We start from the raw sequence: 121896 nt of genomic DNA, 5'->3' as shown, positions 1-121896 counted from the left end.
ATTCTCCTCTAAACAGCAGCGCAAACACAAGAGAGTATCAATTTCACACCTCATCAAAGCAGCCAACAGGTTAATACAGGCTGGAGAACATAAACCAGAAAGGTAATTTACAATACAAAGCAGCTTCTACTGTGGGGAAAATGCTTATTGTTGGAACGCTGTCTAAACCACTGAAGAATGATTAATCCAGCCTGGGTCTCCTAGTAAACATTGTAATGGGGAAATGTAACCTGCATGGGGTATACATGTACTGGGGAGCCATCATTACGTGTTTACCCCTTGTATAAATGGGAAGGGTCATAGGGTCATATTGGAGCACATGAGCCAACTTCAACCTCTTCTATCTCCAGGTAGGGCCAGCAAAGAATCCTGCTTAAAAGGAAGAATCCTGGAGAATTGCTGCCAGTCGTTGTTGACAATACTGGGCTGGATGAACTAATGCTCTGACAGTATAAGACACCTCCCTATGTTCCTAACATACTTAAGGAACAAAGTAGATGGTTTTTTTTAAATGGAGAAGCCATAGCTCATTGGTAGAGCACATGTTTTGCATACAGAAGTTCTCTGATTCAATCCCTGGTATCTACGGTAGGGCTGGAAAAACTCCTTCTTCAAACCTTGGAGAGCTGCTGCCACTCACCATTGACAATACTGGGATAGATGGACCAAAGTTCTGACTCAGTATAAGGCAACTTCCTAGGACCCTGTCAAAACTCCACACAAAGATAAGATTCAGGCAGGGATGTTATTCACAAACAGTGATTGAGAAATCCCAGTTATCTAGTCATCGTCGAGGTGCCTAGAAAAGACATAGGAATGTGAAATGCTTTACGTCCTAACCCACAAGGTCGATGTGTGACTGGATATAGGCATCACGTCTTAATCCTTCTTAGGAACTACTAGAGAGCTAGAGTTGCAAAAAGCAAATAAATCAGCACCTAACACATCACGTCTTGCATCTCTACAAGTCAGAGACAAAATAAAGTAACAAATACAGGGGAAGGAAATCAATGCATGAATAAAGATCAAGAGTGGGATTTGGAAGGAAGGGTAATTACCAGTCCCTGAGTGGTTCCTTAGCAGCCTTTACACAAAAGGGCTGTTTGTAACACTGGTGAACAGCTGAAGGTTAAATATTTTCCCTCCTCCGCCATACATCTATTCCATCCCGACCCAGCCAGGGTATGTGTTTCTTGCCGAATAAGCACACTCAGAATCTCCTTTGCGATACACACTAGCAGATGGCATGCCAGACATATTGGAATTTGGGCTCCCCAGTCATTCCCCCTGTCTCTCTCCTTTTGGCAGTGAGCCAAGATACTGTCATTGAGGGAGATAGGCAGTCCCCACTTTCCCTCCCCAGCCCCCCCTAGCAGTGCTGGTTTCTTGAAATTCTGTACAACCAGCCTGTCTAGATTTTGGACTGAAATAACTTAATTCTCTTTCAGCTGCTCTTTCGGTTTTTGTTGCGACACACGTTTCTATCATGTATGGGGTGGAACCGATTTCATTCATACCTAGATCCAAATATTCTATCACTTGGTCACACACTGAAATGCACAGAGCAAATTCAAAAAGCGAACGTGGTTCAGGAGGAGGCAAGATGAGCCTTCCATTGGAGGGAGTTCAAGAGCAGGGGTGCAGCACCTCAGGCTGGGGGCCAAATCTGGCCCTCCTGGGTTCCGAAACTGGCCCTCCAAGGTTTTCCAGATAGCCATGTTCCCTTTCCCTGGCTCCCCCTGCTATCCTTGGCTCCGCCTACTTTCTCCCACCTACTGTTCATTAGGTGGATTATTTGTCAACTGAGCTGTGTTTGTGTAGCAAGTTCAACTACACTGAACTCATATAGTAAACATGAACATTAAGAACCTTGTCAGCAAAGCCAAGCATTTCTCAGCTAATGAGCAGCTGTCTTAATTGAATGTGGATATTTTTGAACAGTTGACCATTTGTTCCAGGAGATACAAATATCTTTCCCCAACGTAGTCACATTTTACCAACAATAACACGATTGTGTCCCATTGCTGGAGGATATGTACCTTCCTTCTTCCTGCCACAATCTCACTAGTGAATACAGACTGGAAAGTGGTTGTGCAAATGTAACAGGCACCTACTGATTAGTGCAGCCTTCCCCAACTCAGGTTCCTCCAGATGAGCTTTCTCCAAAGCTCTTCAGATGTGTTGGACTACAACTACCAAAATTTCTACTAGTCCTGATGGCTAAGTGCAACTCAGGTATCAGAAGCAGTAAACCTGTATACACTAGTTGCTGGGGAACATGGGTGAGAGGGTGCTGTTGTACCATGTCCTGCTTGTGGGTTCCTGGTCAACAGCTGTTTGGCTATTGTGTGAACATAGCGCTGGACTAGATGGACCCTTGGTTTGATCCAGCATGGCTGTTCTAATTTCCATATGGTATGGCCATGCTGATAGTTGCAGTTGTAGTCTAAAATATCTCCAGGACACCAGGTTGGGAGAGGCTGCTCCAGATGTTTTGACTACAATTCCAATCAGCTAACGCCAGCATGGCCAATGGGCAGGAATGATGGGAGAGGTATTCCAAAACATCTGTAGGGACTCAGGTTGCAGAAGGATGGGCTGCCATCTAATGCAGGTGTGGGAAACATGTGTCCCCTGGCCTCTGCTCTGCCACCATTATTCATTGGCACAGTGGTGGCAAAAAGCAACAACCCTGGTGGTTTATCACCAAATTCAGTGGCAAACTGCGAGGGATCTGTTGTGGTTTGCTGCCGAAATTCAGGCAAACCACTGTTTGTTTGTTGTTGTTGTTTTGCTGCTGCTGAGCTGCCAAATTTTATGGCATGGGGTGGCAGCAGCAGGAGGGCATCCTTGGGGCGGGGGTAGGGTGTATGAAAAGGCCTCCAGATCCACCAAAGGTGTCCACCCTGATCTAGTGACATACCAGCATGGGTATCACACAGCTGATCTCATCTCCTAAACATGCATAGGATTGTGGTATAACAGTGTGATCCTCCAATGTCTACAAAGAAGTAAGACCCATTAAGTTACTCCCCAAACAGCCTTAGAGTGTGAAACATGAGCTAGGAGGTTTAGGTTCTACCATAGCGATGAACCAATTGTCCTTAGGCAAGCCATATTTATTTGTTTAATTTCCTCTCCCGCAATACAAAAATAGTACCATTTATTTATTTTACTGTTTTCTCTACTGCTCCATCACCATTATAAAAAACAATTGTAAAATTAATCATTTAAATGTAATATAAAACACTGCCATAAAAGGCTCTTCTAAAGATTACTGAGATGTAAACCCTGAACATTCGAAAAGCACAATATAAGCATTATGTCTCACATTATAAATTCCATATTGTAGGTTAAAAAGAAAAAGTGGGCGGATTACACAGGCCAGCCATTTCCTGCTTAACAAAGATAGAATTCCCCAAAGACGTGTTGGGCAATTATGCCTTGATGCAGGTGTGGTGATTCTGGACTCATGCCAGTCTGGACATCACAGTCATTACAAGCTTTTATTATGCTAATCACATAGTCTCATCCCCTCACACAAGTTCTATCTCTGGCAGTCTGCCATTTTTGAAACCCAACCAGATGTGCCTGTGAAACAGCAATTCCTGCTTGCTGCTGAACATTGTTCTGCATATTTTGGGTGAGACTGCTATCAAAACAGATCTAGGAAGGCAAGTAGATCTGAAAATTCACAAATAATACTAATTTATGGTATGGGTTGTTGTGTTGTGCAAACCTAGCCATGCTAACAAACCATAGTTCGTTAATCATGGACGACTCAGAAAGAGAATCCATGGTTTGTTGTTGGGTTGTGAACTCCTGAACATTTAAACTATGGGTTGTCTGTACATGTGAACTCAGAACTGTGGGTTGTTGATGGGTTGTTTTGCTACAGAGGTGATGGCCTAAAATTGTTAAAACAACAACAACAACCCCAACCCCCAGCTGCTCCTACATGCCAGTACTGCAGCACTGCAAAGGCATTTGGGATACAAGGAGGGAGTGGGCAAAGGAGGGGAGAAACAAACAACCCGAGGAAACAAACTGTGGTTTGTTCAATCGTCTGTGAGATAAACCCTGAGTAGGACACCAAATCATGGTTTAAATAAATGAACCAGGTCATAGAGTCACTAAACGCCACCCTGAGATCCTCTTGATATAGGGCGGAATACAAATGTTTTATTAAATAAATGCTTTAATAAATAAAATAAATCAATAATCATCCATGGCAGCATTTGTTTTGGTCCTCTATGGAAATGTATTTTTTCTGTTCTTTAGAGGTTGGTTAGCTTTGACCTATATAGCTTCTATAGCTTTTAGAGTCATAGGAGGATTTTGCTTAGCTCTTGGATAACTGCGGAAATGAGGATGCTTGCATATGCATGCAGAAATGAGGATACATGTATATGCATGCCCAGGATCAATTTGGCCTACACTTAATTGCCAGGAGGATTTTAAAGCCTCCATTTACTTAGTCAGCATTTCAATTTTTAGGAAACAGACTTAGTTCTTGAGATACCTGTTTAATGTGATACTAACCATGATAACCTGCGAAGTCAAGATGACTTACTAGGGCGTAAGTACACTTAAGTTATGACTGCAACCTTAGGCTGGATCTACCTGGGGCAATCTCTGAGTTAATTGAAGACACTCAGTATACAATCTTCATCATGCTGACTGTTATTTGGTGGAGAAAGAGGAAAATGTGGTATGACATGGATAATGAAAGGCGCTGTGTGATAACTATCTTGTTATCTGTATGATTCCGGGTGCAAGATTAAAGCCAAATTATGACTTGGCTCACTGAACCTAATTTTAAAGGGTTGTTTTGTTTATTTCTGCTTATCTTTGCAGTTCAAGAATAGCACAATGTTAAGAAGTGTTTGAAATTAATATTTCTTATAATGGGAAAAGGCTAGAAGCACATGGATTCTGTCCAGCCCTATCACCAATTGCATACACTGGTCAAATATCACTCTAGGAGAATTCCCAGATGTCTACATAACGTAAAGAATCAGATCATTTTTTTAAAATTCAAACTGGACGGCCTTTGTTACTTACTTATTTACTTGCCTGACTATGAATTGGCATTTAGTTTTTCATGTTGTTTACAGGATACAGAACAAATTATCATAAGTGTACTTTATCAAAAGGCTCTGCTACTGCCCTTTCCTTCATAGAATTTAGAATGCCAGGTAACAAATTATGAAGAAATAATTTCTAGATTGAACTTATTAATTTTATATCAGTTTTGGAGAATATATTATTTACTAATATATTAATTTAAAAATCTCCAAGCAGTTTTTATATAAAATTATAGCAGTAATGCCCGACATTTCTGGGTAATAGTTTGAATTGTCCAGTACAATCTCCTATCTCTTTTAAGAGGAATGACTCAATAGTACAGTTACCATTTCATTCCAAATACAGTATATGCTACAATGTAGGCAAAACATATTATTACCATTTATTTTGTAATGTCCATTTTGGCATGTTTCTAGCCTGCCTTTCTTCTATCATAGAGTTCAAAGCAGCTTTCATGGGATTCCTAGGTGGTCCCCTATCCAGGCAGTGACCAAATCCAGACCTGCATCATGTGCCTAGCAACTGTGAGTAGGATACACCGACTTCACAATAAATGAATTTCTATTTATTATATTGCTTTGCAATAGTACTGATAGATAAATTGATCAAGTGTATAAATATAGCAAGGTAAAAAACACGAATTATTGTTAGGTTCAAATATAATTCATAATGTTAACATACAAATATTCAACTCAAGAAACTTACCTCTGTATATTTCCTCTTGTTTTAAAATCTGTCAGAAGTAGGACACACTAGAAGTGTAAAGTGGTCTGCCTATTTACGACCAGACTGACAAAACTCTGTGCTTCCACAAGTAAGATGTTCAGCTTTCTTTCTTTTTTCCTGGCACCCCCCTTGTGCCTTACAACTGCTAGGAAGTCAGAAACTTGACAGGGCAAGATTTTCTGGACATAAAAAGGAAATGTTGGGAAATGTTCACCTACCACATTTTTAGGAGCCTATTCCCTAGATATTAATATACCCAATCATCTTTGTTTAAGGGTATACAAGCTATCTTCAGAACAGCACTATCAAGAAACAGACACCTGCTAACCTACCATAAAATGCGATGCTTCTCACTCACAAAGCAATTAATGTTATTGCATTTCTTCCATCACATTGCATGTTAATTTACCTAATGCATCTTCTGATAATACTTTAAGTTCTTTGTGTGCAGGTACGAAATGGTGAAGGATACCATGCAACATTTTCTCCCTGGACTTTTTAAATAGAGCCAGAGCTGTTTCTCAACTGAGCTAAATTAGAGTAGATTATAGTAGAGGCAATTACAATGAAGGAAAAACATGGCAGGAGAGACAAAACAACAACAAAAACAACAACCAGAAAGAATGATTGTCTGACCTGAACTGAGAAATGTTATGAAACATTGAATTCTTTGCTAGAACTAGAAATGTGGTTTCAAGTGCTAAAGGTGGTAGCTCTTGCCCAGCCTTTGTTTGGATGCAACCTGAAGGGAGATTTACTGCTTAACTTGCTGCTGCATGAATGCACATGTTAGAATTCAGAATGGGATATATCCACTACTGTGCCAGTGCAACATGAAAAAACACTGCATACATTGCCAGGGTTGCAGAAACAGATGCCTCACTCTGTTAATGGTAGTGCTGACCCTGACAAGACTAGCTCCCCATTAAAATCCATGCATGAGTTACATATTGTGGGGTGTGACTGGCCCACCTCTTCTGATCTAGTTCAGGTTCTGGACTCTTTCCTCACATGGAGGAGACAAAAGAAGCTACAGGTGGTGGCAGGGCCAACGTGGGGGGCGGGGAGTTGGTACAAATTACCGGGGCCCAAAGGTTCAGAAGGGGCCCTGGAGCCTGACTATGTTGCATATGTTTTTGTCTTTCTCAATCGGATCATTATAATAATATAATAATCATTATGGTAATATTATTTGTTGTTTGTTTTTGACAACCATTTTAAAATCAGGGCATTTCAAAAATAATAATAATGATATACAAAATTCTGTCTGTTATTGGCCAATATACCAGGCAGGGCATTTTTGTTTTGTTTTTGTTTTTTGTTTGCACTTCAATACAAATCTTGTGTAAAGATTTTTAGCCAGTCTGCCCTTGTTGGTGTGGGTGGGTTTCCACTGGGGCCCAAAGCCACTCTTGGTGGCCCTGACTTTGGGTTTGGCTGATGGTAATTAATACACCAACTCACAAAATCAGCCTTTCTGTTGATCTGCAGAGTTTTCTGATGCCTGACGTCTCCTTTAACACAACTTTCAGAGCCAAAACAGATATTACTTAAATCTGTGTCTAAAGCTGATATCTTTGCCTGAAGTCTAGAGCAAGCGCAGGGCCTCCTGATCTGGATTGGGATCCATGTGTGCATGCAGTGGGGAAAGGGAGGCTTTTACAATCAAGATTGTTGCCCCTGCATCTACTCTACAGTCAAAATTTAAAAAAATGTCAAAGATGCTAGGTACAATTGTAAAGTAATGTCTCTTTTGGCATTTCTATTCAAGGCTGGAAGAGTAGAGGTATTTGGTTGGAGTTCACCATCATGTAATTGTTGGGGGTTGGATGTCAACTTTTTAATATTAGGCTCCCAGCTGTTCCCCATCTGGGCACTGAAGAGGCTCACACTTGCTTAACTTCAAGTTGTTACAGTACTGCATGCTCCCATTCGCTGAGGCTCCATATAAAATTTGCAAGAGCCAAGACCACAAAGAGTCTAATTAAATCCAAGGCACGTGGATCTGACATAAACTGAGGAAGAAATTAACTGAATACATGCTAAGGTGTTCAAGGCCATGTGAGTGCTTTCAGGTCTGAGCCAATTAGACCTCATTTCAAAAAACTTGTGTATGTTGGTTTCAGGCAAGTTTTATAACAAAGAAGAGAATGAGGGTGTTACCTTCCTTTTGTCACATGATAAATCTAGGCTCATCCTATGCACTCCGTGAAGTACCAAGTTCGCAAAAAAATAATTAAAAAAAATGCCCAGGTTGGCACATGATTCTGAAGCTAAACTTCTATTGTGCCAGGTTAGATCAAAATGATTGAAAGGTGGAAGATTAAAGTGTTTTATAAAGCCCTTTGGCAGTAGGCAGGGCAAATGTTCAGTGATCTAATCCTTAGGTGTGCTTAGAATGGATAATGTTTTTTGTTTTGGTTCGCACTTGTCCTCTCAATTAATCACCAGTTATTTCTGATGAGAAGTAAAATTGTGATTTGCATTTGCTTCTGCAAAATGGGTGAAGCAAATTCAAATGAATTAATATTTTCATCAAGCTATCCACCACGATCCCAAGATCCTTTTCCTAGTCAGTCAGCACCAGCTTACTGGTGCAATCAGCATATATATGGTTAGGATTCCTCCACCCCACTCCACCAAGGTGCATTAAATTACACTCACATTGAGCTGCAAATAGTATTTGCCATTTTATTGCTCATTCCCCCAGTTTGGGGAGATCTGTTTTGAGCTTTTTGCAATCCTTTTGTGTGCATGTGTTTACTACACAGTGAACGCATGTGAAAACACTTAGAATGGAACCCTGAAAGGGCTTGGTGCGAGAAATGAGTTTCCAGATTGAAATCCCTGTTGAGCTATATGAGGCTCACTGGATTGGTTTGGGAAAGTGGCACTCTCTCAGAATTTGCAGGGCTGCAGTGCTGCTTTGGGCTTCTTGGAGGAAAGCTGGATACAAAGGCTCCCAGTGCCAGTGCAGTGCCCTTTTAAAAAAGGAAACCCCAGCAGGCCCTGTAGTGGGGCCCAGAGGCATTCTGGGGAAATGAAGATGGCAGGCGGCTGCAGCCTCACTCACCGGCCATTTTGTGTCGCAGCTCTGGACTGAGTGCTGTTAGCCCACTGTCATAGTAAAACTGTTACGTTTAAACAGAGATGGGCAACTTTGGAGGGTGCAGGGGTTAATTTCCTCCTCTGGAATCCACCAAAATTTCTGCCACCATGCTCCTGATTTTGCCACTGAAACCTGGCGGCACAGCGCCAGCAAAATAAGCCACGGTTTTCCTTTTTTAAAAGGGCACTGTGAGCATTCACCTTTTGGGAAAGCAAAATCCTTCTCCTGGGGAGTGTCATTTTGCTTTTTAAGAAGATGTGTGCTCCTGGCGAAGCAGCATATGCCTTGTTTCAAGAGAAAAAGGGAGGGCTATTGGTGCTAGCACCCAGGGGCACTATCAGATTAGTGGTGGGAAGGGAGAGGGCATCTTGCTCAGAGTCCCACTGAACTCTCAGGGTCCCTTGCCCTACAATATGCAGTCAGTAGGGGTGGGGAAAGTCTTTTGCACACAGCTAAGAAGATCATTTTTTGACTCTTTTGAACCCGAGTGTCTGCTGGGTTCAGGGACAGCTCTAAATTTGGAAGAAATGGGACAGCGACCCTCTGCTCCTCCCCCACCCACCTGTGGCAGAAAAATCCCTCCCCCCCCCCCTATATGATTCAAGGCACCAGTATGTAATTGCTGATTGCCACACATGATCTTCTCCTGCCCTACTCTGACAATGACAGTAGAATCCTCCCCTGCCCCAATGAGCCCCAGATCGCCATTGGTGGCGTTTTAGTTTTAATCCATATCCTAGACCACTGTCTGGATTGAACGAAGGGTCTCCATGCAACAGAGAGCCACGTTCAGCCTGGGGAACAATGTAGCCATCCAGAACAATGCGCCCTCTCCCGGGTACGGCCTGCAGAGGTCAGTATTCCAAGTGGGACGCTGGTAACAGCAGCGCTCGCTGCCAGACTCTTCCTCTACCAAGAATTCCTTCAAGAGGGCAGGGCTTGCTTCCATCTGTGCTCGCCTTCCCTGTGCATTGTGGGGTTCGTAGTCTTCGAGGGCTAGAGGGTCACTCGGGCGTGCTGGAGCCGGGACTACAAATCCTACAATGCCGCAGGGTTAACTGGCTGGCCGTTCCTTTTGAATGATTTCACTGCGGTTTACATTCCCAGCGAGTTTCGCAGCAGCAGGAATCATGGTGTAAGGAGGCTCCGGATCGCTGGCGTGTTCGGCAGGCAGGGCGATCCGGGGCGCACGGAGCCTGCCCGTTGAATGGCAGCCTGGGCAACTGGCGCTGGAGGAGAGGGGACCATGGTTGCTCCAAGGCTGGCGTGGTTTTAAAGGCTGCAGAAGGGGTGGGGGGTGGGGGGCTGCCGCTGGATCCATCCTCCCTGCTTGCGCTCTCGCTCGCTCGCTCGCTCCCTGCCGCATTTCCGTCCTTCCCCACGTCTGGAAACCCCCCTCGCGCAGCCTTGCCCGCGAAGATGTCTCTGGCCGTGGAAGAGGAAGAATACACCAAGCTGGTGATGGAGTCGGAGCCCGAGTGGCTGCGCACCGAGATCAAGCGGCTCTTCCAGGAGCTGGGCGAAACCACCCGGGAGAAGATCCAGGCGGCGGAATACGGGCTGGTAGTGCTGGAGGAGAAGCAGCAGCTCAAGCAGCAGTATGAGGAGCTGGAGCTGGAGTACGAGACCATCCGGACCGAGATGGAGCAGCTGAAGGAGGTGAGGCGGCGGCGGCGGCGGGAGGGGTGGGGTGGGGTGGATCGTGCGGGGACAGGAGGGGCTGCGTTGTCTATTTGCGAAGTTGCGGGGAGGAGGGTAATGAAGGGGCGATGCGTGCTGTAGGAGGGATGGTCCCTCTCGAATGCCGCCTGCTTTCTGCTGCGAAGAAATCTAGAAAGCAGAAGCGGAGGCTAGTGGTTAGAGCACAATTGGGAATTTCGTGAACGAGGGCCTTGCGCTCTCTAGACCGTTTAATCCACTGTGTGCGTGATATATAGATAGAGGGAGGTGGTGGGTGCACTTCATTTCTCACGTCCAGTTACACGCAGGAACTCGCTTGATTTTGCACGTTTGTAACCGAAGTCGTAGGGGTCTGATGGTCGTGGAGCGTTCTGCGGAAAGCGTCCCCTGCCCCACGTCCAGCCCATCGCATCCCAAGACGTTCAAAGGCCGGCAGTGCCGCGTGTCCGGTCCTGCCTCTCCTGTGGTGTGTGTGTGTGTGTGTGTGTGTGTGTGTGTGTTGGGTGCGTGGCGACTGCAGCGCCTTGCAAACCCTCCCCCTGCTTGGGACGTCCTGTAGGGAGCCCTCGCCGGAAGGCAGCTGCTGGCTGCATCATCCTTTGATTTTCCATCCAACTCACTCGAGTCTCATCGCCCCCCGCCCCCGTTTCCCCCGTGCAATGCGGTGTCACAGGAGCAACCAGGATCCGGAGCCTTCGCCCTCCTCTCTCCCTCCCCCCTTTCTTTTGCTGGCGTAATGCCGTGCAGCCCCCTTAAAGGGGAAGCTCAGCAATTCTGTTAATGCACCGTGTCCTTCCCGTGACATCTGCTGTATCTTCTTGCACTGCCGTGAAATGTGAGGGATAGAGGATACTTTGAGATTAATACCCTTGAGCTCGGATGACAGTTTGCTCACCAGAGACGGCTATTCTCTGTCCTTTCCCCTTGCAGACCTCTCATACCTGTTGGTTATGAGATTGCATTCCATTTTCTATTTAATGGCAGGGAATCCAGTATAGGCCTCTGCAAGAAGCGTGTGTGTTCCTTGTTCCAAACTGCGTCTTTAGAATTAGGTACATCTGATTGAAGTTATTTTATACAACTTCTGCAGCATGTTACATTGTGTCTTCAGGTGTACAGTTCTTATATTTTGGGAGCATGGAGTCTCAGGACTTGACCATATTGCCTAACCCAAGTGAAAAAACGATACTGCCTTTTAAAACAGAAAATCATATTTAAGGATTCGTTTTAAAAGTTTTCTCTGCTCATAGGTTGCAGTATTGATATTTGGCAAATGGAGAGGAGGTGTATTGGAAGCAACAGAATAAACTGATTAAGGATCAGTGAATAAATTACTATCGCCTTTCACAAGGCTGCAGTAAGTCAACTATCTTGCTTGCTCAGGATCCTAGGAATTTGATAGCAGTGCTTAGGAATTCAAAATCCTTATAATCTGATATTTTCTCTCTCAGTATAGCCCATTCTGTGCTTACGGTTATAAAATATATGCTCTTTACCGAATATCCATTTATGAATGATATTTTGAAGAGGCAATTAAGGCCTTTTATGTAGTTCCCCTACAGCAGGGCTGGGGAACCTCATTTGGGCCGGATGATGTCAGGGACAGGGCCACAAACCCTGGTGTCTACCAGTCCCTGGCTGAAGTTTCAGCTGGAGCTCCTCCACCTGGTTCTTCAGTTGAGGACCTGGCTTTGCTGCCTGAGACTTCTCCTGGCTGAGGAAAACCCTCCCGTAACAAAGCTGAGTCCTTGACTGAGGCTTTGGCTCCTTTAGCTGGCATCTTTGCCAATGGGGAGGACACAGGGCAGGCAAAGCACTTTGTATGCTGTTCGCCTTCCCAGTTGGGACAGTGAGTGATGCACCGAAGGGAATTTCTGCAGTTCTCTCTAATCAAGGCTACATACACAATCCTCCATTTGTTTTTAAGTTCTCACAGCCTCTCTGAGGTAATGGAAGAAGTTGGTGATTCCCATGATTTCTGATTATTTGGGCCTAGTTTAAGCAGATGACATCCCTCTCTCGCCCATGATTCAGTTTGTCTTTCTAGGTTTTCTTCTCCTGGGCATCAGTTTTTACCTTCTTTTAGTGGTGCTCTGACAGTTTATTGTGCAAACAAATGTAGTTCTTCCTCCTGTCCTGTTGGGGGCATGGTCCTTAGGATTGAGGGAAAGTATGAACATTGTTTTGCTTTCTTCCCTCCTATTCAGTAACAAGGCAAGGAGAAGAGCTCGGAGGAAGATTGTGCTGGCCCTCATACATTGTACTGAATGATGAATTAGGAAGTGGGAGCCAGTTATCTCTTGGATGTGCATTAGAAACAGCTAATGCTGGAGCAAAAACAGAGAAGGGAGCCTTTGAGGGAGATAAAGAACAACTGTGCTTTTATTGTGGCATCACATGTTAGTAATTTGCTAGCCACAGGGGCAATAGTGCAGGCCCAGCTTAAATATCTACTTAAAAGTTCAAAACTTGACTCTGATGTAATTAAACAGTTCAAGTCCCTGTGCTGACACAGTTTCCTAAGAAAATCTATCTTATAGAAATGTTCTTAATATTGTCCCCACAGTCAAAGCAAAAGAGTTTTTACGAAGGTGCCATTAATTAAAGCAGGGTGTCTTTCAGGCCTCATTTTAAATTATGCACGTTTTCATTCTTTTTAGTTGCTGGAAATGTATGTCTATAAAGTCATGGGTATATCTGAAAATGCTACTGTGGAGTTATAGGAAAAATACTTATAGGGAATGTGGTTGTCTGCATTGTCAGCAGTTTAATCTCTGTTTGCTCCCTATAGTCTACCCCTCCTATTCTGTAGCATGTGTTAATGTAACTTTTGCATCCATCAACATAAACACAGATAAGAGGCCTTTTTGTGTCTTGGTTGGAAAAGGGGACTGGATTTCCAGTGATCAGGTAAAGGAGTGATCCAGTGATCAGGTATCCATTCCAAAGCTTGTTGTCCCTCCCTATGACTTCTAGAATTGGAATATATTTTACTGGAAGTATAAGCAGATAGTTGCAAAGTTTTTCAGTCTGTATAAGTAAGAGGATTAATCTTTTGTTTGTGCAGAATTTTCTTTTATGTGAGTAGAATATACAGTGTTGACACTGACTGAGTATGGGCTGGGCTTGGGAAAATTATAGTTCTTTAAAACTTTATGATGTTATGGAGAAATCTGGACCTCATTAGGGATTTTCTAAATCTTTAACAGATGTACACTGAGCAGTCTGGAAAAAGAACTCTTAGTTACAGTTTTTTTTAAAATATATATATACAGAAACTTGGTATTTTGTATGCTTGCTTTGAAGTTTTTCAGTCTTACCCTGTGCATTTTTAGTCTGATCTTAGTGGGATGTACTCACTAAGTTGCTAGGTTTAACCCTGAGTCAAATTAGCTTTAGAGCTAGCAAATATTCTACAATGGCAGTTACTGAGGTTATGAGTCACAAGACCTTTTTACTCAGGGGTAATATCCAACTGCAGCCACTCTGCTTAAACAATTGGTGTAGCACTGGCATAAGTGGCTTATAGTACAATGGCAATAGCATATGTTTAAGCTACGGTTTTTCCAGGATGTGCTTGCTATTGGTGTTGCCCAAGAGGTCAATTATGGTAGCACTATGTCAATGGTGTAAGTGGAGCAGAAGCATTGGATACTGCCCTAGGTTTCCAAGGTGACAATATTTAGGCCCTGTCCGCATCCCAAGGCACAATACTATGACACAGTACAAAGAGTGGAACTAGCAGTTGGATGAGGTTATGCAGCAAGGTCTGATCACTCTGTGTTCAATGATATCCTATATACTGAAAATGTGTGCCTGTGGAATTGGAAACCACTTTAGGATGTACTCAGTGGGTTGAATCCAATGCTATCATTCTGCTGACTGAATAAGTGCAGGAACAGGAATCCAGTTGATATACCGTATTTCTTCGATTCTAAGATGCACTTCCCCCCCATATAAACATCTCTAAAAACGGGGTGCGTCTTAGAATCACAGGTGCATTTATTATTTCTTAGAATCAAAGCTTTTTTTCTGTTGGTGGTACTGAAATTAGTGTGCGTCTTACAATCGATGGCTTCTTAGAATCGAAGAAATACGGTATGTTACTACTTCTCAGCATTTTTGTTTAAAATGCAAAGAAGCCTGCTGAATCTGGAGGCCTGCCCTTTCTCCGTGTTATTTCACAAGTCTAAACAAACCTATTTAAAAGGAAAAATAAGAATTGTTATGAGCCCTTCTGTTGAAATGATTGTATACTCACATTATTACATGGTTGGAATTATGAACACCTGTTGGTCTGTAATGTAGTCCCTGACTTTCCCATTCTCTCTCAACTTAAGTTATGGAATTTTCTGTGTCCTCTTTCAGTTATTAGTGGAGGTGGAAACATCCTGTGAAACTGAATACAGCTCAACTGTTTGTCAGGCTGTGATGAAAAATGTGCAATGTTATTTCATTTGAGAAGGAAATGATGCAGCTAGAACTTGTACAGTTACCATATTTGTCCTCTTTGTCATTGTCACTCTTTACCAGTGTTCTTGGATTAAGCAGTGAAATTTTAATGGGTGTGGAAGCTCAGGTTTGCATAATAGCTAAACAATGGGAACAATGCCACATGAATGACATCCATTCCAATCCTGCCAGTGTGGCCCTTGCAGGAAACAGGTGTCTGTGCACTGTCCACCTTGCTGAATGTGCTTTCTGAGATATTGCGGATGGTAAACATCTCCGCAGCTACTGCCTTGTGCACATCCCCTAATCGGCACTGTTAGGTTTTGGAGTTTATACATGGTGCCCCATCCCATCTTCTGTCCTTTTGACAGCTCACTCCATCCTTCTGTTTTATCAGATACATGCATGGGAAGCCTCACATGTGGAAACATGATCACTGTCTACTACAGTGCATGGTGATCTGTGGATAAAGCTCATCATTTTTGTAGAGGAAGTATGAAGTATGACATGTCCTCAGTCCCTTGAGAAGATGACACTTCTAAAGGTAGCTGAGAGCTTGTCCATACTTTATAGCTGTTCTTTGAAGTTCCAGGAGATATGAAACTTCTGTGATTATTCTTAACTGGTCTTTGCAGAATGACTGCTTCAAATCTGTCACATTGCATTTCTCTTTATAACAGCATTTTCCAAACAGGTCTTCTCCAGATTTTAGGACAACAGATCCCATAATCTGTGATTATTGCCCGTGATGGCTGCTGCTGCTGGAAGTAGTAGCCCAGAACATCTAGAGGTTGGGGAAGTCTACTGTACATTACGAGAAAGGGGAGTTTTTAACCTCATGATGCTCATCCCACTGACCCCCTCACCCTCATTTGACAACCTAGATATTCTGTAGGTTCTGAAAGCCATTGAGCATAGGTCCTAGTTGGACTATTTTTAAAAAATGTTTTCTTTTAATTTAAAAACACACAGACATACACAGCTAATATCCTTTCAAGTATTTGGGAAAGCTCCAGAAGGTTCACCAACCACTGCCTTTTGGGGGATGGGTAGGGGTAGTGGTGGAGGCATTTAGCTGCCAAGCTGATAAGTACTGGACTTCACAAGTTCAGTGTTAGAAAAAATGATGTACTAAATTGTATAACTCGGATCTGACTTTTTTATATATATATTTATTAAGGACTGGGTATTGGCAGTGAACCAAGAGGTAGGAAAGAGATTATATTGCTGGGAGTAAGGTGCAGTGTGGTTAGTAGTGGTAGAGGAACTTGGAGTTGGGGATATTGAGGAGGTTCTGGGTTGTATCAAATGTTAGTCTAACTTAAGTCCCATTCATTTCAATGGATATTAGATACAACCCTCTGCAAGATGCACACATTATTTTTCCTGGCCAATGGGAATTCTTGAGTTTTCGCTGTCTTTTCTGCATAACCACAAGTATTAGAAACAGTGACAACAACAAAGAGAGAAATTTAGTTTTCTTGGGTTATTTTCTAAAGTGCTCACCTATGAAAATAGTCTCTGTTATCTCCCCCCCCCCATTTGATTTAAGTGTACCATATTTTCTCTGTCTTTCATCCATTACTTTTAACTGGAGAAAAAATATCTTGGATTTTCAAGAATTCAGTGCTTTGCTACAATACACACAATCTCACCTTTACTTTCCTGTAAGTGGTTCTATTTTAGATAGTACTACCGTTATAAATCAGGATTACCTGTGAGCTTTTGCTGAGTCAGCTTTGGCTGAAGACCGTGATTGTATGCAGAGCCTAATCACCAGCTGTCTTGGTGATTTGTTGAAAAAACCGAGGTCTACTATCTCTACTTCAAAGGAGGTTATCTGCTCTGCATGGTGCTTTGATCTGTATTTGTGATGTCAGCTAGATTTATAGCTAGCTAAAAACTTAAAATTAAGCTGCCTGCTGCCTGGAGCTGCTTTCTGATTGGCTGGGAAGTCCATTGGGCGTTGTTCTCATGATTAAATTCCATGGTGCACACAGACCTGAAAATGCACTGAATTATTAATTTCTATCAAGGAAGGACTGTGCATAATAAAACATAAATATATGTAAGATGGCATTGCTGGCTTAAGCGGCTAGAGGCGTTAAATTTACTTCTCTGTACATATGTAAAGAATTGAGCTGTAGTTTGTATGGTTGGTGGGAAAATCTCCAAATTGGTACAAATTTCATTTGTGGATGTGTGTGCGCCCCCCCAAATTCCTAGTATATCCAAAGAGGTTGTGCACCCCTGTTTTAAAGTGTTTGCAGGTGCAATATTTCAAAGTCCAAGACCCTATTAACATTTTGTGATAATTGTTCTGAGTGAAACTCCGCTCAGGGAATACAGTACTAGTGGAAAGAAGTTGGATCCAATCAAATGTGCAAGTAAGTTTGTGCTGCTATTTTCGGTCTTATTTTGTGTTAATGCTGTTTTTTTATATTTTGTGTTTGATGGGATTGTATTTTAAACATGGACTTCAACTGGTGGTTTGTGAACCAAAAGTGGGTTGCAAAGTCAGTCCAGATGGGTCACAGCAAAGCTGTTGCTGCCATGTTGGGCATGGAGAAAATGGTAAAGTTGGTCCCATGTTGCAGGTTGGGAGCCTGAGGTGGGTCTCGGGTGTGGACCAGTTGAAAACCAATGATGTTAGTTAATGTTGTTTTGTTGCTGCTGTCTTTATATTTTATATGTAAGCCATCCTGAACATGTTTAAAATTATCTGGCAGGGCAGAATTTCACCCCCTTCCCAGCCCAACAAATAAATAACTAGCATAGAGCACAGTCCACCAGGGAATTCTCCTGTGCAATTTGTATTGAAATGCTATTGTGAAGCTTTGCCCAAGAAAATGTACTGGTGGATTGTGCCCCATGAGCTCGATCTGTGTGGTGTGAGCCAATGTAAAAATCTTAACAGTGTTTCCCTTTTAATTAAAAAAAGGGTAAAGGGCTGAAGGAAATAGCTTGGTCATTATATTTATGATGAACATATCTGCTTTGATATATTAGGTTTAATTTTTAATAGTTTTTTAACCATGAATTAGCATTGAAGGAGCTAATTCATGTATTCCAGTTTTCCTTGTGCAGGGTGTTTAGAAGAACCAGTTGGACTGCATATTGTGGAAGCTCTTATTTATGCATAGGTAACATTCTCTTAAGGCTGCAATCCTTCATTCGCTCCCCTAGAGTAAGCCTTACTGAATGCTTAACATCATCTCTCTCTATCTCTTTCTCTCTCTCTTTCATTCTCCCTTCCCTTTCTCTCACCCATCTTGTCCTTCAACTCCACATACACACAACATGGTTAGTTGCTCAGAGCTTGGAATCCTGAGTTGAAAGACAGCAGTTAAGGAGCAGAAAGGGCTCTTGGAGCTGTGTTTTAAGACTTACGTTTCGTCTGTCATTTAAAATAATCTTTGCCATCCCTGATGTTGTTGGGATATTCTTAGTAGCATTTTCACAACTTGCCCCACTTCCTCTGGTCATTTTTACAATGGGCCCATAAAAATGGAGGCTGGAAAGCTGTGCGAAGCAACTTTGTGTTGCTGCCCTTGAGTTTCAAATCAAAATAACTTTGCATGTTTACCTTCAGGTAAGAGTTGAATTTGTCTTTAAATGAAAGGCCATATTTAAGGCTCACATTTGTAGAAGGCAAATCCTTGTGATTTGAAAATGGTCTCCTTCTTAACAATGGGGGTAGCTCAGAAGTGAATAACTTCGCCATTTCCTTTCCCCCCAGTCTGCTGTATGTGAGGTTATGACTAATCTGTTACACTGCAGGGCCATAAGGCTACTTCCAGTGTGTGATTCATTCTCCAGGCATTCATCTGTGCTTTCTCTGTCCACTTCTGGCAGAATGCAGAGACGTTTTAGTTCAGAGATGGTAACCGAGCAACAAAAGAATATAGCATGGATTTGGAAGAAGATCTACGAAAGCCTTAACAGAGGGAAGAGACAAATAAAAGTTGGCATTTGATTTCATAGCTTGAGAGATTCTTTTTTTTCAATTGCTGCAGTGTGTGATATATTTTTTTTGCATTGGTTGGGTTTCTTCTCTCCTCTCCCCATACTGACTAGATCCTTAGTAGTGAAAAACTGCTGATCCTGTTGTTAGAAACGGGAAGAGAATGTTTGCATCTCTCTAGGACATTCTTCCTGTCGGCTTGCTTGCTTGCTTTCACATGAAGTTTTGCCAAAGGCTGAATACTTTTTAGAGGGGGCGCATGTGAGGGAGATATTTACATTCTCTTGTTTCGCCCATAGAAATGATATGATAGATTACTGTTTGAGAATATCATTCCTTATGAAAAGCCATTGTTGGGAAACGTTAGTGCAGTTATCCTAGGGAAAAGTTTCTATGTAAGCATGCCCATGTTAAATGAGTCCTTCTTTTCCTTTCATTCATTCTGAGGTCCTGCAACCTGGGAGATAAAACAGCTCAGGAGTCTCTTGTTTGATTCCTTATACATTGGTATAAACAAGTGCCTTATTTTCCCCTCAATGTTGTCTGAACATTTAGAATTAAAAAACTCAAGTTTGCATTAGCTGAGCTTAATGTTTTCAAAAATTATTGCATAATCTAAGGTGTTATGTTTGTGGTAATATGGTTGTGAAGCATTTATTTATTACATTTCTATCCCACCTTTTTTCCTCCAAGAAACCCAAGGTGGCATACAGAATCCTCCTCCTCTCCATGTTATCCTCACAATAACAACCCTAGCCTCTACACAACACTGATTGTACAGCACTTGCAGTACAATCCCAAGCATGTTTACTTTAAATCCTACTGAGTTTACTTCCTAGTAAAGTGTTTAGGATTGCAGCTCTAATCCATTATCTGAGTGTCCCTAGCCCCACAATGCAAAAAGTTAATTTGTAGGTTTCTTTATCCGGTTTTGGCAGGTTATGCAAACTGGTTGAACCAGCAGATATTGGAATAGCTGTTGGAAAACAATGGTAAAGTTATTACTATCTGATTGTGGCTATATATCTCCTGGCAGTGACGAAAACAGAACAAACTGATTCAAGCTATTGTTGACTGTAAGGCTGATACTTTTATGCTGCTTTTTAAAATCCATTTTGTTTTAATCTACATAGTTTTATTTTATAATTTTGAATCTCTGTGTCTCAACAAATTACTGAAATTAACTGGCTAATTATTATGTAGCACTGCCAGTATTGTGAGCAAAAATCATGTCCATGCCCAAAGGAGCTTCTGTTCTTAAACTTAGAGTGGGTATTAAGGTGGGGCAAGGTGTAAAAGGGAGGATAAAAGTGAGCCAAAGCCAATATTTTGGGCCCTTCAAAATGTTGTTGGACTCCAGATCCCCACATCTTTGACCTTCCCTGGTTGGAGTTGAAATCCAACAACATCCAGAGGATCATGGGTTCCCTGCTCCTATACAAGATCAAGCTACTGCTCTTTGGAAGAGCTTGGCTTCTTTGCAGGTTAATGAAAGTAAAGTTTCCAAATTTCTTAGAGCTTGCAAGCAGTAGACTAAAAAAAAGAAGACGCTTCCCTCTGCTTCTTCTGAAACCTGCCTTTTTAAGGCAGCAGTAGGACAGCCACTTATGAATAGACAAAAAAGGGGAATTGTATCATCCAAAAAGAATTTGCACATGCTAATTTATATGTGTGGATGCAAACTTCAAAGTAATTACTAGAACAGAGCACATCTCACCCTAGTGAGGAATATGTGTCATCAGGTAACCTGTGTGTTTTCTCAGTCTGTTGTCCAAGGACTGCTAATGGACAGGTTCAAGGCCCAGTGCTTCCTTCTGATGGTTCTTTATCTGTGTACCATAACTGAACTGGACAGCCCTACGAATAAAGAATGCCTTCAAAGTAGAGGACTGTCCTCTGTAAAAGAGGATACACTACCGCCCTAGGGAACAGTCAGAGCTATTATGTCTGTCCCAGCTTCTGCATTAGGCTTCTGCATTAGGCGGTTCAGTGAATCATTGCCAGACGCTTCCTCCCACTGTCACATATTAAAATATCGATGGTGAATGATGAATGATTTAAAAGCACCTATGTCTGCTAAGACTAAATTGCACCCTACTTACAACATGCAATATTTTATGTGCTGCTTTGTATTGTTTCAGCACATATTCATATCTTCTTACAAATTATGCAAGGCAAAAAAGCTCATGGTGTGCCCAAGGCACTTGGAAGCATGAGAACCAATTTGACAGTGTGGTATCTTTCTACACATTCTAGAGGTGCGAGTTCAGGCTCCTGAGATGCATTTAGTGTGACAAAATCTATAGGAAAATCCAATGCATTTGTCTCACATTTGACAAGTCTATACCTTGGGGAAATCTTTGTAGCCTAATATTTTTTTGGAGAACAACTCTGGTTTTTTTCTGGTTGTTACAATAGCATGATAAGCTTTGTAATCTTAATTGCGTTTAACCACATCAGCTTTTGTCTGCAAGCTTTCAGGTCTCTGATTAACAACAAGGAACTTGAATTTTAATGGATTGTAGGTTTTTAAGCTGAATGAGATCTTAGTTGCATATACATCCAGTAACACCAAATAATACCAAAAATAGAAACTTTAGTACAATTTTAACGTTGCCTTAATTGCTAATTCATATTGATTTTGTATAACTGATGCTGAAATATCAGCATTTATTTTTGTATGATATTGCCCTGTCCTGGACGGAGTTGCACTCTCCCTAAAGGATCGGGTCCGTAGTTTGGGGGTGCTCTTGGATCCAGAACTGTCACTTGAGGCACAGGTGAACTCAGTGGCAAAGAGCACCTTTTATCAGCTTAGGTTGATATGCCAATTACGCCCTTATCTGGACAGATATAGCCTAGCTACAGTTATCCATGCTCTGATAACCTCTCGTTTGGATTACTGCAATGCGTTATACGTGGGGCTGCCTTTGAAAACGGTCCGGAAGTTTCAGCTTGTACAAAACAGAACAGCCCGTTTACTAACAGGGACTGGCCGGCGAGATCACATTACGCCAGTCCTTTTACAACTTCATTGGCTGCCAGTCCAGGTCTGGGCCCGATTCATAGTGCTGGTATTGACATTTAAAGCCCTAAACGGTTTGGGGCCAGGTTATTTGAAGGAACGCCTCCTCCCATATGTACCTGCCCGGACCTTAAGATCATCTACAGGGGCCCTTCTCCATGAGCCCCTGCCAAAGGAAGTGAGGCAGGTGGCTACTAGAAGGAGGGCTTTCTCCGCTGAGGCACCCCGGTTGTGGAATGAGCTCCCCAGAGAGGTCCACCTGGCGCCTACACTGTATTCCTTTCATTGCCAGCTGAAGACCTTTTTATTCTCTCAATATTTTAACACTTAATTTTAACTTAAATTTAAATGTTACTGTTTTAACTCTGTATTTTAATCTTATATCAATTTTGCTGCATGGTTTTATCCTGGTTGTGCTTTTTATACTGTATTTTGTATTTGTGCTTTTAACCTGTTGGTTGCCAAAACATATGAATAAGGGAAACATTAGGTGCATTACATCTCCAACAATTGTGCAAGTTAGACAAACCCTTATTAAAAAGGCGTTGTGGAGTCCAACAAACCCGAAATATTTTTTTTTTTGCTGAATAAGATGTAGCCTGAGATCCACAGAAGTTTCAGGTACAGATGCTAGGGCAACAGCCCATTGATTAGGCAAGGTAGGGCATTCCAATTCTCTGTTCCAATCCTGTCTTAAACTATGGGTGTCATATTTATTTACTCCTACTAAATGCTTATATATATGGGTCATGGATTGACGTATCTGTTCAGCTGCTACAAGTGATTCTAACAATGCTGGAGGCTCTGAGACTGTAAAAGCAGATGGGCCAAGCCTATTTATTTATTTATTTATTTTATTACATTTCTATACCGCCCAATAGCCGAAGCTCTCTGGGTGGTTCACCTAGATTCCAGCATGTGTTTCAGTTGCAAGTATTGCCATTCAGCTATAGTAGGCAAATTATATTTAACACACAAATCAGAAAAGGACAGGAACTCGTCGTCTGGACCTATTAACCCAAAGTAAAAATCTTCTTAGCAGTGTATTACTGGTAGGCACTTAAAACCTTGCTGAATCAGATGTGCATGCATCATGATGTCAGTGATCATGAGTATAACTCATGCATTAGTTCTGTCATAAAGTACTTTTGTAGTTTGAGCCATATAACCATACTGATACCTTCCACTATTTCGTTGACCAAGGTTATATTTAGTGTCATGGTTAACTTAAATGAGCTCTGGGGGAATATTTCACAGATTGTTGTGACATCTTTTGTCAGTGAAAGTGTGTGTGTGTGTAAAATATAACTTTACAAGTTTGCGTTACTGCAATTTTTGTTTATTTGTTTATTTCATTTTATTTCTATACCAGCCAATAGCTGAAGCTCTCTGGGCGGTTTATACATAGGGGGAGTTGCGGGACTAACTCTTCAAAGCCGAGTATGAACTCTGGCTAAACCTTTGGTATAGATGGGAACTTCAGTGTAGGCAGTGTAGCTCTCACCTCCCACAGAATTCAAACTGTCTTTGTTTTTAAAGCTTTTCTAAAAAGGACGAAAAAGGCATTGTACTCCGATTACTCACAAAATTAGAGACTTAATGGGAGCACAGACTCTGAAATCTTGGAAGGCAGGGACCATTTATCTTAGATTTTGGCAAATGTGGTATTCTGCCTGAGCAGTACGCTGAAACACCATCCCAGTAGCAAAGATGAAAAAGGCTTTATGCTTTGGTTGTTCTTAAGAAAATGCTGTTTTTCAGGTTTGTATTTAGCCTGTTTTCAAAGCAGAAATTGCTTTGTTGTTTTGGCTCTCTCCACTTTCCCCTCTGCATTTCAAATTATTTAGCAACATTGGACAGGAAATAGGAACTTCTGGTTCATACACACAGCTGGTTTAAATAAATCTCAAAAGAGAAGAGACTATGCAGACCCTTCCCCCTCCTGTCCTAACTATATCCAAAAGATCTCTGCCAAATTTAGATCATTGTACAGTTCCAGTATATCGTTTGTTAAAACTGCAATTCTTGTTATTGGGGTATAACCCTGCCCTTCAATTTGTCAGATTGTGGCTGTGACGTCAATACACAATGCTAAAACATCAAAATTTAAACATGTAAAAAGTAAAGTAAAAAGCAAACCACACCCACACCCAACAGCATAGGCTTAAATCCAATATTGTCCAAGATGACTTCCCCTTGTTCTCCTTCCCCCACTACAGGCCTCCACTTGTCTTCCACATCTGCTCTGGAAGGTCTCCCAATCCTCCAGAGCAGATTTGGGGTGTGTGCAGGGGAGGGAAAAACCATTCTACCAGCATTTGCTGTTCCACTGGTGGACAGTCAGGGTTGGATACCCCCAAAAAGGACAGCATAAAACCAATAAAATAAAGAAATCAGAATAAAACCCCAAAACAGCAGTAAAATTCCAAGTTCAGTTAAAATAAAGGTCAACAAATTATGTTTTTTTAAAACAACTTAACAGTTGGCACCATCACGGAGAAGGCCTTGTCCCTAGTTGCTGCCTATTTCAGGTGTCACCTACACTGAGGTCACCTGCCTGACCTCCAAAAAGTACTAAGATTGACAGTCTTTCCTTCTTCTGATCCTTATAAAATTCTAGTTGCAATTATAAGGCTATTTCCTAGATAAGCTAGCTTTGAATAGGCTTCTTGTCATTACTGTTTTAACTAGTTTTTCCTAGTATCCAGCAGAGAATTGGGAGAAATGTCAATATATTAATTAAAAAACACTTTTTTAAAAGGACCTGTTTTTAAGTGATATGCACTAGGTTGCCAATATGCATGCTGTTTTTTACTTTGCCATTTAATACATTCTGTGCTAAGAAGGGCGCATACACATTAAAATACATGTGAACAGTGGGCCCTTGCTTGCATGAAGAGGAATCCTTTTCTGTCCAAAGGCCAAATTCCAGTCTGGGAAAGGCGTGGCGGTGGAATGCATTTCATCTGTGAGTGGGCCCAAAGGCAAAGTGGGTGTGGCCCAAGACAGAGTGGGTAGAGCCAAAATGCACTTGAGTCCCATTCATTTCAATGAGTCTACTCTTCACTAGTACCCAGTTAGCTGGGGGAAAGGTAATAACGGCCTGGGAAGGCAACGGCAAACCACCCCACTATAAGGCCTGCCAAGAAAAAGTCAGCGAAAGTGCTTGCACGAGAGGTTCCTTTCTTTCCTTGCAACATGTGATCCTGAAAATTATAAAAGTAAAGCTGCAGAGGCTAATTGGGTGACTTACTGAAGCAGTGCAGTTTGTCATTCAGTAGGTAGCGATCTGACAGCTGCCTGAGAGATACAACAGTCGGTTCCTGGAAATTTCCTCTTGTCTTCTACTCTCGAGTATGAACAGGGGCCCCTGCACTGGATTGGGCCTCCTACTGTAATGCCTACTCTGCTGCTCCTATTCTAGAGTACAAATGAAAGAAAGAGATAGCTGTTAGATATAGATTTTAAGTAATGTTTGTTTTGGTCCTGGGTTTAGAACAGGCAGGATCATAAACCATGGTTTGAAGTTGGTTTAAGATCTTGTCGTGTCCTGAACCTGGTAACCATGGTTTCCGTGTTTGGAGACTTCCAGGGCTAATTGCTGTGCGCCAGAAAGAGAGGAGATAAGAGATGGTGTGTGTGGGCACAAAGGTCATTATCTCTTAATAAGCAGAGATATGATTGTCCAAACTAGGCCATTGTCTGACATGATGTAAAGCAGCATCTTCTGTTCTGGAGGGAGCATGTAATTGGGCCACACCATGTTTTAGCCAGGCAGGAGCAATTGTGTGGCCTCCCCACGACTGTTGCTCTTAGCAACTACACTGTAAGTGAGGAAGGACCTGATTCACACAACTAGGACACATATCCAGAGCACTAAGACTAGTGCTCTGGGTTCTAATGGTCTCTACCTGTGTAACATCTGCTATTATGTCAATGACTGTAGTGTTTTTCATCTCATTAAATTTTCAAAAATGCAAATTGAGAGAAACTGGTTTTGGAACGTCTGGCTCAGTGCTGGAGTTTAATCCTAGATTTCGGCTCATTCATTTAGCTCTGTTGAGAGATTATAATATTTAGGGCGGTGAATATGTAAGGAGAGGAGTGTATCTGGCTGTTGTAAAAGCCCTCATTCAGAGCAGAACTTGAATCAGGAAATTGCATAAATAATACTCCCCGATTCCCTAAACCAAAGTCTATTAGATCAGTGGGTGGCGGGTGGAGGATATTCCCTTCCCCCTTCACATCGGTGGTATAGTGCAGGCAATTAAACCCTGAGTGGATGGGCTTAGCTAATTTAATGTGACCTTGATGTGAACTACATTTAAGAAATCTCTGTGAACACAAAATGAAACCTAATCATTTTAAAAGCATCTGTCCCCATGACATGCGACTGGAAGAACTAAAGCCTATGGGATGCTACTGGGATGCATGTGATTGTATAAATTATTGGAAATGTTACAGCTGGGGAAATAACTGCTTATTTGGGGATTTTTGTTGTTGTGTTGGCAAGGTTCCTAGCATTGTGAACTCTCCCTTCAGATGTGGATTCTGATTGAATGTTCTTTTGTCTTTTTTTTTATATAGTGTGTATATGTGGGTGGGGCAGTGGAAGTGATAATTCAAACTAGAGCAGTTTGTGCTAACTTTTTAATCTTTGTTTTTAAAAAGCCCTCTTGTAAAATTGTATTTAATGGGGCCATAAATTTGCTTTTTGGAGAGGATACATATGGGGGTAACTCAGGAGTAATAACCTTTTCAGTTCTGACATATGAATATCTAAGGGTATTTCGTATGAATACTTGCTCTAAAACAAATTGTTCTAAATTGCTTTAAATTAATTTTGGGATGTTGCACAAATCCGCAACATATTCAAATGAGTTTGGATTTCTAGGAATCTGAACATCAGATTTCGCGGTAGACTGGTGTTTTCCTAGTCGCATGGAGTTATGACCATTTTTTTTTCTTTGGGGGGATTTGCGCAAATTTGCTCTTGCGCTAATGCACATATTAGCACAAGTGTGATTAGCTCTACTGTACATTAGTTCAAGTGGAATGAAATTCACCTACATCCCTAACACCCCCCCCCCCCCAAATCTCTCTATGAGCGGACGATGGATTGAAAGACGCCTGACAATCTGCAAAATACAGCCGGAACCTATTAAACAAAATCTGAGCCTTTTGTATACATTTTGTATATTTCCCATTCCACACACAATAGTGAAAAGTCAATATCATATTACATTCTTACAGTTATGTAATCTGATATTGACTTTTCACTATTGTGTGTGGAATGGGAAATATACAAAATGTATACAAAAGGCTCAGAAATTCTCAACAGGAAAAAGCTCTGTTTAGTGCTCCTTGGATTTATTCGCTGTGTCTGCACGGGCCTATTTCAATAATGGATAATATCAAGTGTCGGTGTAGCACTGGCGTTGCGATAGCATAAACCAATGCTAGTACTTGTACTTGTAAACTTCCTTCCTGTCAAAAATGGAATGACATTATAAGGATCTGTTGCCTGTCCAGCCTCCTCTCCCTGTGCTGCAAAGGGAAAGAGGCAAAGCAGCTATCTGTGAAGACTGGGATTTAATCCCAGCACAGACTTCTGATATATATCTTTGTCACTACTGAGTGCCAAACTAGATATTATATGGCAGAACCATGATCAGTGTCTCCTGTGGGTATTCTTTGTTTGGTTTCTACTAATTAACAGCCCCCTGTAGAATCATAGAATAGTAGAGTTGGAAGGGGCCTATTAGGCCATCGAGTCCAACATCCCGCTCAGTGCAGGAACCCCCCCTAAAGCATACCTTACCTTACAGATAGTCGTCCAGCTGCCTCTTAAATGCCTTGTGGGAGAGCCCACAACCGCCCTAGGTAAGTGGTTCCATTGTCGTACTGTTCTAACAGGAAGTTTTTTCTGATGTCCAGCCGGAATCTGGCTTCCTGTAACTTGAGCCCATTATTCCGTGTCCTGCACTCTGGGATGATCGAGAAGAGATCCTGGCCCTCCTCTGCGTAACCACCTTTTAAGTATTTGAAGAGTGCTATCATGTCTCCCCTCAATCTTCTCTTCTCCAGGCTAAACATGCCCAGTTCTTTCAGTCTCTCTTCATAGGGCTTTGTTTCCAGACCCCTGATCATCCTGGTTGCCCTCCTATGAACACACTCCAACTTGTCTGCGTCCTTCTTGAAGTGTGATGCCTAGAACTGGACGCAATACTCAAGATGAGGCTTAACCAGGACGGAATAGAGAGGAACCAGAACCTCACGCGATTTGGAAGTTATACTTCTGTTAATGCAGCCCAAAATAGCATTTGCTTTTTTTGCAGCCACATTGCACTGTTGGCTCATATTCAGCTTGTGATCTACAACAATTCCAAGATCTTTCTTGTTTGTAGTATTGCTGAGCCAATTATCCCCCATCTTGTAACTGTGCATTTGGTTTCTATTTCCTAGATGTAGAACTTGGCATTTGTCCCTATTAAATTGCATTCTGTTGTTTTCAGCCCAGCACTCCAGCCTATCAAGATCACTTTGAAATTTGTTTCTGTCTTCCAGGGTATTAGCTATCCCACCCAATTTTGTGTCATCTGCAAAAATCTGATAAGCTTTCCCTGCATCTACTAGTCCAAATCATTAATAAAAATGTTGAAGAGCACTGGGCCCAGGACTGAGCCCTGCGGTACCCCACTCGTTACCTCCCCACAGTTTGACAAGTTACCGTTGATAAGCACTCTCTGAGTCCAATTCTGTAGCCAACTGTGGATCCACCTAATAGTTGTTCCATCTAGCCCGCTTTTATCTAGTTTGTCAATCAGAATATCATGGGGCACTTTGTCAAAAGCTTTGCTGAAATCAAGATATATTACATCCACAGCATTCCCACAGTCCACAAGGGAGGTTACCCTATCAAAAAATGAGATCAAATTAGTCTGACAGGATTTGTTCCTAACAAATCCTTGTTGGCTTCTAGTAATCATTGCATGTAATGTGGCTGCTTTGAAGATTGGAGAATTAGCACTGTTTGATCTAGGATATTAACCCTTTCCCTGACACTGTTTTGCCAATGTATTCCTCCCCCTGCCCACCAAAACAATGGTGTTAGTTCTGGGGGGGCCATGGAGAGGTTGAAATCCACAAAATAAGAGGGCTTTTGCTATTGGGCGGTACAGAAATAAATAAATATCATGCTGTATGGAGCGGATAATTAGAGTTTTAAAAAGCAAAAATATGACCAGCTCTGCATCATGTCTAGTTTGACCTGGAGACTTCAACGCCCAACCCAGGGCAGGTGCAAATAGGATGAGCTCAGTGCTGCTCTTGCATAGCTCTTCGATTAAGGAAAGTATGTAGCTATAACTGTGTAGTTGTTCCTTGATGAAGCAATCTGCCAAATGGAATTTGGACAATAATGTAATTCTGTTAATAAGCATGCCAGCTGCTTCTGTTACCCAAACATAGTTAGCTGCATACAGTCTTTGTATGGTCCCATACCTAATTAGCTCAATAAAAATAGCTGGAGCATGTGCAATAGTGGCAGGAGATGGAAGGCTGGCTTTAGGGGTGGCATTTCTATGTCTTCTAAGGCTGACTTGGAAATACGCCTACAAAACTCAACAAGCCCCAACTATTTATTCCTGGCTCAGCTACTCAGAAATACATACCTGTGTTTAGTAACTTGTGATCTAACAGAAAGAAGAACCAAGTTTAGTAAGTTTCCCTTGCCTTGTCCCCTGATTGATGATACTGCTGGTACAGTTGACGATGTAAATGACTTTAGTTTTTACATGCCTGTTCTAAGGTTGAAGTGTTTCATATTTGGGTTTTCATTTATTTATACAGCATCATTGGTGTGCATGGAGCATTACAGAATGTAAGAAGACAGGTCTCTGCCCTGAAGAGGTTATAATTTAAATAATTAAAAAACAAAAACCACCCTGGTTTATGTGTGTCGCTTCTGATTGGTAGCCAGTAGAGCAGGGGTGGGAAATGCTTGGCCTTCTGGATGTTGTTGGACTGCAACATGCACTTATCCAGTATAGCCAGTGGTAAAGGCTAATCAGAGTTGAAGTCCAACCCCATCTGGGGCTCCATGTTGGGCAGTATCCAATGATGCCATTCCACAGAGTCAAACAGTGCTAGTGGAGCTCGTTCAGATCTTTCTGTTGTGCAACTGATTGTGCTTTTACACTTTGTAACTAGTTGTGCAAGGGGTTACACAACCGGTTGCGTAATGGGCAACATGTTTCATAATGTTGCACAAGGGTAATGCAGAACCACTTGCTCAACTACCCTTGTGCAAACGTAATTTTAATTGGATTCTCCTCTTGCACTTACCACAATCTCATTTGTGCTAATGGAATGACACAATTGGACGCTGCCCATGATCCCCATCCCTGCAACAGAAGATCCTCCGGGAAATCCAGTTTAAGGTGCCCTTGAGTCCCCCTGGTCCAGAAGGGGGAAACCTCTTTCAGCCTGAGGGCCAAATTCAATTTCAGCAAAGCTTTCAGTGGCCACATTCCAGTGGTCGGCTGAAGGCAAAGGGGACATAGTCAGAGGCAGATGGGGTAGATCCCCCCAAAGCAAAAATAAATTCAATACTAGCCTACTGTACCTTAATGCTTTTACTGCCAGTAACTAAGCCTTAGGAGAGGCATTTCAACCTTTTAAAATGGAGGGAAACAAAAACCAGGAAGTCATCAAATGAGAGAAAGTCCATGGGGCCATTGGGAGAAGCTTGGAGGGCCAGATTGGGACCTCAAGAGGGACGGATTTGGCCCTCAGCCTCTAGGATAGTATTAAGCAGTGCAGCATAACAAGGAGCTAAACATTTACCTCAGAACCTCTGACTCTTCCCATCCTCCTTATTTATTGTATTTTTAGTGAGTTATAAATGGACAGAACTGAATGATTCCAATCCATTTGTTCTCTGTTGAATGTTAGATTAATTTAAGATTTTGTTGCTTCTAAATCCTTTGCTCAAAAATTGAAGTGGGGTAAACATATACTATATTGCAGAGTATACTGTAATATTTTGCAGTGTATCTTGTGAAATCACAGCCTGGAACTAGTTAACTTCTCTTGATTCTTGTTTATAATGCAGTCTTCATGTTACAGCTCACAAGTGTTGGACTCATTAGTAAGGAACAGAGTGGAAACTTGTCTGAGAAATGTAATGATCACATTTCAGATTTAAAATATATGTGGAAATTCTCTTTGGAAAATGTACATGGCTGTTTTATGTTGATTATTTTCTTAGCTTGACATGTTATGGAATGGTTCTCCCAATTGGTTTTAAAGAATTAGGATTGTCTTTCTCTTATATTACATGCATTTATTTGAACAGACTCGTTTGGGAATATTCCTGCTAGGCATTCTTATTGTGCTCAATGACTTTTGGAGTGCTTCATGTGTGGGCTTTAATAGCAGTCTGTTACCTAGAAGTTCTTTCTTGAACTTCATCAATCCGGCCTTGAGCTTCTGCTTTCGTTTATCTCTAAGTTGTATAGGAAATCTGCAAGACAGTTGCTTGTGGCAGGATTTGTGAGTTGTTACTAAATTCTGAAGAAGGTGGGATGTTACGAGTGGACCCTGTTAGTGCTTCTGCAAGTCATGAAAACTGGCCTAAGGTCATCAACCAATAGAGAATCATTACACTTTGTACCGATATATGAGCACCATGGTTTTGGAATCTTTAGTTGCCAATCCTAAATTGTTTGTAATGTGAGATCTGTGGAAGAATTCTACAATATGTTGAATTGTTTTGTGAAGTATTTTATAGCAGCCTTGCAAATATGTCTCCAGAATATACTAGCCAGCATCAATTTTACTAGATTGCCTGTCAATGCATATGGCTACAGTTCATTTGGGGAACATCAATAGATAGTTCTTCTCCAATTTTAAAATAACTTGTCTACCTCACTTTCCTCGAACAAGATTTTACAACAGGCAAGTACTCTAGGCGATTGGCTACTTACAAGCCTGTTTTACAGTGGACTTAATTTGTTTAGTTTTAATAACCACATATAAATGTCTGTACTAGTGGCTTTTCATTTGTTTTATAATCTGTGAGCACTGGGTGTAGGGTATTTAATTAATTGCTTTGTTTAGCCTTGTAAAGTCAGATGCTCTGAGATATACATGGATTATAGCGAATCTGAGCAAGTGTGGTTTCTGAGCAAGTCTGCTAGCATAAAAATTGGCCTGATGTTCCCTCTGACATTCCAATTGTTGTAGCTTGGAGGGAACATAGTAACACATTTGATCCTTTCTTTTCTGTCCGTATGCTGTACTGCAACTGGAATTTGTTTTTCAGAATCTACCTGTTCTTGAGTATATCTCTGATAAAGCTATTATAATACCTTTAATAGAAAATGACAATCTTCCCCACTGTGGTGCCCTTTGGATGTTTTGGACTACAACTCCTATCAGCCTCAGCAACCATGGCTAGTAGTCAGTAATAATGGGAGCTATAACTCAAAACATGTGGACGGCACCACACTGAGAGACTGGACTCTGCGGTTCTTAGTTTTAGGAACTGGGAAGACAGAGATCATGTATCGACCCCTATATTCTAGACCTGGTTCACACCTAACGACAGCAAATCATGGATTAATTAATTAACCCATGATTTGGTGGGTCACATGCTGCATGTGAGCCACAGCGACTTTGCATAATCACCCCCCACCCCAATCAGAGGTTGTTGCGTGATACACAAATCCAGACATTACGGGTTATTTGTGGGTTAAGCAACTCAAAGTTAACCTATGATTAGTTCTTAGGTTAACTTTGGGTTATTTAACTTAGGAATAGCCTATAATGTCCGGGTTCACATGTCACACAACAACCTCTGATCAGGCCAGTTGGAAATTGATTATGGAAAGCAGGAGTGGCGTGTGTAGCATGGGACCCAGGTCTTGCGGCCATTGCATGCAAACAGGGCTCTAGTCTGCTTATTTTGCTGAAGAGTAGTCCTTTATTCCCCCTCTTGTTTCACATCATCTCAATTAAACTCCCCCACCCCACCCGCACACACACTAAAGCATGGGATACTGTTAAGTCTTGCATTGTATTTTATGTGGACTTTATAAAAAGATTGCCTTTTCCTTGTCCTGTTTCTATTGTTTCCTTTTGCAGCCAGGTCAGCTGCACAGGCAGCACTCTCTCTTCCTTTTCGCCTTGGGCTTCAAGGCTTGCTGAGTGGAGCCGTGCCGTCTTAGTTTTGTCATAGCTCTCTGCGACTGTACATAATGTTAGCTTTTGTTTGTCAGATATGTGCCTTGCACTTCAGTAAACACTGAAAGGCTCCATTCTCTAGAGGGCATGGAGGCAATCCAGTGTTCGGGCGATTTTTTTTCACATTGTAGCTCTACTGAAAAGAACTAGAGAGCATTTCATTTTGTAGAGGTTCCGATGCTCACCCAAAGAGGCCAAAGCTAATTGTTTGTCGGTTTAACGAACACTCTCTTGTCAGCAGTAATCAAAATTCTGAAGGCTTCCCGTTATTTTAAGATGGCTTTGCCCATCTGTTGTGACATTGCGAAACGCCATGATAATTCCAGGATAGCAATCCTCTAATTTTATTTTATTGTGTCATTTTAAGGCCATTGCAGAAAATCTCACCCCCTTCTTTGTCTTTAAAAGCAATAGCTTACAAATCAGTGTTCATATTTGCAAGACCCATAGCTTAGGCATGGCAGTGAGGCAGTGCCCATGAGGTAAAATAAGAGTCTGATTATTGCAAAGAAAAACTATCTCCTTCCTGTTGCCGTTCTTTAATGAGACCTTATCAAGCACAATGTGCTGAAGCACGGCTCTCAGTGTATCTATGAAGGCTGTAACGGCTCTTGGAATTCCTACAGGTTTTTCTCAAATTCCATCTGTGAATATGACTTCTGCTCCTGTAGACACAAAGGCATGCTTCTGTGTAATAGAATTTCTCCCAGTTGTCTATCCTCAATCTCACTTGTATTTCTCAGGCTCCATTTTGGGATGTACAGCTGTGCTTTGTTCCTCCCTGAGCCTTTGTACCACCCTGAGCCTTAGAAGGGTGAGATATAAATGTAATCTAATTCGAATGGGAAATGTGGTGATATGCATCTTGTTCCTCTTTTCATTTGAGAACAATGGATCTTCCTTCAAAGTTCCAGTGCTGTAGAAACTTTCATTGTTGTCTTCAAAAGCCAAGTGGTGGTTTTGAAGTGCGTTTCTTCTCATTCCTCCTTCTCCGTTTATTTAGACAAATGACAAACGAAGCTGATGTTGAAATAACAATGAGGTAAAATTGGTTATTGCGAAACAATCTGTTAGATTTTTGTAATGTTTTGCAGCATTCCTTGTGTGAATCAGACATTGTGTGGCGAACATATCAAACTGTCTTATATGAAGTGAAGCCATTGATCTGTGTAGTTCAATATTGTCTCTTATGACTGACAATGACCAGGTTCACACAATCATCGCAGCCGACCATGGTATGCGAGGGTTGTTTCACCCATGCTTAAATCACACTTGCCAGGTTCACACGACACCACAACCCTCAAATGAGGATTGCATATTCAAAATGGTGGCTGCATACGCCCTGCATATACCGCAGCCTCACTGTGGGCTGTCATGTGGATTAAACAACCAAAGTCAATTTATAATTAATTTTTAGATTAACTTTGGATTGTTTAATGTAACTAAGTGTTCAGGTTTGCACATCATGCAACAACCACCGATCATACCAATCTGATGCTGATTATGCAAAGTGGAAACAGCTCGTGCTCAGCGCACAAATGTGGCTTAATTAATACACGATTTGTCACCGTTAATGTGCAAACAGCCTCTGCCTTTCATTTCCAGAGAGAAAGAGAGTGGGGAGGGTGGGGAGTTGCTGTAGAAAGTGCAGTTTTATGTTCCTAATATTGGTCATGTTTGGGAAAGTGGTATTTTGGTCTGAGACAATGCCTGCTTCTTAAGATGTCCCAAGAATGTCCCCAAATAATGGACTGCTGCTTAAGGGTGTAGTGCACTTAACAATCCATAGCTTTTGATGGGCCCTGAAATGGTGAATTCCTTTAAAGCAGGCATTTTATGTAGTTATATTGCACAACCGCTTTTCCCACTGCATTTTGTGGAAATCTGTTTGATTTTGCTTGTTTTTGCAGAGAGAAAATCTTTCAATAAGGCATTTTCTTTGTTTTTGCTTTCTTGTTTTCTTTCTTAAGCTTTCCATTTACATTTCAAGCCTCCAGCAGCCTGGAGTTGTTCCCTGTACGTTTTGACAACTTCTCTTGTCCTGTGTTCTCTTAATTTGCATGCTGATGAATGAGGAGTTTGTGCCAGAAGTGAGATAGTGATGTATATGCAAAAGAGCCAGCAGCTGTTCCTAAAGAATTCAAGTTTATTTTCCTCCCTGTGGTGTGTGTCTCCTTGCCTTGCTCTTTAGGAGGTGGATGAGGACTCCGCGCTCATGACAAAACCTTTGTTGATAGTTCACTTGGTTTCTCTCCTCTTCTGGCTATGCCGATTGCCCAGCACAGAAAGATTCACTGGATAATAGCTTTTCATTGTTGCCTGTGTCTGCCAGCTTCTGTTGCAATTAAGGGGTAATCTTTTCTAAATGGTGCTAAATTAAGCTTAAATCCCTCTCTCATGCCACATAAGAGGATGAATCCCTGGTTTTCTAAAAAGAGCTTATTGTTTCGGACAGTGGCCAATCCAGTAGTTCAACAATGGTCTTCAATAACTTGCTTTGTGGGTAGATTTCTCAAAGTTATCTGTTTTTTAAAGGAAGAAAACCATAGGCAATCTAAGGACTCTACCACTACAGGCAAAAACCTTTGTCCATGGTAAAAGATCTCATAATACCCCGTGTCTCTTGATTTCATACATGAGAGAGAAAAAATCTGCACAATGACTGCTCTCAACTGTAAGCTTCATCCCATGTACCTGCTTCCCTCGGATTATTTGTTTTTGCTACCGGGAGACAGCAATCCTTGCATACCAGGAAGTGAGTTTAAGGGGGGAAATGTAAAAAAACAACGGATGACCCAATTCAATTCAAATTTGGTATGCTTAAAGCTCTCCCTAATATCTATTACTGTGCCAATTTTGGTGTCTTTATCTTTAAAGCTTATGCAGATGTAAGCATTTCTTTAAAATCCTGCTCCTGCACTCCAGTGGCAGCTTGGAAGATACGCTCAAAATGTAGGGGCTAAATACAGCAAATCTTTTTGCTTTATTGCACAATTAAGGCAGGAAGCATGGGAGTACTTCACAATCAAAGCAAATTATAAGGTGGAAAACTTCTGAGTCCTTTGCATGCAATTCGCAGTGATTGCACAGTATAACGCTGGTGTGATAAAGCTCTAAGACAGAAACATTTATTTTCTCATGTCAAAAGATGTGGGTTCCTGTGTGATATGCATCTCACCTTAGTACTTTATTTATTTATTGCATTTACATCCTGCCGTTTTTCCTCCAAGGAACCCAAGCTGGCATACAGAATCCCCCTCCTCTCCATTTTATCCTCACAACAACAACAACCTTGCAAGGTAGATTGGGCTGAGAGTCTGTGAGTGGCCCAAAATCACCCAGTGAGCTTCCATGGCTGAGTGGGGACTAGAACCCGGATCACCCAATTCCCAGTCCAGCACTCTAGGCTCTACACCACACTGGGATTCCTGTCCCCCTTCTGATCAAATCTTAGACCTTGCTGCTTGATTGATTTGTAAAGGTGGTGTTTGGCAATTGGCAACCTTTATGCAGGATTGTGTTCATAATGTTTGCTGTCTGGCCCAAAGATAATTTACCCCCTCCCCTTATGGCTACTGTTACCAGCCTGATGGAATATTTTCCCTTCTCCCTGTGGGTGAATTGTAGGTGTAGGAGAGAGTGCTCAGCCCTAAATTGGCCCTCTGACCCACTGACTTTGATTAATGGTGCAATAAATTAAAAACGAAAGAGCAGTTAAATGGTGGGTGGGATGGTCAATGAATGGTATTCCTGTTAGTTGGAAATAAAGCTGTTACAGTGTACATTTCTATATGGGCTTTGACCTATGCTAATGAATATGACACAGAGGTTGCTGATTTTAAATGAGCTAAGAATCTTTCATTCTGACACGTTTTGACATGGTTTCCTGGAGAATGTTCCTAGACAGCTGCCCATAATGCATCGGATGTAGACCTGTTGGCAGAATATTAATGTTAAACTGTCCATTCACGGTGTGCAGCATTAATGTGATGCTTCAGACAGAACCACTTTGCAATTGGGCACCAGTTGACACCAGAAACAACTGTCCCAAACTGTTATAGAAGGGCATGGAGGATAAAAGGCAGTGGTGAAATAAACAAATTGAAATGGTGTATATGTGTATGTCTGTATACATTCTCTTTCTCTCTTTGTCTTTCTGTTTCTGTCTGTCTGTCTCTCTCTTTCTCTCCAAATAATATGGGTACCTGTGGCTTAAGCTAATACAAGAACAAATTTGTACTAACTGTGGAAATTGTTTTATACTGTTTTACCTTTGGATTTTGTAAAACTAATTTTTTTACTTGTGGGGAATTTTTAGGCAGAGCTTTCACCTTGTCTGTGGCACCTGCACTTATCCCCACTTGCCTGGGGGTGAGCCCCATTGAACTCACTGACCCTGTTCAGACAACATGCTAAGCCATGGCGGTTAAGCATTTGGAGCTAAATATTGTGGCTTAGCGTATCATGTGAACCATTCCTAACCATGGTGGCTACATAACCACAGTTGAAATACGCTCAGTAACCATTTGCAGCAAAAGGGATAGTGGCCTAAGCATGGCTTAGTGTGTATTCTAAACAGGCATACTGGGATTGAATAGACATTATGGGATTTTGCTATGTGTCACACCATGTGGGCAAGACCAGCTTGCATCGCATAGCTGTCTCTATGTTCAGCAAAAATTACCTCCAACATTACATAAGGGGATTGTAAAATGTCCCTGTGTGGATATGATATATGGGAGGTGATTTACTGAATGATACCAATTCATAATTTTCCAGGGCATCTGTCCCCCTGCAAAAAATTGTTACATTATTGGCTCTCCTGCTCCACAAGCCCATGGGCAGAACCCACTCACTGCTTTTAAGTAGCCTGCTTTTATGTTTATAATAATAATAATAATAATAATAATAATAATAATAATAATAATATTTCTTACCTGCCTCTCCACTTTGATCGAGGCAGGGAACAACAATAAGCGATAAAATACATAAAACTGAATTAAAACATAATATACTTTGTTAAAAACATCCTAAAAACATCCTAAAACATTCTAAAAACATCTTAAAATTATATATATAATCCATTCATAATTTATAAGCCATAAGATGATAAAATATTGTGCATATTTTTTAAAAAATTCAAAGTGGCCAATATCCATAAAATATTGATGTATGTTAATATGTATGAATGAGATTGAGGATGACACTTAAAAGAAATCATCAGCTAAGGAAAATTGAGTCCATTGGCAAGTGTGTGTGTGTGTTTGTTGTTGGTGTTGTTGGTGCACTGTCACAAGTCAGAAAAAGTGTTCATCCAAACTGTATATGGATCATGCTGGTCTGGGAAACATTGCTCTTTCTCTTTGTGACATTGTCATGCAGCCAAATCAAATTGGGAGTTATGATAGTATCCTGATTCCCAATTTACTGTGATCGCTTCTCAGGAACAAGAAGACCTGGTTTTGAAAATGTGTGCATGCAGACACACACACACATACACGTGTCAAAGTAGCTGCTAATTTTGTGGCACATCGTGAGCAAAAGGTAAATGTAGTGGGGAATATTTCAAACCTCACTTTCCAGCACTATCTTTACACTGAAAATGTTGATGGGAGAACATAAAGCGAAATAATGGTTGATGCTGCAAAGGGTAGAAAGGTGGAATTGTTTTGAAGAGGAGCAGAGGGATGGCAAATGAGTCAGATCCTTAAAGATGGCTCTTGAGTGAACTGCAAACCACTGTTTGTGGGGCCCTGGCCATTTATTTATTTATTTGTTACATTTATATATCGCCCCATAGCTGAAACTCTCTGGGCGGTTTACAAAAGTTAAAAATAGTAAACATTAAAAGTATACAAAATTTAAAAACATAAAAACAACAGTATAAAAACAACAGTCTGCCCCATTTGTCTGCCCCATCTTGAATCTAGATTATGAATGTAAACTGAGCATTCAGGTATGGAGAATATCAAGCTGTCTGTTTCAATCTTTATTTTAGCATTCATGAAATTTTAAAAGTGTACAACTATGCCATGATTACAGTTGCTGTCTGGCCCCGTTGGAAAATAATTTCTCAGATGCTGGCAAGTGAGTTGGAATCAATAACTCTCAAGTTGTATGTGTGTGCGTTAATCCTTCTAATTCTCTTGAAGTTAATTAAAGCAAAATTGACTTGTTTTTTTTTATTAGATGTACTGTCCAGCAGGCAATGAGGTCCTTAGCAGAATGCTAGGGGTCTTGGGTAAATTTAATTATAAGAAGTTTTCAATTAGTGGCTGCCATCTGTGACGGAAAAAAAAATCTAATTGCATTCACAATCTCTCACCAGTAGCCTCTGCTGCCCTTGCCTGAATGACTCGCCTGCTGAAAACTCTATACCAAATGTAGGTCACAGTTGTAGCAGGGCAGTATGCTTTTAGGTTGCTGAGGTAAAAAAGTTAGCTTTAAATTTGTAAATGTTTATAAAATCATGGGTTAATGCTGTTGGGTATGGGTAATATGGTAGCAAAGAGCCAAGTATGGACATTGTTGGACTTCCATTCATTTCACAATAGCTATAACTCTGAGTGACCTGAATATTTTTTATAGAAAGGCCCAGGATATAAATACTAGGGGAAAATGAAGCTGGAAGCCAGTCCTCTGAAGGTATGCTTATTAGGTCCTTGGAGTGTAGTGTAATGGTTAGAGTATTGGACTGGGACTTGGGAGACCACTCGGCCATGAAGGTAACTTTGGGCCAGTCACTGACTTTCCGCCTAACCTACCTCACATGTTTTTTTTTGAGGGGGGGGGAAATGGAGAGGAGGAGGGCCATGTACATAGCCTTGGGTTCCTTGGAGGAAAAGGCGGGATATAAATGTAATAAATAAATTTGCCCTTCCTTTCCTGGTTTTAGCTATGGGTCATATTATTTATAGTGTCACAAACTATGGGTAATTGATAATTGGTTCCTTTGTAAACCAGGGGATTGAAACCATGGTTAGGAGGGGGACCTAGTTTGCCTTAACCATGATTTTTATCAGTGCATATGTAATGAGTGTATTGCCATGCCCAAAGTTAATGCCAGGAAGGGAGAGAGAAATTGCTCTGGAGTGTGGAGGAAGGAAATGGAGGGAAGTAAATGTCCTCAGAACTGGTTTCTTATTAGGAAACTATGATTTACAGCAGTGGTTCCCAATTAGCTAAGTACTGTGGACCCCTTGTTTTTCAAATCCCGAGCCATGGACCCCCTACTTTTGAAAAAATTGTTATCTCTATGGTATTTACCTGTGCGAAGCAATTTTTTGGAGAAGTAAGGGGTAGCCCCTAATAAGCAAAGGATTTTAGGTATACTAAAAAACAGACCATAAAATTTGTGATATTTGTGATATTACCACGCAAAAATGACAATGATTTAGTTAGGAATATAAAGATGAATTTAATTTTACTAATGTCTAGTTTACAATTGAACAAATTATGACATGTCTAGCAGCTACTAAACCTAAATGTGATGGGAGAAATCATGCCTCTTTTTGTCCCAAACAATCCCTTCCACATCCGGTTCAATATTTCCTACTTTTAATCTCAAATCTGGATGAACATCAAGCTGATTTCTATGCTTGTTCTTCATATAACAAAATGTCAAAAATGTTTGTTCACAAAGGTATGTGGAACAAAAGGGAACTAGGTGTTTCAACGTTTTTTCACCTAACTTCTTATAATCAGGAAAAACCTTCACCTAGAATTGGTCCAGTCTATATTCTTTGAAAAATGATTTCAATGAACCATCACAAGTCATGTCAACAAGTGCATCTTGCTCTTCCGCAGATAGAGTTGTTAGTTGTACATCACCACATTCAAAAGGATTCCTTATCCATGAGTTTTCAGGATTAGGTGCAGGGAAGTAATCTCTGAAGCTAGTCGCAGGTGCTCAGTGATGTTATATTTTACTTCTGGTAGGAATTCGTCGTCAGTGGACTCCAGAAATGAATGGTGAATATGTGAATGGTGCCACGGTGGGTTACGCAGACCCCCTGGGGTCTCAATTGGGAACCACTGGTTTACAGGGATCCAATGTTATATCTATATTGGGTTAAAGCCTAACTTAATTTGGGTAGTGTTATGTAAGTTGTGTGATTAAGGTATATTACAGTTTCCTTCCAACAACTTGACATAACATGTGCAGTCATATCTGACTAAGCATTTGCAGTTACTCAGTTATGTGTTCTGTTGTTTCCAGTGACTGTATAACACAACATAAGGCCAGTGGTTTTATGGCTGCTAGGCATATTCTGCTGAGTTCAAGACTGCAGCTATCCTGCTATCTCTGCATACTCTACTTGCTGATGCCATCCACATATTTTGGACTACAGCTTCCAGCATTCCAGACCATTGGTCATACTGGCTGGGGCTGATGGAAGTTGAAGTTTGAAACTTCTGGAGGGAAGGCTGCTCTATTACTTTTTATCTCTTGTGAACACAGGCAAGGGGTACACAAGAGAGATAAGAATCCAAGAAGTGGCTCCTCTAGAATAAAAAGCACTAGAAAAATACTCCAGTATTATTTTTTTTGCATTTTAAAAAACTTACCTAGCTTTCATGTTAAGCTCAACATAGCAGTGGAATTATGTTTGAACTTCAGGAATCTGAGATTATTTGAAATCATGCAAGTGTTTCAAGTTAAGATGATTTAGGGAAAGATCATGTTAGGGAAAGAAATATAGGGTTTGTAACCTTATTTGTTCTAATTTCTGATTCTTTCTGTCATGGGTAAAAACGTCTTGGTAGCATGAGGCCTAGAGTTTTGTTTTACTGTTTAAAATCCAAGGTTTCCTGCTAGCTTTGAATTGCTCAGCTGTGTTAACATGGCATGTCTAGGATATTTCTGAATTGCCCTTCCACTCAATGAGTGCTTGAAGTGAAACAATAAAAACAATAAAATGCAACAATACAAAACAAATTAACATTTATTTATTTATTTATTTATTACATTTCTATACTGCCCCATAGCCAAAGCTCTCTGGGCGGTTTACAAAAGTTTAAAACAGTGAACATCAAAAACAAATGTACAAATATTCCCTTCTATTTCTTTTGGTAAAAGACATACATTACAATAAAATGGGAGCGTCTAAAATCAAGGAAGCATTAATCACCAAAGGCTTGGCAGAACAGCATAGGTTCTGAAAGCCATTAATGAAGAAGTCAGACTAACCTAAGATAGCTAAGCCACCAAGAGGTTAATTGTCCTGTCCACCATTTTGAAAATGCAAGCCATGCTGGGTGCGTGCTGTGACTTGTCGTGTCATGCAGCCCAGGTGGTGTGGGTTATGCAACGTTAAACAACCCTCAGATAATCTTAGAACAACACATGGGTTGTTTAACCTTTGCATAACACATACCACCCAGGTTCATATAACATGATAAGGCGTGGTGTGTACCTGGTGCAGCTTGCGTATTCAAAAAGTTTAATTAACCCAAGGTGGCTTAGCATTATGTGTGAACAGCTGCAGTGTCTTCATCTCTGGTTTTAAACTATTGATACTTCAACTGCTTTTCTTTTTCGGGTGCTTAATTTTGTTTTCACTTCTCTCTGAAAGTTTATATATCCCTCTCCCCTCCATATTTTCACTTTACAGCAGCCTTTTCTTTTTGCAGAAAAAATATGTAAATTTTTACACTGTAAAGCAATAAATGTTAGTGTCCTGAGGTAATCTACTTCAAGCTGTGTTATGTTCTTTGAAATAGGACTGTAGAAACTTCCTCTAATCAAAATCTGTTTATTGTACTTACTGAAATCTATCTAGTTGCTTTGATTACAGCTCTTCTGTTTAGAGAGAGAGAGGGAGCACAGTTTGGGCATTATCTGGAGATGACTTCACCATTGCATTAGTATTGCCTTCAAAGCATGGCAAAAAGCGCTTTTGTGTTTACAGTAGCAAAATTGCATCAAATTAGGACTGTGAAAGAGAAGCTCTATTTATTGTGGTATGTTAAGAGTTCACAGGAAGCTCATAGATCTTATTTCTTCAATGCAAAGCTGATCTGAGTATTACTTCTTTATCAGACATTTACAAAGTTTTATATCCAGGCATATGTGAGATGTGAAAAGTTGTTTGACTTAAGGTGAAGTATCCCTTCAAATGTACAAAGTGGACTTTAAAAAATGCACACAGCAGAATGTTAACAATGCCCTTGCATTTAAGATTCCAACTCCCAAGCAATTAGATGTATAATAGCAGCAGGACATCTGCCTCCACAGCAGGTGAGTAGTTTTGCTGAACTGTAATAACTTTAAAATTGCATGCCAGACTTCTGACCTGAATGTTCTAAGAGCATGACAGGCCTTTTGTTCAGCATATGGAGCTTTAAACCATTACTAGCATTACCTTCAATAGTTGGTTTGTGTCTTTGTTTCATTTTCAAAGCTTTATTTAGTCTGCAAACTTGATCCTTGTGGTTCAGAATTTCCCTCCTTCCATTTAAAGGTAGTGGGGTGGCATAAAGCTGGAAATCAGAAACTTGGGTCTACTATTAACAGTGTTAGCCAGATTCTGTTTTTGGACCGGTACCAGTACATCACAGTTCTCAATTGCTACACTGATATATGAGAGAGCTGAAAGTTGATGCTGTGGAAGATTTAGTATAACTAACAGGTGTGAGGCAGAATGGCCTTGGGTAGAATTTGAATTCAATTTATTGTTCAACTTCACCTGCTGCACTGCAAGTCTGGCTCTTGCTCCTCTGCCTCCATGCTGCTCCTCACATGGCTCTTTATGGTGGTCCAGGCTCCCCAAATGCATCTCCAATCTATCATCCTCTAAAATCCATCACTGAGCTATAGGAGGGGTCATAGCTCAGTGGCAGAGTATATAATTTGCAGGCAGGATATCCCAGGTTCAATCCCTGACAGCTCCAGGTAGGGTGAGGAAAGAATCCTGCCTGAAACCCTGGAGAGTTGCTGCCAGTCAGTGTTGACAATTCTGATTTAGATGGACCTCAGTGGTCTGACTCGATATAAGGCAGCTTCCTATGTTCCTAACATTAATATTTGGGAGTACATAATAGCTCACCAGTAGCTTGATTGAAGTCATCATCTAGCCTATGTTTGACAACCTGGCCAAAGTTGGTATTATGGCCTCAGCAGAAGGAGATCTTGACTGAACCTGTGGAGGTGGGGAAAGAGTACTGGCAAAAGAATTCCCAAAGAAAGGTGTTGAAAGACAAAGGGAGACAACATGGCCAGCCACAAAAGGCGTAGGAATAAAATGACGCTGGCATATTATTGTTACAACTTCTGGGGCTGTCTGGCTTAGAGAAAAAGTGAGTAAAGGGGACATGATAGAGATGAACAAAAGTATGCATGGTATGGAGAAAGTAGATAGGGTGAAAGTTTTATCCCTCATAATATTAGAACTTGGGGTTATCCCATGAAGCTGATGGGTGAATAATTCAGTATAGGTAAAAGGAAGTATGTCTTCCAAAGTGCATAAACTATAAAATTTGCTACCACAAGATGTATTGATGGGCACCAATTTCGACGGCTTTAAAGGGTGATTGGACAAATTCATGGAAGATTATGGCTACTAGTCCTGATAGCTATATGCTATTCCAGAATCAGTATGCCTATGTACACCAGTTGCTGGGGAACATGAGCAAGAGGGTGCTGTTGCACTCATGTCCTGCTCATAGGTTTCCCATGGGCAGCTGGTTGGCCACCATGTAAACAAAATGCTGGACTAGATGGACCTTGTTTTGATCCAGCATGGCTCTTCTTATGATCTTATATGCTGTCCAGCATTGCTCTCTATTCCTCTTATCTTACCATTGTTGTTTGATTTTGGTAAGAAACCCCTTTGATTTAGTGTCATTTTGATGGGTTGCTATCACATGGAGCATTATTTCCATCTGTCCAAATGCAGTATGCCAACATCAGAAGGCTCTGTGTTCAGGTCGGGGTTTGCTGTGATTGTGGAATAGAAGCGAGGCTGGTAAAGAGCCCAATTGGGAGCTTAGATATGCACCTTGCTCTCCCCTCATCAGGGAGCCAGGATTCTGATTCCAGTGGCTTCAGGCGGGGGGCTTGCAGGATTAGCAGTGGGGCCCACCAGGAGTACATCATGCATGAGAGGGATGAAGAACGCTTGCAACAACTGGTTTGGGTTTCCAGTCCTACTTGATTGAACAGAGAATATGCATCAGTACTGAATAGTTTCCTTGTCGTTGGTTCTCTTCCTCCCCTCCTCTTCAAACACATTTTTGACTCGACAATTCAAAAATAGCTATCTGTGCTGTTAAATAATGTCATACGATCCTGCTGTTTCTTTATGCTTGCACGTTTTTTATTTCTAAAGGAGCCCTATTGGGCAAAAATAAGGGCATGTAAAGGCAACTACTTCCTGTTTTCCATCTTGTAAGTAATTCTTGGCAGTGCTTATTCCTTGGAGACATCTGACCAAATATATCTCCAGCAAGAATTTTCCATTTAGTTTTGTTTGTTTCTTTGTTTAGAATGACCTTGAGTCATTATTGACTAATGACATCACCATAATGCCGGCTGCAAGTTCCCTCACACAGTTGCTTTAGATATTCCTGGTGTTTACTTGGGTTTATTTTAAGTCATGCTTTTTATACTCCCCGTTGCTTTGGCACCCTTGGGCCCATCTATGACATGAGCCGTGGCTGCTGGGTCACCTTGGGCTGTCCTGGAAGCTGACAAGGGGACTGGGATAGGCTGGTTGGCAAGGACAGAGTATGACCAAAGGGGTCTGGGCCGCTCAGAAGTCAGGCAGGAAGCAAAGAAGGGAGGACAGGGCTGGACCAGAGGAGAAAACAGAGTGGGGAGGCAGCTGTGGTGAAGATGGAGGGTGGAGAGAAGGTGAAGGAAGAGGAGAGGTCTTTTTATGTTGCTGGTGGAAAGGAGAGGTTAGGGGAAAGGTAGAATGTATGGATTCTCGCTGTTGCATCGTTCCTCCCATATCTTCCTGTTCTCAGCTCACAGGACAAATGAGTGTATCTGTATATTCTTTGAGCAATGTAATTAAAGGGGTTGTGGTTGTACTAACATTTTAAAGAGCCCAAGCATTTAAAGGGGAAAATACTTTGAACTCTTTCCAACATAGACTTCCTTGAGACATTTCTTAGTAGCATTACACATTTACTTAATTGATCTTTCAATTTGTAGTTTCAGTTCAATACAATGAAGCTGGGTTTCAGGGGAAAACTTTAAAAACAGAATTATATATGTACATTAACTGTTAGTCTTCTTTTCAATTTGCAAACAGTGCCTCCCTTCACACACAGGCATGTTTTACTGTGCAGTGTAGTTCTGGACAAACTCACACAAACTCAAGAGAGGATCTGTCTTCAGTTCTTTCAGCTCTGCTTGGTGTAGAAAGTTAAGAGCATCCTATGCAAATAGAGAATGTATGTATGAAAGGAGACCTGAAGGGGAAATGGCCATAGACCTACTTAAATGTAAAATCTTGGCTAAGGATAAATATAAGCATTTACTTCCAGTGTTTCAGATTTCTTTCTGTGGCAAAGCCTGTTGCCCTAGAGACCCTGCCTTGAACTGTGAGGGGCTTAAGCGAGAGGCCTGCTAGTGGCAGACAGAGAGCATTAGTTAGTTCACAGGCGCATTATGATGATTCAGAAATCTGTGATGGGGAAGGAACCTTACTTATCCTGATATATTTTTTTCAAAAGAATTCAAAACTACAGCTTAGGAAAACCTTTCCCTTCACTTTCTTTCTTTTTTTATTCTCTCCTGAATGAACCAAAAGTAGCGTAATTACACTCAGCCTCTAATTTTCTCCTCCTCTGCAGCTATTTTGCTACAGATCTCTGGATGCCTGCCTGTTTTTTAAGCCACTTAAAAAAAAATCTCAAGCTGCTGTTGGTTCAGCAGTTTACTCCCAAGCAATGTTTGAGCTCACAGGAACGTCTCCCCTCTACCATGAGTAATGGTTTGTGAATAATCTTCAACTATTCGGTGGTATAGAAATGTAATAAAATTAAGTGGTTGCAGGCAGCAAGTCAGATTTTGCCTGTCTGGGGAGAGCATCAGTTGAATTGCTTTCTCCTTCTCCCTCTTTCTCTTCCTCTTCCCACAAAAACCAGGGTGCAAGGAGACAACCAGTTTCTATGGAACTAAGAAAAGAGGTGTTGAGAAAATGCCTCATTAAGTGTCCAAATGTGTTTTGGCATGGAGGATTCACTTGGCATGTGTGTAGCAAGGATCTCACTTTCAAGGCCATGAATAATGATTACAGCCTCAACTGTTTGTAACAAAACCAGATTGCCACTGAGCAGGGCAAAGGTGTTTGATTTCCTGTTTCCTGGTCAAAAGGGTTCACATTTATTTTAAGCTAGAAAAAATAAATGCTGACAGATGAAGCACCCTCCTTGCTGTGATTAATGTCCCTTGGCTTTTGATGCTTTGTAATTAATCTTAGCACCACCCGTTTCCTCACGTTGTGGAAAGTGGTTGTTTAATACGACATTTGTCAAACATTTCAGACATTGGAGTTGGTGCCAGCTTCCCCCTCCCATATGACTAGAACCCAGGGTCATCCCAGGAAGCTAATTGGTGGGACATTCAGGACAGATAAAAGGACGCACTTCTTCACATAATGCATAATTGAACTATTAGAATTCACTTCCACAAGATGTAGTCATGGCCACTGATTTGGATGGCTTCAAAAGGGGATTGGGCAAATTCATGGATGAGAAGGCTATCAATGGCTACTAGTCCTGATGGCTGTATGCTACCTCCAGATTCAGAGACAGTATGCCTATAAGAACATAAGAAGCGCCATGCTGGATCAGACCAAGGGTCCATCTAGTCCAGCTCTCTGTTCACACAGTGGCCAACCAGCCGTCGGCCAGGGACGAACAAGGCAGGACATGGTGCAACAGCACCCTGCACACAGGCTATCTATACTAGTTGCTGGGGAACATGGGCAGGAGGGTGCTGTTGCACTCATGTCCTGCCTGGGGGTTCTTTGTGTGCAGCTTGTTGGCCAGTGTGTGAACAGTATGCTGGGCTAGATGCACCCTTGGTCTGATCCAGCATGGCTCTTCCTATGTTCTAGAGACAACTGGCCCCCACCCCCGGCCACACACACTTTCCAGGCCCATGCAAGCTCTCTGAGTGTATGAAGTTTCTTGTAGTCATGCATGTGAAGGCCTGGATTTTGCCTGCAAGGATTTGTGGATCAAAGAAAATGTACCATTACTTTAGCTACCCCTTTCACCATGTCACCCTACATTGTTTTGCCTGGCTGTTGCAGGCATAATCAATGAGTTACTTTTGTACCCCTATAAGGAGCTTGCAGTGTCATTGCCCCCCCCCTTTCATCATGTCAATAACCCAGTGAGCTTCATGGCTGAGTGGGGCTTTGAATCTGTAGAACACTGTCTACTGCGCTTGAGTAGCTCTCATTCAATACACATAGATATTCGGGACAGCAATTAATGCCCATTCTCTAGCTCACCTTCCCCAATCTGGTGCACTCCAGATGTTTCAGATGACAACTCCCATCACTGTTGACCACTGGCCATGCTGGGTAGGGCTGATGGGAATTTAATCCAAAACATCTGGAGGGCACCAGGTTGGGGCTGACCTAATTGTTGGTGTTGTTCCCACTCAGGGTCTTGAAGCTGAGAGGAGAAATGGGATAGCAGGAAATGATCCGCTTTACCCAATGCACTCATCTTTCAGCAGCAGTGATTACTCTCAAAATTTGTGACCTTCTTGCAGCTATCTTGTGACTCAGCCATAGGTGCTGACTTGCTGTTTCCGAACCTTGTTGCAACTGCTAAAGAATATTTGGAACCCCTCAAGGTCAATATGAGTACATTTTAATGACATTTTTATACTGCTACCTAGGAAAGGTCTCTGAGCAGTTTGCAATAATAAAAAAGGCCCCACATTCACATTGACAGATACATAAAGCATCTCACGATGCAAAGACTGAAACCAACAATACACCAGAATACATTTCCACCGATTTCAACTAAAAACTCTCTGAAATGAAGTAGTTTAACATGCCAGATTAAGGCTTTAAGGCTGACATCCTTTACACACTTACCTAGGAGTAAATCCCTTGAACTCAGTGAGGCTTACTTCTGAGTAGGCATGTATAGGATTGCATTTCAGGTTATCAGCGTCTCAGACAGCTAGTACTCTACATAAAGAAATTTCAGATAGTTGGAAGCTTGTTGTTATTTATATGTCTTCAACAAATGTTTCTACAGACCTAGATCTCAGCTATTTAAACTTTGTTTAGATTTCTTCCCTGTGTCTCTTTATTGAATATTTTAAGAATCTGTAGATGTAATCTTAAATCAGCATTTAATATATATCTGTTCGGAATTTAACCATTATATTCAAAATGTATAGATGTTTTCCTATTTTTGTAAACTTTTTAAAAACAAAGAAACAGTAAAAGACAGAAAAAACGGATTTTAACCTGTCTTCTAGAAATTTAGTACGAAGGGTGATAAGCAAACCTTCCAGCCAGCTGGGGTGTTGCCACTGAGAAGGATTTATCTTTCAGCGATGGTGGCGCCACTGTTAGCAGTGCATCTTTGGATGCTCTTAACAATTGAAAATTCAGATGTGCTCCCAAATATACAACCACAATTGCAGAATTGCATTTAATAATTGCGGGATCATTCAGAATGAGAGAGGGTGATGGTGATTGTTCTATATCACTCTGTATGACAATGATACATATTCAGGCTGGGCCATGCACATTAAAGGCATAATAACATAAGTGCCCTGCTGGATCAGACCAAGGGTCCATCTAGTCCAGCACTCTGTTCACACACTGGCCAACCAGCTGTTGACCGGGGACCAACAAAGCTGGACATGGTGCAACAGCACCCTTCCACCCATGTTCCCCAGCAACTAGTGCACACAGGCTTACTGCATCTGATGCTGAAGTTAGCACATACCTTCAGACTAGTAGCCATTGATAACCTTCTCATCCAGGAATTTATCCAACCCCCTTTTAAAGCCATCAAAATTGTTGTCCATCACCACATTTTGTGGTAGTGAATTCCATAGTTTATCTATGCGCTGTGTGAAGAAGGACTTCTTTTTATCTGTCCCGAATCTCCCACCAATCAGCTTCATGGGATGACCCCGGGTTCTAGTATTATGGGAGAGGGAGAAAAATGTCTCCCTATCCACATTCTTAATGTTGTACACCATGTAACCATGTGGAAGCTGCTTTAAATCACTTCGTAATCATGGCAATTGTTACAGCCTGGTAAGCCATTTCTGGGCAATAGCACAACCTATGGTTGAGGCAGTTTTCTCCATGCCATGCTCACGTTGCATATTTGCTCTGTGTGGTGGAGGGCATCTCTACTATTGTGCACTGAAGCTTTGCAACCAAGTAACAGATCATGTGAAACCAGCTGTCATCTGGAAAGGTTTTTAAGTTGTTTCTTTCTGGAAGTAGTAGCACTTAGACTAATTTTTAATCTCTCTTTTCAAAAGCATTCAAGTAAATGTTCATTTAAAAAACAACAACCTTAAATGTTGACGATTACAAAATTGATGGCTGAATTCCTACTGCATTCCACAACCCCAAGATATTCTCTTTGCGTTCTGGTCACCTAAAATGTGTAAGGTTTCTTACAAATGCATGTCAAATAAAATCCTTTGTTACATGAGGGTTTGTTTGGGAGGCAGAAGGGGAGAGCAAGACGTGGCTTTTGTTCCTCTGATCTTGTTTGTATGGTAGTACACAAAAATGAAACCAAGGCACAGTGGGGGAAGTTTAATGTGCTAATGTTTCTTAGTACCCACTTCCAGATCCAGCTAATGAGGGGCCATGTTTCTGGAATGTGTAATTCCTTTTTTATTTTTCCCCTAAAGAAGAAGTTAGAGACTGAGGCCTTCTACTTTAATGATGGCAATAGGGAACTACTCTACATTATTTCTTTTACCTTCTTTTCCCCCCTCCTTTCCTCACCCACCTTTTCTTTGACACTGCTTTGACTGAATTACAATACTTGTCTTTTAGTGGGGGGGAAATTCATGTATACACATTTGTTCCCTTCGAAACACTGTCTTATTGTGAAGTGGGGTGCTGTACATGGTAATGTAAATGTAATAGGGAGAACCCAGCCCCTTGAACCTGCCTGTGAATGAGTAAAAGCAACAGTTAATGCCTCATGTTGGTTCATCTGTTGAGTACAATTAGCTTCATCTATCAGCCTTTCACGTCAGAGAAAAGGGCAGTGTTGCATTTATTAAAGGGTTGCCTTGTTCTGCTTGACATTTCAGAGCCACATGTCACTTGGGTGCCTCAGTCAGAGGGCTGGGTGTGAGTTGGGGGAGTAGCAATGTATTTGTAGGCTGGATTAAAATTGACAATGGCTTGGAAATGTGGAAACAAATGTAGGCTCTTAGCAGTGGTGGTGAGATCAGGGGGACTATTCCAAATGTGAATACTTTCTCTTTTTATGACATGCAAAGCTTTCGAGGAACAATTTGCTAGACAGTCAGTCTCTCTCTCTCCCTCTCTCACCCAGCCTCCCCCACCTCAGCTAAGCAACATTCGTTCCATGGGCCATTAATGATGCCCCTTCTCACACTTCCAGCAGAACTGTTTAATTGGCGCCTGCTGTGAGGAGAGCTCTGATTCCAGGACACACACAGTGTGATAAAGGTTACATCATTTCGATGCCACTCTAGACTTGGTAACATGTTGAGCTCTCTTTTCCCCCTCCCCCTCTTCATGTTTTTTAATAACTTTTGTAAAATATGTATAATTATATCTGCGTGGGTTTTCTCTCTTTTCAACAGTCTCTGCTTAGAATTGGTCCGTGAAATAATCTCTCTACACACGAAGGGAGGAAGGATGTGGCACATAGGTGGACATGTTGATTTTCAGTGTATGGTCAGAGTAAATGGAAATCATAAGTAGTATATAAGAACTATGCTGGATCAGACCAAGGGTCCATCTAGAACAGCATTCAGTTCACACAGTGAATCAGGGGAAACCCACAAGCAGGACGTGAATGCGATAACATGCTCTTGCATGTTTTTCCCAGCACCTGGTGTACAGAGGCATGCTGCCTCTGATACTGGAGGTAGCATAGCCACCATGACTAGTAGCCATTGATAGCCTTCTCCTGGAATTGTATCTAACCGCCTTTTAAAGCCATCCAAATTGGTGGCCATCACTACATCTTGTGATAGTGAATTCCATAATTATCTATGTACTTTGTGAAGAAGTACTTCCTTTTATCTGTCCTGAATCATCCTGCCAATCAGCTTCATGGTATACAGGTTCCTAGCATATGGGAGAGGGAGAAAAAGTGTCTCACTGTGCACCAAACATTTCTGAACTGCAGCCTCCTCCAAGTGGGGGCAGTTTTAGGTGTGCAAGCCACCTTACATTTGAATGGAGACTGGGTAGCAGTAGAAGTTGTGGGTTGCACCTGTTCTCTATGTGCTTTTTATAAAGAACCGAACGACGGGAAGAAAAATGAAAGGTAGAGTCTAACACACTAGTGGCATTCCTCCTTTAATCTTTTGAATGGCTATTTAGAAACTAAAGCCAAGCAGGTATTGTGTCTGTTTTGTGTTATTACACATCTCAGCTGAAAGAACTGAATTGCATGGGCTACAGTAGTGTGTCTATTAGACCAATGTGTTCCTGGTGCATGATGCAGTCTTTGCTTTGAGAACCCTGAGACTCATGGAAAAGCTGCATATCTTTACCCCCAGATCTCTATCCAGATTTAGTTCCATGTGGATATTTGGTGCCTGAGATAGAATATCTCAATGCTCTATTCCTGCCCCCATTAATGAATGTGGGTCCAGTCCAGTGTTGTGGCTGTCACACCCAGATCCAGAATTCGCTAGTCTGCTGTCCCTCTCGGGCCCAGATCTTCAGAAGTGAGGCAAGCAGAATGCACAGTTCTATTGATCAGACAATAACAGACAATTGAGCTCTCAGTATTTATACCACAGCTGTTCAGTCCCAGAGTCTGAGCAGGGTCTGATGCTGCACACTCTCATCTCTGGCCTTGTTAGCCAGCCAAAATCTGTGGTTACAGCTAACCCTTCCTCTCATCCAATGTCTACAACAGAGTAGGAGACTTTGATAGAAACATCATTATTTTAATGTGGTTTGTACCAGCAGTAGCACAAGTATCTTGGCCATTGTTCAGTGTTTCACCATTTACAGGAGAATTCCATGCTTGTAGCTCCAGACATAATCTCCATTGAGTTCAATCCTGTTCACACTTTCCTGGGAGTAAGGCCCATCTGCTTTATTTTTGAGGCATTTTGCATATAAAAAACGAAACCAAAACTTTAAAGAAGGTATATTTCATCATTCTGATAATCTTGTCTGGGAGGAATGTTTGGATGGGATTTTTCAACCAGAGGCAATGAGCGATTCGAAGATGCATATGCAGGGCATACACTAAAGCCTGATTTAACAGCTTGGAATGATTCCTCTCTTGGATGTTACTGTGCCAACCCCAGATTAGTTTTCAGTTTATAGAGATGCATGTCATCATCATGCTGCTGACCAGTCTTTGACCCCATCGCTATATCCTCCTCCCTGTATGTGACCCTCTTCCTTCTGTCCTCTTGCATGTGTTACAGCAAGGTCTCTAGGGATAAGTTTAAGGTTGTTGGAAATGAAAATGTAAAAGGCAGAATTGGCTAGAATTGTTACTCTTTTTTGGTAAGTGCTTCCTAATTGCTGGGTTCCTAGGGGGAAATGTGGTGCGTGTATGTGAGAGAGAGAGGGAAGAGGTCCCCCCTTTTACTGTTTTAGTAAGAGTAATCCCATACCAAAGCCCTGGATCAGAACACAAATTAATTTGGGATCTGCATTTGGGGCGGCAGGCGGCAGGATGTGTGTCTTGGATTTTCATCTATTCCTGAGATTCTAGAGACATACAGATTTCAAGATTGCTATGTATATTTTCTCATACAAGCAGACCTGAATTTTGTGCTTTAACCGATTAAAGGATTGCAACTGCGAGTCTGAATCTGGCATTTTTAAGAAATTCAAGAGTGTTTGGTTTGCTATTGATACACACACACACCTGCATCAGTCTTGAAGCACTTAAGTGGAACAGGGCTGCATCACGTAAAGCACTTAACTGGAACAGGGCTGCATTAAAATATTTTTTTCAGATGCCTGGATTTAGCCCCACTAATAATCATTTAGTTTCTGAGTTGTACAAGGTAGCCTTCTCATAAAGCCCATGTGGTGCAGTGGATAAGTCAGTTAAGGAAGTTCTTCTTAAAGTGACCTTAAGTTGGGGCTACAGGGGAGTCCACGAAGTATTCAGGGTGGTGGCAAGCAATGGGTTGCCTCTTCAAATATTCTTGGTGGCCCCATTTGGGAAACAGTGATATGGGCCGTTTCACATGTGCCTCATTGAATCTGTTGTTCCTACTTATGAGCAAATGTCCCTCAGGATGACATCGGCGGACTTTGGCAGCTACTTCAAAAACTGGATGACGTCTTGCTTGCTATTGTGTGCACACGGTTATGTGCAAAGTGTAGGGCAAGTATTTTATTTTGCCAGCATATGTTGGGAACCCAGTGTACTTTGGGAAAATAGCTCTCAGCCTAGCCTGTGTTCACAAGGATAAAATGAGAGAAAAATATAATCTTCCATGAGATGTCTTGGAATAAAAACCTGAAAATGGAATTTTATACTTTGGTGTGAGTTAAGTGTAATGATTTTGGGAGTATTTGGGGGTATTGGGGCTATGATTTGACTTCGTCTTCCTTTCCTTACATGCAAATGCAAATGTGCACATTTTTGTTATCAGCTTGCCCTGTGGTATTCCACTAAGGTTATGTATCTAGATGAACATAACTGTGGCGTGAAGCAAAGCCCTATTAGTCCATAAACTTAAAAGCTGCAAAAGATCTTATCATAGGAATGAGTGGGACCAAATGGCTTGCTTCACCCACCCCTTGTGCACAGGACTATCCTGAGCACTTGGCCATGATCCTTTCTCAGATCAAGTAGTACAATCCATGCCACAGTGAGCATCAAGCAGAGAACAGGTAAGCAGACAAGGACACTGCAGAGCAAATAGCTTCCGATGACTCAAACCAGTGATCCAAGCAGCATGCTGTAGGGAAAGCAAACCTGCAGTGTAGATAGACAATCAGTAAGACCTTGAGCATGAACAAGATATGCCTATATTGTCCACCCAGAACAAAAGTGGGGTGCTTTTTTTGTGGGGAGGAGGGAAGCCTTTAAAGCAGCGTTTCTCAACCTGGTGCTCTCCAGATATTTTGGATTCTAATTCCTATCAACCCCAGCCAATATGGGCAGTGGTCAGACATGCTGGGAATTGTAGTCCAAAACATCTGGAGGGCACCAGGTTGGGGAGGGCTGTTTCAAAGTAAAAGCTAAGATTCACAACATATTTTTATGCATTAGGGACCTGTGTAAGTAATGTATATTCCCAGCCTAGTATAGATAAGCTCCTTACGCCTTGCATTTATATACAGCAGGGCTGGGTCTGTGTCCTTGTATCTCACTGCTCCTAAGGCAGTTGCTTATTCTTGCTGGTTAAAAGAGCTGATGCTTATAACACTGGAGAATTTTGGAACTCTTGCTCAGTAATAGCTCAGGTCTACTTGACTGGCAGTGTCTGGTGTAACCTTAACAAATCATGTGGAAGCTGCTATGTATTATGCATGAGAGCCTGACCCATTTGCTGGCAAATCTATTTGCAGGGCAGGGCAGGTCACGTGCCGTCTGTGGGATTGCATTGGCAAATAAAGCTTCTGGCCTCGAAGGTGCTGTGAGCACTGTTTGCCTTCACTGCATGTCCATTGTTCAGTCATTAGGAAATAATCCTCCGGGGGGGGGGGGCGAGGAGAGGGGAGGGGAGAATACTGGAAATAATCCAAGACAGAAAGCTGTAAAGCCTTCAAGGTGTGTTTTGGTCAGGTGACATTTGCTGCCATCAAGAAGTGGCTCAAAACTCCTGCCGTTTGTTTTAGTGTAGCTGGTTGGAGTAAGAAAAGGAAACTCGGATGGAATTGTTCTGCTTGTTATAATTTGAGTCATTGACTTGCTGACATTTTATGCACCTTAGTGAAGAGCGGTATCCCAACACGCCAATCGGGATTTCACAGATCAGCGAAAGGGAAATCACACCTCATGGGCAGCTGTGCAGTCCTAGGATTCTGTTATCTGGGCATTAGATGTCATGTAGAAATTAAAGTCTCATGAATGTAGTCCAGAATACTGCTGCAGGGGAGGGGCAGGTGGTAGCAGTTCAGGCCTGGAATGAGGGCAGTAAATCGTTTTGTCTCCTAGGGGACTCCCTGTGTCCCTAGGGATAGGAAGGGGTTACTAGAGGTCTGTGCTACATAGTAAATCAAAGGCATGCATATAAAAGGCCTTTCTAAGGCCAAACGTTGGGTGTGTTTCTGTATCACCACTTCCTGCACCCTCTTTGCAACACTGATAGAAGATCACCCTGTATTAACTGCAATGAAGGATAGCAATATTCTTTTACCCACCTTTTGGATGGAATAGAGAAATCTTGTGTTCTTTTAGTGTACAGAAATAGCCTCTAATTATTGCACTAATAAGCAGAACAGGAGGGCTCAGGAGGCTAACTGCTAGTTCTATGCAGATCCGCTGGCATTTGGTCTGCGGAGACCAAACATAATTGCTAGTTGATGGATGGCTAGTTGCCCAAGTGAGCAAAATTGATGGCTTCAGGGAAGTTGCTTGTGGACAGATGTCCACACCACACCGAAAACCCTAGGGATTAAATTTAACGGCAGTCTGACCGTCTGGGGCTCACTGTATTCAGGTCTGGAGACCTGCCAAAAAAACACAGCAAGCCCAAATGACCTAATGATAGAGCAGTCAGAAGATCTGGGAATCCCATTTCCCCCCAATCTTCAAACCTTTGCTTCTAGCTTTGGGAGGATGGCAGATAATCTGATTTTTACAATTACATCATTCTGATTACCTTTCCTCCTCTATTTGCCACATGAGAATGATTAGCACTGAAATCTACTCCCCTTATTGTATTAAACCTTTTCCATAATTGCCTACGCAAAGGGCCCACTAATCAGTGGTGGAGCACATGCCATACGCGCAGAAGATCCCAGGTTCAGCTCCTTTTTAAAGGATCAGAGGTAGCTTGGTGAGCTTCTACTACTTAGAACAGTCTGGATGAGCTGATAGGTCCAGCTCACTTAAGGCACAATCCTATGCATGATTAGACAGAAATAAGCCCCATAACTCCCAGAAACCCCTTGCCAGCATGGGGCTGGGGGATTCTCCGAGTTATGGGGTTTATTTCTGTCTAAACATGCATTGGATTGCAGCCTTAATCTACTAAAATGCCTCCCAACCTAGCCCTATCAATGTGAGGTGAATTTATTTAAGTGGGGGGAGGGAATTCTCCTTGGCCAGATTAGTGGGTTTTTAATATCCAGAGTCAATTTTTTTTTGCTGGTGTGGCTTTCTTGTATGGAGATGGTGCCCTTCTGGTTCAGTATCCTCAACATGCTATACTGCCTTAAAAGAAGAATTCAAGTCACTGTACTAGAACTAGAACTTTGTGCATATCCATATTCTACAAATTGCAAACAAATTAGAATTGTACACATGGAATGACTTTATGCAAGTTGAATAATTTTTACTTACTGTAAACAAATGAATTCATTCAGCTTCTATCTGTGAGCAGGAATCTGACCACAAGAATCTCTGTCCATCTCCAACTTTGGCTTTTGAAATGTCACCAGATTCTTCGTCCATGATCTCATCTTTATTATCCATAAGAAATAGAAAGCTGAAATTTTCACATATGTTGGATTCTCATGATGCTGTATTCTCCACCTGATACTCCATGTACACACAGCCCTGATCATAAGCAAGATAGCGCACAAAATATTGTGTAGACCTGAAAGCAAATCCTTTGCCAAGGGGGAGAAATCACTACCACTGCGATAAAATTTGTAATGCTAAGTGTGAACAACAACAACAACAACAAACTTTTTATTGCTAATTATTTTATTTATTTATTTATTTATTACCCTTATATACCACTCCCATAGCCAGGGCTCTCTGGGCGGTTTACAGAAATTCTAAAATTAAGATAAAAACGAGTATACAAAATTTAAAATTCTAAAACACAGAACATACACACATAAAGCATTAAAAACCGTTAAAAAAACCAAAACATGTGAGTGATTAAGATGTGCCGCTATATGCCTGGGCAAAGAGGAAAATCTCAACCTGGCGCCGGAAAGATAGCAGCGTTGGTGCCAGGCGAGCCTCGTCAGGGAGATCATTCCATAGTCTGGGAGCCACCACCAAAATTAAACAACTAAACAACTGATTAGTGCAATGTTGATAGTGAAAAGCTGCTGCAAAGCTGCTGAGAGCCAAATAAGAAACTTTAAAGTTAACATCTTATGCTCATTGAAGAGTTGTACAAATGGAATAATGTAGGCCCAGATTATTTTCATTTGCACCTCAGAACTAAAACCTCGCTTTCAAAACAAAACTTAGGCTTTATTTCACACTTATGATTCTACCTGGGAAATTTTGATTTTCTTTCCCAACTCTTGCTGAGGAGACATTATGCTTAGTTTCATTATTCCTATGTACCATTTTTTTACCTTGTCTTTCCTTTCTATTACAGTGCTCAAGATTTTTTTTAATCTATTTATTTATTACATTTCTATACCGCCCAATAGCCGGAGCTCTCTGGGCAGTTCACAATTATATTATAAGATGGCTTATAATATGCTCAAAACAAAACAGATACTGTAATTGAACCACAGCAAAAGAAAACAATGTAAGAAGATGATATATTTGTGCCATGGCCATTGAAAACATTTCTCCCATGTTTATGCTGCCTTATGCTGCCTCTTAAAGTGTCAAAAATGGCTGGAAAACGACAACGAGATTCAGGGCAATCGTTCAGACGATTGATTTCATTTGAATACAGCTCAATAGCTGAAGCTCTCTACATGGTTCACAAAAGTTAAAACCACAAGTACAGCATAAAATATAAAACGAAAGCTTAAAACCACAATACAAAAGTACAACCGAATAAAACTGAGCAGCAATGCAGAGGTTTAAAATACAGATTTAAAATGCATATTTAAAACAGCAGAGTTAAAAGACTATGGTAAATTGCTAAAATACTGGGAGTACATCGTAGGTGCCAGGCGAACGTCTTTAGGGAGCTCATTCCACAGCTGGGGTGCCACAGCAGAGAAGGCCTCCTCCTAGTAGGCACCTGCTTCACTTCCTTTGACAGGCATAATACTAAAACATAGTTTAGCATTATGGGAATGAGATTAATGTATCTCTAGATTTACACACTTCCTCCTTCTTGCCTGGCGTGGCCATGAGAAGCAGTTTGGAAACGTTTACTTTTTTAAAAAAATTGCTGCAGCTGGAGAGATTGTGGTTAATGGGGGAAACAGTGGACACAATGCTGTCATGATAGTGATGTAATTTGGCTGTGGCTGCACGTTTCAGGTAACATCTACTTTGACCCTCATAGTGTGTGGTGTATTTGTGCAGAAGCATTCCTATTATCCACACTGTGGTTATTCAATTGTCAGTATTGCCTGTATTCACATCTCATCCCTGTCAACATGACTTTCTGAATTAGGGCTGTGCAAGCCTCGGGCCTCGGATTCGGAAATCCGAATAACGGAGGCCATTTTATGACAGATACGCCATGAAATGGCCTCCGTTATTCGTATTTCCGAATCTGAAGCCTGAGGCTTGCACCTACTCTGAATGTTCTGGTTACACAATATTTGTATAATGTGTACTGCAGAGAGCCCCCACTTGGAGGGGGGAATGCATTCTACCCTTCCTTTAATTTGTGAACAAAGTTTCTGTTCGTGCTTAAAGCCTTGGAGAATTAATCAGTTTTTAATGGAAGTATTGCTGGGAAAAGGTTTATCTGTGAGAGAAGGGAAGCAGAAGTAGAAGACAAAAGGTATTACGACATGAGGAGGGAGGATGTGTCATCTGTCATCCGCTTTGTGTGCTAGTCTGAGTTTAATCTGAGAGTGATTCCTGCCCCCCTCAACACACAGCATAATGGAGGAAAGAAATATGCATATTGTGAGTGCCACCTGAGTACTAGTCCTGTCAAGAAACACATCAATAACATACAAGGTCACACCAGGACGCATAAAGTATTCCTATTCGGGCTTTAATTGTGGAGCTAGAAATCTTATTAAAATAAGCCAGTAGGAGGCAAGCAAATTGTTTCAAAAGCAACATCATCCAACACCACCTCACTTAATGGTCTCAAATGCTCTTTAATTGCTATACTGTTTAAACATGATGCACATATATAACATTTAAAATTGTGTTAACTTCATGTGGGTCTAGTAGGTTAAAAATTAGTAGTTCCAAACTGGAAAGCTCTTTAGGTTCCAAGCTCATTTTTCCCCACTTGAAACCTTTAGCATTTAAAAGATTTCAGCCTAATAATCCTCTGGCATGGTTAAAGTTTCAGTGGCAGTGAAATGACTTGCCCCCAAACTACAAGAGATTAATGGATAGTTTGTGCAAATCATAGTCAATGCAGGGCTTCAGGATTTGCCTACTGATGATCTGAAAATGCATCTCCAGAAGTAGCTAAAGCTATATAGGTGTAAATACGACTCTTTTGTATAGACAGAGAATAAATGTACAGCCAAAACACAATTACTTATCTTCTTATTTTTGATGTTCCAGAAGCTACAGCACCATGGCCAATGGTCAGGAAAAATGAGTATTGTAGTCCAAAGCATCTGGGAGGGCACCAGGATGAGAAAATCTCCCCTAGGGATATTGGTCAGAAGAGGCCTGTTTGAACATCATAGTTTCAGTTCCTGGATTGTTTAATCCAGGAATTGCTTCAGACAAGTGCCATTGACAACCCCAAAATATCCCATTCCTGGGTAGTTTCATGACATCTGAACCCTGAACACGTGGTTGTTTAGGAGTTAAACAACCCACAGTTAACCCAACCACAAACTCTGGGCACTTTAGCCATGTGTTGGACTACAATTCCCATTATCCACAACCAGCTTGCCCATTTAGTGTGCTGACTGGGGATGATGAGAGTTGTAGCCCAAGATATCTGGAAGATGCAAGGGTCAGGATGAGGAACTTCAGGCCAATCTGTAATGTGGAACAAATAAATAATGTTTTTTGTTTACATCTGCTATGTTACAGGGTTAAATGTTTCCCCCAAAAGACATAAAGCTATACCCATGTAACTTATGTGCATTTGTACTAATATTTTATACACAAATCAGATAACTGCATAGGCTGTTGACCCATAGCGTACTTTTGTGAGAAGATGCCTTTATGGTACAGAAAACAGAATTGTCAATATCTATAATTGCATAAACAGCATGTGAAAAAATACCGAGTACATCATGGAGATAATTTTTCGCGTGTTATTCTGAAACCCTAATCAAAGTGGAAGGATCTGATTTTTTAAATTGCAACAAGAAATTTGAGGTGTACACCAAATGCATTCGAAAGGAAGAATGGTTTGGTGATAGGCATGAGGGAACTTGTTTTGTCATGGCAACCACTCTTTACAAGTTCAAATGGGTTGATACAAATGACAAAGGAACTGTGTATGATAAGTATATGATTTATGCAGTTAAAAGGAGAGGCAAAGGTTCAGTCAGCATGACATCTTAGAAAATGAAACTCCAAGTCACCCTATGCGAGGCAGAAATCCTTTAAACTGCGTATTGATTTCATAACAAAGGCAGCTAGACCTTCTCATAATGGTTGCTTTTGGGAGCAATTTTTCATACACAATTATGACTGAAGGGTGGGGGCAAGAGCTCTAGGAAAGATGCAAACTGAACATGCCTTTTAAAAAGCATGACCTGTCAAATTACATCAAATGGAAATTTTGTGTGTGCATCTAATAGTGAGCTTTAATTCATATGTGCTCTGTAATGTGTGATTGCTTGAAGTATATGTATTTGTGAAAAAGTATTTGTACCAGATGGGAGACAAAGTCGACGTTTCAGGAGTCTTTTTGTTACAAAGTAATTGCAGATCAAGTAAGCATTTTTTGTATTGTTTGTAATTATTAGTGTGTGTGTGTGTGTGTGTGTGTGTGTGTGTGTGTTTGTGAAGGAGAGAGAGAGAGACAGAATATTTTCAAGACTTTTACTGAGCTTTGCAAGTTCATTAGTTGCCATACATATGTTACACTAGTGGTGAGCTACTTGAGAACAAAATGTGTATCTGCCATGTATCTGGGAAGCTTTTCATGTGAGTCATCTTCCCATGCTCTTTGGCCAATTTCAATCCCTTTCCAGGAACACTATGCTATTTTCCTCACGGTATGGCTCTGAATAGCTCTACACAATCTTCCTAGGGAGCAAAAACAGGTGAATGCTATTGCCTATGGTAAGCCAAGAAGCAGGAATGAGGGCATCTGGTTGGCCAATGTGAGAAACAGGTTGTTGGACTAGATAGGCCTTTGGTCTGATCCTGCAGGGCTCTTCTTAGTTCTTAATTGACTGTGTTGGGTTCATAATGCAGGTTGAACTAATTGATAGCACAGCCATTCATTTGAACTCCTTGGTATTCTAAGGATTTGGATATCACTTGGGCTATTTAGGATAATATTGGGTTGGATCCAGCTGCCATATGAATGCACTTCCACTCGTGCAGTGGTAATTCCACTTGCTCAATGAGACTGTTCTATCCTCTTCTGCCCCTGCATGCCCCAAATCTACTCCCAAAGCAGATTTGGGCATGAATGGGGGGTGCAGGGGAAGGAGAGGAAATCCATTCTGCTAGTGGATGACCAGCGTTGGATCCAACCAACTGACTTGGTTCGCACAACACCTCAGCCCATGGGTTAAAGGCCTGGATATCTGTTGTCAAATCAGACTGATTCTGGAATGATCGCAGCTGGTACACCAAATTTAGCTGAGCACCAAATGTAGCAGATGTATTCCTTGTACTCTGGCACCTGAGAATCCAAAGATACTGCCAGATCAAGGATCATTCCGAAGCTGTGAACTTGATCTTTCAGGGGGAGAGCAACTCCTATCAGAAAAGGTTGAATCCCAATTCCCAAGACATGTGTCTCCATTTTGTCTAGATTGCATTATTAAGAGGAGCAAAAGAAAATCTCCACTGATGCTTTGAGGATGTGGTGTGTGTGTGTGTATTTGAGTGTGTATATGCACACACCCCTATCTTTTAACATACATAGAGATCTTGGGCATTAGGCTTTTAAGCTGCTTTGTACAGTTGAAACTCATTTGACAGCAACTCGCACAGATGGTGTTTTAGTTTCCATCTGAAATGTGACACTTTTTAATTTCCCCCGAGGCTGCTTGGTAAACCTGGCCAGAATTTACTCAATGGGTGTTTGTCTCTGGTTTCTCTGATTTGCTTATCTGAAATCGACTTCGATCTGATAGGAGCGATAAGTGGATGCCTTGAATACAAGATGGAACAGGCATGTTCAATCATATGTTTCAGTCCTGCTTTATTCAATAATTACTGTATCAGTAAATGCCTTCCATCTAATATATCCAAGTAATGAAATCCTGAGGCCTGTTTTGTGCATGTTGGAAATAAATTTCCTCCTGTGATGACAGATATGGGCTGAAGGGCTACAGCATAAATGGCTAATGGAAAACTGGATAGACAATTAAGGAGGTCTGTTTGGAGAAGGAGGAGAAACTGGTTTGCCCTTGACCTGATTGAAAGCGCAGCAAAGCAATCTTTTCTTCTATGAAAACTTGTCTTTTTAGAAACGAGGATGTTGAACTTATCAATTCACCTGGAAGATCCAAGTCCATCTTGGAAGGCACCTTATTGCAAACACACATTGTCATCCAAGGATAGTGTTTATTAATCTCATTGACAGCAGTCCATCTGTCAGACAGATTGTTTCCAGTGTATGCTACTCAAAATGTTAAAACTCTTCGCTTTACAAACATCTGTGGATGAAAGCATCAACTGACTTCCCTAAGAGCTAATTGCAGGTAACTGATAATACCCAGAGAAATAAAGAGAATCATCGTTGTATCTTGCAAGTAGATTTCAACTTCTGTTTGCAGGAGAAAGGATAGCTTATTAGCAATAAGCAAAATAAAATAAATTTTCAAATGATTTACACCAGTGCATATGAATATCACATAGCATGTGCAACTCAAATTATACTCTCAAATTGTTCAGGGTTGCAGCTTCACACTAGCAGGAAAATAAATCCTGTGAACGTATTTACAGTTTAATAATAGCAGTGGCACTCATAGTCAATAGTAATGATTTAATTGTTTTCCTGATCTTCTGCTTTTCCAACGTTTTTATACTGGAAAGCTTCTTCACTATGTGATTCCAGGCAATTATGGAGCATGTAGTGAATGTGGTAATGTTCATGGTGTAAGATAACCAATTGGATTTGGCCCAAAGTCACCCAGTGGGTTTCCATGGCCAAGTGGGGACTAGAACCTGGATCTCCCGACTCCCAGTCCAATACTTTAGCCACTATACCACACTGGCTAATGATGGGGGCTGTAGTCCAACATGTCTGGAGGGTACCAGGTTGGGGAAGGCTGTTTTAAATAATGAATTGCCTTGGTTATGGTTGCCGTTTTGAAAATTTAACTTCTTTTTAGCTTAAGCATTGCTTTTCATATGACATTCCTCTACTGCTTCAAGGAGATAATCTTGTTAGAAAAGGAAACGAATACATACATGCCATCGTATATGAAGTGGGTTGATGCCTGTCCGCAGATGTGTGCTTATTGGCTTCTTCACCAGGCTCTTCTTCACACACACAGTAAACAATTATTTTGGTGCTTCATTTTGGTGCCAAGTTCAAACATGGCTCTTTATCAAAGCCTTTGAGGGCTAAATTCTCTGTGATCACACATAGATTTAACTGTTCTTACTGCTTTTTAAAAAAATTCTGCTGTTTTTAATTTGTTAATGATTTAATATGTTTTTAGCTGTGTATATTATTTATGTTTACATTGTTCTGATTTTATCTTTACGCCTGAGATCCCAGTGATATAGGATGGGATACAAACATTTTAATAAATAAATCAATAAAAAATGTGCCATTAAGTGAATTTTACGTGCAAATGTCTTTATTAAAGATCTGGTTTCTTTTTCAGGCTTTTGGTCAGGCTCACACAAACCACAAGAAAGTAGCAGCTGATGGAGAGAGCAGGGAAGAGACCTTGATTCAGGAGTCTGCCACAAAGGAAGAGTACTACATGAAAAAAGTCATGGAACTGCAGACCGAGCTGAAGCAGCTAAGGAATGTCCTTGCCAACACCCAGTCTGAAAATGAACGCTTGAATTCTGTGGCCCAGGAGCTGAGAGAGGTGAGGGTGGTTCTTATCCGAGAATGCCTGAAAGAGCTCTGTAGCCATCATGTTACATTCCCTTCTAAATCCATGGCTATTTATGTCGCAGATTCTTCTTAAATTAGATATGTTTGAATTAGATATTCAAAGCCATTTCTTTGTTTACTTCTATTTAATAATTTGCCTTTCAGTCCAGTGGAGCCCTTGAGACTGCTCCTCAAGACGAACATATTACAAATATCCTTGAAGCTATAAAAATAATAATTTGTCTCACGTATAGCAAATTTAGTTGGTTTCAAGGGAAGTGCTGCAGACGTATCTGACACTAAGGAAGCTCTTGTGTTCTTCAGCCGTGTATCACCCACAAAGCTCTTATGTCCTCCAGCCAATGCTGTTTTGAGTCTGTAATACGTCTTCACTTCATCATTCTTAGCCAATAATTTATTATATAGATTATAGTCATAATGTGGTGATACTTTGGTACAGTGATAATATTTTGTGATAAAATTAACCTTGTCAGCTGTAGTTCAGACGTTTGTGCAGCCAGCATTCCTTTCTCATGGTGGAAGATTGAGTGTACTAATGTGTGCATGTTCTCAGTATAAGCATTTGTAAAAGGGTCTTTTTAACTTTGGCAAGGTGGAACCCAATAATCCGCACACATACAAACTTCTTCAAACAATGGTGAATTTATTCAAAACAAGCAATAATTTAAAATGTACAGTCATTACTTAGGGGAAAGTAGCTAAGTAGACTGGCTATAATTTAAATGTAAGCATGCATCGAAACTTCAGAGACTGTGGAGAGGACTGGATTATGGGGAAATTGTAAATAAATAATAAATAAATTAGTTCAGACTGAATCCGTCAATTCTGGAGCTTAAACTGGACCGTGGACATGTGCTAAGAGTTCAGCCTGTTATAGGATGGGCTTGTCAGTGTGAGAGGTCCCCAACACTTGGGAAAGGAAAAGAAAGCTTTGGGGTGAGTATGAGAGAATGGGGATGAAGACAAGGATTTTAGGTTGGTTGTGCTAGCAAGAGACAGTGCCATCAGGCTAGTCCTGACAATAATGAAAGAGGATTGGGGAAGGAAGCTACCTAGAACTCTAGAATACATTCACTACAATTTATAATGCTTTGCGGATTTTACTCCTGCTTTTGAAATGGCCACCTTCAACTTGACCAAATCTCAAGAGGAAACAGGAAGCAGCAAATAGGTGTCTCAGCTGCAATCCTTTCCACTAGTTGACCAGGAAAGTCTGCACAAAGTGTAGATTAAATTAGCGCCTACATACACATACCATAGAAAGTGGAGGGGCAAGAGGTTACAATGTGTAGAGAAAGCTCCTGAAAATAGGATAGGGTTTTAAAGATACCTCTCCTTAAGTCAGCCTAAGCTGTTCCTGAAGTTGAAGTTTGGGGTATATTGAAACTCGTGAGCCTCTGGGGCAAAGGAAAAATATATCTGTTTAAAAAGGGGCTTTGTGGACCTTCAGCAAGGTGAGGACATAAGTGGCCAGACTAGGCTTAGCCTGGGCAGCATGAGAAGTAGCCGAGGACTGACAGAACTGCAATTTCCAGTACCCTTTAGGGCATTCTCTCTCTGAGTTTGTCCAGGGGTAGCCAGACTCCAGGGTTTGTCTCTCTCTCTCAGAGAGATCAGCTGGACCTCCTGCCGAAAATGTGGTAGGCCAAGAGTCCGAAGCATCTAGTAGCAAAGGTCCAAATGTTACTGGTCCACCATCTATGGTTGGAACCATTCACAAGCCGACACATTGAAGGCCCAAAATTCAGGAGGTGTATTCATTTTACACAAAAAAACTTTGCCATTACGGATATTGTGACAAAGAGCACGAAAGTTTCAAGATGATTCTCAATAACAAAAATGACTGGTCCAGGATGAAAACAATGAGATTGATCATCCTACTTCCAGAGCCCTCAGTAAATAAAAAAGTGAGTAATTCTTGGATGTGGGCACTGCCTCCCATGGAGCTGTACCCGAACAATGCAAAATTGTGAAACCTTTTTAAACTATACAATTTCTCTTCTTTACACCTCAAAGGGGTTTTCTCTAATCAAGGAAACACCTCTACTTCAGGACTGGTTATTTGCACATTTGATTCATTTTATCTCTTGCTTGCCTTGAGGCTTTTTGGAGAAATGCAGCTTCAATTGATTATTAAAGCCCAGTTTAAATTTGCATATGTAACCTCAAAGTGCTGAGTAATCTCCTTTGCTAACACCAAAGTCTCCCATCTTGAGCTGCCACTATCAGGGAGGCTGCAGGACCTGCCCTACCACTGAGCAACTTGCTAACAATATTGTGTGACTCATGCCGTACCCAACAGTTTTTCATCAGCTGACTGGCATATAGTTACAAACAATTTTGAAACTAAGGGAAAAGGGGATATTGTGACAAGTAATGAGAGAAAAAAAATTGAATGTGAAGTTTTGATAGTGCAGGAAAATGTGGAAAGGAAAAAAAAAAACTTCAAATGTGCCCAAGCAAACAAAAGCGAGTGAAGTTGCAGGTAAATAAAAGATCAAAGCTTAAATTAAGATGAAAACTCTGTAAAATATCAAATCCAGGGCACGTGATGGCATAACTGCCTATTGCAAATTTTTCTTGGTTTGCCTTTTGAAATATTCCCTGTTAGCTACAGCTGAATACAGAATACTAGACAAGAGGAATCAGGTCTGTCTTTCTGTGTCTGTGGCCATGGCTAGATCAGGCCTATATCCCAGGATTGTCCCGGGATCATCACTGTACATCCAAATGACACAGGGGATCCCGGGAGCAGGCAGGGACGACCCCTCCATTTGCCTGGGATAATCCTTAGGTCTAGCTAAGGCCTGTCTCATTCCATTCTTGGCCTGTCTCAGCCAACCTCCTCCTCCTCCTCTCCTCCTCCTCCTCCTCCTCCTTTTTCTTCTTCTTTTTAAACATTGACTCATATTACATATGACTAAGGTGAGCTTTCTCTCATCTCAGTGAGTGTGGTATTTATAAGTGAAAAATATATGGCAGGGAAACTGTGGAGCGGGAACCCTTAAATCTTGTTACAGTAAGACCATCCATAAAATTGAAGTGGCTCAGCAAATTGGAATTAGCGTTTTTCAGTACAAATTGCTGGGGTAATCAAAGAGGAGTAATCGTAACTCTTCTCTGGCTTCTCATCTGCCAAACTCCAGGGCTATTAAAACTGGAACTAAGTTGTGCCTTTTGTATTCGGGCAACGTGAGAAAGGAGAGCTGGTCTCCTGGAGCACTTCCTTTAACTTACTATGCATTTTACTACTTGCCATTAAGGGTAATTAGAAATATTCCCCATTTAATTTAGCAAAGGCTGACTTGTGCAACTACCAAGTGTTTTTACTGCACATTCTCTGATCATGGCCATGACAGAGAGAGTGAGTACTACTGAGATGAACAGAAGCTGGTCTTAGTGCCACCTTTTCAACCTTCAGTCCCCAGACACTGTTGGACTACAACTCCCACCATCCTCAGTCAGCATGGCTGGTGGTCTAGGATGATGGGAGTTCTAATAAACAGCATCTGGAGACCAAGGTGGGAAAAGTCTAATAGTGAATGGGATTTCACAGTGTGTGCATGGGACACTTCTGAAACTATTAAGAAGAGATGTAAATTCCATGTGTTTTTGGAAAATGCAACATGGTGGTTTCAGTAGAATAAGCTATTTTGCTTGGTTTTGCAGTGTTACTTTTGATCTTCCAAAACTTATAATTTCTTATTTGAATGTAAATTTAGATGTTTGTGGTTTTGGGAAGTGGAGTATGTTGACATCAGATTATTGATGTTTATCTTCCTTGTAGTAAAAATAATAATTAAGTACTGTCTTGAGTCTCTTGGTTAGTGATTCTCAAACTGCCTGTTCACCGGTGGAACAGATTGGTGTTGTTTGGGGTGCCCATACGGCAGGGTAAATTTAAAAGGTGGGAGGGCAAATTCAAGGAGTTTGAGGAACTACTGATCTAGACAAGGAAGTTGTATATTTATCCCATGTATTTGGTGAACGTGTACTTTTCTGCAGCATAATTTCTTACATTATTTGTCAAGATCCTATAAGCCGGTGTACTGTACAGGGGACCTGGTGCTATTCTTCTATCCTAAGCACTTTTTTTTGTAAAAAAAGAAAGAAAAAAGGATGGCACTGTGATAGACTTGAAGGGGAGAAGTGCATGAAAACACAGGATGAACATGTTTTGTACAGTTGTAATCAGCTACAGCTTCTTGCCCTGTGTTCATCGCAGAGTAACCACTGATGAGACATCTGCCATGTAAAATTTGAGTGGCCTTTAAGATGGGACTGTGGGTGACATATTTTATTAAAATTGAGGCTAAAACATGTGGCTCTCCAGATGTTTTGGCCTACAACTCTCATCATCCCTGGCCAGCTGAAGACATTTTGTTGCCAGACGCAGCACAGCAAATTACATTTGTACTTTGATCTCTACTGTCAAAGTACACAGTTGGCCACCTGAAGCAGACAATCTCATAAGTGTCTGTCCCCCTCCCTGGCAGTAAAAATAAGTAATTAATCAAATCAAATCAATCAATCAAATAACTAAAAAATTGGTGCCCTTTCATGATGCTTCACTGTGCCTAACGGTAGGATAGCCCTGCTTGTAAAAAATACCTGCTCTCTCATAAGTAAAACACAGGTTGTAGTTTAAGTATGTTAGTACTGACAGTATTAGCCTTCTAGGGGTGCTAATAAACAAGAGAAAAGGCTGCCAAAGATCTGGGAACAGGGCTTAAATAATTAAATTTATTTTATTTGTTACATCTCTACCTTACCAGTTCAGAAAAAAATACCCAAGGCAGGAAAATGCACCAATTGTGCTAAGGAAGAGTGGCATGTAAATGTTTTAAATAAAATGTAAAAAAAATAAGGTGAGCCTGAGCTTTAGCAGAGCTTAGCTTTAGACCCATTTTCAGAGCCTGACCACTCTAAGCTTGTTACTTACTGGTGTTTAATACTATCATGTTGAAATAAAGACATCTGGGGTTTTCATTCCCCAGAACTATCCATTATCAGTGCAGCTGCCTGCTTCTGTTCTCAGCTTTTCTTTAAAGCCATGTGTGCGAAACAACTTTTCAGAATCCTTTAACTTATTCAGAGTGATGTCCAAATGGAGGCTATTTTTTAACTTTGTCTATTTCTGCTTGAACAGGTCTGAAAGTTGCAGACATCAAAAAAGTTCCTATGTATTGCTGCTGTTTTAGTTGAATGAAACTGGGAAGAAGCACCGTAGGAAAAAGTGCCAAGTGTAGGCCCATCTGATTGATTTGTAGCTTTGGTTAGAATCTTTAGGGATCTATTGGCACAATGGTCCCTCAAGATTGACACAATGGGTTGTATCCAGTGCTAGTAAAACTTAAGTATCATTCATTTCCTACTCTACGTAGGACTCATATTGGATAAAACGCACTTTGTGAAGTCTTCGCTCATCAACATTGCGTATGACAAAAGGCTGCAGATGAAGGTCTGTATAAGGCAGAACAGAAGTCTCTCAATGGTGAGACTGTAAGGATGCGGTCAGTAGAGCAGCTGTCAATTCATAGCTAGAATCCATAGTGGGTGTGGAGGGGAAAGTGAAATAAGATTGCAGATGAAGCTTTGGTTCTGCTGGAGATAGGTGAAGGTGTTTTTTTTTGCCTATGCTGCAGGTCTAAACGCTAGTCTCTCTGCCCATCCAGTTGTTAGCTATCAAGAGATATTTCACTGGATATATAATATTTGCATATATGTAGCCAGTTGTATATAGCATTTGCATATATGTAGCCATCATATATGTTGTATATAATGTTTGCGTATGTATAGACATTTTGGCCTCCTTGCTATGGAGGAAAGAAGTAATGTGTAGACCCAAATGGTGCCGTATTTCTTTCATAATGCTGTTACTGAAACCTTCCATTCCTCGAAGAGATGGAGAAAGTATGATAGTGATTCTGTTCAAATAAATGTTATACAGCCATGATCAGATTGGATATAGACAGAATGTCCCAACCAGTATTCCATTCTGTCTTCAAAGTATTCCACTGCCTGATATATATTCTGTGCAACAATAACATTTGCACTAGTTTTCAGCAACGTAAGTTGTTCTACTAAGAGATCACCTTTCCTAGTTTGTGCATCTTTTAAAGAAGCAAAGTCTTGAATAAGCAGAGATAGATTTCTCTGTAGCGATGGCGGGGTCACCATCCTGCCTTCCGTGAAAATAAAGGACGTTTTTTCAGGAAAAAACTTGAAGGTTGATTTTGCAGGGAAGGCAAAATAACTTGACAGTCTTATTTTGCTGAGTGGGGTGACTAAGCTCTGAAAGCAAGACAAGACTGTGCAGGGGGAGCCTGAGGGAAAAAGCGATTAAATGCAATGCTAGTTAGGAAGCAGCATTGCTAATGGGAAGCCTCCCTTCCTTTGAAGTGTCAGAAGGCCCTTTTATGTTTGACATTAGATAGTTGGGATGCTTTCTTGGCCATAAGAAAAGGTCCATCTAGTCCAGCATCTTGTTGTTTCCCTTAGTGGCCAACCAGAAGCCTCCAAGAAGCCCTCAAGGAGAACATGAAGTCTGCACCCCTCTCCCAGTATTCAGTGGTAGAACCAGAACTGATCCAAGATATTTGCAGCTTGAGGTGAAAGATAAGATAAGCCCCTCCCTGCTCTCCACCAGTTCCACTGACAGACGTTGACCAGATTAGCAATATATGACTTATAGAATCATAGATTAGTAGAGTTGGAAGGGGCCTAAAAGGCCATCAACCCCCTGCTCAATGCAGGAATCCACCCTACAGCATACTTGACAGATTGTTGTCCAGCTGCCTCTTGAATGCCTCTAGTGTGGGAGAGCCCACAACCTCCCCTAGGTAACTGGTTCCATTGTCGTACTGCTCTAACAGTCAGGAAGTTTTTCCTGACATCCAGCTGGAATTTGACTTCCTGTAACTTGAGCCCATTATTCCGTGTCCTGCACTCTGGGAGGATCGAGAAGAGATCCTGGCCCTCCTCTGTGTGACAACCTTTTACGTATTTGAAGAGTGCTATCATGTCTCCCCTCAGTCTTCTCTTCTCCAGGCTAAACATGCCCAGTTGTTTCAGTCTCTCTTCGTAGAGCTTTGTTTCCAGACCCCTGATCATCCTGGTTGCCTTTCTTCAGCATTGGTGATGGAACAGGATCCTCCACCTCACCTGAGGGCAGAAAGCTAGCTTTAGGGGTGCAGGGAATACACAGCTTTGTCCTTCAACAGAGAGGGACAGATAGGGCTGCCTTCTCTGTCCCCACCTCCCATCAATTTATTTATTTATTTATTTATTTATTTATTACATTTTTATACCGCCCAATAGCCGAAGCTCTCTGGGCGGTTCACAAAAATTAAAACCACAGTAAAACACCAACAGGTTAAAACACAATTACGAAATACAGTATAAAAAGCGCAACCAGGATAAAACCACACAGCAAAGTTGATATAAGATTAAAATACAGAGTTAAAACAGTAAAATTTAAATTTAAGTTAACATTAAGTGTTAAAATACTGAGTGAATAAAAAGGTCTTCAGCTGGCGATGAAAGCAGTACAGTGTAGGCGCCAGGCGGACCTCTCTGGGGAGCTCGTTCCACAACCGGGGTGCCACAGCGGAGAAAGCCCTCCTCCTAGTATTATTCCGTATTATTATCAACTGCTGCCTTATTCCGCCTAATGGTAGGGAGGTCTTATTACCCACACCAAAGAGCATTTCTCTTAACTACTTCAGACAGACTACTACTGAAGCCACAACTTCAGACAGGCAGCAATCCATTGGCATGGGTAGCTAGCACTAAATCATAATTGCAGGACCATGAACAAACGCTAGGACACAGTCATTCCTGATTAAGTTGCACATTCCATCCCTAATATGCTACAGGCGAGTGTCTGGGAATGATTTTTTTTTTTTTTTGGTAGCTTGTTGCCCCTTTTATGTACACATACTAAAGTCATTGTAATGGTTGCTGGACAGGGGAGTGTTCTCACTCTGAGACAGCAGTGCTGTAAGGAATCAAACAGTGGGGGAAACCAAACAACATTTTTGATTATATCAGTGGTCAGAAGTGTCAATATATGGAGAAATTTTGGAAGTATCATCATAGACTAGGCTCAGGAGTTGAAAATTCCAACAGGTGAGGGCATCGTGGATCAAAGGACTACTTTACAAAGTGTGTGTCAGAACATAGAAAAGGGTACTATGGACTCTAGGATCTTTAAGAAAGTAGCATCTCACTTACTCGTGAGACAGTAAGCTGTATGCAGTCTGTTGCGTTCAGTTTTGCAGTCACCTTTGTAATCCTCTTATATATGCTGAATGTGTTTTTTAGGGCTCTGTTCTGTAAACCCATGCCAGCTTTTTGAGCCATTTTTTTTTTAGCTAGACCTGCCAGACCTCTTTGGAGATGATTATTCTGTAGCCACATGTTCATACATATGTGCACAAAAACTATCCACCCATTTCCAAGGACATTATGATCTTTTAATACATGTGATGCAAAGAAATAATTGCCGATGTGTTATTGGGTTGTTGTTGGGTTTTTTGGACAACTGTCTGTTCAGTTTTACAGTTTGTTCCTGTTAAGGCATGCTGATAGGGTGGTAACTGAATATAAGTCTGGTTGTTGCCATGAGCTAGCTCAGCAGATTATGTTTGCTGAAACAACACTAATTTTCCCATTCCGTCATTCAGCAAAGGGCCATAGCTTAATGGGGGTGCACATGACTTGAATGCAAGAAATACCAGGTTCAATCCCCAGTATCTCCAGCTTGGGTTGGCAAAGATTCCAGCCTGAAGTACTCTGCTGCCAGTCAGAGTAGTATTTTGGGGTCACTAAGGGAAAGTCTCTCCCCATAACAGTGACCCTGATTGGGATTGCTGTGGGATTCCAAAGTGGGTGAGGATCCCCTGAGCTTGCACAGGGTGCATAGAGAGTGGTGGAGGGCTGCATGTGGCGCACAGGTTGCCCACCCCTGGTATAGATAGTATTGAGCTAGATCAGCCTTCACCAGCCTCCTGCCCTCCTAATGTTTTGGACTTCCACTTCCGTCAGCCCCAGCCAGCATTAACAATGGTGAGGAATGCTGAAGGTTGCAGTCCAAAACATCTGGAGGGCACTAGGTTCGGAGAGACTGAGCTAGATGGACCTGTGGTCTGACAAGATATAAGACCTCTTCTTATGTTTCTGTGTTCCACTTAGCAAGGGGATGATCAATAAAACATCACTGGTGACTAGCAATATTGCTTCTCCTTAAGATTAACCATGTTGTCCCAAAAATAACAGCACTTCCATTTTCAAAATAAACTGAAAAACAGGTAGTTCTGCAGTTTATACATCCTATGAAGCAACCAAACGTTGCTCAAAATGTGTATTTGCTTTTAAAGAAAATCACACTATTGCCCCGCTCGTGCTCTTCGCTCCTCTGATGCCATGTTTCTCACCTGCCCAAGGGTCTCTACTTCCCTTGCTCGGCTTCGTCCATTTTCTTCGGCTGCCCCTTACGCCTGGAACGCTCTTTCAGAACATTTGAGAACTACAAGTTCAATCGCAGCTTTTAAAGCTCAGCTACTTTTCTTTTTCCTAAAGCTTTTAAAACTTGATTTTGCTCTGACTTTTATACTCCTTGTTTGGTGCATTCTCTTCCCCTCCTTATTGTTTTATTATGATTTTATTAGAATGTAAGCCTATGCGGCAGGGTCTTGCTATTTATCGTTTTACTCTGTACAGCACCATGTACATTGATGGTGCTATATAAATAAATAATAATAATAATAATAAGGCTCTCCCTAATCTTTTATTAAATCTTGTTTAGAAAAACAGAACTCTTGATTCATTCACTGTAATCAGGAAAGTATGAGCAATTTCTATTCATTTTAAAAACCATGAAAAGGGAGCGCTTTTCCGAAGGCTGCTTTTGAGGAAAGTTTCTTTGTTATTTTTAATCTACAGAATCACTCATCTTTGCTAGGCAGGGCTGCATAAATAAACCACAAATTAATCCACAAAATGCATTTTTCTGATCATAAGTCTTCTTCTTTGCCCACTTCTTTTATGATTTATATTAACAATCAGGCCTGTTTCAATAAAACTGTCATTGAGCTATAAATTCACTGAGAGGGAGCTATACAAATGTATTTGTGGAAGGACAACTCTTTTTGACTGGGCCTCCTCTATTTAGATATTCCAACCCTTTCCCTTTTCCCAGATTAAAAAAAGCTTTGGGGGTGAGTGAAAGAAGGAACATTAAGGTGAGTGGCTGACTGTACTGGGGAATTCAGGTCGAGTTAGTGCTCCTCTTTGCAGCTTTTCATTCCTTGGTGTTCTAGTATGAACAAGCTTTTTAGTTTGTTTTCCTCCTTCAGGTTGTGATTCCTTATACTATTTTGTTTGGCCTCAGCAGCAGGTTCAAATAAAAGATCTCTAATGTTAGCCATGTGTTTCTGTGACATGAGGAGGCTAGACCACTGTTGATGCAGGTTTTCTTTTCTTTAACCCTTTGGACTGGCAGTTTTAAAACCTGCATTATTTTTTAGGACGAACAAACAGAAGCGCTTTCAAACTGTGTGACTCTGGTTCCTCTTTCCACAGAGCCCGTTTGCTTCCTATTGTCATGCAGTCATTCCAATGGCAGCAAGAGATTATGGCGCAAGTTACCCTATAATGGCCTTTCCTCAGCAATGTTGCACCCATTCCTCTTGTGCTTCTTAGCTTTTGCTCATACTGCACGATGGAGTGAAGATGTCACTTGTCCTTAGTTTTTGTTCCCCTGGCCTTTCCGTATTCATGTGCCTCTCATTCCAAGCAAAGAGAAATGCTTCTGCTCAGGGTGGACCTAAGTCATGATTTAAACCAGCAGAAAAAAAGGAAGTTTGATTTAAACCACTGATTTAAATAAAATTCCCCATTGAAACTTTTCATATATTTCCTGAACAGTGGTGCAAATCTGACTATAAGCCATGTTATAACTAAATAAGTTATTATTTACACTGTTTAATTTTTACAAACGGGTTTTTTATCCCTTTGTTTCACTATATATATTTTACATGTTTCCCTTTTTTGCTTATAGTGAATGCTTTAAAACCTTCCCATATAGTATCTTTCTTATGACCAGTATCCATGACAGTGTGAAGTTAACACCACAATCCTATACATGTCTCCTCAGAAATAAGTTTAATTGAATTCCATGAGGGTTACTCCCGGGTAAGTGGATATAGGATTGCAGCCTTAGTATGGGAAGATCCATACTGAACAATTTTGGTTTTTATTCTTCTTTCCAACGTTGCTCCTTCCTGCTTCTCTTTGCCTTAGCCCAGCCTTGTCCTCAAATAACAACGCAAAGGAGCAACCAAAATCAAAATGCCATGACTGACTGATAGGTCACAGCAAGTTAATGGGCAACTTAATTTGATAGTTAATGGGCTGGAAAAAAAAACCAATTGCAATTTTTTTAAAAAAACAACCACTTTTTTGGTTCCGTTTTAAGCTTCTATTTTTATCCACCCTGCTATATTGTCTTTCTGTCTTAAACTCCTTTGCCTTGCTTGGCCTAACTCCACCACTACATAAGCATAGAGCAACAATCCTGTATAGCCTGTGTCTTTGCACATGTGACTTTTAGTCAAAGAAACCGAAAGCTCAAAACATTCAAGAAGTAAGAGCTGTTAGGCTGGACAGAGCTATTTTCATGAGATTAAAAACTGGAATTAATGCCCATGTTTAATTGGTAGAGAACTTCATTTTTATGAGGCATAAATTTAGGTTAAGGATGTTTATGATGAGATTTAATTGTAACTATGTTATTTTTAACCTAGAGAGAAATTTAGTATTTATGATGTTTTTAAATAAACAAAAATTGATTTAAATGTTTTAAAAAATCCATTTCCTCCCAAATCTGATTTTATTTATTTATTTAAAAATTGTTTTTAATCCACCTTGCTTCTGCTCACTGTATAAGATGAAGATAAAATATTTCCCTCTTCTTAACCTGTAAATTTCCTAGCTGGGATTTCTTCAGGCTGACTCTCTCTGAACGTCTATTTGTTTTTCAAGTTTTAGGGACTTGTGTTTTTGCCAGTAACAATTCAAATTGAACACAGGTAAAGTAAGGCTGGGGGGGGGGGGGGGGACAAAAATCTGGATTCTGGTCTATTCAGCCAGATTTGTAGGCTTCTCCCCCTCCAGGCACTTTCATCCCCCTCCCACCCCCAATTCAAGCAAGTGTTTATTTTTAGGTGCCAGCGCTGTCACCATAGTAGCCAGCTAAGCTTCTTGTTAGTACCCATCTGCCTACATTGGCTCTGTCTGGTGCTCTTTTCTATATACACAGTAGCCTAATTGTTCCAGATCTCCAAGTTCCCATAAGCACCTGCCTTAACATCATTACTGAGGGCAAAGTATTCCCAAAGTCAGGGGCACACGGTCTGTTCCCAACAGGATTTATAGCCAAAATGCTGATTAATCCTTTGTGTATCGTTATCCTCAAATTGCTAAAGTAGTCAGATAAAAAGGGCAGGACAAAAACTTGGACCTTACTTTGCAACTACAGGTTTCCTAAAGCCTGCACTGAGAGCCAAGTCTAAGTCATGTGTTCTAAGCACATATATTTGCTTTACAAATAGTTCTTGTTTAAAAAGAATAGAGAAAACATAAAGCCTCTTTACATTTGTCATATATATATATATGGATTTGTCCCTCTCATGTTAATGTTGTCACAATGTTAGTCAAGTTGAAAAACACGACTGAAAGGATGTGAACAAATCTGACTCATTCCCTTGACAGTTCAAAATAAAAGCCCAGACTTGTCGTAATTGCAGCACAGCAAGATGAGGCTATAAGATACATATGAATCATATGTGCAGAGTGTGTCCTGAGTTGCTCACTCTGTTTTAAAGATAATATCAAAAGAAAATGGGTGATGTGGTAAGGAAAAGGAGAGCATGCAAGAATGAGATCAAGATGAAATTAAATTGCATAGCATATACAGGCGGTGTTCGGCAGAATATATATATATTCTGCCGAACACCACCTGTACTTGCCAGGAAAGTACATGTGCAGTGTGCCATGTAAGGAAAGAAGGAAAAGTAGAGGTGACAACTGCAAAGTGGGAGGAAGTGGAACAGCCTTGCAGCTAAGTATAAACATGTAGGAAATGTAGTTCTCCATATGCATTTCTGTTAGGTGGGTAGGAACTGAAATTAAGATGCTGTTGGTTTAGCAGTAAGACATGGGTTGTGCTTCTTAACCTCTGCACCCCACAACAAGGGAAATGACCCCTGATATCTGAGAGAAATTGCAGGAGACAGATGTCTTCTGAATACCTTTTGAACTAAATCTTGGCATGCAGGTGAAGGCACAAGCATAATGAATTTCAAAACTCTAGAGCCCATGTCCAGAGCATAGACTTAAACTTTTGCTTCTCTTAGGAGGCAACAATTCTTGAGCTGACAAGATTGATTCAAAACAGAAATAGGAGCATAATATAAAATGTGCCTATAGACAAATCATACTTCCAACATAAACATTACAAGGTTCCTTCTCCCCCTGCCCCAGCTCCCGCTCATTAATGTCTGCTAGGACCAGTACAGTTGTGACTTTCCTTATTACATAGCTGGTGGAAGCAGGACCCAACCCCCCTTGCATAACCAATTAAGCATTACATAAACAGCGATGTTAATTGCAGTTTAGGGATGTTGGAGAAATCTGGAGTATATTCAAATGTGTTTGGATTTCTATAGATCTGACCTGTGGATACTGCAACAGACTGGCGTTTCCTGAGTCACATGGATTCTGCGGATTTGCAGACTGGTTTTTTACCTTTAGGAAGGGATTCGTGTAAATTTACACTAGCACTACTGCAAGTAGAACAAAATGCAAGTGGAACAAATTTCTCTAACATTCATTAAAAACATCCAGTTCCGTCCATGAGCAGATGATGGAACGAAAGATGTTTGACAATCCATGAAAAACAGACAGAATGGATTTAACAAAATCCTACTGCAGCTAAATAACCAGGATATCAGCATAACCTGGTTTTGAAAACAGGGCTCCTAGTTCGTTTTGAATTCTAGCATAACCTGAACAGTGATTTGCAGGTCCAAGTATGCATGTGACCGGCCCTATTGCTGGCGGTCGCGATGTAGCACTTCCAAGAGCAAGCCACAAAATGAGCAGAAATGCTTGTTTCTGGCATGGGTGTGACCTGTACCTTCCGGAATTTCTGTTCATATGGGGGCTTGCCCCCGGAAGCATTATATCGTGGCTGCCAGCAGAAGAGGTCACGTGCGCACTGGGACTGGTGGACATGGCCGCCCATGCAAGGGCACCATTGGAACCTGCCCCAAGTGTCGTACTTGTTGCACGTGGTGCAGGGGCTTATATATGCTAAGCACTTTAACTGATAGATACTTTATGAATTAGTTCTTAGTGAGTATGAACGTGAAATATCTGGGATTGAGATTCTGCAAGGGCTAGTTACTGGCGTCTGGAATGTGTTTATGAAAAGACCTAGAGACTGCCGTAATTAACCAATTGATAGCCCATCTCTGAACCCAGTACACTGCCATATTTGATAGGGAAACTCTTTAAAAAGAAAACCACAACCCTGCAGAATGCTATTCATAGTGCAGTGTGTCAGTTGGCAACTGGTGTTTTGCATTAATGATAAATAGAGAAATCCTAAGTGGGCTGTAAAGGAGAGATTCTCTATGGATCACTGAGACATCTGGAGCCCTGCTGGCACCCAGGGCAGGAGGTGGTTCCCCCCCCCCCCCCAGTGGTTCCCCATATGAAATAAATCGGAGGGAAAATACCTTCACATGGGGGAATAGAGGTGCTTTGGATCCAGCATATCCAAAGCTACCCTCCCCCTCCCGCCCCAGAACACTGTTTTAGGGCCTACTGTTAGCTTTTGACAGTGGTGGCTTTTTGCTTGCAGTCCTTTCCATGGCCATTACTGTGACCTGCATTCCTTGCGTGTTGATTATCCTTGGTTATAGAATGCCTGAATAAAGGTTTCCACTCCTCCCAATGTGTGCTATCAAAGGGTTGTATCCAATGCCAGCCTAACTTAAGTCCCATTCATTTCAGTGGGTCTACTCTAAGTAAGACTAATGTTAGATACAACCCTATGCTTTTTAAAAATGCATGCTAGAGAGCAGCTTTGTGTCCTGAAGGAACTGATATCAAATTCGGTCTGCAGAACCAGTCCTCATTCCCTAACATATTTTCCAAATTAGGCAGACCAGCATATGGTTCCTCCCCACCCGCTTTTGATTTTAAGTCACCAGAGAGCGTGGCAGGAAAAACTGGCGCAGTAATTGCATTTCTTTCATTAGCTTCAAGAAAATTCAGGCCTAGAGAAGAGTAGCCCGCTGCTGGGTGCTGCCTCAGCATACTACAGACCGTTGCAGATGGCAGCTGTTGGGCTTCCCACCTTTTATCTTCATTGAAGCTGATTTTAAACTGACAGTTTCTTTCTTTGTCTTCCCCCACCCCCCTTAGAATAATTATAAGAATTTTGTATTTCGCTCAGTAAAGAGCTATCATTTATCATTTGTAGCCCTTTGAGAACCCATAAAGAGAAAAGGCATCCCAAAGATGATGAATTGTAATGGAAATGCAGACGGCTTGCTCTGCATATTATTTAAGGGGGGGGGCATCTGTTTCTGATTTCCTCCATTGTTGTTGTGCATGATATATTCAAAAGAGGGATGTTCAAAAGCAGCATATCTGTTTTAAGGGCGACTGCCTGGAGTCACAGTCTCTGATTAATTCAGAAATCCCAAGATACATTCTGATTTCAAATGCATTCTGATTTCAGAAAACATTGATATTAAAATAATGTATCAATGCAAATATTGTGTTTAATGTTCCCATGTAATAACTCTGTTACCCAAATGTCTTAAGTTCCTTTTTGTCCAGCTGTCTCCTGTTGTTCAAGAATTAATGTTCTTGCTATGCATGAGTGAAGATCTATCTTCATCACTTAACTTTTAATTAAATCATTATGTGACCATAAGCTCCATTCTGGTAGGAGAGGGTTTGTTTCTCTCCCCCGCCCAAACAATTGTGACTTCCTTTGACTTTCATGTTGACCCTCATCCTGCTATACAATAAGCAGTATCAGAAAGTAATCACAGGCTGTTGCAAGATTATTTTGTGATGATTGGGGTGTGTCATAGACTTAAGGGTACAAACATCAGAATCAAATGCAAAACGGCAAAAATCTAAGTGTAGTTGCTCTAATATGTTTACTGTTATTTAATCAATTAATAAAACATAAAACATTTAAATATAATTTATTAATTTAATAGCTATGGTTGCTAAGTCCTGAGAAGACATTTGTGGAAAGTTGAAGACTTCTCCCTGCAGTCCAGTGGTGAAGCTGTTCTTATTTACTTTGTTCCAGTCTCCTTTTCAGTAATAACTATCTAATGGTACAGCGTGTATATAAGCTCTTCTGTATTGCAGAAAAGTGACGACCTAAGGACATATTTCGTCAGCTGAAATGCCAGCTGAGAGCAGCTCCATTTGCAGATAAGAGTAATGAGTATTATTGCAAATAACTAAATTATGTAACTGCCCAGTTCTGCTCCTCACATGACATTTCCACAGTGATTTTCACTGTAGCATCTCAGTTTAAACAAATGCGAAACAGATGTTTAGTTTGTCTGTTTTCTTTGTAAACGAAGCTAGATTTTTTGTTTTTACATTATTATTCAGCAAAGCTCTTGCCAAGACTACAGGGCACCCCTTGACTATGACTTGATGTTAATCCCCCTAGAGTGCACTTGCTTAGGCAGGGATCTACAATTTTTGGTTTGTCTTGCTGGCCAAGCCGAAAATTGTAACCACTTACTGCCATCCCTAGGGATGGTAGGCTGCCAGAGAGCAGGAAATTTGGGGAGAGGGGAAGAGGGACTGGCTACCCTTGTCGTGTGTGGCCAAGGCACTCCAGGTGGCTTAGTAGCCATGCATGTGCCCAACAATCCCATCCTTTTTTCCAACTATTCAACTGACGAGATGAGGACAGTCATGCCACTGCTAGGGTCACCTCTGCCCACCTTGGCAACTTCAAACTAGGGAGGAAGGCTGGTGGCTTGTCATGCTTCATAGAATCTTAGAATAGTAGGGTTGGAAGGGGCCTATAAGGCCATCAAGTCCAACTCCCTGCTCCATACAAGAATCCACCCTAAAGCATACCTGACAGATGGTTGTCCAGCCACCTCTTGAATGCCTCTAGGGTGGGAGAGCCCACAACCTCCCCTAGGAAACTGGTTCCATTGTCATACTGTTCTAACAGTCAGGAGGTTTTTCCTGATGTCCAGCCGGAATCTGGCTTCCTGTAACTTGAGCCCATTATTCCATGTCCTGCACTCTGGGATGCCAGACTCCGCCCCGCCCCCACACCCAGTGTGGGAAGAACCTTTGAAACCTGTGCTTTTGTTTATATCCTTTCACTGGTCCTTCTAGAAGCCAACTTTTCAGGTGGCTAAAAATACTGAATGTGTTACTGGATGACAAATACCAGTTCTAAAAAAAAAAAAAGGTTTATTCGGTCATTACTTGTGTGAATCTAAAATTATTTCTAGGTCACCTTTAAAGGTAGAACTCTCTCAAGGTAGAATGCAAGATAGAAAAATACAAAGTGGAATACATTCTTTTTAAAGGGGGAGAAGGGGTGGTGTGAATAGTGTAGCGCTGTGGACCTACACCTTTGCCCTGCCCCATTGTTGTGCGCCTCTTTTCTGGATTCCCAGATATTCAGCGGAGACATCTGCAGCATGGTGCCTCTTATGTCGGGCTCCCACACAGTTTAGAACCCTGATCCTGCAGGAAAGCCTAGACAGGGATGCCGGAGAAATTCGAGATGGAAAAAAAATGAGTTCGGATTTCTAAGAAGTTGACCTGAGGAATCTGCTGCAAACTGGCCTCCCCAGGCTGCTCGAAGTCCGCAAAGTGTCAGATTTTTTTTCTTCCCGAAATTTACGCAAATTCATTTGCAGGAAAATAAGCAGATTTCTGCTGAAATGTGTGACATGCTGGAAAATGTACACAAGGAAAAGTCTAATGAAATGGGGGACAATATGCTAAATGTCATGTACTAACACAAATCATGTAAATTGTTGCGAACTTCCGTTTGGAATTAGTTGCGTATTTTTCTGTGTAACTGGGGTGGGGTGGAATCAGATCCTTCCGTGAACGAACACCAGAACAAATGACACTGCACGATCCATGAAACATACATGGGGCAGATTTCACAAAATCCAGGCATCCCTAGGCCTACATGAATAGATATTTGTTCTGAATATCTGTGAAGCCGGAAAGAGCAGCACAACAATGGGCGGGGCTGAAGGCTCACTGCCTTTGTACTCATGAAACCTTCAGATGAGTAACAACTGAATAGTGCTTAGCACAGGTTTTCCAGACTTGTTCTGTAGAACCCCTTAGTCTTCTCCAAAGCCCATTGGGCATTTCTGAATGAGACAACCATAGTGGAAGAAAAGGTTCACTGAAAGACACTTACCCACCACTACTGATGTTCCCTGCAATGTGCTGCTGCAGGCAAGTACTGAGTGTGTTCTGAGCTGCAATCTCAATTTACATGCATCCCAACAGACTTCATGCTTTTGAAATGCTAGGACTCTGCAAATACTCCACTGCTGACAGAAGAAAAGCAGGTGGAGGAAAGAAGGAGATCTTTTCTGTTTCTGAGACCCTCAACATGGACTCTACAAGCAGCAGTGGAAAGAAGGAGCTGTTCTGTTCTTGTCCATTGCATCAATGCTTAGAGGAGCCAGGTGGGTCCTACTGCCAGGGGACAGGGGGAGAACTCCTGCTAATATATTCTTCAAAACCCATTCGCTCCAATTCAGATTCCAGGCTTAAGACTCTCCACACACGTGCCAAACTGATAGCTGGTGCAGGTTGAGGGTAAGTCATGAAAGTTTAGATGGAGAAGCAGGGGCAAAAGATTTGAGAAACGACACATGGATTTGTCTTCAGACTGATCCAGTAGCTTTTCAAATGAGTGGCCTTTTAGTCAAGGAGTACTTCAACCTTGTGCAGCTTTAATGCAAAATAAAGAACCAGAGGCAGGCATCATTCTGCACATTGGATGTTCAGCTCATGGCCATTACCATTTTACCCTTCAGATATGGAAGTGAATCAAGAAAAATGCATCCTGTGTGTGCCCCATTAAAAAGTAATGCACGAAACATCTGTGAAACATCATCATAATTGTGATTCCATAATTGTAACCCAGGGAGTGGGGAAAGTGGCTTTCCTTTACATTTATTCTCACAAGACAACACCCCACCATCTGTGATTCCTTCAGAGGCAGTTCTTGCTGGAAACCCTATGCTAATTAATTGGGAGAGAAAGGAAGTCCCTTGAAAAAATATATCCAGACAGCTGTCCAAATTACCATATCTCCACATTTGTTTCTCTAAATTACACATCAGCTCAAAGGCATTGTTTGTGTCTCAAGTGTGGGAAAATAGGGCAGGTTTTATCATAATGAATGTTGTGTTTTATTTCATGGAATCATGAAATATGTTTGATGACTTTTCCAGCAGCAGTAACAGCAACAACATCATCAACAGTAACAAACTACACAGAAGTGGCAGAGCAAAACTTGGTAGCAACACACTAGCTGTCCAAATATACTCTTTAAATTTAGCAATGCTGACTATATAGAAATGTCTTCAGTCTGGAATGATAGGTGTGTTTATTGCATTTTTTTATTTGTGGTAAGTGAATGTCTGACTTAGATCCCACGTCCAGAATTAGTAATGTTTCCAAATTTAGGGGTCAAAGCTGTGGATGTAACTGTGATGAACAATCTTACATGAATTAAAATTGGCAAGGTCAGTCATGTTTGTGAGGTTACTTCTGGGTCATTTGGGGGGGAAAGAGAGAGAGATGACAAAAATTGAACTTAGTTACAGCATTTGAAGGAGAAGGGATAAAGGCTGTTGCTCTAGTTAGTTGCTTATATTAGTCTTCCCCTGCTTGCATTGCCAAGACACATCTGGGTGAAGCATCTCAGCTATCTGATTGAGTGCTTTTCTGGTTGGTTCCAGATGGGTATTTTACACAGAACTACCCAAGGTCTAGGGGTTGGAGACAAAGTGACAGCGATTGGCAAAGAACCAATTTGGCCTATTGAAATTAATCGGTGCTTGATATGGCATGTGTGTTCCAAGTCCTGGGATAGTCTGTAGATATTTTTGGTACAAGTGAGAACTGCAATAAAATGTTGTAGTGTGGCGTGCTCTCTTCCAGGATACTCTGTTCCATTTGTACCCCAATGTCCACTAGATACTTTAAGCTAGGAGTGGGCAGAAGGTAGATCGGGATCTACTGGTAGATCTCTTGGTGATTGGCAGTAGATCTCCAAGAGGTTCTGTCTCCTAATACTATAACAATTGCAAGTTAAAAAAGAAAGGTATTGATGCCTTTGAACACAGCTTTGTCAGCTCTGCTGGCATTTCGAGAGTTTTGTGTTAGAACCCCTGATCTATAGTAATTTAGATATCAATTTGTATTTGTTTATATCCAGTATTGTTCATGGGGTTCAGTAGATAATTTAATCTCCCCTCCCCCCGAGCCACCATTTTGTGTCTGCCCTTGTTAGTAGACCTCGTGGGTCTAGTAAAAAACAAAATAGATCCTGCAAGCCTGTAGTCTGTCTACCTATGCTCTAAACCATCTTGTTTTAGAGACAGTATTGAAGTCTTCCAGAGTTATATCTGGAACAGAAGAGAGCAGCAATTTCTGTGTGTCCCTATACTTTGCCATCCTGATTCAAATATTTATTGAAAATAGCTTTATACTTCCCTTCAGCTTATGATGTCACAGTGGTGTACAAAAGGGTATAATTATTAGCCAAAGAGAGTTTTGAGTTTATCATGCCAGTTTGGCATTCTCTTTATTTGTATCAAGATATATCCCATGCGCACTGGATCAATTTCAGAGAGTAACATTGGGTGACCATTCCTTGGCCCTTGGCAATTGAGCTATGGGGTCCTGCAGGCACCATCTTGTCCCCAGTGTTGTTTAACATCTACATGAAGTTGTTGGGAGTGATTATTAGGGGATTTGGAGCAAAATGCCATCAATGCACTGATGATACAAAGCTCTATCTTTCTGTGACATCTGAAACAAGATAGGCTGTGCAAGTCCTGGATCAGTGCCTAAACTCAGTAATGGGCAGGATGAGGGCCGATAAACTGAAGTTGAATCCTGACAAGGTTGAAGCCCTGCGGGTGAGTGGTTCCTGAGTCTGCCAGATAGGCTCATTGCCTGTTCTGGATGGGGTTGCACTCCCTCTGAAATATCAGATTTGTAGTTTGTGTGTAAGTAAAGAACTTCCATTAGCTGTGGCACTCTGGTTCAAGATAAATTTCTAGTACGAGTTCTTGTGTTGTGTGAATCCAGCCACGCTAACAAATCACAGTTTGTTAACTATAAACAACCCATAAAGAGAACCATGGATTGTTGTTGGGCTGTGGATTATGAAAAAGTCACTAATCTCTTTATTTGGGGGGAGGGTAAGTGGGGAAACCTATTTCTTTAGGCTTGACCATTTCATGGAGTGTTTTTGTGAAAGCACTGCAGGAGAAGGATGTTTGGGATTCATAAATTAAGCTGTGTGGATAAATATTTAAATATCTGCTACATTTATGAGCAGTTCAAAGCAAAACTCCTAAAAAACTGCAGAGTGTATTTTTAATGCACAGTTGTTTTCCTCCTATTTTGGAAAAACAGGCATTTTATATTTATGAATTAATAAATGTGATGGAATAATGTTCTACCATGCACCAGTCATGGTGGTAGAATACTGAATCCTTGCAAAAAATAAAAACAGGAGAAGAATGGAACAGGATGGGAGAAGAAAGAATATAAATAAAATTATGGTGACATGTAATTGTATATTGAGTAGTGAGATTAATAGGGTTAGGATTTTAAATGAGACATATTCTTTCAAAATCGTATTACTTGTACCAGGTAACATATTTAGACACAGGGAGACCTTGTTGGTCTAGTGAGTTCTAGATTTAGAAGGATACCCAAACGATGGCCTCCTGCCGCATGAGCCTGTGTGGCATTCAAATCGTCCTTTGAGGTCTTTATCTCTTCCCCCCTTCCCCTACTGTTAGAAGTAAGATGAGTGGTGACCAGAAAAGCAGTGCTTTTCCATTTGTGGTACCCTACCTTTGGGATGCTGGCTCCTGGTAGGATTACCTGCCACCATCCATATTGCCATTTTGGTGCTTAAGTCATTTATATTTTTCCAGGCGTTTTAGATAGACAGTTTATACTTTTATTATTTTAATGCTAGTATTTTATTTTCTCTGCTTTGGTTTTTCTTTCGTTCATTTTTGCTTTGGTTCTTGCTTTTGTTCTGTCTTTAATTGTATTCTTAAACATTCATATAAGATTCTTTTGAGAGTTATTTTTGCTGAAGAGCAATGCATACATTTTGTCTTTGGATGTATCTTTACTGATGTAGGTTAGGCAAGCGTGCAGCACAGCTCTTGGTACTTTCCCTAGCTCTTTGCTTACGTTCCTGCTCCTCCCTAGTATTGGCATCCAGTAGTGGCTGTGTCGCTTTTGCACTGTCCTTCCTGCAATCATCCGAATTAGGATGGGTGGAAGCTAGAAAGTTCCCTTTGGTAAAAAGGAGTAAATTTCAGGCCATTCCAGATTGCCCAGCAATGTCAAAACAGCAGACAGCTTTAGGCCATTGAACCCTCTAGCAACAAACTCTGCTTCTTTGTGTCTTTTCCTTTCTCTTATGTACCCATTTGATCATTGTGATGACCTCAACAGGACTGCCATTATGCGTGCAGTACACACACACACGCACACACACACTATGTGAATGTCTTCGCTCTGGCTACTGTTGCCTACTGAGATGGGTAGTGGCTGGAGAGGGAGCCTACTCAGTGGTGGCACCCTGCCTGCAAAAGTCTCCACAGAGAGACTTGTCTAACACCAAGTGTTGCGGTGCGGTGGCATGCAAGACCTTCTTATTTGCTCAAACTGTTATATTTAGGTTTCTTATTGCTTGCCCCCTTTTAAGCCAATTTACTAGCCCTGCTGGATCAAAGCCCTCTCTAGCCCAGCATTCTGTTTCCCGCAGTGGCCAATCAAATGCTCCTGGGAAGCCCATAAGCAGGACATGAGTGCAATAGTCATCTCCTGTTGGTATTCGGTGGCATCTTATAACTGTGATATTAAATCCCATTAATAAAAGCTGCTTTTGTTTATGTGCTCCAATGGTACAATTGATCCTGGATACACTTTTTTTGTATGAACTCTCCCACAGTGTCTTGGATATTGCCTGACCGTTCCTTGTGTCCTTGTAGCATCAGCTGTTCCAGATGAGCAGATGTCTGTGCACTGAGTTGGTGTGAGGAAGAAAACATTCTGTCCATTTATTGTTGAAGCAAGAATGCTGTCCTCTCTCTATAAAAAAATAAATAAATAAAAAATCCCAGGGTTACTAAAGCTATCCCCAATCTTCCTAGACATGCTAGGGCAGATGCATTAGGAGAGGGGAGATGTTTAAGTAACAGCGAGGAATAAATTTAGCAGCGAGATATTTAATTGGCAAAAGAGGATGGCAAAATAGCAAAAGGCAGGGCCAGCAGGAAGGAGGATTGATATAAAAGAAGGGGAAGGTTGTTCCTGAAGGTGTTGAAAGAAAGAAATGACAGGATCTGGCAGTGGCTTGAAAGAGAATGAAAGAAGGTTATTTCAAATTGTCATGTTTTGGAGACACGGAAAACAGTCACTTGGATAATGATGAAATGCCAAAGCAATGAGAGGGTGGAGAGAAGGTATAGGAGCCATATCCTTACTGTCCTCTAGTATGAGTGCTGATAAATATCACCTCTTTTGGAAGCATCCTGGACACTTGCATACTTGAAAGTGGGTTTCATGCAAATAGAAAGATGGAACAGCGTGACAAAATGTTTGGTGCCTTAATTGTTAGTTGCATACCGCTGTTGGAAGTGAATGAGGTTGTCTTGCTATTTGTTGTCCGTGCAGTTGATTCAGTGATGGCACAGATACGGTGACACGGCTTTGATGGCTAAACTACTGCAGAAATCCTCGCCTTCTTTACTCCTTTGCTTTTCAGACCTCTGTGGGAAGCTGTATGGAGTTACAACTGCATTTGGCTGTTCTTTTATACCTGAAATTGTATAACAGCTTCATTTTCTCTTCTTCTCTTCTCCCACTCCCGCAATGATGATAATGTTTAACAGACAGCTGAAGTAAATCATAGATTCATAGGAGCATCACAGATCATCAGCTAGCTTCTCTAGGCCTAAATCATACCTGACAGATGCTCATGCACTGTTTTTTTAAAACCTCCAGGGAAAGAGAATCCATATCTTCTCTGGTCAATTTTGTTCTCGTTAGGAAATACAGAACAAACCGTTCTTGTTTTTTAAAAGCATATCCATCTTATTTCTTTGCTCCAGTTAATTCATGTTGTCTCTTCTTTATAGCAGCCTTTTAGATTCTATAAGGGCCACTTTAAAGAAATTGTTAAATATGGACTTGTAGTTTTAAAACCAGCAGTTGAAGGTGATGGTCTTTTCAAAGGATGCCTTACAGATAAATTCAAGTCCTCCTCTTTAGGTGTGCTGGGCATAGGGAGTGGGGAAGACATATGGTTATTTGTCAGATAGTTCCTTAAAATCTTTTAAACCATAAGGTCTTGTGGCAAAGACAAATAGTAGATCATTATTATGTATCTGTTGCAGATAAATCAGAATGTGGAGATCCAGAGGGGGCGCTTGCGCGACGACATCAAAGAGTATAAATTCCGAGAAGCTCGTATGCTGCAAGATTACACTGAACTTGAGGAGGAGAACATCTGCCTTCAGAAACAAGTGTCTGTTCTAAAACAGAATCAGGTGAGTGTTGGAATCTCTTGCTTTCAGAGGCAGAACACTTGATGTCGGAGATGGTTATAGAAGTGCTAGCCCTGATGGTTGCGTGCTATCTCCAGTATTGGAGGCAGTTTCTGGGGAACATGGGTGGGAGGGTGTTGTTGCACCATGTCCTGCTTGTTCATCCCTGGCCGATGGCTGGTTGGCCACTGTGTGAACAGAGTGCTGGACTAGATGGACCCGTGGTCTGATCCAGCATCAGGGCACTTCTTATGTTCTTACGTTCTTAAGTGGAAAGCTTCTCTTTTGCTTCCAGTGCCAGTCCAGAAAATCCCATGATTGGCTTTTTTAAAAAAGCCATTATGATACCACTGTTCAATGATATAGGGTGGTTTTCCACAACCTGGTGCCCTCCAAATGCTTTGGATTACAACTCCCAGAATTCCTGACCATTAGCCATGCTGACTAGCTGGGACTGATGAAAGTTAGTCCAACATATCTGTAGGGCATTACATTGAGGAAGGCTACTATTAGAGATGAATCTCTTTTGACTTTATCTTTGCCTGTTTCACTTCGCAATACAAGCAACCTTAATGACACTGCAGGCAACCTTAATAGAGTTTGTAGAGGGGTAGTCATATTAGTCTATAGCAGCAAGACAACACTAAGCCTTGTGGTACCTTAAAGACTAACAAATGCATTACAACAGAAGCTTTTGTAGACCAGAGTCAGCTTCATCAGATGCAAGAAGTGTTATCTTCAGTTGGCAGGTACTTGATGTGGGGTCTTTTGGATGTGTGATTAGATATGTTAGTTTCATGTCAGTTTTCACCTTATGCAGAATAGAAGTTGACCTGAAATTTGATATGTCCCAGGTCTGAGCCCTTCCTGCTCAGTCTTCAAGTAAATAAGCTTTATTATGCTAATCAACAGTCCATCAGCAATTCAGGTTACAGTCTTGGTCGTCTTCTGACAACCCAATCTGAAAGATCCCTGATTAAGCTGACACAACTCTAATAGCCTATCTAAAGACCTCTTTTAAGGGTGCACTGTAGTAGAAGAGACAGTTGTGGCCATTCTGACACTAGTCTACAGCACAGGCCCTGAAAGGCTTTCTCAGTCCTGCCCCCAGGGAGGTTCTTCCCTTAGAGATATCCTATGATGGGCGAACCTGATAGAACGCCTTACTTCCTTATGCTGCTCCTGCCTCTTGGCTTTACAACTGATCCATGGATCTGCAATGCTTACCTCCCCCTCCCTGCTAGAGTTGCTGAATTCCCACAGAATGAGAAGTTATCGTTGGGCTTTAATTTAACTGATTAGACTGTCCTTGGGAACATTTTTCCTGTCTCTTGTCTCCTTGAGCTCCTTAAAGCTTGGGTTCCTCCCTTCGTCCTCTGACTGAATCCACTTCAACGGTCTCTGCAGGGCCCTGACAATATCCATGTTCAAAAGTGACATGTCTATAACAAGTTAATCTAAAATAATTCTGATAGAGAGATCTTAGGTTAGGTAAGACAGGTCATAATTAAGAGTACAGTGTTTTAAGAGGAAGGTAAAGGTGAGGTAACAACCTTTTCCTGTAAAATATATTGTTATCTTTGTGGTAACCTATGAACAACTCTTGACTTTCTTGGTCTCATATTTACAGGTAATTTTGGAACATTTTACTACTTTCTCTTTAACCTTTTCCCATTGGGCATTTTAGTGACACTTTTTATGTCGTAGGTGGAATTTGAAGGGCTGAAACATGAAATCAAGAGGCTTGAAGAAGTTACTGAATTCCTCAACAGCCAGCTAGAAGATGCCATTAGGTTAAAAGAGATATCTGAACGCCAGCTTGAGGAGGCCTTAGAAACCCTGAAGACAGAACGTGAACAGAAGAATAACCTCCGGAAGGAGCTGTCTCATTATATGAACATCAATGATTCCATGTATACCAGCCATTTGAACATCTCTTTGGATGGACTGAAGTTCAGTGATGAAACCACAGAGCCCAATAATGATGAAATCGTGAATGGCTTTGAACAGAACTGCCTGAGTAAAATCAACAATGGCAATAATAAAGCATCCAACACACCCAAGAAAAATGAGAGCTTCCCTCCAGCCCCTAGTCTTGTATCTGATCTCTTAAGTGAGCTGAATATATCTGAAATTCAGAAGCTGAAACAGCAGCTTATGCAGGTAAATGTTTGTTACCCATATGTTTACATTAGTGTCCTGAAATTAAGAGTTTAGCAAGATCTGTGCTACTTTTGGATTCTGTTTTGTTACAGGGAGCTTTTTATTGCTACAGTGATATAGCAATACGAATTTGAATTTATCTTTGCAATAGTTGTCTCAGGCAAATTTGTAACATTCACTCTGTATTAGAAATGACAAAGATACCAAGTTATAAACAAATTGACATGCTGAGTTCCCAAAAAAGGTGGATGTAAGAGAGGGAATTAATTTTAGTAATTTCCTTTGAGTGCTAGACCATTCTTGGGCACTGCCTTTGCCATGTGAGCTGACGTCCCCTCACATTTTATAGACTTCTTTACACAAAGGGCCTATTCAGACAACACACTAAGCCATGATTCGGCTGCTAACCCTTTTGCAGCAAATGGTTAGTGAGTGTGTTTAAACCGTGGTTATGTAGCCACCATGGTTAGGAATGGTTCACACGACATGCTAAGCCATAATGTTTAGCTCAGAATGCTTAACCACCATGGCTTAAAGTGTCGTCTGAATTGGGTCAAAGCATTGTTTCAGTCACAACAAAGTTTAAATAACCTGTTAAAATTTGAAGTCCTGTTTTTGTCCCAAGTTCTGTAGAATCCCATGGACAGCAGTGATGTCAAATTTTGTCAGATATTGAACTTGTACAGCAACGTATGCATGTAAAATTGATTATTTCTCTTCTGATTTGACTTTTTCTGTTCTTAAAGTACTATTTTAAGGAAAGAAAATGTTCTTAAATTTCAGCACATGAACATGTGCTTTTGCATATTTTAATTGGGTATATGCTGATGGAATAGAAAGGGGGATAATTCTGTACATATTTGTATGAGGAACTCTGTGAATGGACCTAAAGGGCCAGTTTGCATGCCACAACAATTCATAACTGTTTAACTTATGAAGTGTTGGGGTCGTATGTGAGTGAGCACACTGCATTCCACCTGCTCACCACTTCCACTTTGGGAAACAACTCAGGAGTACTCCATTCCTGGGATGTTAGTTGTGCTCCAGAGTTTTAACACAACAGCAAACCATGGATTAAAATTTTGGATTATGTAACCCTCAGCAATCCAGAGTGTTGGGTTCTAACATCACAACTAACGACTGGGGTGTTCCTGGGTTGTTTCCCAGAGTGGATGCAAAATAAAAGTGGTGAGTGGGCAGGAGGCAGGGTACTCACATGCAGCTCTGACAATTCATGGGTTAAATAACCCATGAATTGTCATTATGTAAGAAGCAGATCAATGAGGTTGTCTTAGTCATAAAAAGGATGAGTGACACATATTTAGCTTTTTCTTCTCCCCCCCCCCTCTTTTTTGCACTCAACAAAACACAGTTCCATTGGTGGGTCCCCTTCATAAATAATTTAGAAACCAGCTCTATAAAACCATAGAGGCCCTGTTCAGATAACATGCAAAGCCATGGTGGTTAAGCCTTTTGAGCTAAACATTATGGGTTAGTGTGCCATGTGAACCATGACTTAGCATAATCACAGCTTAAACATACTGCCTAACTATTTGCTGCCTAACCATTGCTTAGCATGTTGTCTGAACAGATCCACAACATTTTTCAGGCTACAGTGAGGATAGTACTTTAATGTTTGTTTTATGTGTGTGTGTATTTAAATATGGAGCTGGTAGTTTAGGGCAGCATTATTAACTTATTTTTAGAACACAAATTTCTTGGGCACTGTAATGGACAATAGATTTTCTTCTGACCTCAATTGTATTGTTGTAGGTTGGTTTAAACTAGATGAGCAAAGCACAGAAATATTTGAGGAGTCAGTGTATATGGGCATAGAGCTTACTTTCTAAAGAGACTTCTTATTTCTGTTTCCATAAATAGTGCGTGTAAGTGTTCAAGCTTGTTTTGACCCATTCACTCTTTTCCTTTAGGACTTATAGGGTGCTGCCTAGGTGCTACTCTTAGATAGGCATAGACTAAGGATGGGCAACTTGTTGCCCTCCATATATTTTGGCTCACAGTTTCCATCAGCTCTAGCCAGCATAGCCAATGGTGAAGGATGATGGGAATAGTAGGTTAAAATATCTGGAGAGCCAGAAGTTGCTCATCCTAGAGAAGCCTGAGGCTGGAATTGAGTCTGAAGAATCAATGACCAGAGTTTAATGCAGTTTGCATTATGTTTTGCAGCCAGCTATGGATCCATCATCTATGGAAAACATAGCTACCTGCAAAAATTAATGTGAATTACATGATACCTTAGTCATCAACATTTTGTGAATGCACTTATAGCCCCAGGTCTGAGCTTTGCTAAGAATAATAGCAGCTGATCTCTTTGGCCATGTGTCAATGCAGAACACAACTAGCTGAAAAAAATAATGTGAATTATACCCAGTCAGACCAATGGTCAACCTACAGTATGCCAGTACTTCTCTGGAATTAGCTGATCATAGTTTTAGGCAGATATCTGTCTCCTTTGCCCATGTTATGTGAGATCCTTTAACTACTGTGCTCTACTGATAACCTATGGACCCTTTATGTCAGCTGTTAAATCAGATGTACATTCAGAAAGGTCAACATTAATTTTTACTCATTATAGATGGAAAGGGAAAAAATGAATTTGTTGTCTACACTCCAAGAGTCTCAAAAGCAACTGGAGAACACCCGGGGGGCACTTTCTGAGCAGCATGAGAAAGTTGGAAGACTCACAGAGAACCTCAATGCCATGAAAAAGCTCCAGGTCAGCAAGGAACGTCAGTCTGCACTTGACAATGAAAAGGAACGAGACAGTCATGAAGATGGAGATTATTATGAGGTTGACATCAATGGCCCAGAGATTCTGGAATGCAAGTATAAAGTGGCTGTGGCAGAGATCAGCGACTTAAAAGAAGAGCTTAAAGGCCTTAAGGCCAAATATGAAGAGTGTGACTCGAAGTATGAAGACGAGAAGAACAGGTATGAAACAGAGACTCAAGCTCTGACAGAAAAGATCACCTCCTTGGAAAAATCTAGTAGGCAAGATAGGGAACAAGTAGTCAGATTGGAGAAGGAACTCAAGAAAGTCAGTGATGTTGCCGGGGAAACGCAAGGCAGCCTTAGCGTAGCCCAGGATGAACTGGTCACCTTCAGCGAGGAGTTAGCCAACTTGTACCATCATGTCTGTATGTGCAACAATGAAACTCCAAACAGGGTGATGCTGGATTACTACAAAGAGGGCAAAGGAGGACGCACCAGTCCAGAGGGTAAAGGCCGCAGATCGCCAATCCTGCTCTCTAAAGGCTTGTTGTCTATAGACTTAGGAAAATCAGAGAATGGGAGTGGTGACAGTAGTCCTTCACCAGTTTCATCTCTCCCGTCACCAGTATCTGATCCCCGGAAAGAACCCATGAACATTTACAACCTGATTGCCATAATCCGCGACCAGATCAAGCATCTGCAGGCAGCTGTAGACAGAACAACAGAGCTGTCTCGGCAGCGAGTGACTACCCAAGAACTTGGGCCAGTAGTGGACAAAGACAAAGAGGCTCTTATGGAGGAAATCTTGAAGCTGAAGTCTCTGCTAAGCACCAAAAGGGAGCAGATAGCCACTCTCAGGACTGTATTAAAGGCCAATAAACAGGTGGGCCTGTGTGTGTGTGTGTGTATGTGTGTGTGAATAAGAGAGAGCTGTAATTTTACACTGGTCTTGCATTGTTAAACAAAAGGGATTCCTTGATGATTCAGTAGGCATTAATCTGAAGCAAACTATTACTGTAGTCATAGAAACATAGAATAGCAGAGTTGGAAGGGGCCTACAAGGCCATCGAGTCCAACCCCCTGCTCAATGCAGGAATCCACCCTAAAGCATCCCTGACAGATGGTTGTCCAGATGCCTCTTGAATGCCTCTAGTGTGGGAGAGCCCACACTCTGTTTTGAACTCCTGATTAAGCTTCAGAGTTTCATGACAAAAGCTGAGTGGTTCTAGGATGCCTAGTGCTTAACCTTTTTGTTTCTTACTTAGATTTATGTAGATATATGGGAAGAATATTCTCAAACGCAATTATGTGATTTATTTAATTGTCCCATGGAATTGACTCTATTGCCAAGTCATTGTTTTGATATGTAAACAGATTAAATCCCTCTTTACCCAACTATTTCATGAAAAGTTCCATTAACTGTGAACATTTTCTTTTGTTCTTCTTGTGAACGATAAGACGGCAGAGGTTGCCCTTGCCAACTTGAAAAGCAAGTATGAAAATGAAAAGGCTATGGTTACAGAGACGATGATGAAGCTGCGAAATGAACTGAAGGCTTTAAAAGAAGATGCTGCTACCTTCTCTTCCCTGAGGGCCATGTTTGCTACCAGGTAAAATACACTGACAATTCTATACAATGTTATTTATTTATTTATTTATTTATTACATTTCTATACCGCCCAATAGCCGAAGCTCTCTGGGCGGTTCACAATATGGTTTCAGAAGAAAGAAACAGAACTTACTTGCTACAGTATCAACTTTTGGAAATATAAATTAATTATTATTATTATTATTATTATTATTATTATTATTATTATTATTTATTTATATAGCACCATTAATGTACATGGAGCTTACTTGATAAGTGGTGTGTGTGTGTGTGTGTGTGTGTGAGAGAGAGAGAGAGAGAGAGAGAGAGAGATTATTTTCCATAGTGACATCCTTTTTTTTCTGGTTCACAGAAAAATATAAGACATTCTCTTTAACTACCTGTATTCTCATTCTCATTCTCTCTCTCTCTCACTCACAGACACACACACACACACACACACACCATCATCATCATCATCAAAGCAGAAAGGCATCATTAATGGCAATGGGTATGACTTGGGTTTATGAAACTATAAAATGAGAATTAAGAGCATTATAAAGGTGAGGCTGTAATTCAACAGTGATTAATCACAGGCAAAATTTGGTAATAGTGGCAAGTGTGAAGATATGAACAGACTTGTACCTGCCTTACCATTCAGTTTAATAGTTCAATCACTGTACCACAATGTTTGTTTCTCGTATTCATAGATGTGATGTTGCTGGAGGACACAGTTAAATATTACATGCCATAAAAGGTGGCGTGTGTTTTACCTGCAACTTGTAAATCATCATCTATCACATGTTTCCTTTTTAAAATCAAAATTGCTGAGGACAAGTATTCTGGGAACAGGGAAGAACATTTTGGCATATGCGTTTCAGCTGAAAAATCTTTGAGGAAGCTGCTGTGAAGAAATTATTCTGGAAATGTAATTTGCAATAGGTAGGAACAATAAGAGCTAACGTGACACCTGGGATGGGAGAAACCAATGACAGGAATATATTGCCAAATGCCAAAGGGACCAGACAGATGTTGGTTATGACAACCATTTGATATAGCTTGATAGTCTGTATGTCTGACTCACATAATTTTCACAAGCCACATGCGGGTGGGGAGAGAGCTGAATGAACCTTGAAGGGCATGGCTTGCATCTTTTTCTCATTCTGGCATGGAAAGTTCTTCCGTGGGGCTGTGGTTCATCTTGACAGCATTTCATAGAATAAGGTTGTAGCATATATGTAGAAGCCCTGCTCTGCTGCCCTCTCTTTAGTTTGTCATATTTCAAGAAAGGATTAGAACACACCTCTAGTTAAAACAGGAAAGGTGGCAGTCTTCAGGGAAATTTGAAGAATGACTATGTGGTCATTATGAATACTTTGGAAAAACTAAAATGCAACCTACAGAGTGCTCTTTTTTATCTTTTTGTGACTCTTTAATATAGCGCGGAGAATACGTGGTCCTCCAGATGTTGTTGGTCTGCAGCTCTCATCAGCACTAGCTACATACCCAACAGTGAGAGATCATGGGAGTTGTAGTCTTAAAAAACATCAGGTGGGGCCCACACTTTCTCCACCCCTGTTTTAACAGATGCTACATAAATTCTTTTTAAAGGCTAGATTGGTTTTTCACAATCAGTCTGACAATGTAAGAGCCCTGCTGGATCAAACTAAAGCTCTATTTAGTCCTGTATCGTGTTTCATGCAGTGGCCAAGCAGCTGCCCATGCAAAACCCATTAAGTAGGACATGAGTGCAATAGCACCCACCTACTTGTGTTCTGCAGTATCTTTTCCAGCTCCGCAATATCCTTTTTGAGGTGCAGTGACCATAACAGCACACAGTGTTTCATGTACAACCAATTCTTGAATCTGAGTTTGTGTCAGCCTCACAGAATCAAAACTTTTAATGCTGAAATAGAAAAGTCAAATTCCAGAAGCTAACATTTTTGTTTCAACTAGTTCGGCCTGAATTATTAGGATTTCATCCGTGTTGATTCTTAAATTGTGGTGGCTTTTTTTTACTTTCAGTCCAAAAATTAGTAGTTCTTGAAAATCAAATGTCCCTATTGTTGCATGTCTATACTGTGCTTTTGTTTGAGTATAAAATGTAAAGTGTTGGTTTTTAGAGCACATTTCTGTTGCAAGGGGGAAGGTTTTGTTTCCTGGCGTGTCGGTCTTTGTTTTCCTCATGCAGCTTTGCTAGCTGAATTGTTGAGGTAAACCTGGAACATTTTTTTCTCTTGCTGCACTCAGGAATAGAACATGAATGTCTGGAATGCATTCAGAACCTTGTAGCACTGCATTCTTAGCAATACAGTGCCCTATCCACACCCTGCAGCTCTCAATTCCGAGTAAAAATGTGTCAGAAAAGTTACTAGCCTGATTGAGGTTTTTTAATAGCTTGGTAAGGGTTACTAGCCTTTCAGCAAACTAGTAAGCTAAAGCCTTCTGCCAAGTGGCTGGTGGAGAAAAGACAGACTTTGTCCAGTAGCCTGCTACATTTCCTTGCTGGTGATGGAGAAAAGAGCTTGTCTTCCTCCACAGCTAGCAGAGAGACCATGCAGGCTGGTGGTGGAGGAGGGCCATTCCCCACCCCCTTCCACCCCAGTCATTCTCCTGGTATTCCTGGTTGCCTCTGGCAACCCAGCAAGTTGTTAAATACATGGCTGCATTAACTTGTTTTGTCTTTGGAATTGACAGCTGATAGATTTATTTTTTTTAAATAGCGGGTAGAATTTCTGGTTAAAGAATAATTGCTATTTAGTGCAGGGTTATCTAGCCCTCGTGCTAAGAGGAATAGTTGATAGAGCAAATCAGAAACAGAAATTCACAGCTCCCATGACCGTAATATTGAATGTGTGTGGGACTTTGTGCTGTGTAGTCGCAGGTCTTCTGCCTCCCTTTTCCTTGATCTGGTTTGTAGCTTGAATTCCCACCACTACTAAGGTATTTTTCCACTTATGCGTAAATTTTCGGATTTTGCTATGGTTCTGTTTCTAGTGTAGAATAACACATAATGTGATGCAAGTTGATCAGCCTAATCTACCTCCCAGGGTTATTGTGAGGGTAAAATGGGGGGGGGGGGAGGAGCATCATGTGTGCCACCTTGGGCTCCTTGGAGGAAAGGTGGGACCTGTTCCTCATTAAACATGGGTCTCTTGCTAGAACTCCTTCACATCACATCCATGTTTCCCCAGCCAGGTTAAGCTCCTTGGCAGGGTTGGAGGATTCTGTGGGAGATGGCCAACCTTTCCAATCTCCATTGGACAAAGACTCATTCAGACTCCCTCCTTCCGTGTCCACCCCTTTTAGCAGTGGGAGGGGAAGCCAGGCACTTGAGCTAAAGTCCTGAACAATTCACCAGTCAAAGCAGATTTCTAAAATAAGATGATGAAGATGAAGATGAAGATGATTTCTTTGCTGCCATTCAGGGCAGAGGCCCTCACATGGCAGCTTACAACAACAGTTTATTTGGCTTACAGCAGCTTATTTGGGAGAGGGATTCAGAGAAACATAAGGAAAATACAGAATTCCAGACAGTCCTTAAAAAAAAAAGGGAAGTGATCTACCTAATACATTTAGTAGGCTAAAGGCAATCCACTGTGAGGAAAATGGACTGGAATTCTGAACAATAGACCTTCTAGAGGGTAGATGAAGAATTTCACTTCTACAGTTTGGTGAAGACAGGGTGAAGGGAAATAACTTGCCCAAATCAACTCTGTCCAATGACAGAAGATTTTCCCATAGCTATGTAGGGTGGCATTAATGAAAATAGGTTAAGATGCACATCAAAGTTAACAGAAAGAGCAAAGGGAAGGGAAGAAAGGGTGGGGATCTTTTCCAGGTTCTATGGAGGAGACTACTTCTGTCCCTTTGTGATGTCCTTCAATCCGTTGGAGAATTCCTACCCCTCTCATTACCCAGGCATTTTACAGAGTCATTTGGTAAACCAAATTAGATTGGGTATTTCTCCAGCTTCACCACTGAGACCAGATCCTTTCTGAAACATCCAAAGAAGCAGTTACTACCATCAACTACTGTCATCCTAAGTAAGAACTCTGCCAACTTCCAACCTCTATCAGCCCAACTCTAGGTTGTCTATAGAATTGTCGATAGAATTTGCCATTGCTTGGCTGAGAGAACCAAGGCAATAATGCTGGACAGGGCAGGATTATTTAGAATCCACACAGATTAGAACACATCCATATAATAGCCCCAAAGTTAGGTTTACTAACAAACAGGGCTTCAAGAAAACTGCTTACCACAGTAGGTGTGTCACTGCCCATTTCTGAGGGTAACAAATGGCCAACCTTCCTCCTGATTTTGAAGCTGCAGGACCCAGCAATGCACACTTCCCACCCACTTTTCTGGTGGAAGATCCTGGGGGAGTGTGGGATGCTGCTCCTGAAGGTGCATGTGGTGCCTTCAGGCAGCAGCACTCAAAGGCCCAGATGGAACTAGGGGGAGTGAAGATGGGGGAGGCAGACTGTCTACAATTTTTGTCTTGACTGTGGCCAACAAGGCCATTAATTGTGGATCTCTGTTAACAAAACACACAGAACATAGACAAAGAGAGAAAATGTTGGTTCAAGTATTTAATGCTCTTAAAACAGGCAGGTAGGTCATAACTTGCACGATATCAGGAACCCTAGGAAGAGGCGATAGTTGATTCAGAAATCACATGCCTCTGTCTGCCATTCTGGCAGAAGATGTGGCTGGAAACCAGGGAGTATAGCTTCTTCGAACTCCAGACTGAAGATGCTTAATGAAAACTAGGTTGTACATTTATAGGACTATGTCTGTGAAATCTGCACGGTGGCATGGCCTTTAGGCTATCAGTCAGGGGTGAAACAAAGGTCAACAAAGTTTAACCAGTGTTGCAAGATGCACTTTTGCCCCTTAAGATGGAAAGCAGGTAGGTCTGGATGAAAGAAAAAGTGAGATGCAGACTTGCAAATTATCTATAATTTATCCAAACATAGGCAGCTTGGCACCTGGGAGCAGCAGAGTGCTCTCGGACACTTTCTTTGCCATTCACCAAGGTGCCCTACCCTTCTGTGTCTTTTAAAAAAACAAAATTTCTCACTGGCAGCTGGTATCACTTCAAATCAAAGTGAGGGCCTCTAGCTACACCCATTTTCTTTTCCCATTAAAGCCTCTGGGCCATATGTGGGGCTCAGAGACATTCTTGGGAAATGTAGATAGCAGGTGGCTTCTGGCCAATGCTTTCATCTGCAGTGTGCCCGTTTTATGGTGGTGCTCAGGACAGTTTCTCGGATTACCAAATGTGCCCACGGGCCCAAAAGCCTGCCTACCCTGATTTAATCTGTTGCATCCCCTAACTCCCTGTGACACCCTGCTTGGCATGACACTTTCCAAGCAGGAATCCTGGGACTAGGAGATCAGCACATATACTCTCTACATGATAATCAGGCTGGCTGCTGATGGTGCCAGAGAGGTAATTTAATCTTAAAACAGCAGAGGTTTCAAAAGATGCAATATTAAACATGGTACTCTTATCTAAAAATGAAAGGGGTGTTTCTCCATAAGGCTACAATCAGAGCAAAGATGGAATCAGCTGTTTGTGCACCCAGTTCTGTAAGCAAGATATACTGTATTGGTATATGATCCAATGCAGAACTCTTAGAGTCACAAATAGGACTATATGTGCTGTTTTAATTGCTATTCCTTTACTTTGTCCACCTTTTGAATAACAAAAACAAGCCAGAATTACAGATGAGGTTTGTTTTGGAGTGACAGGCCAGGATTCTTAGTTCAGATGACAAGTCAGTACAATTTCAAAATCTAAATATATGAATAGCAACTACAGTAGACTTCCCAGAAAGTACCCCTCTCCTCCTCTTTCACATCCATAAGGAAGACACTGAAAGCTTTTTCTGGCTGATATGGTTGGCTTCCCTGGTCAATCTGTGGGATGCGCAAATGACCCTGGTAGTTGGCACGTACGGTTCCATGGCATATACCCTGTAAGTAAGAGCAATGTAACAATGCAGAAATCGTGCCTCCTTTTTTTTAAAATCAATTTTTGTTGTGAATTATTAAACAAAATAAAAACTGTAAAATAATTTTAAAAACAATTTTAAAAATAGACATATACAACTACATACTTCAAAAGACTCAGTTTCAAATATCACAAATTCTAAATGAAAAAAGAAACAAAATAGGAAATGGCTTGAGTGCAGAGGGAGAAACTCCTGCTTAGCCCAGAGTTGGATGTGAGGCGGCAACCCCTAACTTCCTTAATCTCAATGCCTCTGGGCCTTGTCCCCAACATACACATCAGGGGCAACAGACAGAGGTATTGGGAAGAAGAAAGTCATCTGCGGCTGCCTCAGGTCTAGCCACAAAAGACAAGGAGGGAGGAATGAGGAGTGGGAAATCATTTCCGCTGTCCCCCATTATGTGTGAATCAAAGCCCAGCCACTTTCTCAGCTGAACTACCTCACATAAAATGAATGGGGGACTTCATGGTTAGAGGGGTGCTTATCTCACAACATTCCTGACAAGATTCAGTTCCTTTGTGTGTGTATGTGTATGTCTATGAGTATGAGGTTCATCTGCTGAAAGCCCACTCCAATGCAAAAAGAAAAGTAGCATATATTACACATTACTGTTTTGGGTATATTGGATGCCACAGCATCTGTTTAATAAAGGTTTGTCCAAATCTACTAATCGTTGGAAGTGTCACACAGCTAATGCTTCTTTTGTTCATATGTTCTGGAAATGTCCAATAATCATTGCCTTTTGGGAGGAAATTATCAGACCCATAAATTTTGTATTCGAAACCTCTTTCATATTTTTGGATGTACATGTCATCTTAAACTACGTACCGGCTTCTGGGAAAATAACACATGATCAACATAAATGGATTTTTCACACCTTTTTGACCCCCAAAAGAATCATTCTACAACACTGGAAAGTTAAAACCACACTCCCTATAATGCAATGGATTGAAACATTAGAAAGAGTGGCATACAGGTGTTATTTAAGACTGTTCAACTCAAAATTATGCCCCCTATGAAAAGCGTACATCTCCTTAAGCCAGATGGACATATCAGTCTTGGAGCTGATTAGTTTTGACTACTTCTGTAGGTCTTGCAGGCTATATACTTGCACAATCAGTATAATATGTAACCCAAGAACTCATGGCTCTCAATTATAGCGAGATCGGTTTTGCCCCTTCAGAGACCCCAGAAGCTGCTGCAGATGAGATCAGTGCACTCTCTTGACATATGAGTTTTGATGCTCATGCGAGCAGATTGATCTTGTGAGTTTTAGAATTGAATAAAAGTAATATGTGAACCAGCTCTTGGATGCCAGTAGTCAAAACTCTGTTGCATTAAAAAAAACCCGGCTTTTTTCATTGCAGGTGTGATGAATATGTCACCCAGTTGGATGAAATGCAACGCCAGCTTGCTGCAGCTGAAGATGAGAAGAAGACGCTGAACTCATTGCTTCGTATGGCCATTCAGCAAAAGTTGGCTTTGACCCAGCGCCTTGAGCATCTTGAGCTGGACCACGAGCAGTCCAAAAGGGTGCGCACAAAATCTGCTTCCAAACCCAAGAGTAGTAACCCCAGCGTAAGTCATATACGATCGTGTGGAGACAGGTCTGAAGGGTCCGTTCTTAATAACCAGGTGTTTTGCAGTGAGAAATATAAGATCTATTGTGATTAAGAAGGCAAATAGGAGGCCATAAATATGCTTCTGATGTTTGTGCTGTTGAATGTCAGCATAAATCCCCACTATATTAATGTTGCAGTGATGAGTGGATTTGTACTAGTATGTTGTTAAACCATGTAATACAGCCTGTATTATAGTGGTCATAACTGTAACTGATTCACAGGCATGGGGAGGGGGATGCTGTTACCAAGTTAATGGTGGAAAAGCGATCAGCTTTTTCCACAGTGAGTGACTTTGGTTTTGCTGTTTATGGGTAAGTGTTAAAGGTGCATGCCAGGTATATCACACCTGGTGTTACTAACTGTAGCTTGTATAGCACAAATGTGATCCTTTCCCCTGGGTTACGAGCATTCTTTAAGTAATGGAGATAACTTTACTGGCAAAAGCATCTCCTTTTTTAATATGATGGAGAAGTGGTGAAATGTAACACTTAAAATTAGGTGTATAGTATGAGTATTAAGAAACGATGTTTAAAACCAGAACCAAATCTAAATTCAAGCTGCTGTGGCAGTGGGTTGCGGTCATTATCACCACTTACCTAGTTCCAAAAGCTTTCTTATAAGCTGTAAAAGCTGGGACAGCCCAGCCTAGTAGGAAGGATACCTTTTGAAACCCTCTGGTTCCCTCTGTGGCTTGAGGGTTAATTTACAGAAAATTGCACACTTAAAAAAAGGAAAGAGATATGCAATACTGTTCTGGAATAAAACTTCATGCTAAAAAACAAATAACAAAATTAGGATCTCAATGCTTCAGAACAGTTATGTTGTGGAATGCTACCATATACTACAAAGATTTCTGTAGTATCATGTTGTTGCTTCTATGCCAGGAAGATGTATTATGCTTGGGCTTCATCTAGCCCATTTAAACTCATTTTAATCTCCTTGATTTCAGTGAGAAAGTTAAACAATGCTTAACTCTCTTCCATTGCAATCAATGGGATTTTAAAGTGATCGAGATCATGTCCATTATTACTATATCTGCACAGTATATGTATAGAGAATTAATAGTATGTTCTAGTATTGTCAAGTTGCAATCCAGTTCTCCTTAACTGTCAGTATTAAGGCTTAATAGGATAGTATTGCAGAGCTCTGAGTTTTGTTTAAGTAAAAAATAATAATTGCATTTCTTATGCAAGCACACATTTCACAGGGCTCTACATTCTAGGCACCAGAAATTAAATAATCATTTATTCTTGCGAATAATTATGAGGTAGGTTAGGATATATGTATTAATCTATAAAAAGATACTCGTCTGCTATTGAACTTCTAAGGGGCCTTTTTAGCCACTTAATTTCAATACATCAGATAATTTTTTAAAAGTGTACTTCATAATTGGTGCCTATAGAAAAAGTAATGATTCCAGACTGGAGGAAAAAAATGTTGCTTTTAAAATTGTGGTAAATTTAAGGAGCACAATAAGGCACATTTTTTTAAAAAAACAAAAAACAAAAGAATTCAAAAGTGCCTAGCCTCAAACTTTATTTTAATGTAAAGCCCTGTTCATTTTGTACTCTTTTCAAATAACTTTGTATGCTTAGAATATTACTAAGAAGTAATACAGGACTGCACAGCTGTGTCTGCTGATAGTGGTACAATTCTTTCCCCCCTAAAGCCATGCTAATAATAATCTTGGTGTTGTACTGCCTCATCTCACATTTCTTTTTAGAAGATCAGCAGTTTGCTTCCTCTGTATTGCCGCTCTGCCTATAAAGTAGTTAGGAGATATAGCAATGTTACTGTAAGGTAATAAAAGGGGTGAGGCCTGCTTTCCTAGCAAAGGCAAGTCGACTCGTGTTTGAACCTCTCAAAAGATTAGGAGGAAAAGCAAACAAATAAGAAATGAAAACAAACTGCAAAATGAGATTGTAAAGAAAAGTTCTGTCATCTGGAAATTAGATAGTTTAAGTCCTATGTGCTGATGTATAAGCAGTGGTCCAGTTTAATGTATCAATGAAAATTTGGGAAACCTGAGAGGAAATTTCAAATAGATTGCCTAGGATCAGAATGGCAGGGCCTGTATGCCTCACGTTATTACTGCATTTGCAGGAAACACTGTATTCTCCTGAATTTGAGCTTTAATATTGCTATTTAGCAGGTTTGGATTTTTAGAAGCAGAACACCTTTTAACAATGTTCAACCCTGCTTTTCTCCTCTTTGATGCACAATAATCCAAAAGGCCTTTCTAACCCCTCTCCCGCTCTTTTTTACAAAATGTCTTGGACATAACCAGGCATTTAGAACACTAAGCTATTTTGCTCCATTGGAGGCAGCAATCATTTTTGCTTCCGTGTTGATGGGGAGCTGTTAATCACAGTTCTAAATGTATCTTTTTCTCTGGTGGTGCTTATAACGCGGAATACTCACAAGGGAAAAGGAAATGTTTAAGAAATCAATTGCATTGGCAAGTTTTCAAGTTAATTGAAATGAAATACGGAGGTTCAGTCTTGTGAGATGGCCAGTGTGTCAGTTCATATTGCTCAATAAAGGTTATATCCAGCTTGAGAGTTTTCAGCAGGCTTACTGATAGTTTCCATTGTTATCGCTACCATGATCAGAAAAGTCTTCAGTCCAGTGAGCCCTTGCACCATTTTAAGTTTGGGACATTCACAACAGCTGCGTTTAGAGGGTAGCGCACTGGAGCAGCCCAGCTGCACTTTTACATGTGTCAGTTCTATGTGTCCAATAGGTTTAAAATTCTGGTAGAAAGAGAAACCTGAGTTAATCCCCAGCGATGATTTGTTCATGTGTCAACTTGGATTATGTTTGGGTGGGTTTGCACCTGTTGGGTTATCAGCTTCCTAAAACTAACTATATCAGTGTCTCATATTGCTTTCATTGAGTCGGGATACAGCATGGAAAACTTACTAAGCCATCACCTACCTCTGCAAGCGGGACCTTTTCTTGAATGATTTCACTCTTCTCTGCATTGGCTGGCATGATACACTGACTGACCTGCATGTTTCTGGAGAGGCTACAGCTTCATTGATAACTTCTCTTGCATTCTCACTGCTGTTTACTTCTGCTTGAGCAGCATAGCTTGATTTCAGGACTTGTAAGGAACTTTTCTTCCTGCACAGCTTTTGCTAACAGAGCATTGTTTCAGATGCTTAAAAAGCACACATGAACTACATTGGCTTCTTTACCTTAGAAGACTAACAGATGCCCCTCAGCTGACTAATGTGTTATGGACCTCTTGCAGCACACCTTTGTGTGTGTTTTAAGTTTTCCTTTCTTGAATTGAAGAATGACCTTTTTTTTCTTCATTTCTAATGTTTTTGTTTTTCACTTTCCACTTTTCAGCTGTAGAGTAGTTCCTGGAGAAGGCCATTGCAACAAGGCAACTTCGTATCTTAGCCTGTGTCGTTATGGTTAGAAGTGGTGGTAGCCCGTTGCACAAAGAATGGAAACCACTGATAATGAACCTCTTTTTTTTCTTCTTAATTTTCAATATGCAAACTGCATTGTTTTTGTTTTTTCTCCTTTTCGGCATATTATGTCTGGATACAAAGAAATAAAGCTTTATCCTTTAAGTGCTGCTGCAGGAAGAAAACTTACAAATGCTGAAGAAGCCTACTTCATAATGTAATAATTGCCATGGTAGTTTATTATGGCTTACTTAGGAATGTTCAGATGGGTATTTTTTTCCCCCCTTATTTCATTATAGAGCATTCATTTTTTTAAAAAACAAACAACGGTCTGATTGTTTAAACCTGTGCACTTTTAATATTTTGATATTTACTTTAACGTCTTTTTATTCTGTTTGTAGAAGAGTTTATATTAAAGAAAAAATCCAGTGACTTATGCTAATAGTCTCTCTCCATTTTGGGCTTGTGCTTGATGTTTTCCCATTCACCTGTGGCAGAGTTTATACTATATTGTTTTGCTCTACGCTGTGTTTAGAAAAGAGCTTCAACACAAACCAGGAGTTCTGCTAAACTATATATGTGCTGTGCATCAGCAGCTTTTTCCCCCTTTCTTTTTTAATTATAAAATGTTAAGCTTTATCTGTTTTAATTTACTGATTTTTGACTGCCATGTTAATTGAAAAATCCAGGGTATTCAAATTCTGGGGTTTTTTTCATATTGTATTATTATTCTTAGGAATAGTTCAATGTAACAAGAAGAAAACTTGACTTGCTCTGGTTAAAACAGTTATAGGCACTTGAAAATAAATATTAGTGTTACCTATAAATTCCAGAATGTCTGGGTTTTAGGAAATTTTTATGGCGTATGATTGGTTAACAGAATTTTATACAACTATACCACTTAAATTCCAAATTGGAATTGTTTTTGTTACTACTTTGTTTTATTGTGCCAAATTGTGGTACATTTTAGAAAGACAAATTCTAAAGTTGTCAGTGCTAGGGTGTTCTATTTCAGCGCCTTTTTGTCATTTAATTGTTGCCAGTAGTGCCTTTCATAATTTTAAAGGGAGAAGCCTAGGCTAGCTTAGTCTGTCCAAGAAGAAAGGAACCATGGTTTTGAAACCTAGTAGTGATGTGGAGCAATAAGTGAAAAGTGAACTCCCCTATCGCACATTTTTTAATGGGTAAACCCTGCTATAGAGATGATATATGCGCAAATTGTAAAAAATTCTGTTAGTCAATGATACTCCATCATGCAAATTCAGGGGCATAGAAGAAAAACAAATGAACAAATGTTAAAACAAAACCCGAATACACTTTGTGAACCAAAATGGACTTTATGGAACAAAATAATAAGCAAGATGTATTAACACATTTGTGGTTGCAGTACAGAGGATGTTTTGGGAATATTGGTGTTCTGGTAGCTTTGTATGGTGGTGGATCCAGTTAACCATAGTATTGTTTGCAAATGTGAAAAAGAAAACCAAGACATTTAATATTTTTATCTTGCATGTTTTATCTAATCCATTGTGATTTCAGGAAACAGAAACTGAGATGTGCATCAACAAGATGCACCTGCTTGGTGCTATTTGTTGAGGCTAACTTTGAATTATTAAATTTGGTACTTCTGGGGGAGGAGAAACCACCTTCCTCTTTATTAAAAAAAAAAAAGGAGAGAGAGAGAGTGGAAATTGTAATAATAATGTCATGGGGAAAGGCTTTCTGTTTGCTGGAAGAAACTTTTATTATTCCTAGAAGGTGGGGACTTATATTTTCATCTTTTTGGTTCAGTATTGATTCATAAGTGATTACATTTAAAATTACATCTCTATGTGGGTATTTATTTGAAATGTCAAAGTACTGTATTATGTTTTTATGTGCATTACCTTTTAGTGGTGGATTGGTCTCCCATTTTATTGTCATATGCATGTACTCTTGCCAAGTAACCTTTACACAGACCTGGAAAAAAGAAGTTAATGTAATTGCGTAAAAGGAATAAGTGGAAATTGATTAAGGTACAACTATTCTGTTAAATTAATAATTTTAGGAGGTGTAGAGGACAAAAATGTTAATTCTAAATCAATCCAAAAAGAGCGCATGTTGTGTAGGAAAGCAATCTACCTGCGTAAAGGTAGTCACATTGGCAGTATCAATAAAGGAGAAAGAAGACATTCTGGCTGTTTGTTTCTGAATTATGTTACTTTTCTTTGCTAAAGCGTTCCAAGTCTTAACATACAAAACATGTTTTGTTCCCTCTTCAGGATGGTTTTACATAATATAACCATGATCCAACCAAAGTTACATCCCTTTATTTTCAATGGGAATGATTTCAGCATGTTTTAATCTGGAGGCCTGATCCACTCAGGGCCAAGTCAAAACAGATTCTGGGGTTACCAAGATGAAAAGAATGTGTAAAATAATGACATTCAGTTCATTGAATGCACCGTTGTAATATGGATGTGCAGAATAAAAGAATGAATGCAACAGAAAGCTTACATATGCCCCTCAATTGGTAGATCACAATCCCTTCAATGGGTGCTGGACTGGTTTCCTGGGTGCAAAGAGGGGTCATCCCAAGGACCCGCAGTCCCTGGACAGGTGGACTCCCTTCCTCCTCCCAAAGTGAGAACAAAGAGCAAACCAGCCTGCTGGATTTTATAGGTGTCCTCAGTTCCAGAAACTGTCAGGAGAAACACAAGCTGGGAAGCAAATCACTCCCCTCAAGAGAACCGGGGTGGGGCTCTCCATCACTTCCTCATGGGAGAGTGAAACAATTTCCTTATCTCAAAATGATGAGGCCAAAGAGCCTTGATCTCGCTCTCTGCTCCCATATTCCATCTGTGCTATGTGCAAAGAAGAAATCTACTTCTAGCATGGACACAGTAAAATGCCTAATATACAGGGTTTCACAGGTCTCTGTGCTCTACAAACAGCATACAGGATGCTGCATCAGTTCACACCAGACTCTTCGCCATTCTTCAGAATCCAATACACTCTCCCAATGAGACATAGGAAGGATTTAACTGGCTGGATTGAGTGGTATATGGTATAAAATGCACACACACACCAATAAAAATATCCCGAATATGTTGCCAAGCATAACAACAGTGGTATTTTTCCTTCTACTGACTTTTATTAATGGTCCTATATAAGTTATGGAAAAAATAGCCCCTCTTTTTAATGTATGAAGCAGGAAAAAGGGCTATCATTTTATTCCCAACCCATTTATTTATTTATTATTTATTTTATTTATTTATTTAAGGATTTTTATGCCGCCATTCAGCCAAAAAAGGCTCTCATGGCGGCTTACAAAAGTATTTCTTGACAGTCCCTGCCCACAGGCTTACAATCTAAAAGACATGACACAAAAGGAAAGGGGATTGGGAGGGAGGAGGAGGAGGGGGAAAAGGAAAGCAAATTCAGGCACTACAATCTTAGTTGGAAAGTTCAGCAGTTACAGGTGACAGCAGGAGGGAGGGGGCTCTCAGCTGGAGCTGGACCCAGGCACGGTGGAGAGGTGCCTGGCTGCTGCTTCCTCCCTCACTGGTGGCCTCTGCAGAGACAGTTGGTAGCAGGAGGGAGGGGGCTCTCAGCTGGAGTTGGACCCAGGCACGGTGGAGAGGTGCCTGGCCGCCGCTTCCTCCCTCACTGGTGGCCTCTGCAGAGACAGTTGGTAGCAGGAGGGAGGGGGGGCTCTCAGTTGGAGCTGGACCCAGGCACGATGGAGAGGTGCCTGGCTGCTGCTTCCTCCCTCACTGGTGGCCTCTGCAGAGACAGTTGGTAGCAGGAGGGAGGGGGCTCTGAGCTGGAGCTGGACCCAGGCACGGTGGAGAGATGCCTGGCCGCCGCTTCCTCCCTCACTGGTATTTATTTATGCTGCAATATTATAATCTAGCCTTGCCCAACCTGGTGCTCTCCAGATGTTTTGGACTTGAACTCCCATAAGCCTCCATCCAGTATGTCCACAGTATATCCAGTGTTCAGGAATGCTGGAAGTTGTAGTTCAAAACATCTGGAGGGCACCAGATTGGACAAGGCTGCAATAGGCCAATGATAGATTAGGTATATCAAATCTCAATCAATGTAAATAAAATAATTCATTCAGATAAATATTTAGTCCATATTGTTCTCCAATGAATCAAAAACAATATCTTGGTACAGATTTTTCCTTCCTTTCTCTTCCTTATGTCTAATTAGTTGTGTATGTTTTACACAAAGCAAAGTATTCCACACACTTCTGATCCAGTCATCGCTAAGAGTTCCATGTAGTTGCCCGTTTGGTTCTCATGGGGAAAGCTTGCAACTTTAGGAAATGGTGGAAGCTGCAGGATGACAGATGTTACTCTACTTAATCTGAGGAAAAGGAATCTTCTACTAATGTAACACTTACTCCCACCTGTCATGAACAATCAACAATTTAATACTGAGTGCTTGATGCCCAGCTGTACTGAGGTTCTTGACATCCCAAAAATGATTTGATTGTGGTGTAACCTTTTGTTATGAGAATAGAATAGAATTTATGACCGCCTCCCAAAAACCTGGTCCCTACCAGATGCTTTTCGTAACACTTGCAGGGGGTGGGCAGCTGATTGGGGAGAGCTGGTTTTCAAAAATTAGTTGACATCCTTCAAGCTGTTGAGTTTTCTCATTGTTTCGTTAACTTCAGAAAGTGTTGGAATTATTTGCTTCCTTGGCAAATCACATTGTGGAATGGATAGAGTGGAAAATATAGAATTTTTCTATATCACACCCTGAAAAGAAAGATGGCAGCACTGATGCCTTCTGTTGCCTAGCAGGACATGAAAATAGAATTGGGTTTGTTAACATAAGCTCAACACTTCCCTACCTAGAATTAAAGCAACCATGTTTTATGGACAACATTTCTACCCAGAAACGATGTGCCCAGCTACTGTGATATATACTGAAGAAGGTAAAGTCATAGTTAGGCTCTGCCACAAAGTTCTTCTTCGGCATATTCTTTGTACAAATGAAACTAGGCAACTTCAATTGTTTTACCTCAACCATCTGAAATCAGTCATGTCACATTTTTAAAACATTTACACATGTTATGCATAGATAATATGCATATATACAATGTAGGCCAGTGTATCAATGTATCATCATAGCCCTAATCATGCATTCAGGTGATCACATATGGGCTTAGAGTGGGGATGCAAGCCCAGCCCTCAACATCCCTGTGCATGCTAGCTCCACTTCCATATTGAGGGTGTATTTCTAAAGTGGGATTTTAACCACATTCAGTTTAAGATGTTTAGAAGCGTCACCACGACTGGGAAAACTGCTCCAGATGTTTTGGCCTATGACTTCCATCGTCCCTCACCATTGGCTATGCTTGCTGATGGGAGTAGTAGGCTAAAACATCTGGAGTACCACAAGTTGCCCACCTCTGTTCTAGGCCGAACACCTGAAGAGGGCTATTGAAGTCATATGGATCTGCTACTAATTAGAATTTCTCAGAGAAAGAAATAATCTGAAACTCAAGGAATGAAGAAGGTTTCCTCTTAATAATTGTGAAGCCAGTTTTAGCTTTAGGTTTCAGCCTGAGACCCTAATCTGTTCAAAGTTATTGCTATTTTGGGGTGGTGGGTACATTTGTGGGCTGTTTTCCTCCAATAAGCAGCAGCAAATGGTGTTCTTAGCATTGGTACCCAAGCCTTATTCAGGCTTTATCCCCTCGTGTGAGTAACATCATGTGAGGAATAGAGCAGGTCTGTGCCTTCTGGCCTCTTCCCCTATTGTCCATGTATTGGAGGGAAAGTCTGAAAGCGGAGCCTACACAATTAGTATATCAAGGTTGATCAATCCATTTTTCTGTTCATTGTCTCTACAACACTTTTAAATAAGTGATAGTCATTTTCTAAATATCGCTCCAAGTATGCCTAATGCCATTTCTCTCTGAAGTGACTGCTACAGAGGATAGTTTTTCTTCATAGCAGTAAAGCTAACAGAAGCATAGATGAAGGAAGAAATTAATGGAAAGTACAAATGAAAATTCATCAAGCAGCAGCTAAAGAACGTAGCTTTTGAGTGTTCCTTTACAGAAAAAAAAGTAATTATAATTTTTATCCTTTGGTGAGAAAAGCAGGTTAAATAAACTGATGCAATAATTAATCAAGATGAGAAATAATAATTTTACTTTTTTAAGTAAATAATTTTACTACATTTTTGTGAACTGCCCAGAGAGCTTCAGCTATTGGGCAGTATAAAAATGTAATAAATAATAAGAGGCCATCCATTAAGGAAGGTGTGATTTTTGAAAATGAGGGAAGCTTGACTGATCATGGGTAGATATCGTGGACATTAGAAGCATTAGTCAAAACACATGGAAGTAAACCTACCAAATGCAACTCCATTTTCTGAGAGATCAAGATCTAGAAACAGAGTACGCATTTTCTATTTCTGTGAAGACCTAAGGTAATTTTCTTTCATGTTATCCTAACTTAGGGTACAACTGCAAGTTTTGCCTGGAATAAAGTTTAATAAGACTCCTCTGTTCTGTTTCCTCATAATAACTAGAATGATAATGATCAAATAGAGTGTTAGAGACCGCCTTTGGGTGAAGGGAGGTCTAGGAAGAGATTAGCAGGAGAGAATAGGAATTAGTAAATACAAGAATTATAGAATAGTAGAGTTGGAAAGGCCCTATAAGGCCATCGAGTCCAACCCCCTGCTCCATGCAAGAATCCACCTTAAAGCATCCCTGACAAATAGCTGTCCAGCTGCATTTTGAATGCCTCTAGTGTGGGGGAGCCCAATTCTTTCAGTCTCTTCTCATTGGGCTTTGTTTCCAGAACCCTGATCATCTTCCTTGCCCTCCTTTGAACCCCCTCCTGTTTGTCTGCATCCTTGAAGTGTGGTGCCCTGAACTGGACGCAGTACTCAAGATGAGGCCTAACCAGGGCTGAATAGAGGGGAACCAGTGCCTCACGTGATTTGGAAGCTATGCTTGTATTAATGCTGCCCCAAATATTTTGCAGCCACATCACACTGTTGGCTCATATTCAGCTTGTGATCTACAACAATTCCAATATCCTTCTCGCTTGTAGTATTGCTGAGCCAAGTATCCCCTAAATTTCATTCTGTTGTTTTCAGCCCAGCACTCCAGCCTATCAAGATCACTTTGAAGCTTGTTTCTGTCTTCCAGGGTATTAGCTATCCCACCCAATTTTGTGTCATCTGTAAATTTGGTAAGCATTCCCTGCACATCCTCATCCAAATCATCAATAAAAATGTTGAAGAGCACTGGGCCCAAGACTGAGCCCTGCGGTACCCTGCTCATTACCTCCCCCCAGTTTGAGAAGAAACTAGATACATGTCACTTCTGACTCAATAAATGTGACTATCAGGATCTGAGGAAAGCTGTGGAAACTATTTACTTGTAGCAGTTATGACATCATAATTCATAGTCACATTGACTTATTTATAGTCTATGCTTAGATATGCTATGAATACATTAACCTCTTTCCTGCCCAATACACTGATAGCAGAACTGGGGATCTGTGGTTAAGGCAGTAATTCTAAATTACAGGCTGTGTATCATTAGAATTAAACCATATTCTAATACTAAATTCTAATACTAAAATTCTTATACAAAAGGGACAGGCTGCTGAATGCCCTCCCCACAGCATGACAGGGAGAAATTTAATCGCTGCAGCTTTACAAGAAACCCAGCAACCCCTTCCCTCTGTGAGGTACAAAAGGGTGGTAAAAGCCAAACAGTAGTACTGAGGCCTGGCAGTTTTGAAGTAAATTAAGGAGGCCACTCAGAGACAGGATCTACACTACTGCTTTATAACGTTTTAGAATGGTATTGACAGCGGTTGGGGCCCATGACACATTCCATATACTGTTTTCAAAGTGTATATCCTGCCTGGTGTAGATCTGATTCCAGATAGAAGTGCATACTCCTACTCTAAGAGACCAATGCAAGGAGCAGGCCTAATTACATCAGTTATTTTCAAGACATTTCTCCTTTATTTCCAAATAAAAACATGCATAAAAGTAATACTGGAGTATAATTAACATTCTATATATTATTTGTACTAATGCTGAAATGGTCCTGACATACAACACAGCTTTCTTAGCAAATAACTTTTCTCACAGCATCCTTTCTAGTGCTTCTTTTCTGTAGGGACACACACAATTTTTATCCCAGTGTGTTTGCCGTTGTGCTATGGCACAGTGGGACTATACACAATTTTGCAAAACAACTGTTGTTTTCAGTCATTACAGGAAATGTCATTCTCTATGCACCAGTCACACTGGCTGCTATCTATTTGTTGGGGATGGGGGAGGGGAGGCCATATTGGAACTTTCAGCCTTAATTTCTCCGGTCAAGGAAACTCGTAGCCTTGGCTTTATATTTGATTCCTCGCTCTCCTTTATTCCTCATATCGAGGCAGTAGCTAAATCTTGTCGTTTCTTCCTGTATAATATTGCCAGGATTCGATCATTTTTGTCTGTCTCTTCTGCCAAGACTCTCGTTCACGCACTGGTTATCTCTCGGTTGGACTACTGCAACCTCCTCCTCTCTGGCCTCCCCTCATCTCACATCAGTCCGCTGGTCTCTGTCCACCACTCTGCCGCTAAGATCATCTTCCTGGCCCGCCGCTCTGACCATGTCACTCCGCTTCTGAAATCTCTTCACTGGCTCCCAATTCATTCCAGAATCCAATATAAACTTCTCCTGTTGACCTTCAAAGCTTTTCACGGTCTAGCTCCTGCCTATCTCTCCTCTCTCATCTCACACTATTGCCCCGCTCGTGCTCTTCGCTCCTCTGATGCCATGCTTCTTGCCTGCCCAAGGGTCTCTACTTCCCTTGCTCGGCTTCGTCCATTTTCCTCTGCTGCCCCTCATGCCTGGAATGCTCTTCCAGAACACCTGAGAACTACCAACTCAATCACAGCTTTTAAAACACAGCTAAAAACTTTTCTTTTCCCTATAGCTTTTAAACTTTGAGTTTGTTCTGACTCTATACTGTTAGCTTCACCCTTCCCGGTGCCTGTTTACACTTCCCTGTGCCTGTTTGCATTCTCTTTCCCTCCTCATTGTTTACTACAACTTTATTAGATTGTAAGCCTATGCGGCAGGGTCTTGCTATTTACTGTGTTATCTGTACAGCACCATGTACATCGATGGTGCTATATAAATAAATAATAATAATAATAATAATAATAATAATAATTTCAGCTGTATATATGCAGATTTCAGCAACAAGCAACCAAATGGGGTGAATTATAATTGCTTTCTCTCCAGAAAGCTATTATATATGAAAAAATAGAGGGGGGGGGGGTTGGAACCCTATTTTTTAGATTCTTTCAGGATACAAATGCTTGTAATTAAAGATGGATTACAATAACAGAAATATATTAAAATAAAACAACTCATAAGTATCCTTCTGTCAGGCACTTGATATTCATTTGGGGGCATCTTCCATGCCACAGAGAATGCATTATTGCCTCGCCATGTCCTTGTTCCATAAACCTACAAACCAGCATTAATTTCCATGCTTCCTGTTAGCCTAGACAAGTGTCATTATTGCCCTCTACAAATTTATAGGCTGTTCTAGGCAGTTTGACAGAACCATTTCCTGGCATCTCCTCTTTCTGCAACAGCTATTGATCATCATAGGCAATGACAGCCAGGCTGTCTGTACAGGGAATGTGATACCAGGAGCTTCCTCCTTCCATGTCTCCCTTCCTGTGAGTCTTGTTTGCTGCTTACTCAGATTTCACATCTGGCTTGCCTTTTAGAAGGTATTTTTGGGTGGAAAGAACTGTGTGTGTCTGTCTCTGTGTATGTACATGTATCTCTTTTGGAGCTATATTTTTCATTTTACAACAGGGGCAAGAAACATGAGAACCAGTGTACTGTATTAAATATGCATGTTAAAAGAGAATCTCAGCTATTGGGTGATATGAAAATGTGATCCATTTAAAAACGGTAAATAAAACCCTGTTCAATAACGAATTTCACTAAGCTCCACAGGTTAAGTCAGCGTTTCCCCACCTAACATACCTCATAGTATGAGTTTGAGGGTAAAATGTTGTAATTTCTCTCACCATTCTGTGGGGGCCATGCAAGTAAGGGATCTAAATATATCAAGTCATTAAACATACATTCAGGGTGCATGTGTTTTTCTCAGGGCCATCTCAAGACATTTTGCTGCCTGCGGCAGACCAACAAACCCACCCACCCCCACCGCCACAGTGCATAGTACCTATGGCTGGCCAAATTTCACAAGTGCCTCTACCCCACCCTGATGGTAAAAACACAACAATAACTTAAATAACAACTTCCTGTCCTTTCTTAAAACCCAAAATCATTTGCCTGGCGTGGCTGCCACACTCTACCTAATGTCAGGGCTGGACCTGGTTTTTCTAATAATTTGCTTGGGATGGTTGCTCTCAAGAAACTTCTCTCCATCTGTTTTTAAACAGGGAAACAGCAAACAGAGCAGTAATAGTAGCACCATAGGGCTGGAGGGAGGAGAATAAGAGTGACAGTTGAGAAATTTGGATCCATAATTAGTCATGTTTAAGCATTACTAAAGTCCCTTTGATTTCAGTGGGTCTACTCTAAGCATGACTAGATCTGGATCCAACCCATTCTATATGGAGTCAAGCTTATTAAGAAACAGACTTCTGTTATCTGTAGGAAAACAAGAGGAAGCCAACTTTCCACTTGTATTCCATAGCAGGTGAAATTCTGATTTTATGTATTATTACAATTACTATGGTGTTCAAGGCAGCGTCCATGGTTCCGTCCCACCTCATTTTATCCACACAATAACACTGTGAGGAAGGTTAGGCTGAGAACCATAATGCAATAAGAGACTCCATCAGCAGCACATAATTCTCAGAATGTTGTTAATACCAGGGCTGTAGAGGGTTTAACATCTGGCTGCTCTGGTTGGGTTTCTGCCTTTTGCTCCAGTAGTTAAAGGCACAGAAGGACTAATGGGGAAAAGGTGGTGAACAGCCACTTACTGTGGGTAGCTGTCTTCTATGCAGAACTAATGAAGAGAAAATAATGAGAAATTCAGGCAAACCTTTCTACACAACAAATATAATTGGGAAACATATAACAAAACAACCACTAGATGGTAGTACAGCATACAAGAGCTCCGGCTATTGGGCGGTATAGAAATGTAATAAATAAATAAATAAATAATAGCTGCATCCAATGCACGTAAACAGAGATGTCGAGCAGCAGGAGTAGATGCAACAAAGATTAAATTCCCTTCTTTTTGAGCTGTTCATGTATTTCACAATAAATATTCTTTGCAAAATAGTTATGTGCTCCAGTTTTGTTTTGTTTTTAAAACAAGACATATGAACTTCTGAGCAAGTCTGTCTCAACATGGCAGCAATCTTTATCATTTTTTTTTAAAAAAGATGAAGCATCTTTTCCAACATGAAACATTGTAAACAAATATTGGTTTCACTGAGAATCATCTATCAATTTGTTGCTCTGGGACTAGCTGTATACCAAACACAGCATGTTTTAAACTTAGTTATGAAAAATTTCACTGTATTTAGGGAGGGCAGGTTGAGGAAGAAAAGGCATATTTTCTGTGATCTGCAGTAGTTATCCTGCATATGTGATTTGCTATTAACACCAGTAAATCTGCAAATAGTGCATGTGACTTCATTTAATGCCTTTCATAGAATCACAGAATCATAGAATAGCAGAGTTGGAAGGGGCCTACAAGGCCATCGAGTCCAACCCCCTGCTCAATGCAGGAATCCACCCTAAAGCATCCCTGACAGATGCTTGTCCAGCTGCCTCTTGAATGCCTCTAGTGTGGGAGAGCCCACAACCTCCCTAGGTAACTGATTCCACCGTCACACTGCTCTAACAGTTAGGAAGTTTTTCCTGATGTCCAGCTGGAATCTGGCTTCCTTTAACTTGAGCCCGTTATTCCGTGTCCTGCACTCTAGGAGGATCGAGAAAAGATCCTGGCCCTCCTCTGTGTGACAACCCTTTAAGTATTTGAAGAGTGCTATCATGTCTCCCCTCAATCTTCTCTTCTCCAGGCTAAACATGCCCAGTTCTTTCAGTCTCTCTTCATAGGGCTTTGTTTCCAGACCTCTGATCATCCTGGTTGCCCTCTTCTGAACACGCTCCAGCTTGTCTGCATCCTTCTTGAATTGTGGAGCCCAGAACTGGACGCGATACTCTAGATGAGGCCTAACCAGGGATGAATAGAGAGGAACCAGTACCTCACGTGATTTGGAAGCTATACTTCTATTAATGCAGCCCAAAATAGCATTGGCCTTTCTTGCAGCCATATCGCACTGTTGTCTCATATTCAGCTTGCGATCTACAACAATTCCAAGATCTTTCTCGTTTGTAGTATTGCTGAGCCAAGTGTCCCCCATCTTGTAACTGTGCATTTGGTTTCTATTCCCTAAATGTAGAACTTGGCATTTATCCCTATTAAATTTCATTCTGTTGTTTTCAGCCCAGCACTCCAGCCTATCAAGATCACTTTGAAGTTTGTTTCTGTCTTCCAGGGTATTAGCTATCCCACCCAATTTTGTGTCATCTGCAAATTTGATCAGCGTTCCCTGCACCTCCTCGTCCAAATCATTAATAAAAATGTTGAAGAGCACTGGGCCCAGGACTGAGCCCTGCGGCACCCCACTCGTTGCCTCTCCCCAGTTTGAGACGGTTCCATTGATAAGTACTCTTTGAGTCTGATTCTGTAGCCAACTGTGAATCCACCTAATCGTAGTTCCATCTAGCCCACTTTTAGCTAGTTTGTTAATCAGAATGTCATGTGGTACTTTGTCAAAAGGTTTGCTGAAGTCAAGATATATGACGTCCACAGCATTCCCACAGTCCACAAGGGAGGTTATCCTATCAAAAAATGAGATCAAATTAGTCTGACAGGATTTGTTCCTGACAAATCCATGTTGGCTTCTAGTAATCACTGCATTGATTTCAAGGTGTTTACAGATTGACTTCTTTATAATCTGCTCCAGAATTTTCCCAGGGATGGATGTCAGACTGACTGGTCTGTAGTTCCCAGGTTCCTCCTTTTTGCCCTTTTTGAAGATAGGGACAACGTTAGCCCTCCTCCAGTCGTCTGGCACCTCACCCGTCTTCCATGATTTTGCAAAGATAATAGACAAAGGTTCTGAGAGTTCTTCCGCTAGCTCCTTCATTACTCTAGGATGCAGTTCATCGGGCCCTGGAGATTTAAACTCATTCAAGGAAATTAGGTGTTCTTTGACCATTTGTTTATCAATCTCAAACTGCAATCCTGCCCCCTCAACTTCTGCTTCACTTTTTCCAGGGGGGTCATAGATCCGCTTTTGGGAGAAGACCGAGGCAAAGCAGGAACTGAGCACTTCAGCCTTTTCTTTGTCGTCAGTTATCAATTTGCCATCCTCATTAAGCAGTTGAACCACCATTTCTTTCCTCTGTCTTTTACTACTCACGTATCTGAAGAAAGCCTTTTTATTGCTTTTAGCATCCCTCGCTAATCTCAGCTCATTCACAGCTTTAGCCTTCCTGACGCCATTTCGTCACTTCTGCGCCACTTGTCTGTACTCTTCTTTTGTAGCCTGGCCTTCCTTCCAGTTCCTATATGTATCCCTTTTTGTTTTCAGGTCATCTCTAAGCTTTTGTGGAGCCACATTGGTTTCCTCTGTTGTCTTCTATCTTTTCTTCCTGTTGGAATTGTTTGTAACTGTGCCTTTAA

General features: G+C 41.1%; 1 protein-coding gene across 3 annotated transcripts; it reads left to right on the top strand.

Moving 5' to 3' along the window:
• Nucleotides 1–10320: 10320 nt before the first annotated feature.
• On the top strand, nucleotides 10321–110332 carry BICD2 (BICD cargo adaptor 2). Of its 3 annotated transcripts, none has more exons than XM_063121269.1 (8): nucleotides 10321–10582; nucleotides 65448–65660; nucleotides 90466–90618; nucleotides 92323–92778; nucleotides 95375–96394; nucleotides 96970–97121; nucleotides 104487–104652; nucleotides 108099–110332. In XM_063121269.1, exons 1-8 carry the CDS (start codon nucleotides 10343–10345, stop codon nucleotides 108102–108104), a joined length of 2406 nt encoding a protein of 801 aa, XP_062977339.1. In that variant the 5' UTR covers nucleotides 10321–10342; the 3' UTR covers nucleotides 108105–110332. The 3 variants fall into 3 exon arrangements, with proteins under 3 accessions (XP_062977339.1, XP_062977338.1, XP_062977337.1); XM_063121268.1 differs by having other exon boundaries at nucleotides 104487–104697; XM_063121267.1 differs by having other exon boundaries at nucleotides 104487–110332.
• The last annotated feature ends 11564 nt before the right edge of the window (nucleotides 110333–121896 follow it).

The sequence above is a fragment of the Elgaria multicarinata genome, chromosome 3 (assembly GCF_023053635.1).
Source record: "Elgaria multicarinata webbii isolate HBS135686 ecotype San Diego chromosome 3, rElgMul1.1.pri, whole genome shotgun sequence".
Lineage (NCBI taxonomy): Eukaryota > Metazoa > Chordata > Lepidosauria > Squamata > Anguidae > Elgaria > Elgaria multicarinata.
This window is presented reverse-complemented; position numbering and strand designations above follow the sequence as displayed.

Coding starts and splice junctions, on each gene's coding strand:
- BICD2 (XM_063121267.1), top strand. CDS start 10,343: ATGTCTCTGGCCGTGGAAGAGGAAGAATACACCAAGCTGGTGATGGAG. Junction 10,583..65,447: donor AGATGGAGCAGCTGAAGGAG/GTGAGGCGGCGG, acceptor TTTCTTTTTCAG/GCTTTTGGTCAGGCTCACAC. Junction 96,395..96,969: donor TATTAAAGGCCAATAAACAG/GTGGGCCTGTGT, acceptor GTGAACGATAAG/ACGGCAGAGGTTGCCCTTGC.